This window comes from Myotis nattereri (assembly GCF_964212035.1).
Source record: "Myotis nattereri genome assembly, chromosome: 5".
NCBI classification, from domain to species: Eukaryota; Metazoa; Chordata; class Mammalia; order Chiroptera; family Vespertilionidae; genus Myotis; species Myotis nattereri.
In genome coordinates, this window is record NC_138080.1 from 53,087,371 (window position 1) to 53,231,549 (window position 144,179).

Here is a 144,179-nt window from a genome sequence, read left to right on the forward strand (position 1 = left end):
CGCCCTGAGCGCGGCGAGAGAACGCCTGTTTTTGAATCTGCATTTCCAGTTTCTCTCAATGCCCCCAAACCAAGGGGAAAAAAAAAAAGCAAAACGTGCGCCAAAGGATGCTGTAAAGAGAAGGAAGGAAGCGCGGGCTCCTCATTCCGGGCAGACGACTGTGAGAGCGCGGAGCGGGAGTCACAGACGACCCCACAGTGTCTGCGCAAACAGCTGTTTGAAAAGGACTCGGTCCTGCAGAAACTCCACGCGGGGGGCACCGGGGACACCGGGGGCACGTTTTCCTTCCCAAAGTCGGATACAGAGTCGTCCCCTAAGTCTTTGCATTGGCGAGCGGTCCACCCCGTCCTTCCGCCCCCCAACCCCGCCCCAGCCACTCACCAAAACGCCCCGGCTGGGCCGCACAAAAGGCTCCGCGGGCCCCGAGCCCCCGGCCCGTCCGGCCACACGACCGCGTCCGCCGTAATCCCCAGGGAGCCCCGCTCGGCGTCCGGCGGCGCCGGGAGTGGGAGGTCCCCGCGGACGGCACGCGAGCCCGCAGCGGCGTCCTTATCTGGATGGACCGCGGCGGCTGCAGGGCGGGGGAGCCGTGCGAGGCGCAGGCGGCCGCCTCCACGCGCCGCGGGGCTCTGCGGGTCGCGGCGACGGGCGAGGGCGCGCGCTGAGCTGCGGAGGGGCCGCCGCCTGCTGTGCGCGGACACCCGGGACTACCGTGCGGGCGCCGGGGAAGGGCCGGATCCTCTGCCTCCGGGAGCGTCGGCCTTATCTCAGGGCAGAACCAATGGGAGCAGCCACGCACCCCTTCGCCCCTCCCGGCGCCCCTACCGCGGGCGGGTCGAGGTGGGACCGGGGGTCGCCAGGCCCCGCCCCCTCACCCCGAGGTCCCGGGCTTCAGAGCCTGCCCGCCCCTCCGCTGCACAAAGCTCCCCGGGGCGGGGGAGGGGGCTAACGAGGGAAGGTGTCTGCTGGAATCCAAAGTGGAGGTCTCCTGGCCCGCGGACTCGGCTCTCCTCGCACGGCCGCGGCGACACCCCCCGCGCGCGGTCGGGGTCCCGGGCGCCGGGAGAAAGCCTCAGCGCCGCACTGCGGCTCCGCTGGAGGCAGCGGCGAGAGCCGGCGATCAGCCGTGGAGGGAGACTCCTGGTGTTCAGTCGGAGGATTAAACCCGGAGTCCGCGGCCCCGGCGGGGCACCGCGGCGGCGGGAGGAGACCCGCCAGCCCCCCAGCTTCCTCCCCGAACTTGCACAAGTGCCGGGCGCGCCTTCCCACCTGAACTTCGCGCGTCAGGAGCAAGTGTGCGGGAGCGAGAGCCGCCTCGTCCTCGGTCCTCGCCAACCCCGCGCCCCTGTCAGGAGGGGCGAGTCCAGTGTCCACGCGGGGCAGGGACCCGGCGCGGCGCCCCCAGCTGCGGGCTCTTGGGCGGGCGGGTATCCAGCGGGGGCGCAGCGTATCCGGGAGTCTGAGCAGTTAAAGCTAACTCAGCCGACCTGGTCCAACACGGCGGTGGCCCGCGACCTAGCTCGGTCTCCGGACAGGGGTCCAGACCCGCGCGCCTTCGCCTCCAGGGACCGATCCCCGTCCTCGGCGGCCAGAGGAGTGCAGCCGCCAAAGTCACCCGGGTGGGTGTGGAGGGCGCTCAAATGCCCCAGCCTTCCCAGGGAGGCTCGAAGGCAGCCAAGACTCAGCACCCCAGCCCGGGGTCCCGGCTGATCGCCCCCGACCCTTCCGAGCCGCGAGTCGCCGGTCCCGGTGGCCCCGGGGCAGGGATCGCCTCGTCCTCAGCCGGACGGCGCACACTCACCCGCGACCGGCTCGCCCTCCAAGCTCCTAGCGCCGCCGCCTCTTCTCCGGTCGGTGCAGCCCGGCAGCCCCGGGCCGCGAGGAGGCAGGACGACGCGGGGCGGGGCGCAGCCTCTGCCGCTGCCGCAGGTAACAATGCTGCGGCCGAGGCTGCTCCCAGCGCCCGCCGCGAGGCTAGCACGCCCCTTCCTGCTCGGCCCCTTCCCCCTCCCACTCTGCCCACGCCGGCGTCCGCGCTGCCGCGCTCACCTTCACCTGCGCGGGGCCCCGGGGGCCTGGAAGCCACGACCTGGCGCGCTGCTCCCCGCCCCCGAAGGCTGCCCCGGAGCCGGGTGGTCGGGCACCGCAGGAAGTAGGGCGGTGGGGGACAGAGATGTGCGGACCGTGCCGAAGAGCCAGGTGTCCGCGGGGAACCAGCAAAGGGGAGGCGCCAAGCTGGCTTCCGAACCGGCAGGAGCCCTCCACAAAGGAGCTCTGCGGCAGCTCCCCGGCACCCTGCCCTGTGCACCCGCGCGCGCGCACCCCCAAGTGTGCCCCAGGCCATCCTCTGCCCACACGTGTTTCTCCCTGGAGCACCAGGCAGCGCTTGGGTGGATGGTCCCAGCCCGCGAAGGAGCTTCCAAAGGTCAGCTCCTCTCTGGGCTCGGGCCTGCCAACCTGTAAGTTTACTTTTTTTTTTTTTCTCAGTGGTGACTCTAACAGGAACCTTTTCGTTATAGGAACTGACGGTGTCTGGGAAAGGCTCCGCACTGGAAGAAACGGGAGGACAGCTTAATCGCATATTTTTCAAAGTGACTAGTAATGCCCGGCAATGGGAAAGGAGTCCAAGAAAACCTATCCGGGCCAACCGGCTGGTGGGAAGTCAGCTGCAGGGGTGGGGTGGCGCCCTCGGTGGGGATGAAGTCATCTCTACCTTTGCCTAGGTGAGCCCAGATAACGCTTTTTCAGCAGCCTGATGGCCTCACCTCTCCACCTTGGGTCTCTGCCCCTGAACTCCAGGACAGAATATACGACCTACATGTGGATAGAAAAGAGAATCTATTAGGGTAGCCACAAAACAAAACAAAACAAAAAATCCCCAAAACAAAACCCATCCCAGCCAACAGCCCATTTCTTAGCAGTTAACCAGGCTTACACTAACTATGAAGAGAAATCGATCCAACTAAGACCACAGAAAATCTCCAGGAGTAGGAAATGTAATAAAACAGAAAGACAGGGGAGTTAATATTAATCCTAAAGGAACACTGACTATAGAGGCAAAAGTCAAAAGTTTTTTATGTCAGCCTCCTGAGATGAGGCACCCACGGCACACTTTCCACTCCTCAGGCCTCCCTCCAACCTGAGCCCCCCCCCCCGCCCCCCCCCCCCACCCCATACTGAGTGTGTGCTAAAATCAGTCACTTTTTTAAGAGGTCAAGTCCACTGACCCGTCCTCAGCCAGCGTTCCTTTGATCTCCCTGCAGCACCCTGGCCTGCAGGCCTCCTCTCTGCCTCTCTGGCCTCCTCTGCTGACCCATCTCATCCTTTGAGGACAGTAACTGGATTCTTCCAACCCTTTCTCTCCCATTATCCCATGGCATTGCTTCTGACTTCAAGCTGGCTGGGTCCAGGTTTTGTGGGGCCTGAAGCTTGTGTAACTCTTGAGGGAACTTTTTAAAGAAAAACAATTTTAAAAAATGCTTACAAACTCAACACTAGATTAGATATGTGTCCAGGGAAAGTGAGGGCATGAAAACTTGAGCCCCGAGGCAGATCCACTTCCGATTTCACCTCTATGTCAGGGACTCTTGAATCTGTTGTCCCTATAATATCTCAAATCCAAATTCAGAGTCAAAAACCAACTCATCTTTCTCTCGAAACTAGAACTCTTCCTGCCCACATCCCATACTTCAGACCTGATTTTTCAAATTAAAAAATCCAGCTTTCCTCTGGTTCCTTTTCTCTTCTAAATTCCTGATATCCAAGTATTTGCCAAAGTTGTGCTCTTTCTCAAGTAATATCTCTTATATTTATACTTTATATCCACTGCCACCACACCAGCCCCCATTAGAAGGGGAAACTGATATTTACGTGCTGTTGGCCTTTTGTCAAACATCACCTTTGGTTCTCACAACAATCCTAGAAACCCTACATTCTGTTTTCTAGCTTGGAGAAATCAAACTGGACTCCTGCATCCACTATTTCAGCTTTCTTTCTCCTGTTCTCCCTGACTCTGCTGTCAGATCCGTGTTTTCATCCCATTACCTACCTGTTCAAAACCTTCTATAGGTTCACATATGTGCCTTCAGGGAAAAGAGGCAGTCTTCAGTCAGACACTCTGGCAGCATCCTACCTTTATCTCCATTTCACCCAAGCAGCATATCTACCAACCCTGAATGTGTGATTTTTAAAAAAATCTATAATAATAAAATCATAATATGCTAATTAGACTGGACAGCCAAACGACCTTCCGGATGTCCTTCCAGATGACCTTCCGGGTGAAGCCAGGGCTGCGAGGGCCAAGCCCCTCGCATGAATTTCCTGCATTGGGCCTCTAGTAGAATAATAAGTAAGTTGTGCACCAATTATCCTATATAATAAAAGGCTAATATGCAAATCAACCAAACAGCGGAACTACCGGTCACTATGACATGCACTTACCACCAGGCAGCAGATGCTCAACGCAGGAGCTGCCCCCTGGTGGTCAGTGCACTCCCACAGGGGGAGTGCTTGCTTAGCCAGAAGCCCTGAGCTTGGCTCATGGCTGGCGAGCGCAGCAGCGGCAGTGGCGGGAGCCTCTCCTGCCTCTGCAGCAGTGCTAAGGATATCCTAAACCTTCAGTTGGACATCCCCTGAGGGCTCCCAGACTGGGAGAGGGTGCAGGCCGGGCTGAGGGACACCCCCCTCAAGTGCATGAATTTCATGCACCGGGCCTCTAGAGTGTGTGTGTGTGTGTGTGTGTGTATTAATTTCAGAGAGGAAGGGAAAGGGAGAGAGAGAAACATCAATGATGAGAGAGAATCATTGATTGGCTGCTTCCTACACCCTGTACTGGAGATTTATCTCACAACCTGAGCATGTGCCCTTGACCAGAATTGAACCAGGACCCTTCAATCCACAGTTCAATGCTCTATCCACTGAACCAAACCAGATAGGGCTATGTCATGCTTATTTTGACTCTTATTTTCTATATTGTGACCGATTAGGTGGCCAAGAAGTACTTGAGTAGAGCAGAACACAACTCTCAAATAGACTTAGTGTCTCGATGGATTGATCTAAGGCTGCAAATCTAAAGGACAACTTAGTCTTCATCTATTAATATGGGGATTGTTAACCACACCCTTAATTCTCCCAAGTTTGTGCTTGGGAGTTCAGATCAGCTGTTGCTCTGTTTCCCAGAAGTGTGCTAGCCACTCTGTCTGGAATTTGTGGCTTGGAGATGGCTGCTGCTGCTACTGCAGGGCTCTTGACCAGTGGTCAGTGTGGTCAGCTTGCACTTTTCCAAGCCAGCCAAACTTCACAGGGACTGTGTTAGTAGCTTCGTGTGGCCCAGGCAACAGGCCTCGCAGGTGCCAGCCCCAAGCCCTGTAGAAGAATTCTTCTTGCAGCTTGCTCTTCCCCTCCCAGGCTGTCTTTTACAGATTGCTCCATTTCCTTTGCCATTTCTTTCTTCTAGCTTCATCTCCTCAGCCCCGAGAAGCTCTCAGTTTCCTACGTCAAGTATTTTGAGTCTGTCATTAGGAGCCACTAAACAAAGCCTCAAACAAAAATGAATCAAATTTCAGGATCCATTCCAAAGGATAACAGGCTTATAGTGCTAACATGGGCTTATTTGCTTAAGGAGCAAGTCTAATTCATGAGCTGGCTGCATGGGCCTGCTCGGGAACCACAGTGGACACACTGAAATGAGTCCCTTTGGCATAGGATTGGGGCATCAAACTGATTTTTAAATCTCTCTCTCTCTCTCTCTCTCTCTCTCTCTCTCTCTCTCTCTCTCTCCCTTTCTCAGTTGGACTGAGATTTGCTTAATCTTTAATCTTTATTCTTCTAAAAGCGTATCTGATGAGACCAGTTGTTCAGATTTAGATTATAGGCTATGTCTTGGTTCTTAAAATTGGAAACTCCAAAAGAAACAAACTACCAACTCTATAAACAGACTTGCAAAGACTCACCAGACCTTCTGGTAACAATCATTTCTAAGAGAAATTGCCAGACCTTGTTTCCTTCAAAAAGTGGAAACTGTAGAATAAATAAAGTCAGTAGAATCATTACTGTCACAATGAATGCAAAATTTTAAAAATAGTTATATTCCAATACTATAATTTTTATTTATTTTATTTATTTTTAAGTATATTTTTATTGATTTCAGAGAGGAAGGAGAGGGAGAGAGATAAAGACATCGATGATGAGAAAATCATTGATCGCTTCCTCCTGCATGCCCCATATTGGAGATTGAGCCTGTAACCTGGGCATATGCCCTGACCGGGAATCAAATCCTGGTTCATAGGTTGACACTCAACCACTGAGCCACGCTGGCTGGGCACAATGAATGCAAATTTGCATCAAATATCTCATGGGCAAAATGCAGATATTATATTACTATAATTTTCCAAACAACTTGGACCTGATAAAATGATGTCTTATTTTTGCAGGCTAAGAAATTTAAGTAGTAAGTTGCCTTGCCTTTAAATAATGTAAAAAAAAATTATTATTCTCTGATCATTTAGAGGGAGAAATCTTTGGATGCTAAGTAGTGATTTCTGAAAGTTTTAAATAGAAAATGCTTTTCACACGTGTTTCTGATATCCATGGTGGTGTCAATGGCATTGCCCTTGCCAGATGTACATACAGGTACTTTGTCAATAATAGCTCCTGATTTGTTTTGAGGGTAGGAGGGATTACAGACAACCCTTACTCAACATATAGGAATGAGTTAAGTACATGTCTTATGGCCCCTGTCCCTGCCTGTCTATGTTTCCATAGAGCAAATTGCCCATTTTCTCTCTTTTAAAGTGTGTGTGTGTGTGTGTGTGTGTGTGTGCGCGCGCGCACGTCCAAGAGATCTGAAGGTAGGGATAAGAAAAGGAGACCAAGGAAAGAGAAATACCGTTGACCCTTGAAAAATGCAGGGGTTAGGAGCACTGATCCCACACAGCCTACTGTTGACTAGAAGTCTTACCAATAACATGTCTTATTGGAAACATGTTACCAATAATTCATTTTATTATTTGCTATCATATCCAAAGAATTTACCATCTCACTGAAAATAGCTTAGTGCAAAGGGATCCCCACACAGCCTACTGTTGACTGGAAGCCTTACCAATAAAATGTTATTATGAAAATCATAAGAAAGAGAAAATACATTTGCAGTATTTACTGGGGGGGGGGGGGCGGGGGGAGAATCTGCATGTTAAGTGAACCCACACAGTTCAAATCCATGTCCCATATATCACTGACTCTTCACCGAGAAAACCTTCCCAGCTAGACCTTTTTAAAATATATATATATTTTATTGATTTTTTTTACAGAGAGGAAGGGAGAGGGATAGAGAGCTAGAAACATTGATGAGAGAGAAACATGAATCAGCTGCCTCCTGCACACCTCCTGCTGGGGATGTGCCCGCAACCAAGGTACATGCCCTTGACCAGAATCGAACCTGGGACCTTTCAGTCTGCAAGCTGACGCTCTATCCACTGAGCCAAACCGGTTAGGGCCCAGCTAGGCCTTTTTGAAGTTTACAATTGATATAGCGCTTGGGAAACTGATTGGTGTTCATTATCAATGTAGGGTCTGACTGTTACTCAAATTTTGAGGAGAAAAATAGCTTTAAAATATAACATAAAAGTGTATGAGTTTCAATAAAAGGAATTAAGTTAAAGAGTATGTCTGATGCCAACTTCTTTTGTTACTGGTTTTAACTGTTGTCCAATTGTTTACCCTTCTAAGTTAGAAAAGCAAACAGTTATTTGAAATCATAACACATGTAGTATAGGCAGTCTGCAAACAGAAACCCAGTGAATCAACAATATTGGTATGTGGTGTAGTGTGTGTGTGTGTCTGTGTGTGTGTGTGTGTGTGTGTGTGTGTGTGTGTTTCCCTGGGGGAATATTATGTACATGTCCTGTGCAGGACTTTGTAGGGCACATAAGGAGAGGTGAAAGGACATGTTGGTGACATAGCAATTTGTAAAGCCCTTTGTACTTCCCATTGGAAATTGAGTTTGTACCAGTTATGAACAATCCCTTTGCACTAAGCTATTTTTAGTAAGATGGTAAATGCTTTGGATATGATAGCAAATAATAAAATGAGCCCATAAAAATTAGCATCTTAATATTTCCCAAGCCCAATTTATAGCAAAAATTAAAATGGACCATTTGTAGTTTAAAATGGATGGAAAACTTTTCCCTAACTTCCATTTACCTAGTATTTTTGTGCCTATGATCAACTTTGTGTGTTAAATTGTGTATCAGGTCCTAAAAGAGATTAAAATGTATCCATACAAAGTGTCTTTCTATTGGAGGGGATTTCTCAGGACTAGGCTAAAGAAAAGAGCAAATGTCTACTTTAAAATTATCTTGAAATGTTGCTGGTTTGCTAGGTAAAATCCTGGCTTGCTCCCTCACACACCTACTTGTGGAAGGCACAGGGTAAGGAGCTTCGGAATTTCTGAGTCTTGCCTTGTGTCGTGGTGCTTCCTGTGAGGTGATTGGTGGGGAGTTCACTCTGGGTGTCTGTTTTACACAGGGAAGGAATGGATACAGGCAAACAGTTAACCACAGGACTTTAATGTACACTGGGATTATTATTATTATTATTATTATTATTATTATTATTAGTGTACAACAGAATTATATCTTTCTGCTAGAAATGGCTTTACAAAAAGAAAAAAAAGAAAAAAAAGAAAGAAGAAGAAAGGCAATCTCTCTTCCCAGGGAAATTAAATACCTCGCACTGTGGATTCCTGTTTACTCTAAGCAGGTTTGGGGTCACAAAGGCACATCACATTGGTAATTTAAGAGGAGCATAAATAAGGGGAAGCAGAGAAAATTCACACATTTTCCCTGCCTCCTTTCCCCCACCCCCATCATCAAAGATTTGAACCTATTTTTTAGATTTGCATTCTTTCCTTTATGAGCATGTGCTCTTTACAGTTTCTCTCAATAAGAAGACTGATTTGCAAGGGTGCCTGCTTGCCTGCTGGGCATAATCAGGTTAAACCTTGTCTAGGGGAGGGGAGTGCAGAGGAAGGAATTCTACCCCACCAGCCCCACGGCACAGGAGCCTCATAAAAAAGGGGGGCCCCTTGTGATCCTTGTGCTCATTGTACAGGGTCTACAGAAGTCACCTGATGGTTCTAAGTAAGACCTTTGTCCTGTGTGACAGGCTGGGTAGAGGCACCGTAAAGAAATCAGAGGGGCTAATTCAGAAGGCTGGAGCAGGAACAGGGTCATAGGGGGCAAAAGGGGAGTCATGGAGATTATGATTCAACCCCCCCTATTTTTGTTAACGTTCAGATTTTTAACAGAAGTCATATGTTATTCTACTTTAGCCAAGATTCTTGTGATAACCAACAAAGACTTTTTTTATTTTTTAATGGAGCGTCTTCCCTGTCAGAATAAGCTGATTTCCACCGGCTGCAGTAATCAAAACTGCAATAAGAAACTTTACAGGAATTGTTCTCAAATTCTAGAAAGCCATTTTGCAGATTCCAAGGCTCCCCAGGATGACCTGACCATGAAACACTCCTGCACCCGCTCCTTGAGTGCCTCGTTATGACCCACACAGGTGAGCAGCTAGGTGACTGGTTATTCATTTCTTTTCCTTCTCAAAAATGGGAGCAACCAGGGGAAACTAAGATCATATATTAAACTGCTAGATCTTCTGACCAGTGATTCTCCTCTGATGACCTAGAAGTTATGGACAAATTCTGCCTCTTTGTACAACTAGCTAGTGTGACTGGGTAAAAAGGAATCAAACATTCTGTTAGATTGCTGGCAAGAAAAAAACAAACAAACAAATTAAGATCCAAAGCCTACAAAGAAATAATATTGTACTATATTTAAGATTTGGTTTATGTGAGATTGTTTGACAACATGGATAGGATCATTTCCACGGACCGAGATGCCATGGCAAGATGGTAAAATGCACCCTCTGCTTCCCCCACACACACACACATGCACAAGACATTCCAATTTGGAGCCTAAGGCTGGCTGCCTCCACACTCAGCCACTAAGAGCATGTCTGAGTACTGGTCCCTCTCCTCCCCTCAACCATCCATTCCAGGATTTGCATAGCCTACATTAACCCAAAATGTTTGAGGGCAGCACTGTCTTACTCATCTTCATATCTCAGTAGTGTCTACTCCTGGGGCTCTGACCATGGTTAGTCATTGTGTCTGCCAAACTTAACTTGGTCCTCATCACCAGCGAGGGACACCAGGGGGCCTCCAGTCCTTCGGAGCTAGAGGCTTCAGCAATGATAACCATCATGACTGACATAACTGAAAGTCTTTATACATAAGGCACAGGAAGGACGACCGAAATGTTCAACACAGTTCTGCCCTCGAGAGGTTTCTGTGGTCCAGAAGGCAACCCGCCAGATGAGAGTCAAGCTCTTGGAAGCAGGCCCTAAGAGCACGTGAGAACAGCCACGCGGCGTAACATTTATGGTGAACTGAGGACACGTAGGCGTGCACAGGCCAGTTGAGTGAAGCATTTCAGAAGACATGCCAAAGCTCGACCCACAGCAATGCAGTCCCATCTAGCCTGAAAAACACCTCCAGCTTTTACACACTTTGGGAGGAAGAGTGATTGGGACTGAATCCTCTCTTCTGGAATTGGATCCAGAGGACTGAGAAGCGAAGCATGTAGACCCTCTACGTTTAGGGCTCCACCAGAGGGGTGAGGATTCCTGATCTCAAAAACTAAGCTCGCCCTTGATCAGTCATCTGGCTCTGTCACTGCTTGGGTAAACTGCTTCCCTAGATTAGGTGGACAAGATGCCAAAGAGGCTACTGTAAGGAACAAAGATACAAAAGTAATGAAAAGTCAGCACACTGGAAATTAAATGAATCATGAGTGAGGTTTTCTTAATTGGGTGGTCTCAGTTCACTGCTAGTGAATAGAAATTCCCATAAAAATGAGTGAAAAGGGCTAAACAGGCAGAGTTCTTCCTAGAATAATTCAAGGTCAGTGTGAAGGTCACTGGCAAGGAAGCCTGGAGGGGCTTGAACGGAAGCTACTTGTGTCTTGGGGAAAAGAAGACTTGTTTTCATTGCTCTGGTGATGAGCACACATAGTGACTCCAAAAGCTTGAAAACCCAAAGATGGCACAACAGTCTCTATGTCATTGCATTTTTTTTTTTTTAAAGGACAAAGAGGCAAGTTAGGACCACAGCCTGCTATGAAGCTTTAATATACGTTACTTTCCCTTCTCTTATAAATTTAGAAAAGGTCTAATTTTAAAAAAATCATTAGACTTCTAGCTGCTCATTTGCAATTTCTAAATAATTCATTTTTATGGTGGCTGGTTTAATTGGGGAAAAATGCTAACTAAACTTGAAAGAAAACATAGTGAGCCTTTTTAGAGAAACAAAGTTTAGATTACATAAAAGACAGACTACTTCTTAAAAGACTATACCATAGGAAATCTAAGTGATGAATTAAAGTTCTGTTCTTCTCTATTACGTGACCATCCACTTAAAAGAGACTGCTATAAACATAATCTGGTATATATGAAGCATATAGTAACCACAACCAAAAATTCACAAGAGATATACAAGAAATAGTCTAGGGCGGGGGGATAAAATGGACACATATGTAATACCCTTTGTAATACTTTAAGCAATAATAAAAAAAATAATAATAATAAAAAAATAAAGAGAAAGGAATCTAAACACAAAATTATAGAAAGTCACACAAAAGAAGAGAGCAAGAGAATGAGAAAGGAACTGAGAACTACAACAACAATCAGAAAACAATCAATAAAATGACAATAATTACAGACCTATCAATAGTTATTTAAATGTAAATGGATTAAATGGTCCAATCAAAAGAGGAATGGATGGAAAGACGACGATGTGGTACATACATACAATGGAATATTACTTGGTCATAAAAAGAATGAAATCTTACTATTTGTGACAACATGGATGGACCTAGAGAGAATTATGCAAAGTGAAATAAATCAGACAGAGAAAGGCAGTTACCACATGATTTCAATTATATGTGGAATCTAAAAAATGAAACCAATGAACAAAACAGAAACATACCCATAGATACGGAGAACAAACTGATGGAGGCATTTTGAGGGGCCGAGTGAAAAAGGTGAAGGGATTAAGAAGTGCAAATTAGAAGTTACAAAATAATCATAGAGTTGTAAAGTACAGCTTAGGGCAGTGATGGCGAACCTTTTGAGCTCGGCATGTCAGCATTTTGAAAAACCCTAACTTAACTCTGGTGCCATGTCACATATAGAAATTTTTTGATATTTGCAACCATAGTAAAACAAAGATGTATATTTTTGATATTTATTTTATATATTTAAATGCCATTTAACAAAGAAAAATCAACCAAAAAAATGAGTTCGCGTGTCACCTCTGACACGCGTGTCATAGGTTCGCCATCACTGGCTTAGGGAATATAGTCAATAATATTGCAATAACTCCATATGGTGTCAGGTGGGTGGGTGTAAGACCTACCGGGAGGATCACTTTATAAGTTAGATAGATGTCTAACCACTATATTGTATGCTTGAAACTAATATAATATTGAATGTCAATTGTAATAAAAAAAATTTTTTTAAGGGTCTGGCCTTCTCCAGTGGCCAACACCAATCCCAGAAGAAACTGTTGGACCCACTTAGGGACTATCTGAACCTCTTGAGTGTGTAGTGGAATCAGGTGATGAAAGTCAACATGGGTAAGCTGACCAGTCATTCAGCAAATACTCATGACCATTTAACTTAGTGTTTTGTTTTTTTTCAAGTCACTTGATAGTACCAGAGATTATATAGTAACCATTGCCATGGTAAAAACTCAATTCTCAAAACATGGCCTGGGCTTTTTTGCTGCTTTTGTTATTTATGTAAAGTAGTTAGAAAAATTCAATCCACTGGGTTTTCCTTTTTCTGACCTAAGGTAGGTGTGAGGGAACAGGAAAGAGAGAATTTGAGAACAATGTAAACGTCCATTATTTATTTGGGGGATTTTTGAAAGATTTAATCTGATTTATTAAGAAGTGTGGATTAAGGAAAATTTGACCAATTCATAAAATACCTTTCTAGATTGAGGGTAAGTTATTAAAAATTACCAATGTACAAATATACTTTAAGCAGCCTAAGTTATTATAAAGAAGCAATAAGCAGCCACATTTGAAGAAATGCAGAGTACAGAAGAGTAGTATATGCTTATTTATGAGAAGAGGGGGGAATGGAGACAGAAGAAACCATTGGTATTGAGCTAAAATAAACTTAGTGTTTTATGTTTGAGCTTAACTCCTTGTACAGTTTCAAAAGCCATTTAAAAAGTTGAGGGGAAAAATCCAGTTTAGTGAATGCATGTTGGAAAATACATGTCTTTTTTCTAACTAGTCTCATATCCTATGCTATTTCTGCTTCTTTAGTTGCCATTTCCATAATCTTTACTGAAAAACAGAAATGGTTCAATTGACACTTTCCTGAATTTCTGTGTTTCCAAGTACAAACCAGTTTTTTTCACAGGCTAGAGCAAGCATGTCAAACTCGCGGCCCGTGGGCCGCATGCCTCATTTATTTGGCCTGTGTTAGCCTTTGAGGTTGACATGCTTGTGCTAGAGGAGCAGTTCTGGTATTGGCAGGAGTGAAGCGAGTGGTGTCATTGGCTGGACCAAAACGGTGGATTGCCATCTTGGAGCAAGACGGAAAACTTAACAGGATCCTACCTGCATTTCTGGATCAAATATCCTAGTGTTTTATTATTAGTAGTAGTAGTATAACTTTCAGAAAAGGACAAGTTAAAAGACTAGTACAATGAAACCCCACACATCCGCCTCCTATTTCAATAATTGCTAATATATTGTCACATTGAAGACATTGTTCTCCTTCCTTTTTTTTTCTCTCTGCCAGCTTTCTCCCTGCGTGTGTATGAACATGTTTATTTCTGCTGAACCATTTAGAAGTTGCAGACATCATGCCACTTCACCTGGAGTTTTTAATAAAAAGCTTCCTAATATAGACTTAGAAATCATTTAGGGGACAATAAAAACAAATTCACATCTATAAATAATTTGAGGATTTTATTTATTATTCTAAAAACTTAATACTTTCAGCAAGGCCAACCAGATTAAAGATAGTTCTCTTTCTCTACCCCTTAATACTTCCCATTCTGAAAAAAAAAAAAAAGCTTTTTACAGTGAGAGATTTTTAAAATTGATTTTTAGAGAGGGAGGAAGAGGGGTGGAGAGAGAGAGAGAGAGAGAGAGAGAGAGAGAGAGAGAGAGAGAGAGAGAGAGAGAGAGAGAGAGAGAGAAAGGCTTGCCTCCCGCACATGCCCCAACCAGGAATGGAACTAGCAACCTAGGTATGTGCCCTGAACAGGAATCAAACCTGCGACTTTTTGATATATAGGACAACACTCAAACCAACTGAACCCACACCAGAAGGGGGAAAGTTTGCTTTTTTTAAAAGTTGAACTTCAATAATCAAAGCTCCAAGATGTGGTGAAGACTAACATCATTTACATTTTTCTTCCTGATGTGCCCCCATGCCAGCAAGGTGCACATATCACCCCTAAGATATTGATACAAACACATACACCTGTACCCAAAGCAAGCAATAAGAAAGTTTGTCACAGAAAGTTACTTTTGTTTAAGATCAACAAAATGCTATCTTGTTCCTCTTTCGTCAACAATTCATGATAAACCATAGTTACAGAAAGGTCACCATCTTTGGCTGAGGATGCTTATGACAAAGCCTATCTTAGGCCCAAACAAGAAAAACTGTGATTTTATTTGTGAAAGTTCCATTTGTAAAAATGTTATGATATTCCCAGCTTTGCTAGTATATTAATGAATGACACAGAAATGGAGTTACATCTCTCAGACTGGGTCTTATTTCCCTTCCTCATATGAACAGTCTCCTCTTTCCATATCAGAGTTAATGCCAGAATAACAAGTAGTTCTCCATTTATATAACTACTAAGAGTCGACCTTTATTTCGCAAAAACAAAGCTGAAGTTCATAGTTTGCTGTACATTAGGAGGACCACTTGGCAATTTATTATAAAGGCCTATTGATGCCGGGAAACCTGTTGAGCAGGAAACCTTCAAGTGGGAGCATAGAACAGGATTTAACGAAAGTCCTCAAAAGAGGAAAACTGTTTGTATTGTCGTTCTATCTTAATAGGTCTTGCTATATTGTAAAAATAGTAAAGGACCTGTGGCCCTTGGAAATGCTTTGAACTAATGCCAAAAATTACTGGTCTATTTTTTTTTTTTTAATTCTCACCCAAGGGCATTTTTTCCTTTTTTTTTTTTTTTTTTTTAGAGAGAGTGGAAGAGAGGAGAGAGAGAGCGAGTGAACACGAGCGCTCAATTGGTTGCCTCCTGCATCCACATGGCCCCCATTGCACAGGGGATCAAACCTGCAACCAAGAACCAAGGTATGTGCCCTTAACTGGGAATCGAACCCTCAGTTTTGTCACTGAGCAAAACTGGCCAGGGCTATTACTGGTCTTTTGATCAGAAAATAAGAACTGGGTAGTCTTTGCCAATATCATAATCTGTAATATTACAGAGGGAATCAGATTTTAAATGCCTAAATTTTGCTGATAAAATTTACTGATGAAGGCTCTCAGATGGTCTCAACTCTCCTAGGCAACCCAAAAGTTTCAAAAAAAGCGCTACTGACAGAAGATATATAGGAATATTATTACAAAATAAATCATTCTTAATACTTCACAAAAATTAGCACAGATTATATACAAATGTTGCAATTAACTACCAATTTAAATAATTTGCTTTTGCCTTGGCTTGTGTGGCTCACTCAGTTGGTTAAAGAGTTGTCCTGTAAACCATAAGGTCACAGATTTGATTCCTGGTCAGGGCACATACCAAGGTTGTAGGTTGGGTGTGTATGGGAAGCAACAACTGATCAATGTTTCTCTCTCCCTCTTCCTCTAAAAGTAATAATAATATGCCGAAACCGGTTTGGCTCGGTGGATAGAGCGTCGGCTTGTGGACTGAAAGGTCCCAGGTTCGATTCCGGTCAAGGGCATGTACCTGGGTTGCGGGCACATCTCCAGTGGGAGATGTGCAGGAAGCAGCTGATCGATGTTCCTCTCTCATCGATGTTTCTAACTCTCTATCCCTCTCCCTTCCTCTCTGTAAAAAATCAATAAAATATATTTAAAAAAAATAAAATAAAAGTAATAATAATAATAATAATCTACACTAATAAAAGAGAAACATGGTAATTGGCATACGACCGCTACCCTTTTCATTGGCTAATCAGCGAGATATGCAAATTAACTGTCAGCCAAGATGGCGGCTGGCAGCTTGAAACTAACATGAGGCTTGCTTGTTTCAGTGACGGAGGAAACCGACGTTCCCCGCCTGCGGCTGCAGGCCTCTGAGCAGGCAGTTTAAGAAACTCTGTAGCAAATACCGCCAGACTTCAGCCAGCAGGATGGCAACATTGTAAGCAAAGGCCAGAAACCTACTTTCAGCAGGGGAGGCCTAAGAGCTGGAGCCAAGCCTCAAGGTAAAGCTGGCCCAGAATAAAAAAAGAAAAGAAAAAAAGGAGCAGTTGGGAACTTCAGTCACTCCCAGCCTGAAAACAGCCCTCAGCCCCTCACCCAGACTGGCCAGGCACCCCAGTGGGGACCCCCACCCTGATCCAGGACACCCTTCAGGGCAAACCAGCCGGCCCACCCATGCACCAGGCCGCTACCCTACGTAGTAAAAGGGTAATATGTCTCCCGGCACCGAGATCAGCATGACAGGGGGCAGCGCCCAAACCCCCTGATCGCCCTGCGGCTCTGTGTGTGACAGGGGGCAGGGCCCCAACCCCCTGAGCAGCCCTGCTCTGTGCCTGATAGGGGGGAGCTCCCCAACCCCCACCCCCCACCCCCACGGGCCCTGCTCTGTGTGTGACGGGGTAGAGCCATAACCTCCCCATTGGCCCTGCCCTGAGTGTGAGAGTGGCGGCGCCCCAACCCCCTGATCGGCCCTGCTCTGTGGGTGATAGAGGGCGGTGCCCCAACCCCCTGATGGGCCCTGCTCTGTGTGTGACAGGGGGTGGCGCTGCAACCTCCCCATCGACCCTGCCTTGAGTGTGACAGAGGATGGTGCCCCAACCCCCCAATTGGCCCTACCCTGAGCTTGACTGAGGGTGGCATCACAACCTCCCGATCCACCCTGCTCTGTGCATGATGGGGCGGCGCCTAAATTCCCCAATCGGCCCTGCTCTGAGCCCGACCAGGGGCTGCACCTAGGGATTGGGCCTGCCCTCTGCCACCCGGGAGCAGGCCTAAGCCAGCAGGTTGTTAGCTCCCGAGGGGTCCCAGACTGCGAGAGGGCGCAGGCCGGGCTGAGGAATCCCTCCTCCCCCCCGAGTGCACAAATTTTTGTGCAGCGGGCCTCTAGTAATAATAATAATTTACTCTTGTTTTTCACACCATTAGTTATCTCCAGTGAAGACTAAAGGAGCCTGGGCACATTTTAAGGTAGATACATTATTCTTCAAGTCAACAGTCCCATGATTAAAAGACATTTATCTTTAGCTTTTCAATATACTTAATTTTACTTTATGTAACACTTTTGGGGTTCACATCATTTTTCTTTTTTACTAGCAACCAAAATTTAGTAGTACATTGAAAGTATCATGCACCATGATCAAATGGAATTTTTTCTGAGGATTTAAGGATAGCTCAGGATACACAAATCAATAAGTAAGATAAATCACAATAATGGAAATAAAAGATGAAGGAAAAAAACATTTGACAAAATTCAATATTCTTTCATGATAAAACTCTCAACAAATTGTGGAAAGAATATACCTCAACATAATAAATGTCATATGTGAAAGCCCAAAGCCCATGCTCAATGGAGAAAATTTGAAAGCTGTTCTTCTAAGGTTGGGATCAAGACCAGGGTAACCACTCTCACACTCCTATTCAACATCACCCCTGAAGTCCTAGTGAGAGCAACCAGGCAAGAAGAAAAAAAAAAAAAGGCATGAAAATTAGAAAGGAACAAGTTAAATGATCTCTTTGCAGATACAATAATCTTATATGTAAAAAATCACAAAGACAGTTGAATCGACCCCGGTGAGGTTGGCAAGGCCCTGGTGAGGTTGAAACGGCCCCGGTGAGGTAGGGACGGCCCCAGTGAGGTTGGGACTGCTCCAGTGAGGTTGGGACAGATAATGGGGACCAGTATAGACTGATGAACAGGGGTAGATGCAGAGGCAGAGCAACATTGAACAGACTGTCAAACTACAGTGGGAAGCCTGGGGAGGGTTTGGCGGGGGCGGGGGGGGGGGATTAAGAGATCAACCGAAGGACTTAAACCAATGGACACAAGACACGGTGGTGGGGGTGGGGGGGCGAAGGGGCTGGGGGAATGTCAAGGGGGGGAAAAAAAGGAGACATATGTAATACTCTTTGTAATACTTTAAGAAATAAAAATTATTTTAAAAAAATCACAAAGACTCCACCAAACACTAGTAGAATGAATAAAAAAATTCAATAAAGTTGTAGGATACAAAATCAAGAAACAAAGTCAGTTGTGTATTTGCATGCTTAAAACTATCAGATAGATATAATAAAATCAGTTCCATTCATGATATGAAAACAATAAAATACTTGAAAATAAATTTAAGAAACATAATGATCTATACAATAAAAAAATAAGACATTGATGAAATTAAAGAATAAATAACTGGAAATATATTCCAAGGAACTATGAAGATTAATTTTGTTTTTTTAAAAAATTATTGAAGTTATTAGGGAACATTGGTTAATGAAATTACATAGGTTGCAGGTGTACAATTCTATAATACATCATCTGTATATTGTATATTGAGTCCACCTCCTTCAGTCACCATTTATCCCCCTTTATTCTTTACTAGAGGCCCAATGCACAAAATCGAAGCCGGCTTCGTCCGGAAGGACATCTGGTCTAATTAGCATATTATGCTTTTATTATATAGGATTCTCTTCTACCTCCCCCTACCCTCCTCTTTTCCCTCTGCTAATCACCATGCTGTAGTCTGTGTCTATGAGTGGGTTTTTTTTTACTTAATCTCTTCATCTTTTTCACCCTTCATATGATTTCTTTTTCAGAATACTCTAAATTAAAGGTCAGTGGATTGAAAGGATGAACACTTTGCTACATGAATACTTTGAAATGTAGCTAATATTATTCCATTTGGGGGTGAATGAATTTATTATTTTTTCAATTTAGAAGACACTGAATATACATTGTATTTAACTTTAGAAGTAACACCTTTTTCTTTTTTGTTTATCCTCTTCTGGGGATATTTCCCTTTGATTTTTATAGAGTGGGAGGGATGGGGAGAGACAAAGAAAAACATTGATGTGAGAGAGACAAATCTATTGCTTGCCTCCTGCATGTGCCCCAACCAGGGCAGGGGAATTGAGTATGCAACCGAGGCACTTGCCAGGCCTTCATGTCTTCATCTGCAAAAAAGAATGTTAATCAGATAATCTCTAAGAAACCATCTATTTCAGTCTACAGCAGCCATTTTTCAACCTTTTCCATCTCATGACACACACAAACTAATTACTAAAATTCTGTGGCACACCAAAACATATATTTTTTGATTTGAAAAAAATAGGTATAATTTGGATTCATTAATATTGGACAGCTATTGTTGTGTTGCCTCTTCAAGTGCAATTTTTTCTTGAATAAAGTCTACTTTAATAAGAGAAAAGTCAGCTATTTCTCTGTCCCATACCCCACAATTTCCCAAATCCAGACTGTTCAGTCTTATCTTCCTGGCTGCTTTTCCCTTTCTACTTAAAACATTTATAAAGTGCTGTTCTGCTGATTACAAGCATTATGCCCTTTTATGCATATTGGCTTTAAAAATATGCTAACCAGGAACATGTATATGCTCTTGGAGGTGTAAACTGGCAAAACCTTTCTTGAAAGCCAACTGGCAATATATAACAGTCTTAAAAGTTTGTATATATTTTGAGGGCTCATTTTTACTTCTAAGCATCCAACCAAGGGAATAACCAAGTAAGAGTACAAAGATGAATGTATGCATATTCAAATTAACTTTATAATTGTTAACTAAAACATCTAACTTCAGGAGAGGTAGGTAGTTTCATGCAATACTAACTTGGCAAGTGATTTATTTTGGCAAGTGATTTATTTTATCTTTAATTTTTTGAAATTAATTTATATTTTTTTCTACAATGAATACGAATTACTTAACAAAGTGGCTATGTTAATTTACTTATTTCTTTTGCACATGTACCCATGTCTCTGAATCACTAATATCTTTAGTTTATTCTGAAAAATCATCAACCCATAAACCTACTTAATTCCTTAGCTACTATAATTGTTATTAAAATGTGGTAAAGGTGGGTATGTTCTCCCTAAAGAGATTTCAATTGAGGGGGAAAAAAAAACTTACTGCGATAAAACAATTACAGAAACACCTAATAATATGTCCTATGTCCTCAGAGTTTCCAAAAGTTGCTTCTTATTTTAAATGATGAAGAGCCAGAGAAACAAGGTACTGCAGCAAACACTTTTAATAAGAATACAAAATTCACACCAGAGGCACATTCTGGGGAATGTAAATGAACTATCACAAGTAGTAATTCTGCTGGAAGAATAAAATAAGGCTCTCAGGAGTACAAATATACAGGAGGGAATGATTTAAAATAGGTTTATGATTTACAATCACATTACATTGTATTAAGCACTGAAAACAGGCATATTATTTAAAAAGCCAGCTAAAAGGCATTTGAACATATATAACAAATCTTACAGTCCACAAGTTCATATATAACAGTAATTTTAAGTACTTCATTTCAACACAAAAGAACAGGTGAAGGAATACCTCTCAAAATATTAATTTATGTCTATGACAAAAATCAAGAAAACTTATACTGAAAAAGGATTGCATTACTGATTGAGCCACACAGTGGACAGGCCAACCACATGAACACCAAACCAACAGTGCCGAGCAACTAAACTCGTGCTGCCCTTTCCAGTCCCCCTTGTTCTTACCACCACTCTGCCCCGTACTGCCTTTCCATCACTCAGGAAAAAACTCCCGTCTCCCCATTCCATAAAAGGAATGAAGAAAAACCAAATAGTGTATTCAAAAGTTGATTTCACCTTAAACCCTAAATGTGGTTTAATGCGTACAAAGAAACCCAACATTTATACACAGTGCTCCTTTCAAGGAAGGAACAGACAGGTCAAACATTATCTGAAAGGGGTTTCCTTATGGATTCTGTACATTGGTTGAATGAGAATTACTGTATCTGAGAAGGCACATATCTGTGACTTAAGGCTTAACCGGTATTGTTACATATGGAAGTCAATGAAAGCTGTCTAGGAATTCACTTCTGTCAAAATAGATTTTACCTAAAAACTAGCTTTCTGAGCACATATTTCTACCTTAGAAACCATCAAGAATTTCTATTCCCAAGTCCACCTGTCAAAAATTTTTTTTTTCTTAAACAGGTTTCATCATGAATCAAAAGACTGCTAACATAACCACCCTCTGACTTTGGATGATGCATATTCATAAGCTCAAAAGCCTCATAGAAATTAGTGTGATTCCTGCATCTTAAAAAAAAAAAAGTCTAAACAAAAGTACAATGGTACAGATTCATTTTTTAAAAGATATTTGCCAAAACTCCACAAGCTAATCAGTCATTCATTAGAGCGGCTGCCAGCCTATCGTGGATGCCGTAGGAACATCAAATAATTTTACTCTGCAAAATAGTCTCTTCTTTCTTTAAGACAATACATGAAAATGAATCTCTTAAAGATGTTTAATATATTCATATATAAAATATCTGATGTTGATACAAATCATGTAAACCTCCCTTTGGAAAAGTTACAACTGGCCCTCATTCCCAGGACCAAAATTCTTGAATTTTGATCCGGTCAGTGCAAAGCTATATTAGATGTTTTCAAACTACAGAAATAGCCATCAACCCTTACAATACAAAAGGACTTCTCAAAAAGAAAAATTACTGTGTTCAGATTATAGAAATTAGGTTTTCATTAAAACCGCCCACCTTCCCATCAAATTTAACAGTTCAATTGTTAAGGTATGAAAAAGGGAAAAATTAAAGCTGTTTGTGTGAGAATCTCTACAATGGTTGTCACCGTCTCTCTTCTCCCAACTGTGCTTCATTCTTATTAGGTTTGTTTAGAAATAGAACCATGTGACTTTCCTTTTTTTGTTTGTTTTTTGTTTCCAGGAGTGATTTTACTGTTCTTCAAGCCAAGATGGGGCATCCACTCCAGGCGTTTTCAACTTGATGTGGAACTGTTTAAGGGTCTGTTCAAGCTGCTTCTGGTTCCCAGCAAAGTAGGCGGCGATGGCATTGTGGAAAAGGACCAGCTGGTTGTGCAATACTTTCACCTGTGAACAGGGCAGAGTACAAGACCACGCATTAACACCAATGACAACGAACTGTCTCACATATCTCTCTCCTCAGGAAAAGCTGTTTTAATAATGCAAAGTAGTTCACATATACCTACTGTACACTGTCTTGCAGGGTCTGAGCCTTTGATGACTTTTAATTTCCCTACAGGGGACAGATCAGTTTAAGAAGCTAAATATGTACAGGCATACCTTGTTTTATTATGGGCAGCTTTACTGAACTTTACAGATGTTGCGTATTTTACAAACTGAAAGCAAGACCCTCCACCAGCAAAAAGATTACGGCCTGCTTTATTGCAGTGGTGTGTAACTGAACCTGCATTATCTCCAAGGCATGCCTGTACTCTGTTAGCCATTTTCAAACATTGTTGAGGGCGTTAATTAAAAAATATCATTAAATACCCTTTCAAACTAAGGATATTCAAAATCAAATACTGAACAGGAAAAATTATATACAAATTACTAATGACATACACTCTATACCAAGTATAGACATCAAAGGATGGTGAACCTCAATGTAGAGACACTTATTAAGGAAACAGGACAATCACAGGAAAAGCAGGTTTCTGGATGGCAATTTAGGAGATCAGTGAAGTATCCTATTACAGTGGACTATTACAATGGCCCCAGAGAATCACTCCTCTCAAAATCCACACCCCTGGGGACTGTTCTACAAGGTATTAAAAAGAAAAACCACAGGCCCAAGATGGCTGTCACTTATGCTAGATGCAAAACATAACCTACCTGCAGTTTCAGCCTCTCCCAGGATGGCATTTTAAACCAATCAGCCAGGAATTTCCTGATCCACACCAGTGAGGTGTTCTGCCTGATAAGACCCCTGCCTTTCCCTAAAGGTAAGTGTCCTTGCCAGAAATAATCTACTCTTTATTAGTTCTAAACTCTGTCTACAAAATCCTTCCATTTTGTACAATCCACTTGAATGGCCTCCTAGTTGCTAGATGGGATGCTGCTCAGTTCATGAACTACATAGTAAAGCCCATTAGATCTCCAAATTTAGTGTTTTTTTTTTTTAACAAATAAAAGTAAGCTTGGCCATGTAACGTTAGAAAATGAGGCCTGAGAAGCAAGTGCTTGCCCTGCTGGGGGTGAAAGCCCATAGGAGAGGAGTGTGTGTGCCAATCTTAGTTGTACCACTTTCTAGTGTCTTTGTGACACAGGCACAGGTTACTTCTAACTTCATTGGCCAAGGTCTTTATCCGTTTATCAGGGATGCCATTACCAGCTGAATCTGCTGTGCTGTTGTAAGGGTTAAATGAAATGGGATACTACCCAGCACACTGTCTGACACAGAATAGTACTCATTCAATTTCAGTGAAATCCAAGGTTACCTATTTGACAGTCAAATCTTTAATCAACACTGACTTTTCTTAGTGAAACAAAATTTCACTTATTTAGAACCCACTGATTTGGAATTTGTAATAAGATTGTAATACTGTGGTTTATAATAAGGAAAATATAATTGATCTTCATCCTCACTCTGGGAAAATAGCTCCAAAACCTTTGTAATTCCCTAAAGGATAAGAGGATGGGAACATCTTTTGTTATAATACTTGGTCTCCTGGTGTACATCTGAAACAGTTCCAGAGCTAAAAGGAGTATTTTTTGTTGTTGTTCATAATGAGCCCTTTCAACCATACTCCACTTTATGATAATGAGATTGGTGGCAACCAAACCTCATCCTGTGGTTCTCTGGGGACTTTCCAAAAATCTCATTATCATAAAGTGGGGTATGGTGAGAGGGGTTACAGGCTGAACTAATTACCAATGGACAATGCCTTAATCAATCAGACCTATGTAATGAAACCCCACAAAGCCCCCTAAAGTACAGGGTTTGGAGGGCTTCTGGGCTGATGAACGCGCCCATGTGCCATGAGGGCAGCATGCTCTCCACGCGCTGCAGACAGCAGCTCTATGCTCAGGACCTTCCCAAACCCCGCCTTATGTACTAGTATCTCTTCATCTGTAGCCTTAAATATTTGTAATAAACAGGGAATCTAGTAGGAAAACTGTCTTCCTGAGTTCTGTGAGCCACTCTAGCAAGTGATTGAATCCAAGGAGGGGTTGTGAGAACCCTTGATTTATAGCCAGTCCATCAGAAAAACAAGTGAAAACCTGGACTTCCAATTGGTGTCTGAAGGTGGTGATGGTGGTGGGGTCCACAGTGTCAGAACTGAATTGAATTGTAGGACACCCAGCCGGCGTCGAGAATCAGTCAGTGTGGGAAAAAGCCCACTTGGTGTCCCAAGTGTGTGAGAAATGTTGTATGAAAGAAGAAATATGAGTTCTTTCCTTTTCAAAGATAGAAATTGATCAGTTTACCTCAACACAATAAAAAAAAGGCCAGATGTGGAGGAGGGAAAGGTGGATATGAAGAGCTCAGTTTCAGATGCCTTCCAGGGAACACCCAGGGAAATGCTGACTAGGTAGCTGTATTTTTGAAACTGAATGAGTTCAGGATAGCAGTCCAGAATGGAAATGTGAATTGGAAGTCAATATAGTACTTCAATATACAGATGATATGCAAACCCATGTGACTAGATAAGCTCATCAAGAGAGTGTATAGACAAAAAGAGATCCGAGGACTGAGTCATGAAAAGTGAACCTTGACCTTTACACCTCACGACATCTCCAGAATTTAAATTGAAATGGATTAAAGGCCTAAATGTCAAAGCTAAAACCCAGCCCTAGCTGTTCTGGCTCAGTGGATAGGGCATTGGCTCATGGACTGAAGGGTCCTGGGTTCAATTTCAGTCAAGGGTACTGTACCTTGATTGCAGGCTCAATCCCCAGCCCAGGCCAGGCGTGTGCAGGAGGCAACTAATCAATGTGTCTCTCTCACCTTGATGTTTCTCTCTCTGTGTGTGTGTCTCCCCTTCCTCCGCACTGCCACTTCCTTCTACTCTCTCTAAGAATCAATGGAAAAGTATCCTCAGGTGAGGATTAACAACAACAAAAAAGCTAAAAACCTATAAAACTTCTAGAAAAACACATAGGAGAAAATCTTAATGATATTGGGTTTGGCAAAGATTTTAACCCTTTGCGGTCCAATGTTATTTTTGGAATTCAAACAGTCTGGTCCAAATTAATTGACGAGATTGAATGTTGAACTTTTTAATGTTCTTATTGCTCGATGTTGGACCTGCTCCTAGTGCCTGGTCTGTCAAGTCAGCCTCGAGGTTGGACCGAAAAGGGTTAAAATAGTACACACAAAGCATCCTATCTAATAAAAGGGTAATATGCAAATTAGCCACCACTCCATCACAAATATGGCGGCACCCAGTCTTCTCAGCCCCCCTGGAGTCCCCCAGTCCTGGGGGGGCGGCCACTGAGAGTGGGCAGTGTGAGCGGCCTGGCAGAATGTTTGCTTCGTCGCCATAGCGACGAGGCAAGCATTCCACCCTAGCCACATAGGGCCTCTGGGCAGCGGGCACGGAGCGGCTGGGGGGGAGGCGAACACTTGCATCGTCACCCTGGTGATGAGGCAAGCATTCCACGCCTGGCCACGGAGGGCCTCTGGGAGGTTGGGCACAAAACGCTTGTGTCGTTGCAGGCTGGGCTGAGGGGACCCCCCGCCCCGATGCATGAATTTCATGCACCAGGCCTCTAGTAAATTATAAAAGAAAGACATTAATTGGACTTCATCAAAATTAAAATATTTTTCTCTTCAAAAGACATTTATAAAAATAAAAAGGCAAGCCACATATTGAAAGACAATATTTGCAAAATATGCATAAGACAAAGAATCTGATACTACAATATATAAGGAATTCTTATAATTGAATAAGACAATAAACAATAAAATGGGGAAAAGATCTCTCTGTGTGTGTGTGTGGGTGGGTGGGGGGGAGAACAATGGTGCTTGGAAAACTGGTTATTCACTCACTACCTGGAGAGAAAACTGGATTCCTAATTCACATGATATAAATAAAATATAAATAAACCAGCTCCAGGTGGATATGGAATTGTGAAAAACAAAAAAAATCTAAAACTTTTAGAAAAATCTTACAACCTTGGGTTTGAAAAGATTTCTTAAATAGGATGCAAAAGGCACTAACAAATAAAAGATTGATAACTTAAACTAGTTTAAGGTCTTCTGTTTGTTAACAACTATTGTAGAGAGTAAAATCACAAGTCATAAATGGTATAAGATATATATATATAACACATAAACAAAAAAGGATTAGTACAAAAATACATGAAGAACTCCTACAAATCAATTAAAAAACAAACAAAAAAACAACCCCAAACAACCCAACAGAAATATGGGCAAAGGCATGAATTGGTATTTTATACTGGAAGAAATATATGTGGTCAATAAATAATGAGGAAAATAAAAATGAAGAACACACAAAAGAATACCATTTTATTCACTTTGGAGAGACTGTGGCTCAAAGGGAACTGTGTACATTACTGGTGGAATGTAAACTGGTACATCCACATTAGAAAACAATTTGGCTTTATTTTAGAAAGCTGAACACTCACAATGCCTTATGAGGAAAGGTCAGGAATATTCATAGCAGGCACAGAACAATACAAATGTCCTTTAACAGTAGAATGAAAAAAATATAAGGTAAGAGGGGGTAAGGGAATAGGTTAGGGAAGGAATCCTATATAATAAAGAGGTAATATGCAAATTAACCCTCATGTCCTCACAAGATGGCTGCCTACGACCAAGCTGGCAGGGGGGTTAGTGAGGGATGACCAAACAACTGAACAAGCAGGCTGCGTGGGGTGACCAGGCCGGCAGGGGGGCAGTAAGAGGCGACCAGGCCGGTGGGGGGGAAGTTAGGGGCTACCGGGCCGGCGGGGGTGGGGGTGCAGTTGGGGGTGACCAGGCTGGCAGGGGGGGCCGTGAGGGGCAACGAGGCTGGCAGGGGGGAATTTGGGGGCGACCAGGCCGGCAGGGGGGACAGTAAAGGGCAGTTGGGGGCGACCTGGCCAGCAACGGGGGGCAGTGAGCGGCAACCAGGCAGGTGAGCGATTAGGAGCCAGTGGTCCAGGATTGTGAGAGGGATGTCTGATAGGGCCTAAACCAGCAGTCGGACATCCCCCAAGCGGTCCTGGATTTCAGAGGGTGCAGGCTGGGCTGAGGGAATGCCTCCCCCACCCCCCCGCCCCCCGCACAAATTTCGTGCACCAGGGCTTTAGTAGGAAGATAATAACATTATTGGTAATGTTCTAGTTCTTGGGTTGAAAGGTGGGGTCACAGATATTTATTATGTTTTATAACTTAAATATGCATTACATTTATTATTTTGTATGTCTAGCAAGTGTTATTTTTTAAAAAGACAAAGACCCTGACTGGGTGGATCAGCTGGTTCGAGTGTCATTCTGAGCGTCAAAAGGCTGCAGGTTCAATTCCCAGTCAGGGCACATATCTAGGTTGCTGGTTGGATCCCTGGTGGGATGAGTAAAGGAGGCAAATATTCTATGTTTCTCTCTCACATTGATGTGTTTTTTTTTCTCTCTCTCTTTCCCTTCTTGTGTCTCTAAAAATCAATCCTCAGGTGAGGATTAAAAAAACAAAGATAAAGGGAAAAAAAACACAGGAAAATAATGAAGCTTTATGACTCATTTCAGATATAGGATCAAAAATAGACTATAAATGAGTTAACAGATCTAAAAGTGAAACTAAATTTAAAGGTTTCATATACCCTTTCCAGATTCTAATTCTTTCTGTTGCCATAAATCAATTCCGTTTACCATCAAGACATTCACCTTTTCTTGTAGTGTCTGAAGTAATGAACCTCAGGGAATATAAAAAAAACTCATATCAGTCCCTAAAATACAATGTTACAATGCTCATGAACTGATATGTGATGCATCTTGAATTTTTGCAAACCACACTTAAAATTTCCTTCTCTATAATGACATTTTCTAGATCAGGAACAAAGCAAATTTATTACAAATAAACCATTTATTAACTTGTACTTTCCTCTGTCCATTAGTTAAATAAACCTTTTCTTTGTCTGCAGAGACTCTTGTTAGCTGAAGAAGAAAGTTAAGATAGCTAAGAGAGAATAAAAGATCTGGGAAAATGGGACTCCATTCCCATTTTCCCCCAAGTTTACTATGTGAACTCTCTTCTCACTTGCATAATGAAGAAACTGAATTAAAAATTTTATGGTTCCTTTCTACCAACATTTTCTGAGAAAAGTAATTGCTTTTTAAATAGAGGTATTCCTCTATCTGGAAATTCAAAAGAAAAACATTACATTATTTCTATTTATTTTCAAGGACAGAAACTAACTCCTCTTTTAGAGATATATTAAATTCAACAGAGAGTTTATCAGTTTATGAACCAGCCCATTAATTAACTTTCTTCCCTATTTAGAGGTATTTTTTAAAGGCTTTCACATTAGTAGCCTACCTGCATCACAAAGTAATTTTTGACCTTGCTCTACTATCATCTGGGCCTTTCCTGTTTTCCGATTTTGGATGATCCTTGGCTCCTGGAATTATAGAGCAATTCAGGAGCCTCTGTCCATTTAATGTGGAATTTAAATGTTCAGAAACAGAGTCTACCCAATTACTTTATTGCTCTTTGGGTCACAAAATAATGTTGCCTTTAATTTTAATCCCCATGTTCTAGAATTAGAGGAGACAATAAAAGTAGAGTACAGGATTGGTTCATTACTGGATTCCCAGAGAGCTAACAGTCTAGAAAGTTAACCAAAGAGAAAGTGGGAAGGGCATCAGTCAATCTTTAGCTAACCCTACAAATGTCAACACAAGTCAGGTTCCCCCCCGCTCCCTAGAGTAGCTGACAAACCCAACATGGAGAAACACCTCTTTGTGTAGCCAAGGAAGCATTTATTAACAAAGGCTCAAATGGGGTGCATTAGCTGTGTTTAAAATGCCCCCCTACCCCCAATGAAACTTAATTCATGGGAAACCAAGGAAAGAGGGTGCTTTTTGGACTGACTTCTAGTTTTCACAACAAAATGATATAATACCTGTTTTTCCAAAAACATTCCCCCAGTAATTGTGAGAAGGTTGATGTGTAGAGCCATTAGAAGTATACATACACTTCAGAGCAGCTCCCTTGAATAAGAGAGCCTTTGGGGCTTTGCAGCTTTTCAGTGATAATTGTGAAAAGAAAGCATACAATTTCATTGTCACTTTACTCTCAGAAGCTATTTTATACCAAAACAGATTACTTATCTCATTTTCCTATTAGCAATGATTATGTGTTATCCTAGTACAAGTTTTAGTTTTAGCAGTATGTCTTCAAAATCAGATACAAATTTAAATAAGAATGGTATTGACTGTTTTATCCAATCAACCACTACTAAATAAAAAATAAAGGGAATTTAAAATAAACTAATAAACCAAATTTCAATGTGAACATACTTTCTAAATGAAATCAATTAAAAATATTTTCTGGCTATCTTTGATGAATTAATTTACATTATGACACATATTCACATAATGTCTTCAATGCAATTCAGATTGATATGCTATAATTGACCCTCAGAATGTGTTGGTTATTAAACAAATATAAATCATTACCAATTAAAGGGAAGAATTAAATAATATTAGAGAAGCAGTTACCATACAATTTTAAAGATAACAATTTTACATACATGGTAATAACTGTGCTGTTGTCACTATATATAAGGTATTTTAGCAAGACTTAAAAGTATTATTTTAAGTTATTCGCTTATTTATCAGGTTTGCTTTACTAGGCTGTTTGGTCTTATAAAGGTCAATCTAAGAAAGATTCTGTTTCTCAAACAGAACTGGCTTAAAGTGAGGTGGGGGAAAGGTCAAACCTGCTTTTGGGAGAAGGGCCAAAAAGCCAAAACCTTTGAGAAAATATTTTAGGGTCATTACACTTTTAAAATTTACTTCTATATTTATACTATAAGATTATGAGAAGTGATCAGCATAGAGAATCAAAGAAACAGCCAAGTATTTTGATAGACTATTGTTTGATATGGTGGGGGACACTAACTTTTGTGAGGCACTTTGTATGTGACAGATAGTATGTTACCCTTACATCTATTTTGTCCGGTCTTTTATTCTCTCCATGTGATGGTTAAAAAAAGCAGACTCAGAAGGTTAAGGAACTTGCCTAAGGTTAGAGAGCTAGGAAGCAGATGTGCTGGCATCTGGGAAACGCAGGAATGTCTATCCCAAGACTGGCCCGTGTTCTTTCACCTCTTCTTACATGCCTCTATTCCTAAGGCAATACACATTTTGGAAAGCTTTTCAACAAAGTTGGAAACAAACAAAGATAGGCCAGAACACTTAAAAGAAGAGTAGAAATGTAGAAAAGACATATTTTAACCTCCCTAATTTTGTCTCTGGCCCTGAAGTTGCATTTAAACATTCTCAGGACAAGGATCTCACACAAGGGTTGGAGCAGATGAAAGAAATAAAAGTGAATTCTAACATTATGAAGATTAACTAGAGACCTGGTGCACAAAAATTTGTGCATGGGAGGGGGGCGGTCCGTTAGCCCGTCCTGCCCCCTCTCAGTCCAGGAGCCCTCAGGGGATGTCCTGATGGCCCATAGGGAGCGGGCCTAAGCTGCAGTCTGGCCTCCCTCTGCAGGAGGTGACCAGGCAGATCAGGGGAAGGCGCCGCCCCATCACACTGCTGTTGCTGCCGCTGCCAGCCGCTGCGGCTGCCTGCCCTCGGCACTCGCAGCTGCCGCGGCTTTGTCTGGAAGGACGTCCGGCTGTCTGGTCTAAATAGCATATTATGCTTTTATTATTATAGATGCCATATTAAACTTCCATATGATCTTTCATAATTATAGAGCAGGAAAAATCTATAATGAACTATTTGTTGATGTATGTTAGAAAAGATTTAAAGTGCTTATAAGGATAAATAAAATACAACAGAAAAGCAGAAATTTCAAATAGGAGCAAAAGAAGATAGTAATAACAATTCCAGGCAGAAACAGGATGATGACAAATTTGATAAATTTTCAAAACCTAACATAGAAATACACTAAATCACTGTGAACTCAATTACAAAGAACTTTCATAGAGATCTGCCAAACAATGAGCAACCAGATCAGACATAAGCAAAACCACTATAGCAACATCTGGTGAATGACCTAAAATATAGCACACAATACTTTAATTGTTAAAGGGCAAAACAAACTTCAACACTGACTACTAAGGCAGAGACAAGCTGCAGTTTAAAATAGAAACTGGGTAAGAGAAATTTAAGAGCAGGACTGATAGATGATGCCAAGTAGATTACACTGAAAACTTTCTCCTGCCCACACAGCATGTATCAATAGAAGATAAATACTATTTACAAAGTTACTGACTGAAAAACCTGAAGAGAAGTATTACTTTGTAGGCATCAAAACCATAAAAATGAACTTTTATTTACAAATCAAATTTATAATACATACATTCTTATCAGAGATGCTGAAGTAAATAAGAAAAAGAGGCAAATTACAATAAAAAATTATGTTATATTTATAATTGTTATAATTCTTCAAATTAATTATTGGCTCTCCAAATAATTTTATTAAATAGGGGTTTATATTACATGTACAACAATATTGGGGTAATAGCTGTGAGGAAAGATGGAACAAAGTCATTCTTTAGTAAGATGTCTCCAACCACTAATATAAAAGTATTAACTCCTCTCTTTACTCCCAACTATCTAAAAATATGTAATTATTTGCTTTCTCTGCCATCACTGATCTCTTTTTCAGTAAGAGACCAGAAGAGGAGCAAGCAGGAAAGTATATCTGTCTCGGTTTTTTATTAGGTTTGTGATTTTATTACTTTGCAATAGATTTGGAAATGCCTGTCCTGTCAAAGCAACTACCAGGTGAGAAAGAGACACTATCAAAAATAAGGGCGTGGGCACTGGGAAGGGAGTGAGGGCAGAAAGACAAATATGAACTACAAGTGGAGGTGGGAGAACATATTTTACTTTTCAGACTCACTAGGACAGGTTTCAACAAATCACTGACAAGCAGGTTAAAAAAAAGCATCCTACAAGGGAAAGAAGGGCAGTCCTCTTTTGAAAAGGTAACTGATGAAACATAATCTGTAAACTCCAGTAACACCGGGTAACACAATTGTGGTAGTGTCTTGTAAATCTTTATCCAATGGTATAGTAAAATCCTTAATGCACAGGTTCCTTCTGCCTTAGCAAAACTTTCTATTGCCTTTCTGTTCTGTGGTCTACAGTGTTAGCTCCCTCCCCTTCCTCCCTTCTTTCTAGGACAGTGATGGCGAACCTATGACACGCGTGTCAGAGGTGACACGCGAACTCATTTTTTTGGTTGATTTTTCTTTGTTAAATGGCATTTAAATATATAAAATAAATATCAAAAATACAAGTCTTTGTTTTACTATGGTTGCAAATATAAAAAAATTTCTATATGTGACATGGCACCAGAGTTAAGTTAGGGTTTTTCAAAATGCTGAGACGCTGAGCTCAAAAGGTTCGCCATCACTGTTCTAGGAGATCCAAGTATAGGTGACCAATATGGCTTCTGTTATCGCCCATCTTCTTCCTCTGCTATTTTAAGAACCTTCCGTGGAGCAGCATCATAGCTTCATTTCACTTAACTAAAAGTAGGGCTGTGGAGTCAAACCGATCTAGATTTGGTCTGGCTGTGAGACTTTGGGCAAGTTACTTAACCTCTCTGAACCTCAGCGTTGTCATCTATACATTAGTATATGAGCATCTAGATCACAGATCGGCTAGACATATATAGATGACATATATAATACTTTTAGAGAGCTTCCTCCATATACACATTATTCAAAGATTAGTGTCTATCAATTCATTTACTGTAAGGGAATGCTCTACAGATGCATCCATGGAGCTTACATCCAATGGGAAAAAACAGACTAGCAGGCATTCACAGCACAGAATGATATTGCTTTAAATTGAGAAGGCCCTGGCACTATAGTAAAACATCGGTGCCAGAGGAAATATTAAGTAATATAAATCACTTAAGTTAGCATCTGAGCAACTAGTTCAAAATTAACTTAGGTACAGAAGAGTACTCAAGAAACTGGGTATTTCCTTTCATCAATTAGGTGACCCTGTTCTCAATGGTCTATGGACAATGGGCAACAAGGACTTACAGTTAAACCAAAGGTCTACTCACACTCATCTTCACATTCAAAAATAGTTTTCCTTCGTAGTTACGGTTTTCTGTATTATTCCTTGGAAAACTAACTTTTTAAGATTAAGAATCCCATCTCTTGTATAATATACAACATTCTGACCCTATACACCTAACAACTATTTATAAACTTAAATAGAAAAGCTTTATTAAAATTTATGACAAAGCCATTTTTTTTCTTAAGAAAACCCTTAATAGTAATACTATGCCCTGCTTTAAGATGAGAACAGAAAATTTAACAAAGTTTACAAATCATTTAAACATATAATCAGAGTTTCTTCAAGAATTTTTTTTTCTGGTCTTTACCCACCAATGCTCATTCTTGTATGGTAATGCTTAAATCATACTGCCACCTAACCTACTAACAGGGACTTCCAGCCCACACCAATGTTTTTCTTCATCAAATTCTGTATTTCTTCTTTTTTATGCTTAACTCAGCATTTTGTGTATAACAAATTTTACTAAATGTTCTCCATTCGACTGTTAAGTTGCTTGTCAGCAGGGAATTTGTCACAATACCTTTATACATTATTTTTTAAGATTAGGCATTATAATAGTCCAAAACAAGCACTTTAAAAAACATATTGAGCCCTAGCTGGTTTGGCTCCACATCGGCCTGCAGACTGAAGGGTCCTGGGTTTGATTCCAGTCAAGGGCACATGCCTGGGTTGCGGATCAATCCCCATTAGGGGGCATGCAGGAGGGAGCAGATCAATGGTTCTCTCTCATCACTGATGTTTCTATCTCTCTGTCCCTTCCTCTCTGAAATCAATAAAAACATATTAAAAAAAACATATTGAGTTTTGGAAAAGTATCTTTTGAAAACTTAAAGACAGAAATAACAGAAAATCAAAATATTATAAGGTTTAAGAGTAATAAAGGAGAAACCTAGTTATCAAATGCTTTTTTTAAAAAAGAAAATGGTTTCTTTCTTTTCTTTTTTAAAATATATTTTTATTGATTTCAGAGAGGAAGGGAGAGGGAGAGAGAGATAGAAACATCAAGAGAGAATCATTAATCAGCTGCCTTGAGCCCCCAATCTGGGCATGTGCCCTGACCAGGAATCGAACCATGATCTCCTGTGACCTCCTGATTCATAGGTCGATGCTCAAACCCTGAGCCACACTAGTCAGGCTCAAATAATTTTTTTTAATCTAACAAAGCAAAGTGTAGATGAGTCATGGAAGGAATATATATGTATAGTTAACACAAAAAATGCTGAGTCATTACTTAGAGGACTTTAAGGAAAAGGTTAAAAAGAACAATGCAAAGTCAAATTCTTAAACACTGATAATGTCAAGATTTTATTCAGAAATACTAATTAAAGGTTTTACTTTAAGTAAATTGAAGAGACTCTAATTACTAAGAACTAAAAAAAAAAAAAAAAAAAAAAAAAAGGATGTGCAGTAATGCCACTGTCACCAAAACCAATACTGATTATTAGTGGTATGTTCAAAGTATTATAATGGTTACTTAAAAATTCAACTGTATTACAAAACCTGACAACCTTGACTTGGGTGATACCCAAGGTTGGCAAATAAATGGAATGTGGATCTGAGCAGTACACATGTATCAACCATGTTTAGAGCAGACACATCACAGCAGTAATGGTTAAGAATTAAATTTTCTTTTTTCGTGCTAATCCTCACCAGATATTTTTTTCATTGATTTTTCTTTTCTCTTTTTTTTTTTTTTTTTTTAGAGAGTGGAAGGGAGGGACAGAGGGAGGGAGGAACACTGATGTGAGAAACACACATAGATTGGTTGCCTTCCACATGTATCCCCACTACTGGGACTGGGGACCAAACCTGCAACCCAGGTACATGCCCTTGACTGGGAATCGCACCTGCCAGGGCAAAAATTAAAATTTTTTGAATGAATCCTATTCACTCAAAGTGAAAGGACCAAAATAATGCCCTCCCCTCTGATGGATACAACAAAAATGAAACCCAAATCTACCCTTCAAATGAGTTAATCACTTCTGACCAAGTCAGAAAACACAAGTACCTTATAATTGCCAAAAAAGGAAAAAAAGGAACCAAGTCAATTCTGTAAAATTAGTCATTCATAATTAGAAAGCTATCTCTCATGGAAGGCTTTTACATCTTGCCTACAAAATACCTCTCCTTCACAAAACTACAGGCTGGAATCAGCACAACAGAAACAGACTACATGGATTAGTTAGGCAGCATGGTCTCTCTCCTGCATACACTGGTTGATGATTGTAAATTAACAAAATGATTTTGTATAACTATGGCTTGGATGATGCCAATTTCAAAACCAACCCATAACTCACAATTCTTTTTGGTTGCATGGTTTATATAAAGATAGCTAATTTCTGCCTGTTTTCTAAAGAGAGAAAGGAGACAATGCAAACCACTGGCAAATTTTTCATTCTCTACGTGGTTTTAGAAAAATTTTAAAAAGGGATCTGCAAGCCAAACCACTAAGAGCAGCAAACATGATATCATACGTGAAAATATTTTCTGACATAAATGAAAGGTACTATATCACACCATTTTGAATCTGTCACTTAAGAATGGAGGAACTCATGTCCTAGCAAGTTAACTGTTTTTCTGTTCTCTCCAACACATAATTAATCATTTGATTTTAAAGCTAAGAGGAAAATTATAGGTTATGTAAATAAATATTAGACTATGTTTGAAAACAGAAATAGTCTCGTTTGAAAAAAGATAAGGCATATTATTGAAAAAACAAAACATTCCAGCTGGTTTTATTTTTCTTTCTTTTTAGAGTTAAATCTTTTTTAAAAATATATTTTATTGATATTTTACAGAGAGGAAGGGAGAGGGATAGAGAGTTAGAAGCATCAATGAGAGAGAAACATCGATCAGCTGCCTCCTGCACACCTCCTACTGGGGATGTGCCTGCAACTAAGGTACATGCCCTTGGCCGGAATAAAACCTGGGACCTTTTAATCTGCAGGCTGACACTTTATCCACTGAGCCAAACCGGTTAGGGCTAGAGTTAAATCTTATTATCTGAATCTGTAGGATCAAAATTTAAAGGATATATGTCTCATTTTCACTCCTGTCTCCAACTACTCTGTTCCCCTTATAGGTAACCAATTTTACTTAGTTAATTCTTCCAGTTTTTTGTTATGCTAGTACAAGAATAATAATTACATATTCTTATTTTCTCCCTTTCTTACACAAAAGGTATTGTACAGTATACACTGCTTTGCACCTTGCTCTTCTCAGTTAATAGTATGTTCTGAGGTGCTTTCTATCAATAGCACTTCTATTCTTTTTTTAAACAGCTGCCAGGTCTAAATGAACCAGTTCATTCAACTAGTCCTTTCCTGCTGAACTGCTGGGTTATCATCTTTTGATAGTATAGGTGATGCTGCAATGAATAACCTTGTACATATGTCATTTCTTTCTTGTGTAGGCCCTACCTACCAGTGGCTGCTTCATCCACAGCTACTGTCCCCAGTCTTTAGGCAGGGGCTCACTGACCATCAGCTGGTTTTTGTATACTAGTTCAAGCATGTCAAGCTCGCGGCTAGCGGGCTGCAAGTTTGACATGCTTGCTTTAGTTCTTCTTCTTAAAATCCCCTTCCCCCACGCATCTTTATTTAACTCCTTTCCATCCCTTTGGATCTAAGCCCCAATGTTTTCCTCCAGCTAGCCTTCCACAATCCCCCACACCAATCCAACTCCCCTTTGCATATTCACATGACCCTTCTATTCGATTGTATTTATGTATTTGGCTAATGCCTATTTCTCTTGACTATAAGCTCTATGATGGCAAGACCATTATATTTCTGCTACCTAACTCAGTGACTGGCACATAAAAAGCAATCGGTGACTATCTGCTGAATAAAGAAATAAAATGTCAAAGATGCCAATTATATACATCAATTTGTTCTCAGTATTTTACATGTATTTGTTTTAGCTTTAAAGTAATTATTTCTTGAAACCTTCAGTTCACTCCATTTCTACTACCATCACCCTGTTCCTAGCTCCTATCTTTTCCTCTAAACTACTATATTCCCCCTTATGTTCTACTAAAATCTATGCTCCATATTTCAGTCCTATCATTTACCAAGAATTCTTTCATTAGCTTCCCACTAATATTAAAATTAACTTTTCCTTAACGTGGTCTATAAGACCTGCATGCTTTGGCCCTTGCTTACTTCCCAGTTTTCTCTGTGCTCTAGTCATATTCATTCTGTGAACATATCACCTCTGTGTATCATCCCCCACCCACCCCAGAGGGCTGTAACACAAGCTGTTCTTTCCGCTGAGACACTCTGCTTCTCACTATACCTGGTTAATGTTCAACATTCTTCCTCAAGGAAGCTTGCCCTGACCACTCTTAACTGACTATGTACCTCTACTTGAAAGCACTAGTCACAGCCAAAATTATGTATATATTTGATCAATGTATTTTTTACTATCCTACAAGCTTTTTAAGGGTAGAATTTGTTTATACTTTGCTCATTGGGTATCACCAATATCCAGAACACTTCCTGGTGAGGTGAGACTACAGTTTTGCCACCCCCAAATATGCCATCTGGGATGTTGTTTTTAGGCTGGTTATTAAGAAACAAAAGACTAGAAAGAAACTTTGGCCCTCCCCTCCCCCTTACCTGCCTAAATAAATGCAGATAGAAAACCCTGCTTAAAGGAAGGGAGCATCACCTTAACATCACAATATAAACAGTGGCAGCCTGTTGGTTAGTTTTCCCTCTGTGTCCCACTATTTCTGGGTAGTCCAGGTAAAAATTTGTTTTCCACATGTTTTTGCTCCTTCTCATCTACTTGTAAAATGCCCATTTTCCCCTTGAAATATCCCAGACCCTTGCTCCCCTTCTCCTTTGGCCAAATGGCCTGCCTATAAATCTCAACTGCCCAATGTCCTTGAGTCCTATATTCTTATGACATCCCCCACACAGATCTGTAATAAATTTCAGACATTTCCTCCTGTTAATCTGTTTCATGTTAATTTGATTATTAGGCCAGCCAGAAGAACTTAGAAGGTGGGAGGAAATTATATTTACCTGGACTTTGGCACACAGTATATATTTGAAAAAAAGGTTTGTTAAATGAATGGAAAAAAAGGACAATAACAACATGAAATTATATCAAAGTAGAGGCCCAGTGCATGAAATTCATGCAGGGCCAGGTCCCTAGCAGCTGCCACATATACCCCTACCGGGAATTGAACCCGCAATCTGGGTATGTGCCCTGACTGGGATCGAACACGACACTCCTTGGTATACGGGATGACACTCTAACTGAGCCACAACAGCCAGGTCTCAAAGAGAAGTTTTAGTAAGTAAAGAATTTGCCCTCTAAGTTTTTCCAAACATTTACAGCATGTTTTTACAAAAATGTACTAGGCTTTGAATATTTCCTATTACAGCTACTGAGTCATAAACAGTTGTATAGTTGTCTCATATTACAGGAATATGTTTACTTTGTTCCAGGTGTTTTTAATTTTCTGTGTATTCTCCTGCCTCGCCACTTTAGTTCATTAGAGTTTTCTCTGAAAGTTAAATTCATAATAAGGTACATATAAAATAAGTCTGTTATATATTTTTTAAAAATCCTAATATACAGGAATATTACTGTATTCTGATTATATATAAAACGTGATATGAGGAAAAAGTTTTTCATCAACCTAAGAATCAGGATGATTTTTGAGAAAAATTTTTTATTTTATTTTATTTTAAATTAAGTTAACTGTATAAATCAGATATATGTCCAGGATGGATTCCAAGTCTGGTTCATCATTTTTGCCCCTCGTCATCCTTTAAGTCACTGAAATATAATAAATGAAAACAACAACAACACTGCATGTAATGATTATAGCTAAGTAACTGACATTACTTTAAAGAGTATATTTTATCCTTCTTAAAATAAGAATATAATAAAATTAATGGGATACTTACTTTTTATTTATATCCTAAAATAGATTTGTTAAATCTGTGACAGGGTTTTCTTTTTATCCTAATAAATTAACAACCCTGAAAAGAGATTTACTGCCCCAGAGTTAAATTATGATCATCTTAAGGAAAACATTCATCTTAAATTACTTTTTTCATGTTCTACGTGATTCCAAGCCATATAAAAAGTTGTTTTAAAAAAATAAACATGGCTTGCTCACAATAATCTGCATGCTTTTCTCTAACTTTTTGTTTCCCTTTCCACGCAAACAGTACACACTGCAGACAATAGCAGCATTTCTGAAAGAGTGAGCTTTGCCCTCACTAAAGCAGTGTGGTAATGAGGATTCACCCTTCTATCCCATTTACTTCCATCTCTCTCACTGGCCTTCAGTGAACCTCTAATTCTGGGAAGAAATGCAAACACGCATTTGCTCAATGACTACTACACATTTAACACCATTGCTAGGCATCAAGAGCACTGTAAAAGAAGGCATGGTACCTATTCTCACAAAGGCTACAGAGAAACAGAAATGCCCATTTTTTTCTCTTTAACTTATGTTTTGTTTTGAACCTTGAAAGGAGCAATCAAAGGTAAAGAAACTGTGTCAATCCACAAGACAGCTCGAGTTACATTACTTAAAGGTCTAGAAAAAGAGAAATATTGATAAAAGGAGAAACACTAGAAGAGCCTAATTAATTTTGTCTTTAACTCAGTGGCGTTTAGTAAATAAGGAAGAGACTATCAAGAGATTAATAAGGGTTGTTTAGGTTAAAGAAAGAGAGTACAGATTGTAAATAGTAGAAGAATTCAATGTTTTCCATTAAGGATAAAACTATTTCTAAAAACAGAAATCTATGACAAATATAGGTATGTGCCCATATTACTCAGTATTAATGCATGCACATACACAGGAATGTTTGTATTTTACATACCTACTCCCTTTGTTTTGCCAGGGAAGGAAGGTTAGACTAACTGTATATAAACACCTTAATTTTCTAAAATATAGCTATGAATTTGCCTCTTAAACCTTCTGAAAAAATGTTAAAAAGTTTTAAGAACAAAACAAGCCAAAACATTCTCACAATGTTGGGCCACTAAAATCTATTACAATAGTTATAGGAATGGTTCTTAGTCCTTTTCTCAATGACTATTTGCTTTCTACTTTATGCATATTCTGGGTGTTTGGTTACTTGGCATCTCATTTCAGAAGAGAAGTGTTGCTATGGGAAGACACTCCAATAGCCATGATATGAGAATCAAAAGAGAGCCCCTACAGCCTCCTCCACAAAGCTGCAAAAACAGCTTTTTAAAAAAGCAGTAACCTTTAGGACATCAAATTGCAAAATAGCACATTCACCGATGTTTCAGATAACTTTCGTTTAAAAAAAATTCAACATATAATATTTTAAAAATATAAAGTTTGTTTAAACTCATGTGCTAAGTAGATTACCTGATAAATGATTTTAAAAGAGATATTAAGGTACAAATTCGGCTTTAGTGTAACAAAAGAACAAAACCCAGATTTGAGGTATTCAAACTGCCAAGAAAGCGGGCAGGGATGATAGTTCTTCAGCCTAAAGGCTTGTTTTCTCCTCCCTTTGCTAGAACTATAATAATAAAAGGGTAAAAGTTGCTCAAACAATAACAAAAATAAAAGTTTTCTCATGGACCTGTCTTCATCAAAATTATAGTTTTGAAGAATTAAATAAAAAAGATAAAAATATCAGAGCTTATTTATAGGTTTTATTTTAGACAGTCAATTACTGAGTTCACATTGAAACTTAGCTTGATAACAACTCTGGAAAGCCAAAAACAAAGACCGTCTCTAGGCTACCCAAGAACATAAAATCCTTGAGAATAAAGCCAATTTTATTTTCTTGTTTTATATTAAGAAAGGTCAAAAGAGATGTGACAATGACATTATTTTCAAAGAAATGACTTCCAAACCTTTATCTCTGAAGCTCTGGCCCTGCTTATCCCAACTCTAAACCCACATCATTAACTTCCTACCATTGTTTCCACTTGACTATCTTGTCATCATCTCAAACTAAACACAGGGTTAAATAGAACAATTTCCCAACCCTCCTCCTCCACAACCTTCAAGCTAAACCAGCTTCCTATGTTGATTTCCCAATCCCTGTCATGCAGTCTTTTTTAAATTAAAAAAACCCCACAAAACATTTATTGATTTTTAGAGAAAGAAACATCAATTTTTGTTCCATTTTTTTTAATTGATTTCAGAGAAGGGAGAGGGAGAGAGAGATAGAAACATCAACGATGAGAGAGAATCATTTATCAGCGCACACCCCCGACTGGGGATCGAGCCCACAAACCAAGCATGTGCCCTTGACTAGAATCAAACCTGGGACCTTTCAGTCCGCAGGCCGACACTCTATCCACTAAGCCAAACCAGCTGGGGCTGCTGCACTTCTTAATGTGTTCACTGGTTGCTTCTTGTATGTGCCCTGACTGGGGATCAAACCCGAAACCTTGGTGTATCGGAACAACACTAACCTACTGAGCTTCTTGGCCAGAGCCTGGCATGCAGTCTTGATGTCACTGTATTCTTGCCTTTCTGCAGCTATTGCAGTGAAGGTTGTTATGAGGATTAAGTGATAGAATATATGTAAAATGCACAGCAACTGATAAAAAGTGCCTTCCCTGATTCATGTCTAAATCTGGGACCTACTGTCAAGTTTCAAAAATAGTTACAGTAAGAGAAGTAGCAGTAAATGGCCACTGTCTATCCACGTGCAATCTGCTCATTTTTACTTACCCTGGCAAAATTTATATAAGTATAGCTCGTTTAAAGGTGCTGATTCTTTCAAAATAACTTTCCCTCCTTTTCTTTTTTAGAGAAAAGAATGGAGAGGGAGAGAGAGAGAGAAACATCTATGTGAGAGTGAAACATAAATTAATTGCCTCCTGCACCCACCCTGACTGGGGATCAAACCTGCAACCTGGATATGTGCCCTGACTGGAAATAGAACTTGAAACCATTTGGTGTATGGGGCAACGTTCCAACCAACTGAGCCACACCGGCCAGGGACTTTTCCTCCTTTTAATAAAGGCAACACAACCTTTAATAGAAATTGTCTAAAGTACTAAAAAATGTATAGAAAATAAAAATTACCCATAATTTCACTATCCAGAGAATAGCATACAACACCATTAGATCCCAATGGAATGCAATTATCATTTTATAAATTTTCTAAAATCATTTTCTCTATTTGCAAAAATCCTGAACCCCCAAATACTTTCCCTTCAAATTAGCTTTGAGTAGACCCCATAACATTCTAGCATACTTCATTTAGCATTACATTGCCTAGTGTTGATCCATTATAGGACAGTTTGTCGAAATATTTTCATATTTAAAATATACATCTATATCTAAGTACTGATATAGTCCTATCCATAAAAATAGTATACAGCATAACTGACACATATGGATAGATATATGAAAGACTAATATGATGCCATCTACGTGCTCACAATCAGCACTGTGTTCTTGTTTGAATGATGCCAGGCAAAATGTCTGATAACTCTGCTGAAGTTTTCTTTACTTTCATTATAATGTTTTCACATGAATTATTTTTCACCCATTGAAGCTAAAAAGGGGGAGTGGTGGTGCTGGACTTGGTAGGTCTCAAGGAAATGTATCATTCTGCAGCTTTTATGGTAACCAGAAGAGTTTCTAAGGAAATACTAAGGCCAAGAAAAAGATACGAACAGACAATTCAAACTGAAGAATAATTTTAAGAGAGTACCTGGAAGAAAGCAGAGTTAAAGGCCTATCATGGCTTCAGAAGATGTGCACAGGAAGGGACCACAAATGTGCAATGGTAAGACCCCCTCTCCATGGAACTGAGCTACTACACCTATTGACTCTCTTACTTCCAGAACTACAGCTCGCTCACAAAATTGAGTATGCATGTAATGGAAGACATGTTAAAATGGGAACCTATTCTTTACTTAAACCAAAACTAAGGAGCATAATATTATATGAATCCGTCTTCAAGCCTACAGTAAGTAGGTACATCTCAGCTTTCACTATCCTAGTCCTCGGATGTGTTCATGTTACATGAAAATAACGTGATTTCTTGGCTAATTTCATCTAGATTATGCCAAATGCAGCTCTATGCTGGACTTTCTAGTCATTCCTCATTTGCCAGTTACTGCACAGAATACTCTTCCTTTCCTGAAATCTGCACCTACCATTAATAAAAAGGTTTTAAAACATCCCGAGCAGAATCTGTCATTATATAACTGTTTTTGGCCAATTGTTAGACATGAAAGACTAGGACAGTAGAGCTGATGATGACTTCTACAACAGAAAGATAAATACATTTTGGATACTTCTAAAAACTCAAACACTGATTACAGGTGAAATTCCATTTTGCAACTGTAATGAAAGAGAGTTAACAAAAACAAAAAACTTTTTATTTATTGCTCTTTAGGCTGACTTTTAAAAGTTCACAGAAAGATCTCAAAAAGTAAAGAATAAGTTCACCTTATTTTCTTCTAGAAATTTCAACTTGATAGAAACATCATTGCGCATTTTATCGTATTTTTCCTTATGTGCTTGGAACAGATGCTGTGACTGCTCGATCTTTGGCAGAGTGTTTGCATCACGTGGTCCAAGATTCAGTTCTTCCAAATCAGTGCGATATGCATCATATTCAATCCTGGAAAAAAGAGAATAAGTGAAGCACATTACAAAACAGAGTGAAATAGGTTCAAGAAGTGAGCTAGAAGTACATTACAGTCTCATATTATGCCTTAATAGATAATAATTTTCACATATACTTTATACCTTATGCTTTTAAAATGATGTATTTCTTTAATACAAAAAACTATTAATATAAGCATGGCGGGAAACAAAATTCTACTCATCTCAGAGTAGAATTAAGCTGCCCCTTAATCTCGTTAACTATCCCTCCCAAAGTACAGTATTAACTGACAAGTAAAATTTCCAAAATGTGAAAACCAGTTTGAAAAAGACAGACGTCAAAATCTAATGCTAACAAGAACAAGAGTAGTAATCTGGTTAATACTGATAAGGCAAAGCAGGTGAGGATGGACTTTAGAATGAGATACTTAAAATGAACCAATAAAAGGAAGTTAAACTGAGGGTCAGCAGTCCTTAAAGTACAGTTTATGTCAGCAATGCACAACAGAACTATAGCGCGAGCTGCATATGTAACTTAAAGTTTTCTAGTAGTCACACTAAAGTAACAAAAATTAATTTCACATGTTTTCTAATAATACATTTTATCAAAAAATCCAAAACATTATCACTGCAACATGTAATCAATGTAAAAAACTGTTAATAAACTATTTTACTTTTGGGGGATACTGAGTCTTTGAAATCCATCATGTATTTTACACTCCCATCACCACTCAATTCAGGCTGGCCACATTTCAAGGGCTCAGCAGACACACACGGCTAGTGGCTACCATATAAGACAGCACAACTCCAGATGGATTTCTATAACATTAGTATTCAGAATGTGACACAGTATCTATCATAGAGCATTTACCACCTTGTGTTCCCTGAGATGTACCCCCTACTAGTCTCCCACAACTAACTTAAATAGTTACCTCACCCACTATCACTCCATGATCCCATAAGCACCTCATAATACCTCAAACACAGCACCTGTGAAAGTATAATACTATCTTGTTTATTAAACAGTGACTTATCCAGCAGTCATAATTACTCAGTACTCAGCCAAGAAGAAAGTGACCTCTAATTTAGTCAAAGTCAGCACCACAAAACTTATGCCCTAAAAATAATGCTCTTTATTCAAATCTCTCAAGTACAAGTCACAGTTCCTTTTCTGAGAATTATGAACATTTTAAATGTCAAAATATATTGTATATAAGACTTGAGAAAGAATGTACTGAATCTAATTTATTCTTCACTTGTACTGAATTGAACAAACTTGATCTTTCAGGGCCAAATAATCATTCATTCATTCACTGAAACATTGATTCATTCAAGAAATATTAAGTGAGCACATTCTATGTTCCAGGCACTGTGCTAGAAAGTAGAGCTATAAAGATCATCAGATAGTTTATCTTTGAGAAGCTTACAGTCAGTGGTTCTCAACCTTCTGGACCTTTAAATACAGTTCTTCATGTTGTGACCCAACCATAAAATTATTTTCGTTGCTACTTCATAACTGTAATGTTGCTACTGTTATGAATCATAATGTAAATATCTGATATGCAGGATGGTCTTAGGCGACCCCTGTGAAAGGGTCGTTTGACCGCCAAAGGGGTCGCGACCCACAGGTTGAGAATCGCTGGTCTAGAGGGAGAGAAGTTCTTAAAACAACTACAACAAAATGAGATGATGGAAACTGCCAGAAGAGAGGATAAAAGAGAGTGGAAATCAAGAGGAAGAAATACATAATTAGATATTTGAAAGGCATCTCAGAGTAGAATTAAAACACTAAAATAAAATTTTAGAGGATGGTAAAAGCTTAAAAGGTAGATTGGGGCAGGGAAATTGGTAGAACTTTCCAGGAAGAGAATACTATGGACAACGGTGTATTTTTATCTGTTGTAAGGTACCATGAAACATTTGGAAAGTAATTCAGTATGTTAGAACCTGAAGTTGGACCACATAATGGAAGGAGTCAAAGTCAAACGGGTAGACAAACCTGAGATTAAGCAGGGCTTAAAGGCCATGCTAAAGGGATCAGGTTTAATCCATAGGACAAGGGATGGGAAGCCACAGAAAGAACATGTGCAATTTGTTCAGGACAGAAAGATGATTACAGTAGTAGTGTAAGGAATGGAAGATGAGCTGGAGTTGAAGATTAAGAAATCAGAAATAAGGAAACCAATTAGAAGATTACGGGCAAAAGAAAAATGAGTCACTGAATCAGGACAATGGCACTAGAGCTAAGGAGGAGACAGATACTACATTTTTAGGAGGCACTGACTTTGTAACAAGTTGGTTAAATTCCATGGGTTCTATATAGCCAACTGGATGACCACTCTATCCTTCCCTGGCTCTAATATCTTCAGCTACTTTATCTCTTGCTGCTTCATATATATAAAGTAGTCAGGATTCCAGGTATTAACTAATATCTTTGCTTATTATTATGGCCAAATTAGAAGAAAAATAACTAGAAGCAAACATACTAAAAAAACTACAAAAATAAAAGAGAAAAAAGTAAAACAAAAATAAATAGTAATATGTGGTGGCTTAATGTGAAGACAAATATCCTTCAATTGCCTTGAATCACAATTTTGAAACAACAGTGATTAATTTAAGCATAATCAAAGTTATAATGCTGACCTTACATCCAGAGTTTGTAGATGGTATCAAAGTAAAACTTTCCCTAAGGGCTTCTTTAACAGTGCTCATTACAACCAGAAAGAGAAGCATGCTAAGTTTTCAAAATGTAACTCTTCACCTGCCAGTCTGTATTGAGTCCACATCAACAAAGTTAGTGATAGCTGGTTACTTTTGGTTTATGTAAAACTTCTAGAGAATAGGTGTCCATATTGACCACAATTGACTCCCTTGTCGGTGCTGCTATAGAGAAGTGTTGAATGGGCTGTTATTTGATTTTTTATACTTGAAGCACCAGAGGGCTAGGAAATGCTTGTACACAATGCACAATGGGGAGCATTAAAAGGCCACCCGAACATATGCCTAAATTGCCACTTTCTGTGCTGGATCAAATAGCTGACCCTTGTCCTAAAAGTCAGTAAATTCTGATTTTGACAGAGAATAAAATTTAGCTACTGAGAAATTTTTAATCTGGGATTCCTTTTTACATGTCATCCCTCAGTAGGCAATGCTTTAGTGTTACAACCAGTCAATTCCTTAGCTACTTCATAAAAAGCACAGAGAAGTCAAACCCCAAGCTAACCTTGATGAATAAAATCATATGCTGTAATTTCAATAAAAAGAACAAATTATGGGGCGAGGTCATTATTGGTGGTGGTTTTTAAAGCACACACAGAGGATGTCTAAAGGTTTCCTGATAATCAGCTACCAAGTACATATAACTTGATTTATAATTTTGTTGAAGTTTCAAACAAACCTCTATATTGGATAAACTGAGATCTTATATCACATTGTGCTTTGTCAGATTTCTCATGATAAGATACGAAAATTACTTTTTATAATAAGATGTGAAAATTTGAGATTTAAAAGATGCAGTTCAAGCTTGAGGCCTAATGATCAAAAGTAGAAAGCTCATGGATTCTCATTTTGGTTTTAAATTAGCTCTCCAAGTGAGCAAAGCATTCAACGTCTAGAGGTTTATTTTTTTCTCTGCAAATTAAATATAAAATGTCTATGGAGTGACTTATCTAATAAATTTTTCTTTCTTTAATATGAGCTAGTATTTTTAAAAGCATGTCAGAAATAAAGGTTGAAGAGAAAGATATTACATGTCTAAAATAAAATATATTTTACATTTTGAAAATATTTTTTAGTAACTACATATATTTCAAAATAGGTGGACAATTATAAAGTAGAGAAACAGAACTAGATTCATGTAGTGTTTAACTGGGGATACTTTTGTAACAAAAGAATTTGCAACTTCAAAACCCACAAATATTAAAACAAAAGTGCTTAAAATGATTAAAGAGATAAAAAGAAGAGTATTCATTATGAACAAATTAGGATATTATGAATAAGGACAGACAGATTTGAAAAAGAATCAAATAGAATTTATAGAATTGAATCCTTTAAAACATACAGCCAAGGTCACGAGAGGACTTAAATAGAAATTGGAGAACCAATTACTGGAAATATTATTGAAGGGATTCCTACTGAAAGATATCTTATTGAGAGACTCAATGTTACTGAGGAATATCCTATTGATAGATTGTGTTTCTTCTTTTCCACCTTCTGATTTTAATACTATGTTAGCAAATAATTCAAACAATAAAGTAAAAAAAAAAAAAAAAGTCCAAAATCTAACTATGGCACTGAGCCCCTTCTTCTTCCTCCTCCCACCAGACAACCACAGGTATTTGTCTTAACCTTCATTCCCAAGCCATTAAGAATCTCATATGAGTTAATACTAAATTGAAAACATAGCATAGGATAGAAGCATCTCTTCTTGTGGAAAGATCAAAGTTAACTTTCCAAGTGATTTGGGCTTTTAACGTATGTAAAGCAGAAGAAAATACATACTTAAGAATAAGCACTTAATTGCAAAAAAAAAAAAGACTAGATGAATTTAGTTTTCATAAGCATTTCTCACATCATTAAACTAGGGCCAGAGGCCAAAAAGTAAAGTTAAACTTCTAGACGGTAACGTTTGCACTTCAATTACACTACAAAAAGTATAACAGAAAATAAAATTTCAAGTGGTAAGAAAAAAAACCACTTCAAGGGTCTTTGAATGAGGTGTGGGGGGAGGGGGGGCGGGGGGATGGAATCTGGAATCAAAAGTTGAAAACTGCTATCATGGGTCTGCTACTTTTTAGGCATTTATAAGTATTTATTAATATGTACTTTGTTTACCTAATAGGATGGTAATGAGATGGAGAAATTGTGTGTGTGAGTGTGTGTATATAAAATGTATGAAAACACTGCATTATACACAGCTATGACAATATAAGGCAAATATTTCATTTATATAAAAGGTAAAATTTGAAAGAGTTTGAAGGCTGGTTATAATCTGGATAAATGGAAGATTAGGGAGTTGGTATCCACAATATGAACAAAGTCAAAGAGGCAGAAATGAGCTTGTAAATTCAAGAGAAATGGAAACTATAAGTCTGGCTACTGCAGAAGCAGTCAACTGCTTACAGTGGGAAGCAATGGTAATAAGGGTGAAAAGGTAGGCTTAGGACAGATTATAGAGGGCATCTAATCTCTACCTGGTAGAACACAAGGCCTTGTCCCCTTCTAAGGAAGCTGGAACTGGGAGAGCCTTCATCTCCTTATCCCCTAGCAGCCAGGGTTTGGGCACATGACCAAGATTCATTCGGGCACCTTAAAGGCAATGAAGCAAATATTCAGGGGTCTTTTGGAAATTATTTATGGTAGCTGTGGCAGCATCAAGTACCAGGGGTACCCAGCATCAGGGTCCTAAGCAGATTCTTCTGAGGAATTATCTTGGCTTTCTCTTCTCTTGCCATGCTATTGGCTCCATAGGCTATCCTATAACCTCATACATTCATGTACTGCCCATACTGGCCAGAGTTGGTTTCTCTTATTTACAAAGAAAACCATTACAGAATTGCATACCATCTGTAAAAGAGATAATATAATGAAAATTTATACCAACCTGGCACTTTCATACTGTTTCACAGTCATTAATGTATCTTCAATTGTTTTATTCACCAAAGTGTTCACACTGGCAATGAAAAAATTAATGGCTCCAAGAAGAGTCTCTCCATTTTTAGCCAGCAGCTTCTGGGTGTCTGCATTATAGCCAAATTCTTCCTAAAACAAAAAGTCACCTTAACTTATCTAGTAATAAGTTAGTAAATTTATTTTAAAACTCTCAAATATCACTAATGGGAAATTATTTGATTTAGAACTCTAGCTATAGAATTTTTCTGTCAATGTTTAAAAAAATAGGAATCTAAATTATAACTAGCTATATTATTACCAGAAAAGTCTAGTAAACCAAAACTGTCATCAGCTCAGATGCATAGCAAAATAAATAATTTTAAAAGTTAAACTACTTTGTACTAGAAAGAGTATTTTCATTTCTCCTTTTTGTTTCGATTATACTGTAAGCACAGCTGTTAGCAAGAAAAATATAGCAGATTATTAATCAGAGAAACTATAACTTTCACAACCAAATTAGGTAACAATTGGCTAAAACTTTCAGACATAAAATAGATTGCGCTTTTGTGTTTTGACTAAATCTCTTTGAAGTATAAATATTAATAATACACATTTCTTTGTAAACTTAGTGACCAGTTGACGCCCAAGTTCAAGTCTATCTGGGCATACAGCTGAGGAAGGATCACTCGACACCAATGAATTCATTTCTCTGAATAAACTGAACCTTGGCTTAGCAACATTACACATGGCTCCTTCAGATATGGCAAGGACTAACTCTAAATTTTCAGCAGTAAAAGCTTTACAGTCCAAGTTTGATTAATTAACAGATTATCAGGAACACATCAGACCAAATAAAAATGTTGACCATATTGTAAGATGTATCACTCAATTTGAGAATTCTGAAGTTTGTCATAAAAATTTTTAATTTAGCTGAAAAGAATGTAATATTAAATTAACTTGAATCTTAGAAGATACAAATTTAATACTAGTGCTATAGCTATAATTAAATTTTTAGGAGATAACATATTCAACAGTTAATAAATAGCAGGAAAGTAAAATTATTTTTATTATGCTAAAAGTATTTTCCATTTAGAGATCCAGTACTCTATATGCTGGACTGAGGAAAATCTATACAATCTAGAAGGCTGCTCTTTTACTAAAAACAAACAAAAAACTAAAACTTAGTAAGATGAAACAGCAGCAGAAATAGTATATTGCAAAAATTGAAATCCTATATTTATAGATGAGAAAAACTGGCCTAAATTCAAAGCAGACAGGAGGAGTAAACTGCCACTATTCTGTTTCATGAATGTAAATCTCACCTATAATTCTGTGATGAGAATGTGTATAAAACTTAAGATTTTAATGTATAATTTGAAAACTGGCTAGAATAAAAAAGCATTTTTACAAGAGATACAGTAGTAAAAGACATAAACCAATTAGGACATTAGGAAGAAATATACATATGTACATGCATTATGAGTAAATACATAAATAATTAAATATGTTTTGGCACCGCAAATATGATAAAACATAATTCCTAAACTTCATTTAGTTGATAATTTATGTTACTATTCTGTTAGAGACATTTTACATATTTTTGTGAATTGCCTTAGTAATTACAAATAAACTAAACAAATAAAAGAGTACATACATCAAGAACAACGTTGTGGTTCTAATCTGCCACCGAAGAAGGAAAACCAGTCCAATTCCCTGATCTAAAAATGTGCTTACTTTACATATGGAGAGAACAAAGTTTGAAAATATTAAAATTTTTTTTATTCTTCAGCAGCTCCTACATCATTTACATCTACCAGATGCAAATTTACCAGGTGTAAATAAACAGCACTTCCCATTAAACTTAGGACTAAATAATTAAAACATCTGATTTGTTCTAAAACATCAAGTTTTAGTAATATAAATTATTATGTAATTGATAACGAATGCATTATTTTAAACAATAATACAGAGCAATAAAAAATATAAGTATTAATTGATAATTGACAGTAACTTGGGTTGTGTGAACTTTCCTAATTTTGATGTAGATGTTACCCTTTAAATTGAGAAAATACAATTTAATGAGGTGCCGTGGTATAATAGAACTAGGAGTCAGAAGGCATGGGATAAAATGGTAAAAGTCTAGTTTGGTAATTCAAACAACTTGGAAGTTCACATCTTGATTCTGCCATTGACTGGATTTGTATCTTTTGTGAATAATTTAAATTCTTTGTGTTTTAATTTCCTTACTAATAAAAAGAAGATCATTCCCATACACACCTGATAGGAAGTATAATGAGATAATCTGTATAAAGATTCAGACAGATGACAGATATTTGTTAAAATATCATTTCCTATTACCCTTAGGACATCAGCTTTTTTACTGGTAGATGCTGGTTGTTTCTCTAAAAAAGGAAAGAAGTGGACTAATCTTTAAATTTTCCTCAACTTCCAAATGCCATAATCCCATCAACAGCGATCACATCCATCCTAATTTATGCAGTGCCAGTAAGTGCCAAGCCCTGAGTTAAGTATTTTCCACGGATCTCAGTTAATACAGCACAAGGTGGGAGACAGTGGACACCATCTCTTCACTACTGCAACCTGCTAAGTTATCCTCATAAAGAATCAACAGAGGCATGGCTGGTATGGCTCAGAGGCTGAGATTGACCCAGGAACCAAGGGGTCACCAGTTTGATTCCCAGTCAGGGCACATGCCTGAGGCAGCTGATGGATGATGATGTTCCTCTCTCATCAATCCCCCCTTCCTCTCTCTAAAAATCTATCCCCCCCTCTCTCTAAAAATCACTAAAAAATATATATATATATTTTAAAAAGAATCAACAGGCAAAGAAGGGAGTAACTTTGCAAGCTGGCATGAGTGATCCTGATTACCAAAGGAAAACTGGATTGCTGCTATGCAATGCAGGTAAGGAAGAGTATGCCTGGAATATAGGTGATCCCTTAAGGCAGTGGTTGGCAAACTGCGGCTCACGAGCCACATGCGGGTCTTTGGCCCCTTGAGTGTGGCTCTTCCACAAAATACCACGTGCGGGCGCGCATGTACAGTGCGATTGAAACTTCGTGGCCCATGCGCAGAAGTCGATATTTTGTGGAAGAGCCACATTCAAGGGGCCAAAAAGCTGCATGTGGCTCACAGTTTGCTGAACACTGCCTTAGGGTGTCTCATAGTACTCCTATGCCTTATGACTAATATCAATGATTTGGGGGACCCTACCAAGCAAAGAACCACGACGGCTGAGGGGCTGGCTGAAAGCAAATGCAATATAGAATGGGTAGTGGAAGCAGCTATGACTATGTGGACATTTGTAGAAATAAAGACTATACTTTTAATCAGTATTTATTTCTTATTTTGTCTTAAACACATTTGTGTGTATAAATACTTTTTTTTCCCTTCCCTCTCTTATTTATCCCTTTATCATGTAACACAGTATATGTTAACTTTACATCATAGTATTTAAGTTATAGTATATCAAAGAAAAAAATGAACGTTACCCAAGGACTTTGCATCCTCTTCTGGGGAAAGAGTTAATATGTCTTAAATAGTCTGCAGGACAGTTGTATCATGATAGGTGGAAAAGACTTTCTTATTGTCTTTATTTTGAGATTAAATATGGTTTAAGAACATGTCCATATGTGCTAAATTGAAATGAAGGGTTGTGATAGTTAATTTTATGTGTCAACCTGTTTAGACTATGGTGTCCATTTGTCTGGTCAAACACCAGTCCAAATGTTGCTACGAAGATACAGATTTTGTTGATTCGAATAACATTTATAATGATAAACATTGGAGAGGTGATTTAAAGTTGACTTTAAGGAGATTATCTTCCATTATGTGGGTGGCCTCATTCAAATAGTTGAAGCCTTACGAACAAGACTGAGGTTTCCAGGAGAAGGAATTCTGCTGTTAAGACTGTATCATAGAAATCCTGCTTTAGATTCCAGCCTGCTGGCCTACCCTACAGATGTCAGATTTGTCAACCTCCGCAATTCCTTAAAATAAATCTCTTTGTGTGTGTATATATTATATACCTATCTCCTATTGGTTCTATTTCGCTGGAAAACCCTGATATAAAAATATCCATCCAGTAAATATTGATTCCAGATTTCAAATACGGTAGGTTCTAATTTACCGTTATCATTATTATTTTTTAATCCTCAACAGAGGAAATGTGTTTTTAACTGATTTTTTTTTTTTTTTTTTTTTTAGAGAGAGAAAGGAAGGGAGAGAGAGAAAGAAACATCAATGGGTTGCCTCCTGTATGCACCCTGATCATGGATTGAACCCATAACCTAGTTATGTGCCCTGACCAGGAATCAAACTGGCTACCTTTTGGTATATGGAAAGATGCTTTAACCATGCCACCTGGCCAGGGCTAGTTTACCACTTATTTTACATTTATAAACATCAATTAGAATGTTAAAGCCAATGAATTTTCTATTTCCTTCAAATCACTTAAATATACACACTTGCCTTGAGCATTTGTTCACTGACAAATCATATCAAGCACATTTCGGTGCACAAACATCATAAAAGAAGGATATATCATGTCTTTTTAGCAAAATAGGATGGTCCAGATTCTTGACCCAAAATGTTGCATGATGGGAGTCACTCCTGCTGAACAACTAACTAGATGAAAGAAAATACCTGAAATGGTTAATTTTATGTGTCAACTTGGCAAGGCCACGGCATCCAGATATTTCATCGAACATTATTTTGGATGTTTCTGTGAGGGTGCTTTTTGGATAAGATTAAGATTTAAATTAATGGACTGTAAGCAAAGTAGACTGTCCTCCATAATGTAAATGGGTCCCATCCAATCAGCTGAAGTCCTTAATAGAACAAAACTGACCTCCCAGAGCAAGAAGGAACTTTGCTAGCAGACTGCCTTTGAACTCAAACTGCAGCTCTCCCTGGGTCTCCAGCTTGCCAGCCTACCCTGCAGATTCTTTATGTACTGAGTCTTCATAATTGTGTGAACCAGTTTCTTAGAATAAATCTTTATATATCCACACATCCAGCTGGTTCTATTTCTTTGGAGAATCCTGACTCATACAATACCACATTTCCTTTTTGTCCTTAATAATACATTGTTACTCACTGACCCTTGGATTTACGATGAATTTTCTGGGATATCATCAGAAGACTCATAAACTAAGATTTCACTTATATTATCAATTTTGCCATTATTGTTAAGAGTCAATACTGCTGAGTCTTTGCAATCCTCTTCTGATTTATCTAATAATTGTGAAATATCTTCCTGTGGTATTATCTTCTCTTTGCTATTATGGGCAGGAAATGGAAAATTCTAAGTTCTCCGCTGTGTTCATGAATATTTATAAAAAAAAAAAAAAGACCACAAAAATGGTTTCTCCAGATTTCTTGTTGGCAACACAAACAAAAAGTATTTCTCTCACTATTGTATCATTCTAGGCAATGGTGTCTTTCTTTTGTTTTATTATCTTAGTCATTTCAGGAATTGAATCGTGACCTCCTGGTTCATAGGCCAATACTCACACACTGAGCCACACCAGCTGGGCTATCTCAGTCATTTTTAACATGGTTGGAAATAACTGATGAATAGTGATGAAATAATTCCTAAGATGATGAAATAGCAAAATGTTTTAAGATATAGAAAAATAAGATCATTAAGATCTCATACTGTGTCACTGATTTCTTATGAACCCATATGGTAGTTGCAAAATAAAAAGTTTTATTCTATTAAAAAAAAGAAGTAAATTTTCTCACTGGGAGACCTTGAAGAAAGAATAAAAGTCATGAAATACCAGTTCTTACAAAGAGTTAGAAATGCTCAAACAGAAAACTCAAAAATTAAAACTGAGTCCAATGGACTTGAATACTGAGGATTATTAACCCTTAATTCTGCAAAAAAAAGGATTCACATATACAAAGAAATGTAATAAAAGTATTTATTAGCTAAGACTGACCATTAGTTGAGTTAATTCATATATAAGCCAGGCCAGCAAATGTATCTCCAAGTTGCTTAGAACTGTATCTGGCATATAGTAAGTCCCCAATCTGTTAACTATTATAATTAACTAGTGGCCTGGTGCATGGATTCGTGCACATTGAAAGGAAATTAATTAGAAATATTTTAATATTGCTAATTGCCCTTTCTCTATAATAGAAGTGTCAGAGATGAAAGAAAATGAGTAAACTGTATATGAAAATAATATATGAATAAACAACATAAAAGACATGATATAAAAACAACGAAAACATGATATAAAAACATTGATAAAAACAATGACTAATAAATTGATTAAACTTATTCTAATATCTCCCTGTATACCAGATTAAGAGTAAAAACACTTTCAGAGTGCTTGACTAATCTCCCTTGTGATGAAGTATTTACAACTTTAACTTTAATGTCACACGCTCTTCGAACTCGAGAGAAAGCAACATATAACTGACCATGTCTAAAAACAGGTTCAGGTAGGAATATTCCTACTCTGTCTAGAGTTTGTAATTTATTAATAGTCATTCCAAAAGCTGGCATCACGGGAAACTGTCTTCGAATTAATTTAAATGGGAGGCCAGTGTCAGACGGGGATAGCTGTGCCAATAGCTGGTCTTCAGACATATTCTGTTGATGCCGCCGCTTTCTTTCAGCATCAGAATGTCAATGAAAACAACCAAATTCACGATCGACAATGATAGATGGAAACGCATGCGTGTGATTGGCATCAGTGAGAGCTTTATATGTATTGTACACATGTGAGTCAATGTTTATTTTTAGATAGCCAGTGTGCATCATATGTACCGGCTGGTTGGATGGACAGACGTCAGTCACTTAGGCTTTTAGATAGATAGATAGATAGATAGATAGATAGATAGATAGATAGATAGATAGATAGATAGGTTTATTGAGTGTAGCATTACTGTTAACATATCTGCAACACTTTCCCAGGTTCTATACCCTGGCTACCTCTTTCTATACTGTGGGGCTTTTTCTCTGGGTCATAGACCCTCTAAAGATTCCACTTTAGATAGCATCATGGAGAAACATAGACAGACCAGGATATAAATTCCAGTTCTACCTTTTGATTCATAATCTTATAAAAATCACCTAACCTCTCCTGGCTTCAGTTTCCTCATCTATAAATTGGGGATAACATTTCTTGCAGTGTTGTTCATTGAATTACATGACATAATGATTATAATGCATTCAGTCTATTATAATTGTGGACACTCAAAACTGCAGCTGTTATGCTTATCCTACTTTCTAAATATTAATTAGTTCTTTTTGTCTGACTCAGAATTAAAAATCAATATTTTTCACTATTATGATATATGTTGCCATCTCTAGCCAGCTTTCTTTGTCCAAGTTTCTAGATATTATGAAATGACTTAATACTCTATATTATCTAACTCTTGAAGTTAAAAGTCTGTATGCAAGGGATTTCTGTACCCTTAGGTGAGAGAAGAAAAAAGACAAAAAAGAGTCACTTAAGATATCGTAAGAAATTGTTGGAAATGTTTTGCTGAATAGAAATGTATGCAGAAAAATAATTTCATTCTAAGATTCACAATTTATACTAATGATTCAGTAAAAGTATATCACAAATCCAGTCAAGCAAGTTACTACTTGTTCAAGACAAAAGGAGACTAGGTAAGAGTGAATTTTCAATAGACGCGCAGATTTATGTTTTATCCACACCCAGCTATACATAACTATGACTCTTTCTAGGTTCAGGCAGGCTGAGTATTCCATTTCCTTCCCTCCAATCAAGTTCCCTTCCCCTGAAGCCTCCAGCTGACATCTCTAGAGTACAACTGGTTCACTATGTTGACATAAGTCAGTTGGGCCTTCTTAAAAATTATATTAGACTAGAGGCCTGGTGTATGAAATTCATGTGGGGGGCGGGGAGGAGGGGTGCCCTCAGCCCAGCCCACGCCCTCTCACAATCCAGGACCCCTCGGGGGATGTAGGGCCTAAACTGGCAGTTGGACATCCCTCTCACAATCTGGGACGCTGCATGCACCAGTGACCACACTTTTCATACAGGTGAAGGGCATCTTGCTGTTCTATGGGCAGCTACATTTTTTTGCCCTGATTATAAAAAGTAGTACATAGCATGATCCTTCTGAGGCAGTAGTACCATTTTCCCCATCTTATGGATGGAAAGACTGAAGCAGAGAGAAGTGAGGTAATTGGCTTTGTCACACAGTTATAAGTGTCAGAACCAGGGCTGACCGCAAAATGTACAAGCCAGAGTCCATGCATGTCATCGCTGCATCATCCTGTTTTTTCAGTGTTAGAGTAACCTTGCCATGTTTTAATTTTTAAATCTAAGAGACTGTTCCCAATATATAGGGTAGGATTCCTAGGCCTGGCTGGCGATCAGGGTCATCTGTGGGGCAACTGGCAGGCAGAGCAATCGGGGCGGGGGGGAGAAGAGGGCCCTGCTGGCACCCACCTTGGCTGGCGGCCTGGCACCACCCACTGGCCAGCTGCGTCCCTCACCACCGCCTACGGTTGCCTCCCTCTTCGAGGCAACTGGTGGGCAGGGCGATTGGGGGGCCCCCACTGGCACCCACCTTGGCTGGCAGCCTGGTGCTGCCCACTCACCGGCCCCGCCCCCCGCCACCAATTGCTTCCCTCTGCGGTGCCACCAGCAGGCAGAACAATCGGGGGGGGGGGGGGGCGCTGGCACCCACCTTGGCTTGGCTGGTGGCCTGGCACCGCCCGCTGGCTGATCACAACCCCCAATTGCCACTGCTGCTGGTTGCCTCCCAACTGGGGGCAGCTCCTGCGTTGAGCGTCTGCCCCCTTGTGGTCAGTGTGCATCATAGTAACCAGTCGTTCCGCCGGTCAATCGATTTGCATATTAGGGTTTTATTATATAGGAGGATATCTTTTAAAAAACCTAAAGATTCGAATTTGATTAAGACTTCCGCAAATCAGAAATGTAACAAACTACCTCTTAGAATACTCCTATCGCCACTCGCCTCCCCCGATCCCATAGTTATTTAAAATAATCTTACATGGAGTTCTAGTGACTTCAAACTCAGGTCAGCAAATGCATCTCCAAGTTGCCTTTGTGTATGTACCATCTGAAAAAGCTGGGTTGACAATGTCTGAGCAAGTCTTAGAATATTTTCATACTTTTTCTTGTTATCTCTTAATATATCAATCTGAGCTTCAAGTTCAAGGTCCACAGTTCTTGACCCACGGCCTAGCTTTTCAGAGATAATTTGTCGAGTGCACTAAAAGTGAAAAGATGCATTTTGTTTAGAAAGAATAAAAGGAACAAAAGAAAAAAAATAATACAGCAATCCAAAGTAAAATGCTAGATCATATGGCATATATCACTTTTGGCTTCACAAAAGGCAGACTAACAAACTGAAAACTGTCAGTGCCCTTTTACAAGTTCATTAGGACTCAGAAAGTAAATTTAAGCCAGTCAATGAAGGAAAAATCCCACATGATCTCACTCATTTATGGATAATAAAGACCATTATACACTGATGAACAAAAATAGATAGAGAGGCAGAGCAGCATTGATCAGACTGTCAAACTACAGTGGGAAGCCTGGGGAGGGTTGGGGAGGCGGGGTAAGAGATCAACTGAAGGACTTGTATGCATGCATATAAGTATAACCAATGGACACAAGACACTGGGGGGTAGGGGAGGCCAGAGGAATGTCAAGGGGGAAAAAAAAAAAGGAGACATATGCAATACTCTTTGTAATACTTTAAGCAATAAAACAAAATTAAAAAAAAAAAAAGAAAGTAAATTTACCAGACATGTCTAATAACTACTACTAATCAGAGGAAGTTTTTTTTTAAAATATATTTTTACTGATTTTTTGCAGAGAGAAAGGGAGAGGGATAGAGAGTTAGAAACATCGATGAGAGACAAACATTGATCAGCTGCCTCCTGCACACCTCCTACTGGGGATGTGCCCGCAACCAAGGTACATGCCCTTGACCGGAATCGAACCCAGACCCTTCAGTCCACAGGCCGATGCTCTATCCACTGAGCCAAACTGGTTAGGGCAATCAGAGGAAGTTTTAAGATCTAGCTAATTCATATATTACCAGATAAGCTCTCTCACAAAATCGTATTTTAAGCTTACTGCACTTGGTAGCTTATTTAAAACAACTGATTAGCATTGATTTAAGAACAATATTGGACTATTAATAACTAAGGAATAATACCAAATTACACTCTCCTATTGGTTTCATATGACTTTCCTCCTTTTATCTTCCCCTTAAATCACTGTGTATGTGTGTAAGTAGGAGGAATGAAGGGAAGAAAGGAAAAAGAGAAAAGAAAAGGGGTTGGGACTGGGGGGGATAGGAGGAAAAGAGAGGGGGGTGAGGGAGGAGAAGAAAGGAGATTAGAGATTTCTGAATTCTTTTACTTTTGCTCAAATAGAGTTAAATTATATTATTCCATTCTGCCTAGAAAATAATGATAAAAAATTTATACTTTTTAAAAATACCTAATTTCAGAGCATACTAAAATAAATTTTCTTGTATTTTTTGTTAGAAATAAAAAAATTATGAGCAACTTCACTACTCAATAATACATTTTATGAATAACCTAAAGGGCATTAATATATTCCCCATCATTTTAAAGTGAAGAAAAAAGTTCTAAAAAGTAGTAAATAAGTACACTATTAACAATTTTTTAAATTGCAAATATGCTCTTTTATCATATCTTTCAAAGTTTTGGTTAGAATTACTATTTGTTGTAAAATTAAAATAATGAGGGAAATACAACAAATTTCTTCTTCCTTCCTTTAATCCCACTAGATATTAGAGAACTACTATTGATAGGTAGTCTAGACCAGTGGTCGGCAAACTACGGCTCGCGAGCCACATGCGGCTCTTTGGCCTCTTGAGTGTGGCTCTTCCACAAAATACCACGTGTGGGAGGGAGCGCACGTATAGTGTGATTGAAACTTCATGGCCCATGCGCAGAAGTCGGTATTTTGTGGAAGAGCCACACTCAAGGGGCCAAAGAGCCGCATGTGGCTCGCGAGCCGCACTTTACCCACCACTGGTCTAGACTCTCCTGTGTGCTGCAGCACACACTGCAAGAATGTTTAAAACATGCAATGCTTGACTGTTTATTTAGTCAGGGGCACTGACCTCTTTTCCCTTAGATTTTCAAATTTAAAAAAATGACAACAGCCAATATAACAATAGCCGTCTGGTGGGAATTAATCAAAATTATATCTTTTTTTTTTGTCAGATCAGCAAAAAATAAATTTTTTGGTGTGCCACAGAATTTTAGCAATTAGTTTTTGTGTGTCATGAGATGAAAAAGATTGAAAATCGCTACTATAAAATATCAAAAAGAGGGAGGTTCTCTTTTAGCAGTTCTACAGCTAAATATTTTCCAAGGTAATATATTTCTATCTATCAATTAATAAGCATTTTAGTAGTGTTTCTTTTACCTTTTTCCTATTGACTTTTTAAACTACATTTATATAAAGATCAGTAATAAAACAAAATACTTCATTTTCCAATTATAATTTCATTTTTAGATAGCATTATGCTCTCTTATGTGTTCATACAATTGCAAAATAATTTGAATAACACAAATATAAATCCCTAGAGCCAGTTAGGGTGGAAACATTAAAAAATTACAAACCTTGTAGGTGTTTAGACTCCATTTTCTAACAAGTTCTAACTTTTCCATTGCAGGATTTTTAATTTCATCTGCTAAAATAACTGGTCCACTTTTTGTCTGTGTTCTCTGGCCACCTGCATGATCATAAACACAAAAGATAAAAACACAAACCAGGTAATGACAAGAAGGGAAAACAAAACACTGATGCTGTTCAAATTAAACTACTTATGCATTTAAAAAAATGAGAAGGTTCCCACAAACTGAAGGTCTACAACTTCCTGGGATCATTGAAGATAATTTCCTAACACTTAAAAAATATTTCTATTAAACACAAATGCCATGTGGTTAGCTTGTCATCTTCTTTAAAAAAAAAAAAAAAAAAGCTGCAATCAACCTTCTTTTCTAAACAAGTGTGTTTTACTGAAGAAAAATACAATTTCCACAATTAATCTTATAACCTAATGACCCTAAAAAAACTTTGTCAGTAAAAATCTGAAAGGCCACATACCCTCACACTGTGATCTCCTTTCACTGTACTATGTAAACCGAACAACAATAGAATGTTACTATAATCCTGGAGGATTTAAAAAATACAGTTCAAACTTCAATCATTAAAAATATCTTACCATCAGTATGAAAGGCTGGGTTAAAACAAGACCTACATTGTACCTCTTTTTCTTAAGAGACACCCCCTCCTCCACCAAAAAAAGCCATAATTACTAAAGGCAGTCTGATGCCCTGACATAAAAAACAACTCAACAATTATCTAATTCTTAGCTGAAAAATATTTTTCAAAAAAGAAAATATTTAATAAACATTTACGATACTAATGACTTGGGATAAAAACTTTATAATAATTTTAGAAGAACAATGAAATAAGATAAAAGGCTATAAGATATGGTTTAAAAAATTAGTCAGCAAAAATTTTTCTCACTCCTATAGCCAGACCAGCTTTTACCACATAGCTTTACCATAATCTAAAATAAAAAATGATTTATATAAAATAAGACATTTAAGAATTTACCAAATTCTCATAGAAACAAAATACAAAATGTTAACATGACATATAAAAAGAAATATGGTGTTCAATTTTTTTCCTATTTTCATAGTCCAGAAATATTAAAGTGCAGAACAAATTTAGTGCAAAGAAATGGGTTTTTCCCAAGTATTTTTTATTGGGCAAAACTAGTAAATTACATAGTATTTTGTTATAGTCTGCAAACTATCTGTAAGCTGCGGCTGAAAATAGGAAGACATATGACCCATTCCAAACAATGAACAACCCAACTGTTGAAGACACCTTTCTTGTTTAACTAGAAAACAGAGAGCAGAGCTGCAAAGTTGAAAGTTTAGGATCAAGTAAGTGAACCTACATTTCCCAGAACAAAGAAAGGATGATTTAAAAGGAATCAAAATTTACAATGTTTTTAAATCTTAAAGTGAATTAAATTTCAGGTATGAGATACAGTTTAATAACTTTTAAAAGCCAGAAAGATATGTATGGCTAGAATGATCATTTCCCTTATTGCTAAGAAAGAAAGAGAAAGAAAAAGCAGCAGCCACTAAAAAAAGTCAGAATAACACACACCTAAGAGTATTAAGCAAGTGATTATGAAACTGAGTGAATTAGTTTAGCTTCAGCAGTAGCAAGAAGTGCTTTATCCAATGAGTGCAGTGAATACCTGCGGGAACAATTAAATCACTTCCTTGTTGAGCCAGTTGACTAGCTGCAACCCTGCTAGGAGACATAACAGATGGCAATGGTGGTGCTGAGGGACCTGAAAAGGATAGACATTTAACTGTGAAAATCCTTTTCCTCCTCCACATATAGCACATTTTTAATATAGATTTACTAACATTGCCTTTAAAATATTCAAAAACTAGTATCAAAAACTGGAATTAATAGCCTGGCTGGTGTAGCTCGGTGGTTGAGCATTGACCCATGAACCAGGAGATCATGGTTTGATTCCCAGTCAGGGCACATGCCCAAGTTACAGGCTTGATCCCCAGTAGGGGCATGCAGGAAGCAGCCAGTCGATGTTTCACTATCCTTCTCCCTTCCTCTGTCTAAAGTAAATAAAAAACACACCTGGAATTAATATATTTGCTTTCTTGCAGGAATGAACTAAGTAATAAATGGATGTGAGCAGGTTGAGTTCCTGAATAAATTTTTCATTGAACTCTTAAGACCAAACAAGACACATAACTATCAGAAGAAACTTGGTAAGAGCATGTCTAAACAGAACTTTACCTGGACTCTGCTTTTTAAAAATAAATTACTAGAATGGAATTAAAGTCCCATAACTGAATGATTTAAAACTTAAGTAAATATTTTATTTATTTATTAAATCCTCACCCAAGGACATGCTGGGGTGAGGGGGGAGATACAGACAGACAGACATCGATGTGAGAGAGAAACATCAGTTGGTTGCCTTCCATATGTGACCCAACCAAGGATCGAACCTGCAACACGGATATGTACCCTGACCTGGAATCGAATCAGGAACCTTTTCAGTGCATGGGACAACACCTGACCAACTGAGCCACAATGCCCAGGGCAAGAAAACACATTTTTACACCTAAATATTTACATGGTTTTATTTTCTTTCACTCATGAGAAAATGAAAAAACACTTTTAAAAGGTTGTTAGGGGCAAGAGCATTACAAAGAATGCAACTTTGTCCTTTATATTAAAAATACACATATATATGTGATGTGTGCAAAAGAATTACCACAGCAAGTCTAATTGCTTATTCTTAAAAAGACTAGCTCATAAGACTGGCCTTTGGATGGTGTCTGGGAACTTAAATTTGGTTAAGATTCCAACCATTCCCAGAATGGTAAAACAGGCTCACTGTGCCTAAACTATTTACATAATGTATCTATGTTAGACACCTGCTTTCCTTCTGGGAGCCTGGAATATTGGTACATGCTAGGCAGAGGATCCTATGGAGCAATCTCCAGTAAAAATCCCAGGCACTGAGTCTCTAATGAGCTTCCCTGTTCAGTAACACGTGTGTCACAACTCTGCTGGGGGAATTAAACATGGCCCATGTGACTGCAATGGGAGAAGGCCCTCTCAAGCTTATGCCTACTTTCCTCAGACTTCACCTCAGGCATCCTTTACCTTTGCTAACTGTGCTTGGTATTCTTTTGCTGAAATAATCATAACTCAAGGAGTCCCTTGAGTCCTCTTAGCAAATTACTAAATCTTACAGTGGTCTTGGAGATGTCCTATACAACATGTATAGTTGGAAAAAATAAAAGTTTTATTTTCCTAATTGCTTTGATATAGAAAATATGTATTTATACAAATCAATATTGACTAATAGCTATATATTTTGTGCTTATAAGCAAAAATCATTTAAATCTGCATTTTGATATAATTTTTGAGTTTTTATTTCAGTAATTTAAAACCAATTCCTAAGAGAGCACAAAGGGGGATAAAACAGTGGTTCTCAACCTGTGGGTCACGACCCCTCTGGGAGTCGAACGACCCTTTCACAGGGGTCGCCTAAGACCATCGGAAAACATATACAATTACATATTGTTTTTGTGATTAATCACTATGCTTTAATTATGTTCAATTTGTAACAATGAAAATACATGCTGCATATCAGATATTTACATTATGATTCATAACAGTAGCAAAATTGCAGTTATGAAGTAGCAACGAAAATAATTTTATGGTTGGGGGTCACCACAACATGAGGAACTGTATTAAAGGGTCGCGGCATTAGGAAGGTTGAGAACCACTGGGATAAATGGTGATGGAAAAATAAAATAAACAAAACAATTCCTATATAATAATCAGTGAAATCATGCACACCGATCTATTTCTATGAAGACTACTACTAAAACAATTCCTAAATCATTAAATTGAAGAGAAAAAGGAATATGCTTATAATTGGTGTTTTATCATTGAATTAAAGGGCTCAATTCTTATGCTTTTTAATAAAGGTAGCATTTGAAGACCTCCCATCCTCCACCCCAGCCATCTTTAAAAATACATGGGCTCTTACCTTGATATGCTCCTGCTTCAATAACCCCCTCTTTGGTACTGTCAAAGCCATGAGATGTAATTTGGGTTTCTGAGAGACCAAGTCCAGCTGGTAATGAATGCTTCAAATCCTTAGCAATGTTGGAATAAAAAAGAAAATCTTTGTGAAAATCTCATACCACATTAACAGTTTAGGATAATTGTGTTCTTTTAATCACATATTAAACTATTTTTCTCTCTACTATGTAGTATTCCCTTATGCTGTCACAGCATTCTTTAACGATGTATAACAGCAGCAAACTCAGCAAGATTTGCTATTAAGAGATACAAATTACTTTCATTATTCTAGATCTAAGTAGTAGGAAGGTATTAAAATTCAATTTTGAATTTTCTAATTTATTGATATATCAGGAAAATCATTTTAGAGAACAGAATTAAGATGACTAAAAAGGCCTATCTAATATTAAAAATTGACTGATGTGTAATATAATCATAATGAGTCTGGCTAATGCTCAGTATAAACAAATCATCCACTTGCAATATTAATTTTCAAGGTTAGCTCAGTAAACAGGGCTTCTCTGACTTCAAACAGTGTGAAAAAAAGAAAATTTCTTGCTCATTAAATTTACATTAAGCAAATTAGCTATAATTGGAACTTAACCTAACAAATATTCAAAATCAGCCTTATAGCAAAAAAGAAGAAAAGAAGAAGAAGGAGAGAGAGAGAGAGAGAGAGAGAGCGCCAAGAGGCATAGATTTCTAATTAAAAGTCCTCTCTTTCCTTTGGCTAGAATATGAGGAATTATCTAATTTTCATAATCAGATTCTATTAATAGATCTTATTGGTTTTCCACAATAATGACAAGTTAGTGATGCACTAAAAAGGTAAATGTCTTTAAAATTATTTCCTAATATTCTACCCCACTACATACAATGTACAGTTATACTTTGAAAAGTCAGAACATTTTGAGTTTTCCAATTTGCAAATTCAAAACTTAACACATATAGTCTCTCATAACTAACAAGTGTTGAGAGGGTTTTTCTTGAGAAGCTTATTAATTTTGCCTGGGCAATTACTTGTTTGGTATGGTGGACCTAAATAACTGAGATCAATTCTCGTCTTAGGTGATTTATCAAACAGCATCTGACACAGGTGATGTTCTCTCCTTGTTAAACTTGCATTCCCCAAATTCAGGGCACTCTTGATCTTCCTCTGATATGTCCTATTGTCTCCTTCACTTATTACTCCTCATCTCCCCAACCTCCAAATCCTAGAGTGCCTGAGGGTTCAGTCTGAGGACTTTTTCTCCTATACTAATTTCTCTGGTGATCATATTGATTTTTCTGGCTTTGAACATCATCTATACATTGACAACTACAAATTTATGTGTCTTACTGGGCCTCTCTCTTTAACTCCAATATTCTAACCACATTTCCACTTGGATTTCAAATAGGCATCTCAAACTTATATGTCCCAAACTGACTGATTATACACTACCCGCTCCCCCCTCCCCCGCCCCGGAAAAAAGAGAACAAAACAAAATAACACCACCTATAGTTTTCACTCCTTTTAGTTTATGGCATCTCTTTTACCAAAAGCTTAGCCAAAAATCTTAGGACTTATCTTTGACTCTCCTTTTTATCTCATATCCACATCCAGACAATCATCAGATGCTATTAGATCTACTCTCAAAATATATCCAGGATTAAACAAACTCTCTCCACTTCCACTGATTCCACTCTAATATAAGCTAGTATAATATTTCACCTGGATTATTCCAAGAGCCTCCCAACTGGTCTGCCTGCTTCTGTCCATGACACATGGCTCTAACTTCTCAAATCAACCAAAGGTATCCCCTATTAAAACGCTCTAACAGCCCCCAATCTCACTTGACTTAAAACCCAGATCATTAAATGTTCTCAAGGGGTTACATGATTTGAGGTCATCTCCTACTAGCCTCTCAGGCTTGCAGCCACACTGTTCTTCAAAAACAATAAACCTACCTCTATTTCAAGACCTTTGTACTGCTGTATTTTTCTTCCGGAATGCTCCTCTACCAGATATCCATAGGACTTGCTTCTTTAGCCAGAGATGCTTCTCTCCAACAATGTATAAAATAGCAACTCACATAAATTTCACACTGTAACCCCCTATTCTGTTTTATTTTTCTCATAGCAGTTATCACTAAGAAATATATTATGTGCATATTTATTTTTTCTCCCCTCACTATACTGTAAACTTCATGAGAGCAGGGAGGTTGCCCATTTTGTTTGTGCTATATATTTAGCACCTTAAATAGTGCCCAGGATTTAGTAGATGTTCAATAAATATTTGTTGAATAAATAAATGAATTTGTTGAGTGAACTAAAGGATTTATGACTCAACATCATTAGATTAAGAAGCTGCCACAGCAATAGATTTATTTTCAAATTTAATTTAATGAGTATTTGCTTACTCTTACTATATGTTAGACTTTCTGGGAAAAGAAAAAAAAAAGATATAGTTCTTGCCTGACTGGAGAGACAAGATATACAAACATTAACGTAAAAGTTGAACTTAGTACCAAACTAAAGACAGTAAGTATCAGAGGACTTCAGAACAGGGACTAAGTCCATGAGAACTAACTAGAAAAGAAGGAAGTACTGCCTGAGCTCTGAAACACAAGGATTTATTTACAACTGGAACCAACATTTGATGAGTACCGCCTTCAGGACAGCCACTGCTTTGGACACTACAAACACAGCCGTATAGGAAACTAAAGTCTCTGCCCATATTACTCACATGGGGGGGCGGGGGGAGGGAGGAGACTGATAGTAAACAAATACTTGTATAATAATATATTAGGTAATAAAAAGTTCTGGAAATACGCAGGACTCAATAAGGGGTTTTTTTGTGTGTGTGTGTGTTGTTGTTGTTGTTTTTAAAGGCAGGATGACAGAGACCCAGAGTAATAGGCAGAGGGTACTACTTTAAGCGGGGCACTCTGGGAAGGTCTGAGGACGTAAAATGGGGGCAGAATGCTGGATAAAGAAGTGAGAGAGTGAGCCATGTGGCTATGTGGAGAAAGGACTATGACTTAAAAGGTAACAATGATGTTCTATTTCTTAATTGAATGTTAGAAAAGTAGGTATTCACTGTACTCTGAATTCACTTCATCGAAATATAATTCTCATGCCATAAAATTTATTTAGAGTTGTATAGCCATCACCACTAGTTTTAGAACATTTTCATCACTCCAAAAAGAAACTCTGCACCCAGTAGAAGCTAGTTTCATTCCTACCTTTCCCCAGCCCCTGAGAACCACTAATCTCCTTTCTGTTTCTATGGGTTTGCTTATTCTGGACAGTCATATAAATGAAATCACATAGTATCTGTCTTCTAGCATACTGAGTTCAAGGTTCATTCATATCGTAGCATACAGGGTGGGGCAAAAGTAGGTCTACAGTTGTGAATATGTGAAAGACAGTGTTTATTCTTGTTTGATTATTTATTAATTATTGTATTATTTTCCATATGAACAATTGTAAACCCACCTTTGACCCATCCTGTACATCAGCAGTTCATCTTTTTTAAAAAAAATATTTATTTCATTGATATTTTTTCAGAGAGGAAGGGAGAGGGGGAGAGAGAGAGAAACATCAATGATGAGAGATAATCATCGATCAGCTGCCTCCTGCACGTCCCCCACTGAGGATCGAGCCCGCCACCCGGGCATGTGCCCAACTGGGAACTGAACTGTGACCTCCTTGTATATAGGTCTGTACTCAACCACTGAGCCACACCGACTATGCAGCAGGTAATTTCTTTTTATGGTTGAATAATATTCCATTGTATGGGTATAGCACATTTTGTTTAACTATTCATCAACTGATGGATCATCATTTGGACTGTTTCCACTTTTTGACTATTACAAATAATGTTGCTCTACATGTTTAGTGTACATGTTTTTGACTAAGTTATATGGCAATTCTATGTTTAACCTTTTGAGGAACTGCCTATCTTCCAAAATGGCTGTACCATTTTACATTCCCCAAAGCAATGTATGAGCATTCTAATTTCCCCACATCCTTATTATTATCTATCTTTTTCATTATAGCCATCCTACGAAGTAGCATCTCAGTGTAGTGTTGATTTGCATTTCCCTAATGACTAATGACGTTTAGCATCTTTTCATGTGCTTATTGGTCATTTGTATATCTTCTTCAGGGAGATTTCTATTCAAATCTTTGGCCCTAGTTTTAGTTGGGTTATTTATCATTTTACTTTGTAAGACACAAATCCTTTATCATATATATGATTTATAAACATTATTTCTGTGGGTTGCCTTTCGCTTTCTTCTTCATGATGTTCTTAGGATCCCAACAGTTTCACAAATTAATAAAGTCAAATGTATCTATTTTGTTGTTGTTGCTTGTGCTTTTGGTATCACATCTAAGAAACTAAAGTGCCTAATACAAGGTCGTTAAGATTCACATCTATGTTTTTCTTCTAAGAGTTTGATAGTTTTAGCACTTACCATTTAAATCTTTGATCCATTTTGAGTTAAGAACTAAAACAACATACAAATGGCACAGAGGTCCAAAAAGTTGTATTTACTGTATTCTTGGAACTTACCTGAGAGAACAATACTTATTTGAATTCTCTGCCCTATTACAAAAATGTGTAAATTTCCAAAAAAGAGATATAATAATAACAGTAGTTGGAAAGAGGGGAATTAGTAATTGGTTGAACAGTAAATACAATGGCTATCCCTGATCACCTGCGTTTTCAAGAAGTTACAGGGACACCTTCCATTTTTTCATACATGGCCTCCAGAAGAAACAACTTCTAGTTGTCTGAGGATATTACATCTCACCCAACAGTCTCCCAGGGGCCCTTTATTCAACAAACAAAAGTGCTTCCAGAAAAAAAAACACCCATGTTCTTTATATAAAACAGATGTAAAATCTGAAAAGCACTTAGGCCTCCCTGTGCCTAAACTGTTAAACAGAAGGATTCTAACCAAAAGAGGAACAAATGGGTCCATTCACATTCTGAATGGAGTTACCATTTTGACAGTAGTCTGGCAGCTAAGTGAAACACAAAATAATATGTATTATGTGAGAGGAATAGATGACTTGTGACATTACAGTATTTTATAAGCTTGTTGATTTTTTTTTTATAAAATATATATTCTTTAAGTAATATAATTTAACCTCATACTTCACAAGAACTTAAAATGTGTCTTTATATTAGCCTTCCCATTTTCTAAAAAAAAGTATCTCAGTTATAAGGCTGTGCCTAACTTAGTAACATTTTAAGTATCTGCTACTGTATTCACTCCTATAGTTTCCGGAGTACATTTGAGAGACAATGAGCCCATTCATAACCCACAACATAAAATCCCTTATTTGCATTTTTATGTCACTGACATTCAACTCAAAGTTTAAGACTTTGCAAAGCTGTGCTTAATTATTGTACAATAAAGTGGAATAAACCTGAAGTTAACTTTCTATTCAAGCTATGAGGATAGTGCTACAGTATTTAATAGTTTTTAAAAATAAATTTTCAAATAATTAAGCTAAAATAAAATAACATGCTTTGGACAATAAAGTTTCATGTATACTTTAAATCCTTTTCAAAAGATAAAAAATGACACTTGTAATAACATCTTCCATAAAACTGTAAGGGATGCTCATTTCAAACCAAAATAATTTGCCTCCGTTTTGCATATTTTAACTGAGGTAAGACAAGAATGAGATTAAAAATGTTTAAGTTTAGAACTTATAATTTAGCAGGTAATCTGCTTTTGAACTAAATTTAGTACAAGACCAACACATAAAGAACACAAAATGTTCAGCAAATTTGCCTTAAAATATACATCCTTAAGAAGGTACACAACACTACAAGAGGTAAGCAGAATTACAGATTTATTAATTACTTGGGGTGAGGAGAAATCTTGAATAAAGGAGTGACTCTCAAAACATATACTCTAACTACCAACAATCTGTAAGAATTCTCCAATAAGTTCTATAAATTACAGAACTCTCTTCTCCCTTAGTTTCTTTGCACTATATTCTCCCAGTTTTCCTCCTATCTACATCTTTAAAAATGGCTTGGTGCTCTTTAATGGTTCTAGTTCAGGGGTGGGCAAACTTTTTGACTCGAGGGCCACAGTGGGTTCTTAAACTGGACTGGAGGGCCAGAACAAAAGCATGGATGGAGTGTTTGTGTGAACTAATATAAATTCAAAGTAAACATCATTACATAAAAGGGTACGGTCTTTTTTTTCAATAGTTTTATTCATTTCAAACTGGCCGGATCCGGCCCGCGGGCCGTAGTTTGCCCACGGCTGTTCTAGTTTCTCTACAAGAGAAAAGTCCTAAGTCTTGCTTCCCTTCCTCCCTTGGTGTCCAAACTATCTATTTAATTGTCTCCCTTGTTTCTAGACGTGTCACTCCTGAAATTCACTCTTTAAAACTGTAGGCCAAGACAACTTCTACAAAGCAAATCAGACTGAGACACTTCTATTTTTATGTCATTTAGGGCTGCTCTCCATTTACCTTTTAGATAAAAGTCCATACTCCTCAACATAGTTTTAAGGTTTTTCAGGATCTGGTCCCTACTTGCCTCTCTGCCTGCCTCATTTCTTACACATCTGCCCCCATATTCTCCACTTGAACAATAGTGAATTTTTAATGTTATGGTCTTACACCTTTTTCAGGGCTTTAGAGTTGCCTCTAAAGGGGGAACATCTTCACTCTCTTCATCTAGCTAGCTCATCCTTCAGATTCAGCTTGGATAGCAATTCCTCAGGTGATCTTTCCATATTCCTCCTACCAGTTCCCAGACCATGATATACCTGGCCTAGCATATCACTTCACATGGTAAAATTAATTTGTCTACATCCTCTTTCCCTGTTGGTTGTACACTCACTAAGGCCAACCAAGGTTGCGTATCAACCTTGTTTCCCTTTATTATTTCTAACATCTAGCAGATATAAAACTAATACTTCATTTACTAAGTAATTTTCTCAATTTAAACATCCCATCTCATTCTTCAAAATGGGTAAAACCTTCCAAAGCATTTACATAATATAACTGTTAAAGAAAAAAATTAAAAAACTATGTTAAATGTTCTGTGAATTTTGATAATTTAAAATTTCCCTCTGCTGTTTTAATGGTTAGCTGCCTATAAGGAATATCTGCCAGAAGCAAAGCTATTATTCAAACAGACCTCCACATCCCCAATTCTACTGTAAACGAACTGCAACACCCTTAACCTCCTCATAGTGTTCTGAACCCTTTGCATGTTATTGGGCACACTTTCAGGGAATGATTCTATATGTTCAGTTTGTAATTCCTTCCAAACTGATTATAAGGTGTCTCTACTGAATTTTCATAGCTCATCAAAAACATAGTCTACTAATGGCAAGGTATATAGTTTGTTGCTTTATTTTTTAAATACAAATTATAAAATATGTAAAACAAAAAAAGTCAAGTGCATGAGCCTGCCTACCTATGTTGATGCAGAATGACTGGTTGTAGTAATAACAACCTGTAAAAGTGTATGATTTTCACCCCCTCCGTATACTTATAGAAAACCTAAAGTTGGTAGTTTGATTCAGGTTTGGTAATTTGTGAACAAAGAGCCAACAAAAATTGAGGGCAGATAAAAGATATGCTAGACTAATCCAGTACAACCCAACCTACACTTTAGTCTCATATTTCATTAACCTCTTCATCCCTAATGTCTCTCACCTTTCAGGCCCTATCTACTCAGTCAACTGGAACTCCCATGGCCACTCTTTGGACCATGTCATCAGTCAGGAAGCAACACCACTGGAGTCTTAAGTCTAATGCTGCTGAATTCATTCAAAGACTATCAATGGGAAAATTTGTATGTATCTACATTCAAAATATTCCTGCTAGAGATAAAAAACTTACTCATGACAGCATTTGTATATAAATAAAGGCACAAACTATGGATTATAATGAAGATAGATAAGACTTCAGCCTTTCATTAAAAAGTATATTTATTCATAATTTTTAACAGCAATCCCAATCCAGAATTAATTTAATAGATGTGTATATAATAACACATTTTAAAACTTATTTTTGGTAAAAGTAGTAAGAATATATTTTATACTGGAAAAGTAAATATTTAAAATCAATCTAGGTTTGCATGGTTTAAACAACGAAAACATTTGCAAACCATCTGCCATACCTCTTAAGGGCCCAAGATACACATTTGGTAAAAACTATATATTATGAAGACATACTCATTACCTGCTATTCAAACTCTAGGGTAGGATGACTGAAGTAGAAAACATGTTAAAATTTAAGTCCTTATACTGGAATTAATTCCTTTATCGAGCAACTACTGTTAACCAGAACAGTGTTGTGTGCTACACACTATCTCTGCCCTAAAGGTGATTCCAATCTCTTGGGAAAAGTAGTGAGACTTGGGGATCTCAAAGGTACTCCCACTTAACTAATATCCTGTGATTTAACTCAAAACTTGCAGACCAGGAGTTTTTAAGACCCAGGGAACCTAAGGATCCAAAGATAGGATTTAGGGGGGTGCTAAACTCCCTAAAATTGAATATAAAACTTGGTATCCTATGTATATGAAAATTTTTTCTAGAGGAAAAAGTCCATAGGTGAAAAAACCTAAATTGTGGATTTTAGTTTTGGGCCAACCACAAGAAGTTTCCTTTTAGCTATACCTATTAAGGTAATTTCTCTAAATCTGCCAAATATAACTTAATTTACAAGAAATTTTACCATATGAAGCTAATATTTGCTTTTTCTCTTTATTTCATGCAACAAATTGCACATTTCTACTCTAATATTGTGGCCAGTAGTATAACAATAAATTATAATACGCAGTTACAAGTCAAAGAGTAATTTGTACTCTTAGAGATGAACTTTTCTAATCTCCAAAAAATACAAATTACCTTTTATTAAAAAGCAAAAATATTTTTGCTCCAAATAAACTGCAATAATATTAAGATCATTATCCTATGCCTCTCATCTTAATAAAAGAGTAATAAACCTCAAAACATTAACAGATGTTAAAGTGCTGCCAGAGAATCCCTATTACAGGTTCATACATTAAAATCTCTATGTGAATATGAAGACTCTAACCAGAGCCTCTCTTAGATCAGAATAAAAAGGGAAATCAAATGAAAAATGAAAGATGAGACAAAAAAAAAAAAAAAAAAATTTGTAATTTCACTGCCTGTGCCACAGTGACACCAACAGGCCAGCTAAGTTATGACAACTTAATGACAGTCTTCATTTTATACAAGACTGTATTTTTTAAAGTGCATTATGCAGTATCCATTAAATAAAAGCCATTATATAATTTTAGACAGCAAATATGTATGAAAGGAAGATGTATATAAGTAAAATACCGCAGAAAAGTGGTCATGATCCAGTTTTACATGAAATCTTTCTTGGCCCATAAAATATGGTCTACTGGTAATAAATACACTTTAACATTTTCATAAACTTTTATTAAAATAGAAATGTGGATGAGATTAAATGCAATTTCCCTTTTATTGATCAGAAAATACTAAAGGGAAAGTGTGCCAAAATGTAGGAAATACAGGGTGGGCACAAGTTGGTTTACAGTTTTGAGTATGCAAAACAGAGCTTATTCAATATATATATATTGATTGATTTCAGAAAGGAAGGGAGAGGGAGAGACACAAACATCTGTCTCTGATCAGAGAGAATCACTGATCAGCTGCCTCCTGCACAACCCCTACCGGGAATCGCATCATGACCTCCTGGTTTACTCAACCACTGAGCATAGTGGCCGGGCTAGAGTTAATTTATAATATTAATACTTAATATTATTATCGTATTATTTTCCATACAAACAACTGTAAAGTTACTTTCCCCCCAACCCTGTATATGCCTAATAGATCCTGAGTGTAATTTATTCAACATAGTCAAAAGCTGCTTTTAAAATACTATATTTTACTCATGGTAAAAGGGATCACACGGCCAATTTTTATACTATTTAAAGCATACTAAATATGTAAGAAACTCTCATCATGCATGTATTTTTCATAAGAGCAGGTAAAAATGGAAACAAGTTTTATGATGTTGGATTTCTTTTAGGGAGGTGAAGTGCTGGTTGAAGTGCATTGTTGCTTCTAAGGAGCCTTTCCCAGTTTTAAAATTACATCCAAGTAGGGAAGACCTTCAGGACATCTCCTTTTTTCTCTTACCTCTCAGTAGAAAGTGAAATAGCACTGCAGGGGAATCTCCAAAAAAAGAACTTGACATGAACAAATGAGTAAACTTATAAAGCAGTAAGTTAACCAGCTTTGACTTCATAAGCAAAGAACTCATACAGAGGCAAGTTTTTCCCCACTCCTGGGACATTGGCAATGTTCGGAGACATTCTGCTTGTCACAACAGGAGGGTGCTACTGGTATTTGTAGGAAAAGAACAGGGATCCTACATGCACAGGCCACAACAAGGAAATTAATCTGGTCCAAAATGCTGATAGTGCTGAGATTGAGAAATTCTGATCTAAAATATCACCTGTTAAAGTATTTTATTCTTAAACATATGAAATAAAGAGAGCTCCATTTAAACTGTAAAATGATAATATAATTATCATTTTCAAGAATATGAAAACTATATTTTACAAGTTATTTAAAGTTGTACACATGTACCAAATAACATAAAAAGGGGTATTTAATGAAAATAGCTCCAGAAATAGTAGCCATCACTATCATTTCTAGGACTATATTCAACATATTACTTACTTTATCCCATTTAATGTTAATATCCCTACGAAAGTAAGATTCTCATTTACAGATATTAGAAAGCAAAAATGAGGAGATTAAATAAATACCTGCCCAAGGTTTCAACACTAGAAATTGCATAACTGACATTTAATCCCAGATCATCTGCAAACCCATGGTGTTGCCATTAAAATGCATTACATTTCAATTTCAAATGAAAGGCAGACTAAAATTTAAAGCAGCCCTAATTTCATTTTTCACTGAGTCAAGCATGTTTTTTGAAAGTTAACTTTAGAAAAGTGAACAGCAAAGTCAAAAGCAGTCTACTTAGGAATTATGTACTAAGGACACATAAAAAAGAGATCAGACAGTGCCAATGTTTAAAAGGATAACCTAATGTTAATATTTTTTCTTATAGCAAACAAAATTAAGTACTTTTATAAAGTTACTACAGGCCCGGTGCACGAAATTTGTGCCCCAAAGGGCAGAGAAAGGGGGCTGGTCCTCAGACGGGCCTGCATCCTCTCCCAATCTAGGACGCTTCCACCGCCAGTCACCTCCCAGTCGGGGGCAGCTCCTGCATTGAGTGTCTGCCCCCCGGTGGTCAGTGTGTGTCATAGCAACCGGTCATTCCACAGTTCAGTCGATTTGCATATTAGGGTTTTATTATATAGGACAGGGGTGGGCAATTCCTGGCACGCATGCCAAACATGGCACGCCAGTAACTTTTGCTGGCATGCAAAACCCTCTCTTATAATCTTCCATTTACAATTTTTTTTTTTTTAAGAGAAGTAAGCTTTATTTCCTTGTTTCTCAAATAGACTTGGCTGAGCTGGTTGCTTTTTGGTAATTAATCAAAGAGACCAAATTCCATATCCTCATCTGACTCCTCCGACTCTTCCTTTGCTTCAACCTTGGCTGGGGCTGCAGCAGCAGCAGGAGCAGTAGTGGCCACAGGGGCAGCAGCCACAAAAGCAGATGGATCAGCCAAGAAGGCCTTGACCTTTTCAGCAAGTGGGAAGGTGCAATCAGTCTCCACAGACAAAGCCAGATCTCGCTTATACCCATTGATAATAAAATGGGGTACTGATGCAACTGTTGGGTAACCAATGTGAAGGCGTATGCTGGCAACACTGCGGACACCCTCCAGGAAGCGGGAATGCAGTTTCCTCTGTGATGTCAAGCACTTCCGGGTTGTAGATGCTGCCATTGTCAAACACCTGCTGGATGGTCAGCCCATAGGAGAAGGGGGAGATGTTCAGCTTGTTCAGCAGTGTGGCTTCGCTGGCTCCCACTTTGTCTCCAGTCTTAATCAGCTGTTCATCCCTCAGTGCCCCTGGAGATTTTAGTGGTGATGCCTAGAGCCTGGAAGAAGGAGCTCTTCTCTGGCCCCAGACCAGTGTTCTGGGCTGGCACAGTGACTTCACACGGGGCAATGGCACCAGCACGGGCAGCAGCTGGCACCTTATTGGCCAGCAGCATGTCCCGGATCTCAGTGAGGTCCTCCTTGGTGAACACAAAGCCCACATTCCCCCAGATCTGAGGCAGCAGTTTCTCCAGAGCTGGGCTGTTTTCCAGATGTCCTCGGATGGCCTTGCGCCTCATGGTGTTCTTGCCCATCAGCACCCCAGCCTCCCGCGGAGGGACATGCGGACCTGCTGCATCTGCCTGGAGCCCACACTGTCTGCTCCACAATGAAGCATTTTGGATAATCATCCGGAAGTTGGATGATCTTAAGGAAGTAGTTGGACTTCCAGTCGCCCTGTCTTCCCTGGGTATCACGGCAGTGCGTCAAGGATTGCCACGCAGGGTTTAAAGACGATGTCACTCCCACAAGGACGCCTGGCGAGAGCTACAATATTTTTTCTTAATATCGACTTTTTTATTTTTCAGATAAATTCAGTGTAGGTGCATCTTAGATAAATAAATAATTTTACATAACAGGTTATCTTAAAGATGATAGACATGGATTGACGAAAGAGGGGAAGAGCAATTTCTATGCCTCTGCCTTAACTCTCCCTGCCTTCCTAGATCCGACCAGTGTTTTGGTTTCATCCACATATGCTTGTGAATCTTTGTTCTCAGTGATGAATTTTGTTAAGTCTCGTAATTGGAGTAGCCTGACGGATGAAAGTAGCAGCTCATGCATATCTCTGAAGGTCACGAAACATAAACCTGATGTAAAATATCTGTCATCAGTGATGCAGCAGCAAAAGTCCCACTGATAATATCAAACGGAGCCATAAAGTTTTCTGTTGAACTATCAGTGTACATGTATACATTAAAAAATAAATATATTTTTCATCATCATATACTGTGTTTTTGTCGCGCCAATGAATTTTATTATTTCTTCAAGGTTCTTCACATACGTACACCTTAAGAGATATCAAGTAGGCATAACGTTCTCAAAAAATTAGGGTTGGCACGCAGAAGAATTTTGAGTCAGAGATTTTGCTGGTTTTGGCACGCACTCACAAAAAGGTTGCCCACCCCTGATATAGGATATGCCAAAAGTGTCAGACACACTCTTATGCTGTTATCAATAGAATTATTGATAACATCAAAGCCTAAATGCTTACTGGCCTGAGGCTTAATCTTGACAAATCACTATTATGACATACCTAGTCCTCCCTACATGATAAATTAGATTCCTGGTATTTTGGTCAATCTAAGAAAATATTCCTATGTTAAACACTATTACTTTTGTCTCAACATTTAAGGGCTTATCATGATTCTTTATATTAAGAAAAAGAAAAGTGTTTTTACCTTATTAAAGCCATGTTCATGTGAGTCATCAACTTCTCCATTACTAGTCACCGCAATTTCTGCTGCTGAATTTCTGGGAGACTCTTGAGCCATGGTAGACTCCTACAAAAAGGAGGCAAAAAAAAAAAAAAAAAAGTCATAAATAACACCAAATTATAAAAGGCAAAATTCAAAAGACTATATTCATGTTTAAGGGACTTAAAAGCCAGCATTAAAAAAATTAATTTATAATTTACCTAATACTTACATAGTAAACATGATATTAATGTGATAAAAATGCATGTGGCTTTTAAAACTGAACTCAACTTAAATTTTTATATTAAAAACACAAGTTACTAGCCCTAGTTGGTTTGGCTCAGTGGATAGAGCATTGGCCTGCGGACTAAAGGGTCCTGTGTTCGATTCCAATCAGAGGCACATGCCCGGGCTGTGGGCTTGATCCCCAACAGGGGGCATGTAGGAGGCAGCTGATCAATGATTCTCTCTCATCACTGATGTTTCTCTTTCCCGCTCCATTCCTCTCTGAAATCAATAAAAATATATTTAAAACAACAACAACAAAAACTCCCCACAAGTTACTTGTTACAAGTGCCAGGGGGCAATATCTTTGCCTTATAAGTAGTGTTATGATAGACTATCACTTATAACTGGAAAAAATATTACAGAGAAAAACAAGCTTGATTTTTAATTAAACTAAAGCAGCTATACTCTTCCAATTGTATAAAATGGGTTTCTATGCCAGCTTTTATATAAAGTGTTCCCCTGATATAACAAAATTTTTGAAACTTCTATACTAGAAGAATAAATTTTTATACTCTGATTTTACTGCCCTAAAAGTCAAATAATGTTTAAAAATACATCCCTTAATTTTGTAACCACAGAAAATATAAATTTCTTTCAGAAACTAAATATGGTTAATCAATAACAGAACATCAATTATGGTTGGTAAAAATTTTTCTTGCTCCAATCATATGTGATTTAAGGAAACGTTTGGATACAAGCTAAAATGAAAATTTCATATCTGTGAAGAATCTTAAAAATAATATATTTTCTCTTATTTTAAAAATAAAAAAAACTTCAAAGTAAATAGGCTAACAGTTACACTTTTCACAGAGAACAGGTGCCTCTCTCTCTTCACACACATTTAACAATGGTGCCCACTAGAAGAAAGGCCTTAATAGAGAGATATATGTCAGCAACAGAATCAATATCTAACAATATGTGTTTTAATGCTCAGACCTGAATCTAGCTGCTACTCCTGATATCGCATGCACAGAATTACCAAAATTAAATCAAACAACTAAAATAAGAGTGTGAGTGTGTGTGTGTGTGTGTGTGTGTGTGTGTGTTTAATCTATAGGCCTGAACCTACTGCCAAGAACATTAATTAAGGGGATTTTTATAAGCTGTTATTCTATTAAAAGCAAGTGTTAATGCAAATAGTTTTGTGCTCTACTCTCTACTTCTAATAAATATAAAAAGGCTTATTCATATATATCTCACAGACATAATGTTGAGCAAATGAAGCCAGACTCAATGAGTACATACTATATGATTTGATTCAAAAATAAACTAATGTGTTATGATGACTGTAGGCAGAAGCATGGTTATCTCGGGGTGGGGAAACACTAAGTCTTGACTTTGAGGGTGGACTTCTAGTTTCCATTTCTGAATGTAAGGAGCTTAGAAGTTGCCACTTCATCTTAACAACAAGTAAGAAGCAGAACAGACTGAAAAGTCAACAACTCTTCTTGGATTCATAAGCGAGGGGAGAATACAGGGGCAAACTGCTGCCTCAAAATTGCAGAGACAGGCAAATAAAGGGAGTCATGGCTTACCAGAGCGAAGACTCGCCAGTGTAAAAGACCTCAGGAACTAGCTCGGGTAGGGAAACCTGATGAATTGCTGGAGGTTCAGGTATGGACGATTCTGAGCGTTACAACCTCAATAAGGTCTTCCTTATTGGAAGGACCCACAATATTGTGAGTTTTACTGCCAGGAGCTGGGCCAGGTTAGCATAGTAAATACTGGAGAAAAACCCCCTCATCCTTCCAGTGAGGGGAAGAGAAATGGAACTGTTTTTTTGAAATACACCAGAGCACTCTGTTCTTTTTTTAAAAAAAATATATTTTATTGATTTTTCACAGAGAGGAAGGGAGAGGGATAGAGAGTTAGAAACATCGATGCGAGAGAAACATCCATCAGCAGCCTCCTGCACACTCCCCACTGGGGATATGCCCACAACCAAGGTACATGCCCCTGACCGGAATAGAACCTGGGACCTTTCAGTCCACAGGACGACGCTCTATCCACTAAGCCAAACCGGTCAGGGCCAGAGTACTCTGTTCTTAACAAGGCCTACCCCAGGAGAAATCAGAACCTAACCTTCTTGGATACAATCAGTGCCTAACTGATCTGAAGAAGGAAAATACCTAAATCCAGCCCACTCTGACCATCTTGACACACCTAAGAGGGGGTAGAGAAAAATGAGAAACAATTGTGAAGTTCCCAGTCCAGAGGCACAGGTTTGCTAAAGACTAAGACCTAAGCACAGGACTAGAGAATGCGTCCCTCCTCCTACACCTTATCAATACATTGTTAAAGACCTATCAATAGCAGTTCCTTTTACTCAATGTATCATGTCTGGCTAACAAGAAAGAATTACCAGGTCCTCCAAAGGCAAAAAAATAAAACAGACACAATTTGAAGACAACAAAGCAAGCATCACAGCCAGACATGGCAAGGATGTTGAAATTATCAGACCAGAAACTTAAAATAATTATGATTAATATGGTAAGGACTGTAATGGATAAAAGAGACAGCATACATGAAGAGATGGGCAATGTAAGCAGAGTTATAAAAATTCTAAGATAGAATAAAAGTTCGAGATGTGTCTCTCTCACTGTCTCCCCCCACCTTCCCCTCTGTCTGAAAATCAATGGAAAAGGTATCCTGGAGGGATTAACAAAAAAAGAGGGAAAAAAATGAAAAGGCAAACCACAAACTGGGAGAAAATAGATGTAAAATATGAATGTATCTGACAAATGGCTGGTGTTCCAAATATCTCTCTATATAAAACCCTAATATGCAAATAGACCGAATGGCAGAACAACAGAACAACCGGTCGCTATGACATGCGCTGACCACCAGGAGGCGTGCACGGAACATGGCAGGTGTAGGCAGCAGGCAGAGTGCAGAACATGGTGAGAGTTGGCCGCAGCGGGATGGTGGAGCAAGTGAGCCGGGGGGCGCCAGACCAAGGCAGGGTGCAGGTCGGTCGCTGTCATTGGGGTAAGCCTCTGGTGGTTACTGCAAATTCTTTGCTCCCGCCCAGCACTTGCACCTGCTGCTGGCGCCAGCCCTGCTTGCACCCACTGCCAGTGCCCAGCCCCAATCGCTCCGCGCCATCAGCAGGTGTGAGCAGGGCCAGTGCTGTCAGCATGTGGGAGTGGTGGGAGCAGGGCTGCTGGCAGAGAGGGGATCAGGGACCGTGGCAGGAGTGGCCGAGGAGGCTGTAGAGGATGGGCCAAGACCTGCCCCTGTGCCCACCACAGCCTTGCGGCCCACAGTTCCTTTCAAGGTGCATGATTTTGTGCACTGGGCCCCTAGTGTAAATAATAAGAAAACATTTTTATGGCCAAAAATTTAACAAGCACTTCACACACACACACACACACACACACACACACACACACACACACACACAAATGAATGGCAAGTTAATACATGAAAAGATACTCACATCACTAATCATCAAGGAAACGCAATTTAAAACCACAATAAGGAACAACTACAGGGTGTCTCCAAAAAAAAAGTATACACACTTTGAATAACTATTAATTCCAATGGGTCAAATCTAAAAAGAAAGAAACATCAATTGAGCTATCAGCTGTTTAAGTGTGTATACATATTTTAGGGACACCCTGTACATATACCCACTACAATAGCTAAAGTTTAAAAAGGCTGACAATACTAAGTGTTGGTAAAGAGTAATTGGGAACTTGCATACACTGCTGGAGAGAATATTAAAAAGTACTTCATTTTGGAGAACTGCTTAGCAGTTTCTCATAAAAGTCAATATGACTCAGCCATTCTACACCTAAGCATTCACCAGAGAAATTAAAACAAATGTCCTGATTACACTTGTATACATGTATTCATAGCAGCTTTACTCCTAAGAGCCCAAAAATAAAAATAAAATAAAATATGTCCACCAATAGGTTAACGGATAAACAAATTGTGTAATATACATATAACGGGATATTCCTCAGCTGTAAAAAGTAATGAATAACTGATATATGCAATAACTGTTGCTTAATCTCAAAACATTATGCTGAGCTAAAAAAGCCAGACACAAAGTAATACATACTATATCATTCTATTTATATAGAACTCTAGAACATATAAAACTAATCTAGCATGACACATCAGCTATTGCCTGGGGAAAGGGATTAGGTAGGGGAGGATTAACTGTAAAGAGTACAAGAAACTTTAGGATAATGAAAACTTCCGTATCTTGACTGTGATTATGGTTTCCCAAGTTTATGCATTTGTCAAAACTCATCAGAGTGTATCATATGTAAATTTTACCTCAACAATCTGTTGATGTTTTTTAAGGGTAAAGTTCTATTCTATAATCTTTAAAGATAGAGGATCTATTTTTTCTGCAAGCCCCAAATCCACCCACAGAGACCACACTAGTCTGATGGGGGGAGGCATATGACCCTGATAAGATACCAGGAGGGACTAGCTTGCAGCTCTATAATTCAGTAGCAAACAAAGTTTGTCATTTCCCAAAATATATCTCCATGACAAAAATAAATGAGACCAATCCCCTCTCACTATGAAAATTACTGCAGTCCCAAGTGTCACTTACAGACCTCTTAGCCCTGTTTGATTCAAGTCTGAAAATCACAAGTACTTGTCTCTAAGAGAGTATCTAAAAAACAGCAGAGCATTAACAAAATCCCTCTGTTCCTCAGATCCAGTGGCTCTCATCCTAGATCTTTTAAAACAGCTAAAGAGAACTGCCTCAGTTTGCCAAGTCAGGCTTTAGCCAAGTATTACATCTACCTTATTTTTATGGCTGCCCAGTCACAGCCCTCTTCCAGTGTTGGGGAAAGTCTCTACAAGATGAGGCTAGGGAAAGGCAGAGCCTGTCTTATTACATAGAAGCCCAAAATACTGATAATCGTGCAACATTCTCCATACCGTAATAGCTTTCACATGGCTTATAAACTGCTTACAATCTGACCCCTACCTACTTCTCCAGCTGCTTCTCATACCATACCCTTCCCTAACACTCTCTATACTGGTCAATTAGGCAACCAAATGTCTATTAACTTCATCTTCACCCTCAGAACGCACAGTGACTCTTCTCTTCCTGTCAATTCAACGCCTAGGCTACAGCCTTTTCTGTAGGTGCCCAAGACCTAGGCTAAAAGAAAAAAGCTCAAGTAATTTTTTCTGGCACTACTTGTTTTTCAAATCCTGAAAATACACCTGACACATTTTGAAAGGCTTTACATTTGACAGTCAGCATTTGTTGGTGAACACTCCATGGAAAATAAAATGTAACATTAACAATTTTGACCCAAATACTAAAAATATCTATCTTAACAATGCAAGATACGGTATTTGAAAATATTAATGGTAAATCCCAATTTAGAAAATGCTCAGAAACAAGGTAGAAACTTTCTAGAAAGGATGGAAAGAAATATGTCTTAGTCTTAATTAGACATCTGGAATTGTACAGGGCTTTGTATCTTCTAAAACACACATTTAACACTGTTCTTTAATTTACTACTGAGCCAGCAAAAATAAAGTGGTATTATAATAATAAACTTAAAGTTTTTCCAATTGTTTCTTAAATCTACCATTTAAAAAAAGTTATTTGAAACTTTTTAATGAAGTTTCAAATGGCTGCATATATTCAACTGGTACTTTGTTCTGCTATCAAATAAAGGTTATATTTTCTTCTAATCTAAAGGACTAAACTCTTAATTTCAGTCAATTCTAGAAAAAAACAAAACAAAAACAGTGCAGAAAGCAAACAACGTGAAAGAAGAAAATAAGCCCCAAATACTCAACTCTAATTGTTACAGTTCAGACAATGAAAGTCGCAGTGCTTAGTGGGCTGATTATGCATGTTAACAGAGGCCATATATTGTTTGTTCCAATACCAAAAAGCACAAATGCCTTCTGTGTCAGACAAAATTATTGAGATTTTTCTTTGCCTACAAAAAGAAAAAGCAATTCTATGGAACTCATAATTCAAATAGTCTTTGAAATTGCCTTCTGTATTGGTAAAATATGGCCTTCTTTAAAAAATGGTTAATGTATTTATTACAAAGTGTTAATTCAATATGGTTCAAAAGTATTAGGTGAACAAGCCTACTACATGGACCCTGAGAACTAAGCAAGGTAACAGGAGACAAGAATTTAAGGTCCAGTTCTGCCCCTTTCTATAAGTCACTTTACCTCCCTAAGTCAATAGCCTCATTTATAAAATACCAGAGGGATCCCTCAGCCTGGCCTGCACCCTCTCACAGACCAGAAGCCATCGGGGGATGTCTGACTGACGGCTTAGGCCTGCTCCCTTAGGCCCGCTCCCTGTGGGCCTAAGCCATCAGTCAGACATCCTTAGCACTGCCACAGAGGTGGGAGAGGCTCCCACCACCATCGCTGCGCTCGCCAGCCATGAGCCCGGCTTCTGGCTGAGCGGCATACTGACCACCAGGGGGCAGCTCCTGCGTTGAGCGTCTGTCCCCAGTGGTCAGTGCATGTCATAGCAACAGGTCATTCCACCGTCGGGCCAAAACCAGCTCTCCGACATCCCCCGAGGGTTCCCAGATTGCGAGAGGGAGCAGGCTAGGCCGAGGGATTCCACCGGTACATGATCAGGGTCAGGGAGAGACACAGGAGGTTGGCCAGCTGAGGAGGGCCCGTGGGAGGGCTCCAGGGCATGTCTGGCCCGTCTCGCTCAGTCCTGATCAGCCGGACCCCAGCAGCAAGCTAACCTACCAGTCGGCTGTCTAGCCCCTGGTGGTCAGTGCACATCATAGTGAGTGGATGAGCAGCCTTAGCATATCATTAGCATATTATGCTTTGATTGGTTGAATGGACGACTGGACACTTAGCATATTAGGCTTTTATTATATAAGACTAGAGGCCCGGTGCACAAAAATTTGTGCACTCGGGGGGGGGGGGGGTGGTTCCTCAGCCCGGCCTGTGCCCTCTCGCAGTCTGGGACCCCTCGGGAGATAACGCCCTGCTGACTTAGGCCTGCTCCCGGGTGGCAGAGGGCAGGCCCAATCCCTAGGTGCAGCCCCTGGTCGGGCTCAGAGCAGGGCCGACTGGGGAGTTGGGGTGCCGCCCCCTGTCATGCACAGAGCAGGGAGGATCGGGAGGTTGTGATGCTGCCCTCAGTCATGCTCAGGGTAGGGCCGATTGGGGGGTTGGGGCACCACCCCCTGTCACACTCAAGGCAGGGTCGAGGGGGAGGTTGTGGCGCCACCCCGTCACACACAGAGTAGGGCCAATCAGGGGGTTGGGGCGCTGCCTCCTGTCATGCACAGAGCAGGGCCCATCAGGGGGGTTAGGGCTCCGTACCGTCACGCACAGAGCAGGGCCCATCAGGGGGTTGGGGAGTTCCCCCCTGTCACGCACAGAGCAGGGCCCATCAGGGGGTTGAGGAGCTCCCCCCCGTCACTCACAGAGTAGGGCCGATAGGGGAGTTGGGGCACCGCCCCCTGTCACACACAGAGCAGGGCGGATCAGGGGGTTGGGGCGCCACCCTCTATCACCCACAGAGCAGGGCCGATCAGGGGGTTGGGGCGCTGCCACTGTCACACTCAGGGCAGGGCCAATGGGGAGGTTATGGCTCTACCCCGTCACACACAGACCAGGGCCCGTGGGGTGAGGGGGGGTTAGGGCGCCGCACCCTGTCACACACAGAGCAGGGCCGATCAGGGGGTTGGGGCAGCGCACCCTGTCACACACTGAGCCGCAGGGCGATCAGGGGGTTGGGGAGCTCCCCCCTATCAGGCACAGAGGAGGGCCGATTAGGGGGTTAGGGCGCCTTCCCCTGTCACGAACAGATCAGGGCGAATAGGGAGGTTGTGGCCCCACCCCCTGTCACACACAGAGCCGCAGGGCGATCAGGGGGTTTGGGTGCTGCCCCCTGTCACTCTGATCCCGGTGCTGGGAGGCCTCATGGCTCCGCTGATCCCGGTGCTGGGAGGCATATTACCCTTTTACTATACAGGGTAGAGGCCTGGTGCATGGGTGGGGGCTGGCTGGTTTGCCCTGAAGGGTGTCCTGGATCAGGGTGGGGGTCCCCACTGGGGTGCCTGGCCAGCCTGGGTGAGAGGATGATGGCTGTTTGCAGCTGGTCACACACCCTTCAGGGTTGGGATCCCCACTGGGGTGCGTGGCCAGTCTGGGTGCGGGGCTGAGGGCTGTTTTCAGGCTGGCGGGTGACTGAAGCTCCCAACCACTCCTTTTTTTCTTTTTTTTTTTATTCTGGGCCAGCTTTAGCTCTGGCTCCAGCTCTTAGGCCTCCGCTGCTGAAAGCAGGTTTCTGGCCTTTGTTTACCTTCTGTATTTGAAACAATGTTGCGATCCTGCTGTCTGAAGCCCGGCGGACTAAAGCAGGTTTCTGGGGTTTTGTTTAGCTTCTATATTTGTAACATAGTTGCTTAGAGTTGCAGCTCAGAGGCCGGCAGCATCAGGCGGGGAACGTTGGAGTCCTCCGTCACTGAAGCAAGCAAGCCTCATGTTTGCTTCCAGCTGCCTGGCTACCAGCCACCATCTTGGCTGGCAGTTAATTTGCATATCACCCTGATTAGCCAATGGGAAGGATAGCGGCCGTACGCTAATTACCATGTTTCTCTTTTATTAGATAGGATGATTATTAACCTCACCTATATGTCATACAGCTCTTATAAAAATCAAATGTGAAATTGCTTGGAAAATTGAATATGCTATGCAAAGATGTTATATTATAGTACATTAATTTCAGCTCAGGACCAACAGGACAAATAATGGAGTAGTTCCATCAACACTAGCATTTACCAATACAGCTACTCTTCCTAACTTTATCACTATGGGTAGGTACCCTAACTATACTTTTTTAAAATGGACCAATATCAAGAAAGAGTTGAAGTATGGTCACAAATGTTACTGTTTGTAGCCTTATTAATTTTTTTATTTTTTCTATCTATCTTGGCAATTTTATGGTTTTAAAAAGAAGATGACCCTCAAACCTAGTGTATTATTATAAAGGAATGGATAAAGCAAATGTAAAATCCAAATAATTATTAAGCCTGGAAGATAAGTACATGGGAATCCTTTACTATTTAATTTTTATTTTATGTTGTAAATTTTTCTTACCAAATATTTTAATCTATTAGCATCAACACTTAATTTTTTTTTATTGTTTAAAGTATTACTTGTCTTCTTTTTTCCCCCATTATTGCCCCCCCCCCGGGCCACTCCCATCCCCAAGAGCAAGCCCCCACTGCCCCAGTGTCTGTGCCCATTGTTCATGCTAATATGCATGTATACAAGTTCTTTGGTTGATCTCTAACCACCCCCCCTCATGCCTTCTCCCCAAGGTTGGACTGTCTGCTCAGTGCCACTTTGTCTCTGGATCCATTTTTGTTCATCAGATTATATTGATCATTATATCCCACATATGAGATCATGTGGCATTTATCTTTCTCTGACTAGCTTATTTCACTTAGCATAATGCTCTCCAGTTCCATCCATGCTGTTGCAAATGGTAAAAGTTCCTTCTTTTTTATAGCAGCATAGTATTCCATTGTGTAGATGTACCACAGTTTTCTAATCCATTCATCTACAGATGGGCACTTAGGCTGTTTCCAGATCTTAGCTATGGTAAATTGTGCTGCTATGAACATAGGGGTGCATATATCCTTTCTGATTGGTGTTTCTGGTTTCTTGGGATACAGTCCTAGAAGTGGGATTACTGGGTCAAATGGGAGTTCCATTTTTAACTTTTTGAGGAAACTCCATACTGTTTTCCACAGTGGCTGCACCAGTCTGCATTCCCACCAAGCAGTGCACGAGGGTTCCTTTTTCACCACATCCTCGCCAACACTTGTCGTTTGTTGATTTTTTAATGATCGCCTTTCTGACAGGTGTGAGATTGTACCTCATTGTTGTTTTGATTTGCATCTCTCGGATGATTAGTGACTTTGAGCATGTTTTCATATGTCTCTAGGCCAGCGGTTCTCAACCTGTGGGTCGCGACCCCTTTGGTGGTCGAACAACCCTTTCACAGGGGTCGCCTAAGACCATCCTGCATATCAGATATTTACATTACGATTCATAACAGTAGCAATATTACAGTTATGAAGTAGTAACAAAAATAATTTTATGGTTGGGTCACAACATGAGGAACTGTATTTAAAGGGCCAGAAGGTTGAGAACCACTGCTCTAGGCCATCTGTATGTCCTCTTTCGAAAAGTGTCTACTTAGGCCTTTGTCCATTTTTTGTTTGGATTGTTTATCTTCCTTTTGTTAAGTTGTATGAGTTCCCTATAAATTTTGGAGATTAAATCCTTATCTGAAATAGCATTGGCAAATATGTTCTCCCATACAGTGGGCTTTCTTGTTGTTTTGTTGTTTTGTTGATGGTTTCTTTTGCTGTGCAGAGCTTTTTATTTTGATGTAATCCCATTTGTTTATTTTCTCCTTAGTTTCCATTGCCCTAGGAGCTGTATCAGTAAAGATATTGCTACAACATATGTCTAATATTTTGCTGCCTATGGAGTATTCTAAGATTTTTATGGTTTCCCGTCTTACACTTAAATCCTTTAACCATTTTGAGTTTGCTTTTGTATATGGTGTAAGATGGTGATCTAGTTTCAGTTTTTTGCATGTGTCTGACCAATTTTCCCAACACAATTTATTGAAGAGATTGTCTTGACTCCATTCTATGCTCTTGCCTCCTTTGTCAAATATTAATTGAGCATAATGGCTTGAGTTTATTTCTGGATCCTCTGTTCTGTTTCCATTGGTCTATATGTCTGTTCTTGTGCCAGTACCAGGCCGTTTTGAGAGCCGTGGCTTTGTAATATAGAGCGTCATCACCTAATTTGTCTTATATTTTCAACTACAAGCTACCTGAATACTGCATTTCAAATCTTCTCCCAACTTTGTCATCTTCTACCTGTCATTCTCATTTCCATGTTAAGCCCATCTTAGATCCTAGCTACCACTTGACCCACATTTCCTCCTACTCTGTCCTCACTGACATTTAGTTCCAGCCCTAGAACCCTTCACCACTGTTCCTCAAACACACCAATCTTATTTTTGCCCTTGCTGTTTCCTCTTTTTTGAAGGTTCTTACTCCCACCCAGATTTTCACATGATGCTCCCTGTCATTCAGGCTTCTGCTCAAATGTCATCTAAGAAGGGAAACCCAACCAACTGATGTAAATCAGCAGCCTTCAATACTCTTTAGTCCTTATCTTGCTTTATAGTAGTAAGGACTACTTTACATCTATAATAATAAAAGCGTAATATGCTAACTAGACCGGACATCCTTCTAGATGACCTTCCAGATGGAGCCGGGGCTGCGAGGGAAGCCTGGGTCCTGGGTGCCTGCCGGCGGATGGAAGGAAGCCTAAGTCTCGGGTGCCTGCCGGCAGCTGGAGGGAAGCCGGTACCAGCAGCCAGGGGAAGGAAGGCCTACTCTTGCATGAATTTCATGCATCAGGCCTCTAGTTATAATATAATTTATGTATTTATGTATATGTTTAAACTTGTCTATGTCCCTCCCCAATGTTTACAACATAAAATCCAACTCCTCCTGACACTCAAAATCCTTTCATGACCTGAACTATCTATAAATTATACTTCTTCAGATAGCCTATTAAATCAAACTTAACTACTCACACTTTCTTTTAATTCAACGGAGTAAATTTTAATATTTTTTTGTTGATTTCAGAGAGAGGAATGGGCGGGGGGGGGGGGGAGATAGAAACATCAATGATGAGAATCATGATCTGCTGCCTCCTTCATGCCCCCTACTGGGGATCAAGCCCATAACCTGGGCATTGCCCTGACCAAGAATCAAACCATCATGGGTTGATGCTCAACCACTGAGCCACACCAGCAGGGCTTACACTTTCTTATACATGTCTCAACTTCCTTTCTCTATGTCTTTGTACAAGCAGGGACCATCACTGCTCACATGCTCAAATTCTACCCACACAGTAAGACTCAGTTTAAATGCCACCTTCAGTGATATTCCTGGCTGATACCCCTCTGAACTGCTACAATTCTTCATCTGTATGATTAGTCTATATTTTATTTATTTAAAAAATTCCTATATTAATCAACACATAGCTTGAGTGCAGGATCTGTACCCAATTTACATTTTAGATCTGAATTATGTAAAAGAAGGATGCAAATATTTGTATATTTTCTTAAATACTAGAAATTGGTATATGTATTAATGTAAATATATTGCAGGGCAGACAAGAAGAATTCAGTCAATAATCTTAGGATATGCTAATAAGTTCCTGACATAATTAATTTGCTTGCCTCCCTTTTTGCTAAAAATACAACTTATGTGCTTGTTTTCCAAACTTCCTTACTTCTACCTTCAAATAATTTTGTCCTAATTAGTTTCTTATATTCACTTATCTTTTCCACTTTCTTGGGTTCAAGTCATAGCTCTTTTCCACATTAGCTATGTTAACACTTCCAGGTCTCTATTGCCTCATCTATAAAATGAAGTAGAAAACCTCAACTGCAAACAGGGTTACTGTAGCACTAAATAAGATATTTTTAAAACCCAGGCTGGCACCTAAAAGGTTCTCAGTGAATGGTGCCTATTAGGCTACAGAAGCAGCAGTTTAAACACATTTCAAGGTATAAAGTTTGAATATTGAAAATACAAAGAACAAAATCTAGCTTTATCTGCTCTAATCAAGATTGAACTGGAATACAAAGCAAGACAAGCTCGTGTTTTTCTCTCTTTTTCAATTCAAAAAGAAAAAAAACCACACACACTGATTTCATAAAAAACAAAACAGACAAACAACAAACAGAAACACAACATGTAGAAGAAGAAAGCATTTTTATGGTAACTGATGAGATAGATATTTTAACAGAAAAAGCATTTGATCAAGAGTTAGGAAATTACCCTGGGATCTGCAATTAATGAGCTAAGTGACCATGAGCAAGGCAATTCACTTTAAGTCTCTTTTTATTCAGAATTGATCATGTTTTCACTCAGTTCAAAATGCTGGAGTTTTTAATTGTTGTTGTTTTGTTTTACTTTTAAGGAAATGAAAACTATCACCCAGGTCATCATAGTCTATTCCTAAAAAATATCTAGATCACTTACACGAGTAGAGTGAGAATTAATTCATTCATCAAATTGACCACCAGTGATGTGCAAAGGTCTGCTAGAATTAATCTGAATTACTAAAAATTCTGATGTATAGAACATTTAAAATTAAGAGAATTGACAAAACATATACAAAGTTATAATATATTAAAATAAGAATTCTTATAAGCAAATATGACCCCCAAAATGTTTTCATTATGGATTTTGAAAAAAGCAGATTTAAGTTAATAGAATACTAATAGTGGGAAATTTTAAAGTCACAAAATATTCCTAAATCCTACTTCAGTTAACAGAAACTCATATAATGCTTTTAAATTGGGGCATAAATTCATATTACACTCACACGCCTGATCTTTTTAAAATATTCCCAGTGGATGCTGCACACCTGGGTATGGCTAAACACATGGGGAATGCCTAACATGGATTTTATTGTTAATTTATAAATAAATTTCAACAATCAATTACTTGGCAATAGTTTCCTTCAGATCATCATCCAAGTTTAACTCTCTATTGAGCAGGAAACTACTTACTAGTTTAGCATATATCCGAGTGACATTCACAAAAACTCACAGTGGTAAACCAAAATACAGGATGAGGCAAAAATAGGTTATAGTTGTTCATATGGAAAATAATACAATAATTAATAAATAATAATACAAGAATAAACTGTGTTTTGTGTCCTCACAACTGTAAACACCCCTCCCCCGCTGCAGAATGCTTTCTTTTATCATTACGAGTCCCATCATTGGCTGTGCAGCTAATCTTTCTGTAGTTCATCAAACTTCCTTTGATCATCACTCAATAGTACAGATGCAGAGATCTGATCATAAAAAATCAAATCCACGAGTTAACATAAATGTAGTATACATAATTCCCTAGTTTCTCAGAACTAAATATAACTACAACACTGCTTGGACATAGGTAAAAGCCAAGCTATTTTGATTTACAAAGAATCCTGAATCCTCCAAAGATAATATATAATTTGCCAACCAGAACTCAAATTTGACTTTTGGACTAAAAATAAATTATCTAGTTCTAAATCCTATATTAAAGCTTGTCACAAAGATGCACAGTGTCTTGTTTTGATTGAAGAAATACTGTGCCAGCATTGTGCCACATATAAAGATGGCAAATTGGTTCAGAAACACTGCAACTAGAGTCAGAAGACAACATGTTGTGTTCTAACCGTGCCAATTTCTAAAAGTTAGTCACTACCTCTCTAAAAATTAAAGATGTTCAACAAATAAATGGGGAAAATAATAACTGTTCTACTTATCTAAGTGAATTACACCAAACTGTCTTAAGGGCCAAAGTGGGACAATATGAAAGTGCTATTCTGTAAAATTTAATATGAGAGGTATTATTAGTATTAGTTATACAAAAAATACCTAGTGACTTGATTTAAATATAAGATTAACTTCTTAATATACTTATTATTCTGATGAACTAGAACTGTGGTTCTTAGGTGGTATATATTAGAAGATCTTTAAAACTTCCAAAAGAAAAAAAAACACACATGGCCCCATGTTTGTCACTGTAGATTCTGATTCAGTGAGTCTGAAATCCAGAACTCAGTATTTAAAAAACATACAAACCTCTACACTTGAATTCTAATGCATACCTAACTAAAGAGAGCATATGAAAGTAGATGAACTCAAATGTGAAACCTATAACTATTATTTCAGTAGAAACCTCATTTCATATTTAGAAAGTTTGACCTGAACTTTTATGTTAATTTTTATGTGAAAAGCAAATGGTAACTTACTTCCCCTTATGAGGAAATCTCTCCCTCCGCTCCCACTCCTTTCCTGTGTCTATGTGTGAAACATTTATTTACAATGGCACATGTTTAGACCAACTAAGTCAGCTTGGAGAGTCTAAAACTTTTATTGAGATAGGCTGACTTTAAATAACAGTGTAAATGCCACCCAATCACCTCAGAGTCAGGCTTGACTTCTTCGGGGGCTGGTTTAATTGTACCAAGAGTAGTAGTATCATTGCTGCTGTCAGACATGCCTAAAAGTAAAATGTGTTAAGCACACATTAAATAATTTAGTTAAACGCTGTATCACTTCCCCAATATCCTTACAAATATTTCACAACATAACTAATTTACTTCAGTCATACTAGTAATTTGTTTTGCAAAGCTATCTACAATCATATGAGCATCTATTGATTATAACAAGTGAACAAACACAACCAAAAATTTAGAAAAAGTATGCAGAATATAAGAATATATACGTCAATGATTTTGGGTTTTTTTTCTTTTAGTTTTTTCATACCTCAATGATTTAAAATACTTTGATAAAATCATTTTAGACATAAAACGGAACTTAAAAGATCTATTAATATATTCTGTATTCATAACTGTGCATACATACTGTTAATCTAATTACTAAAAGTTTTGCACAGGGGTATGGATTAATAATTTTGAAATTATGTTAGGTGATAATAGAACTAAACAAACAGGTAAATAGAATGTAGATACAGAAAACTAGATTTCTCACTGTAGGAGAAAAAATTGAGATAATTCCCAATGACATGTAGTAATGGGGAACAATTTAAAAATCAACCTAACAGATATTCAACTATTCCCATCCACACCATCATTACCAACTTTTAACCAAGTAACTAAATTAACTGTTTGGAGAAGTCTTTTTATTTTCCCACTCAGACTGTGTTACAGAGAAACTAATGAGAAGTAAAATGATAAGCCTCTCAAAACTAAATTACTCCTTGAAAGAAAACTAACTGCAAATGAACTCTAAATTATTCAGTGTACTGTGGCCTCATTCTTCATAGATGGCTAGCTAAATTGCAAAACATTAGAAGTGAAGTCAACCAAGAACCAAGAGAATTGGAGAGCTGCTTCAATTCTGTTATTCAATTCCAAAACCTTCTAAAAAAAAAATCCCACAATATTCATAGGTAATTTTTTTTCCAATGGAAAAAAGCTCAGAGTAAATAATCTAAGAATATAGCTTAATATAGATACATATAGAAATATTCATAGATATGTATATACATGCATTAGTTTATATTTCCTAGAAGTAACCCCAATAATAATAAGCACATACAGTGCCCAGATTTTGGTTTCTAATAACATTCTTCAATAAAGGGAACCAGCAATGCTCCTTGGAGAAATGGCTGATTCTAGGACTGAAGTAGGAAATATACAAGATAAGCCTGGAGCATCTTGTAGTGCCAGAAAGTAAAAAGGTGCTTAAAAACACACACCTCAAACAACAACGAAAAACTCACAATGATGGGGATATGTCAAAGGAATATTGGAACCAACTGAAAGAGCTCACAATGGCCAAAACTGGAACAGTTTAAGCAACAAAATAAGTAAAGTACTATTGGATTATAACTCAAAGTATATCTTAAATATTCAATCTATATATATAAAAGCCCAGCAACCAAATAGCGGAACGACCAGAACATCTGGTCAACCAGTTGCTATGATGTGCACTGATCACCAGGGGGCAGATGCTCAACGCAGGAGCTTCCCCCTGGTGGTCAGTGCACTCTCACAGTGGGAGCGCTGCTTGGCTGACCAGGATGAGCTGCTGACCAGGATGAGGGCACTCCCACAGAGGGCCAATCCCTGCATGCCACACCCCCCAACCAGTGCACAAATACATGCACCAGGCCTCTAGTAATTTAACAAGTGAGGGGAAAGAGGCAAATCTCCCCTGCAGAAGAATTCATAAAAGTTTATGTACTACTCCACTGTTAAGGAGATGGAACATAACTCCCCACTCCTAAATGTGCATTTCCCATAGTGACTTTCTTATAAAAAAAGAGGAGGAGGAAAAAGTAACTTTACAATGGACAAACCTGATAAACAATATCTCAAACCAGCTGATCAAGGTTAACAGCAACAGTGCTAAGGCATATTAACAGTATTTACTCTTGATATGAGAATGGCACCTGACCTCTGTTGTCTTCCTCCCAAAAACACATTGCCCAGTCTAATCATGAGAAAAGCACCAGGCAAATCCCATATGAGGGACAGTCTACATCATACCTGTCCAATAATCCTTAAAACTATCAACTATACTGTGCTATATTTTTCCTTTTAGGCTTATAATTGAATCCCTAAGACCTAGCTCAGTGCTGATGACTAAATATTGATTGAATTGCCAAGTTGATGTTACTAAAGATTTCAGTTCACGGATTTTTATAATTAATAATAGGATTTTGAATATTAATATTTATTAATGTAGGCATCTGAGAAAGAAGGCATCTCAAAACCAAGAGGACACATGACAACTAAATGTAATATGGTATCCTGGATGGGATCTTGGAATAGGAACATTAGGAGAAAACTGAGGCAATCTGAACACGTTAGTTAATAATAATGTATAAATATTGGTTCATGAATTGTGACAAGTGTACTATACCAACATAATATGTTAATAACAGGGTGAACTGGGCATGGGGTATATAGGAATCTCTATACTATCTCTGTAATAATTTTGTAAGTCTAAAACTATTCTAAAATATGATTTTATTATAAAATAATCTAAGAATACTGTGTTATATTTTATAATTATTTTCAATAATTAATAAGTTTATATTAAAATACTAATTTGCTTTCATACACTTGAAAAAACAGTATAACTGGCAGTTTAACTACAACTATATTAACTACTACATTAATAAATATTAATATTCAAAATCCTATTATTAATTATAAAAATCCATGAACTGAAATCTTTAGTAACATCAACTTGGCAATTCAATCAATATTTAGTCATCAGCACTGAGCTAGGTCTTAGGGATTCAATTATAAGCCTAAAAGGAAAATAAGATGTGGTCCCGCACAGGTGGGTATGGTTCAGTTGGTTGGGTGCTGTCCAGTGCACCAAAAGGTTGCCAGTTCAATTTCTGGTCAGGGCACATGCCCAGGTTGTGGGATCAATCCCTGGTGGGGAGGGGGCATGCAGGAGGCAGCCAATCCATGCTTTGTTCTCACACTGATGTTTCTCTCTCTCTCCCTTTCCCGTCCTCTCTAGAAATCAATTTAAAAAATCTTTAAAAAGGGGGGGAAAAGATGTGGTACCTGTCTCCATGGAATTTGGAGGCAGTGCAAGAGAAAGACAATCATATAATCACACAAATAAATGTAAATTGCAACTGTGGTAAATGTATGATGGTAATATCTAATCTGGAAGGTTGGAATATTCCCTAAGGAAGCAAACAGTCAGTTGAGGCATGAAGGTAAACAAGTGAAGGTAATGTAAAGAGAGAGTGGTCCAGACAGGGAGAAAAGCATGTGCAAGGAAAGGCTTTGTAATGTAAGAAGCAAGACAAGTACAAGGACTAAAACAAAGACAGCGTGGTTGAAGTGGAGAGTTAAGCAGAACATGGTAAAAGATGAGGCTAGAGGACTAAGCATTGTTAAGGAGTTTCATTTTTACCCTAGAAGCAATGGGAAGCCATAAAAACAGGAGTGGAGAGTGACAATCAAATGTGTGCTTCAAAATAAGTCACTGTGCTTTCAGGATGGAGAATGGATTAGAAAGGGACCAAAGCCTAAGTGGGTAGACAAGAATGGAGGCCTTCAGGCAAGGTAATAGTAACAAACTAAAGTGATAGCAGTAGAAATGGAAAGAAGTAGACAGATTCAAGAGATATAAAAAGTAAGATTAATAAAACCTGACTAGATATATCAGGGAGAGACAGAGTTGTTAAGGATCACTCCGAGTTTTCTGGATTTACAATAGGAAAGATAATGGAGTCTATTCACTAAAATAAAGAACAAAGAAATAGGACCAACATTTAGGGGGGTTTTTTGGATGTGGGAGTAAGAGGGAAATCAATTTAGTTTTAGACATACTGTATTTGAGATACCTTTAATATATCCAAGAAGTGTCAACTAGAAAGCAAGATATACAGGTCTAGAACTCAAAGGGGGTAGAAAGCACTCATGTTCTTAGAAAAGCTGACATCTCTATGGTTAAAAAGCAGAGAATTATAATCCCCAAATATCCCAGAAAAACATTGGACTCTGACCATCTGTATTTAGTTAAAACAAAAAGCTGAGAGAGAACGTGGCAATATTTTATCAGCTAAAACAAAAACTGCTAGACACAGAATTTTAAAATCTTGGTTCAATAGTATAGCAATTATGTCACTAATTGTATAGTATTTTAAAATTTTATCTGGACTGGCCAATGTTATTGGAAATGATCTATATCTGCACTGTCCAAAGTAGCCACTAGCCACATGTGGCTACTGAGCACATGAAAATGTAGCTGGTGTAAGGAACTCAGTTTTTTAAATCCTATTTTAACTAATTTAAATAGCCACATGATATTAGCATGGGTTTAGTGCTTCCTTCTGTATTTCATCTAATCCCCAACTACTACCTGTGTATTAACTAGGAGTGGATGTGGGGGCTAGAGGGATTAGAGAAATAGAAATTTTCATTCCATCTGCTTATTATATTATTTGAATTTGTATTTCAAAAATATATATTACTTGTATAGTTAATATGTCATATAGAAAAATTAGAAAATGCAGAAAGAGGACAATAAAACTAATCTGTAAACCTACCTTTAAGAAATAATCTAGAATTAACATTAGCGACATATAAAGAGGTTCTACATTTTTAACCCTTTAGTTAGTAGTACCTGTAGCACCACTGATCCAAGTTACTCTGAATTTTGAACCTTCCTCTTCTACCCTATGCCCATCCTCAAACACCTTGAAAATCCTGTTAGACAGCATCGTCTCTAGAACACTACCTCAAAACTGCTAAAAAGAAACATTTAACATTCCCCTTGCCTATCTTCCTTTCACCATCACTCTCTTGTTACCAATGTCACACACTTTAATTAGAAGCCAATCTCTACCCTGCAATGTCCTGAAATCATTTAGTCACTACAGTGAAAAGAGTACAAGCTTTGGAGTCAAGCAACTTTAATTATGAGTCTTGTGGTTCTTCTTTTACTACTCGGGTGACCTTGAACTAATTATTCCTGCTGGTTCTATACCTATCTCTTCATTTGTTAATAGAAAATAAGAATTCCTAATACACAGATAGCATTTATAAAGCCTAATGCCTAGCCAGAGTAGCACTCAATAAAAGACAACTATTATGGACTTTTATGTGCCTAGAGCTGCCCTAGTTGCTAAAGGTAGCACTCTGAGACAAAACAGATAGGGTCCTGGCCACCCTGTAGGTCACATACCACTGCCCAAGGACTCTTTCCACCAGGGATTTTAATTCCTGACCCATCCCTTATTAGGTGTGTGAACTCATATAAAACTCTCAATCTAAAATCTCAATTTCTTCATTTCTAACCTGGTAATACTTGACATAACTGGAATAAAAGTAAAATTAGAATATATGTAAAAGTGCTTTGTAAATCATTATATGCTAAATAAAAGAAGATATTAAACAAAGAGTAACATATTCTTCTTCTCTAGGGCAAAGTTCTCCTTGCAACCAGTGTGCCAAGAATGGATTACGTATGTGCTGAAATATTGACCCACACTCCCCAGCCCCACAGCCTGGCTATAGTCTGCCACACAAATACAATAATTTTCCATGTGTGCCATGATGCAGAAAAGTTTGGAAAACTTGCTCTAAAGCACTATCTCATGTTAATAGAAATGAGGTGGCCAACTTACTCCTGCCCCTGGATGATTTAGGATTCACCACTAAACTCTGCTGTTCTTATGATCCTGCTCCAAAGACAGTGTGTCACAGTTTCCCAAAAGATAAAAGAGCATCAGCTTGAACATCAAAAGGCTGCTAGTCAATTGCTATCATAGTCATACAAAAATGAAACAAAATAAAAATTCTTTGGTGAGAATATGGTAAAGATATTGCCATATTTCCAGAAAAGATTTGAGCAATTTCCAGCAACACCTGCCTGTAATCATGCTAAGACAAAGGTCTAGGAGTAATGGAGGAGAGAGGAATAACATAATTAGATAGATGAAGAAAGAAAAAAGGAATAAAGGAAAGAAAATATATATTTTTGCCTTATAGAGAATAGCTGAGGATCTGCGAGAGCTATTCAGTGGCTTCTGAGACTGCCTAAAGATAGTAGAGACCAAAGGTAAGATTAGTTTTAGATTCTTTTATTTCATAGTATTTTTTATACACCCTGGAACTAATGCTGGTGCATATCTGATTTTTAGACTATCCCTAAGTCATCATCTTCCATATTATATGGAGCTACTCTTTGCAGTCTGTACATATATTGTTAGTTTTTCATCTATAGCCATATTACCTTAAATTCTCTGTTGAATTTACTCCTTATCCTGAATTTATTCCAACTCTATCCCAATTTATCATTCTGGAATATATTTATACCTCCAGACTCTCACAATGCTGAATTTATTTATTACTTAAAAATCTTTATTTTCACATTTTTCAACTCCTCGTATGTCATAATACACAGAGAGAGACTTATATCCACCCCTATGGGAAAAGTCTACCATATAGCACTCCAAATTAATTTCTTTTTGTCCTACTTTTTGGTATGACATTCAACGAAGTATTTATCCACTGTAAATTAATAAAGGAAAATATCTTATTAGCATCTGATACAAAATCAGGTAAGACACCTCCAACTTAGGCCAAAAAAGATGTAAAGAAAATATGGTACAAGCAGTCTAGAGCAGTAGCTAAGAGCTCTCAAACTAGAGTTAGACAGCCTAGGTTCAATCCTGGCTCCACCTGTGTAATTCTGATTACTTTAGCAACAGTTAATCATTTAGTTTCATTAGTAATCATTTAGTTTCTTCATCTATAAAATGGGAATTTTAGCTACTTTTTAAGGATGCTGTAAGGATTAGATGAGATAATCATATAAAGCACTTAGCATAATGCCTGGCACAAACTAAGTAAATAAGTGTTGATTATTGTTTTGGTGATAGATAAAATCTATCTTCTGACTTCGTCATTACATTAGAAGAAAACTAACTTAGCACAATTTACTCTTCATAAATTTATGCTTTCTACTCCTCCCCCAGTGAGGATGTTAGACAGAGGAAAAATTATTTTATTTTGTGAGCAGAACTGGTTACTCTATATGGACTATGATGAGTTGGACTATGATGAGTAGTATAGGTCTCTTCAAGTTCTAACATTCCATGAAACAAGTGCAAACATTTAGAACTTCAATCCTTGATCAACAAACACTTCACAACTAAATCAGTAAGTTCAAATATGCACACCAAACTTACAATAATAATATTCACAAAAGAGAACATTAATATACCTAATATTAAATGGTGGGAAAGGGGATGTTAAGATAAGCAGCAGCATACTGAAAGTTACAGACCACACTACTGAAACATCTTATTTGCCCTTCCTAGCAAAGCCAAAGACCAAAGTAGATGCCTCAAGTGAAAAACAAGAAAATGAAAGCAAACAACTACAATCAGAATTTAATTTTTTTACACTGAACTGTAGTAGGTTGGTGATATTGAATATGTATTTAAAAACTAATAAACCCATTAATTTATAAATCCACAGATCTCCACAGCATTACTACAAATAGCTATCCCTAAAAAGAAACCTCAAAACCACAAATCAGGAACTAAAGTAAGCAGTCTTACTTCCTTCTCTAGGTGTAGGAAAGAATTTAGAAACATTGACGTTTTGAAGTAGAGAGATTTCAGTATAAAGCTAGAATCTCTGCCTTCTACTCTTCCCAAACAAGCTATCTACAATAGAAAAATAAAAGTCTCACAAAAAAAATTTTAATTAACTCAACAAGACACTGATTATGTATCTGGAAGTTATATATCACATATATATATACACTTCATATACATATATATACATATACATGTATACACACATATATACATACATGCATATATATATTTTACACACACATACATATACACACACTATCTGGAGGTTTTATACCTCCTTTGAGAATTTGATAAAAAGAACAGACTCTTCACCCTCCCCCACCCAAAATGCACTCAAAACTTTGCACATGATTTCAGAGTTGGGGTTGAATCACAGACTTCATAAAAGAGGGATCCTAGGACATAACCCAGGATTAAAAATAATTTGAAAAGAATTGGAAGTGAGGCAGAGATTTTTAATCCAGAAAATAAAATTAGAAATACTTTCTATTTTCTCAGATAATGAGTGTCAGAAGTGGTAGTTGGAACAGGGTGTTGGTCATGTCAAACAAGGAAAACAAGCAGGACATATCGGAGGAAAGGTGTAATTAAAACAGTACGAACATATAGTGTGTTATAATCACTCCGAGACGGCGGCAATGAAATGGCCAATCCTGCAGCCTTCACACAGGACTGATGTTAAAAGTAAGCAATGCTGGTGCACATTTCCATGCCATGAAGTTAAATGGTAAACGTGAACACATCCTTGCGGGTGAAAGCACACGCTTAGGAAAAGCCTTGCAAACCTTCCACTTCTCCTTCTCGGATAAGAACCGAGATAGAGAAAGTATATAGTTTAGGAAAAAACTAAGGGAGGGGCACAGAAATCCTAAAAGGGGGGGGTTGGCTAAACGATTTGCAAGAAGTGTAAACTACATGTTTGGAGATCAAAGGGCCCCAAGAGAGAGATAAGAACAACACAAAGGAAGTAATCATAAAATAAAAGGAAAAAGCATCTACAAACTGGGCTTTAAATAAGAAATCTCTCTCCTCTTCCCAGACACGTAAACAGCAGTCACTTGGCACAGAGGAACGGAGAGGACGACAGCACAACTTCCTTCCCAACTCCAGCATTTCTGGGACCTTCCCACAGAAGCAAGGCTCCTCCCCCGGCACCACAGGCCCAAGGACCTCTCGGGGGGACTCCCGCTCGCCCCCTTCCCCTCGCGGCGGGAAAGAGGAAGCGGGGGGTGCAGGGAGGTGAGAGAGGTTACGGCTGGACACCAAACCTGAAGACTTCGTCGAGAAAGACCGGGCTCCTGCAGCCCCCTCTCCCACCCGATGGATGCAATGCCAAGAGGGTGCCACCCTGGCAGGGCCAGCCCTCCTCCTACACCCGGCTGCTTTGGGGGACACACTCAGGGCCAGAAGGGGCAGAAACCAAAGGCCGAATCCGTGGGCAGATATGGCAAAGACTAGGGAGAGAAGTGCCCTGGGAAAGTCCGGAGCCCCAAAGGCAACGTATCGGCCACAGCCAACCATTCAGGATGGCCTTCCGCCGCCTCCTCCCAGGTGGCCCGGCCCCGCCCTCACCTGTCGGCCGGGAACCACCTGGCGGCTCTCACGTCGAGGATTCTTCCTGCCGCTGCTCTCTGGAATCTTCTCAATCTTGGGGAGAAGTGAGCGGAAACGCCACTGGGGCCTTTTCCTTCTTCCCTCCCCCCACGCACCTCGGCTCCTCGGGGGCGGGGAGCTAATGCAGCTGTCACAGCCTCTCACTGACCAACCGCCGAGGACACAGACCTCCCAACGCAGCCTACGACACCCACAGGGAGAGCAGCGGAGCCGGAAGTGAGGAAACCGGAAGTAGCGCTGTCCTCGGCTCAGACGGCCTCTCTCTCCCTCAATCTCGCCCGACCCAGCCACGTCTCTATGGTGCCACGGCACCTCCCCCGAGGCCACCGCCGTCCCCCCCCAACCCCCCCCCCCCCCAGTCTCCGGGAGCCTGGCCCCGCCCCTCTCGCTGCGGCCTTAGCAACCACATCCGGGGCTCCGCCCGTGCGGTTGCCCGGGTAGTTTTCTGGCTTCGGTGGGATCACAGAGGGGCGTGTACGCGGGTTCCGAGGCACCTGCCAGAGCTGGGAGCTTGCGCGGGCCTGAGCTTGACGGGTCGGAGGTCTCCAGGAGCCCTCAGCATCCCTCCTTTCTCATTCACACACCCCGGCCTCGCGCGTTAGGCGTCCCCCCAACAGACGGTGAGCCGGCGGCGGGAGGGTGGAGGCGGACGTAGCTCACCGCCCCGTAAATCACCGGAGAGCCCAAGCTCCTTTCTCCGCTGCGGGAGCACCGAGGTTGCTCCAGTCCCGCGGGGGTGGCAGGTGGAGGGGATGCGGGGTCCGCGAGCAGATGCGCTGCGGGCGCCTCGCCGCCGCTGCCTGGCGCCTGGAGCGCCCCTCCCGGCCACGTCCTCACGCCCCCCCTCGCGGGGAGACCCGACCACCACGGCCGCGGGTATCCCCGAGGTCTCGTCACTGCTCTGTCTTTGCGATCACTGTCTGCTCTGCTCGCTCGCCGACAGTGGATCCCCGTACTTTTCTCTCCTGCTCCTATTTCTTTATCCATAGAACCGATTTTTCCCCCTTTCTTTGCCCTGTTACTGCTTAAGTGGATCACAGACCCCGCTGGACAGTCCCTTTTTCTCAGAGCCCTTGGTGGTTTCCTAAATTGAGGCCCCCAACCTGTACTCCGGACACTCCCCCTCGCCCCGCACCGAGTGGAGGAAGAGTATGAATGGAGGGAGAGTACGGCTCCGCAGTGGTGCGAGACACAGCCGACGCTCCTGTACGTGCTGTGCACACAGTTGACGCCTCCGCACGTGCCTCCCTTCAAGGTTCTGGACTGCTTTTCCTCGGACCGCGTGGCTGCTCATTTCCACCGCCATTTCCTTTAGAAATGCGAAGGGATACAAACAGTGCACTCCATATATACACATATATAAAATAATGTAGTGCCCCAAGGCAGACTCTGCCTCTATAAATTTCTAGGGAGTTTCAGGGAACAGTATATCCCTGTGTACAGATGTCTTCTCCATATCCGTGAATAGTACATACTCATGACACCACAAATGTTTCAAAAATAAAATAACAATATTTATTTTCTAAGATCTCCAGGACATCTCCTCTAGCAGAAATAGCACTGAAATCCCAAAACAAATGGAATAGCAATGGCCTTTATCTTAAATGGTTCTGTTTTTTTTTTTTAAAAGAGCAAATATAAATGCCAATTCACCCAAACTGTCACAAGTTCTGGAGCTTACTATGGCCTTTCAGTTCGGAGCCATTTGTTAGTCTCCATTATAAGAAAAGGATCCCAATTAGACTAATTACTGCTCTTATTGTATAGGAACCGAATGGACTGTAGTGGCTAAGGACAAGGGTTCTTGGAGTTCCCAAAGGTGACCAGGAGGAGCTGCCGGCTGTGCTGGTGGTGCTGGAGTGATGTGTACTTAGAACTGTTTAGGCTGACTGGTGTCTTAAGGACTCCTGCGAGCTGTCTTGAGTTTGGGGACACATAGCTTCATTGCAGTCAGTCTCACTATTAGTCTGTTAACACTCAGGTTTGTGGACACTTGCTTTAGTTATGCGTCCTTCGATGGATGCTGTCCTCGGAAGGTGCTGCTGGCCTTGATAGAGATTCTGATGGACTTGGAACTAATGCTACCTTGTGCTTGGTGAGGGTGCTGTGGATCATGTTAGGTACTTCTCAGTCTAGCGTGATCCTGGCACTGTGCATGATTAGTCCTCATATGCAGTGTGCAGAGCTATATACAGGGTTAATCTTCCCCATGATTTCTGCTGCCTCGAGGGAAATCAGAGTGCAGGTTGGCTGGAAGAAAACACTGGAAGCTACTTCAGCTGGTGGTGGAAAACAGTGAAAGTCTATGCAATTTCTTTGGGAAAAGGAAGCAGTAACAGGTATTCTTCAGATTTGGGGGAAATTTTTCATACTAACTGAAAGACATAATTTTAAACCTAACTCTGCTTAGATGGAGACATTTTTTCTTCCCTCTTTCTTCTCTCCCTCCTTCCTTCCTTCTTTCCTTTCTTTATTACCTCCCTTCCTCCCAACCTTTGTTCTCCCCCCCCCCCATCTATCTTTCTCGGTCTCCCTCCATCCCTTCCGCCCTCCTCCCTCCTCTCCCCCACCCTCCCCCCTTCCTCCTCCTCCTCCTCCTCCCTCTCACCCTGCCCCCTAGAGCTTAGGGAATTCTACTTAACCATTTTTAGGGAGAATGGATCATAACTACTTTTCTCTCAATTGGCAATTATGTTTGGAGAGGTAAGAAAGGAATCGCTGCCTGCCGTATATGTTTATGACAAGGGGATTTTCTACGTATTTATCTTTGCAGTGTTATTGTCTATTATTCAGCTTTCAAAAAATCAGGTACCATGTATTCATTTGGCTTATGAGGAACTCTGGCAGCCTATCTCATTTATTGGCCAGAAGGAAAGGAGGCAACAGGTTAAAGGATATTGTTATTGTTCCTTTCTGAATGAAGTAAAAGTGAACATGACCTTTTCTCTTTGCTTTAGATGTTGAATATTGTATACTGCTTATCAATATTATTTCCTCAATGAAAGAGGAAGGTGATACCTTTAGGTATTTTTTTAAAATATATTTTATTGATTTTTTACAGAGAGGAAGGGAGAGGGATAGAGAGTTAGAAACATCAATGAGAGAGAAACATCGATCAGCTGCCTCCTGCACACCTCCTACTGGGAATGTGCCCACAACCATGGTACATGCCCTTGACCAGAATCGAACCCGGGACCTTTCAGTCCTCAGGCCAACGCTCTATCCACTGAGCCAAACCAGTTTGGCGATACCTTTAGATCTTTTTGAGGGGAATTCCAGTAATGTCGTAATATTTTCATCGCTCTTTATTAGCAGTTCCCTTTTCATGCAGAAATAATTAGTTACTGATTGCACAGTATAATTCTCTGGAAACAAGTTCTTTATTAGAGGATACTGATTAATGGAACACTTAAAGAAGCCCACAAGTGGTAGAATAAGTAGAACATAAGAGTAGACATTGTTTGAACTACAAAGAGAAAAAAACCTGAACTTAATCATAATTCCATTACCTAGAGTCAACATTCAACATTTTGGTTAATGTCTTTTTTTCTATGCATATATATTTTTTCTTCATTAACAAATCATTATTGAGAACCTTCTGTTTACTAAGCACTACAGGAATAGCCATGACCCTCTGGCCTCCTGCAATTTTGAGTATATGTTGTATTTCTTGGTGTAGTATTGCATTTTGCTTTTTTTCACTTATTATAGTATGGAATTTTCCTCTCATCATTAAATATTCTCCTTTAGTGACTCAGTAGTATTTAGCATAGATTTTCCTTAATTTATTTATATCTAATCCTTTTGGTTGCACATTTAGGTTATTTTAAGTCTTGTCTATAATTATAAAACAACTAGAGGCCCGTTGCAGGAAGATTCCTGCAAGAATAAGGCTTCTTGCAGCTGCCCTGCTCCCTCCCATCTCCGCTGCCTCAGCTCTGCTCCGTCTCTGCTGCCTGGGCTCCCTCCCTTCTCTGCTGCTTCAGTCCCTTCTGCAGCACTTGGCTTCCTTCTACGCTGCCTTCAGCCTTTGCTCCATGCCTGTGTATGCAAATTAACCACCATATTTGTTGGGTTAATTTGCATACTCACTCTGATTGGCTGGTGGGCGTTGCGGAGGGACAGTCATTTTGCATGTTTCTCTTTTATTATTGTAGATGTGAGGGATATTATAGTGTGGTAGAATTCTAAGATGATTTCCAATGATCCTCACTTTGTATAATTCTCTTCCCTGTGAACGTGATAGAATATCATTCACATGATTGTTATATACAAAAAAAGACTTTGCAGATGTAATTAAGGTTACTAATCAGTTGACTTTGAGTTCATCAAAAGGGAGATGACCTGAACTGATTACTTAGGCCTTCTAAGAGTAGAGATTTTTCTCCTGTTGGTGGCAGCAGAGGAAGTCAGAGGGATTGGAAGCATGAGAGAGAATTGACTTAGGAAGGCCATAGGCAAGCACCTGACATAGGCCACCAGGAACTGAGAGCAGTCTCTGCTGACAGCCAACAAAAAACCAAGGACCACAGTCCTACATCCACAAGTAGTTAAATTCTGCAAATAACCTGAATGAGGTTGGAAGCCAGTTTTTCCCCAGAGTCTCCAGATAAGAGTCCCACATGACTAGCAACTTGTTTTCTGCCTTGTGAGACCCTTGTGAGATAATAAATAGCTGTTGTTTAAGCCACTAAAAGTGTAGCAGCAATAGAAAATGAATACATTTCTAAGCTAGATTATTTTTACATCTATAATTATTTGGAGGGGATAAATTGCAGATATAGACTTGCTGAATAAAAGTTATGGACATTTTTAAGATTTTTGTATCATATAAGTAATTTGCCCTCCATAAGCTTTAACCAATTTATGTGCCTCCTAATAACCTATGTTTTTGCATTCTGGCAAACACTAGATATGGCCATTCTGACAGGCAAAAACCAAAACCAAAAAGGTATCCCCTATTTTGAAAGAAGTTTTACATTTCTATTATGACCAGTAGAATTGACCATTGTTTTCTTTATTTGGGGTTCAGTTGGCAAGTCTTTTTTAGTGAATGCCTATTTTTATTCTTAAGTTAGCTTTATTATTGACATAGATAAAATAGTTCCTAATATGTTGTACAGTATTTTTCTGCTGTAATATTTTTAAGGGTAGAATGATTAATGAGCTTAATTGAGAGAATGAGTACTTCTGAGAAATTTTAGCTGCTGCCACATACCCAAATGTAATATTGTGGGAGAATAGAAAATGTCAGTTTCTTGATTAAACAGTAGATGCTCTATTCTTTTCTAGGGAAAAAAATCTAGCTTGTCTGATTAGAAATGTGGTTATTTCAAGAATAAAGATATATTGTATCTTACCAGGGAAAATTATAGCTTCTACTACTGTTTTATAAGGAAATATGTGCTATTATCTATCAGAAAAAAAACCTAATCTCTTCCTAAATAAACATATCATTTTTCTTTTTTAAAAATATTTTTATTGTTGTTTTTTTAGCGAGAGAGGAAGGAAGAGGGATAGAGAGATAGAAACATCAATGATGATAAAGAATCATTGATTGGTTACTTCCTGATGGCCCCCCACAAGGGATAGAGCCCACAACTGACGGGGAATCAAACTGGTGACCTCTTGGTTCCTGGGTAAACGCTGAACTGCTGAGCCACACCGGCTGGGCAACATATCACTTTTCAATTTGATCAAGATAACAAGTAATCTCTGGTTATGTATATTATATTGCTTTATTTGGGATGTGGTAAGGGAGGAAATTCAAATTACTTTTTCTTTAATCCTTGTGATTTGAGATAATAGAGTTTCTTTCTGACAAATGAAATAAGGTAGAAGGAAAAAGGGAGGGATAAAAGAAAAGAAGAAAAAAGGAAGAAATGAGAAAAATTGGTAGATTGAAGAATAGTTTTGCTTAGTTTTGTCTTTACATAAAAATTGGTTCTTACTACCTCAATTTCTAAAGGTTGGCATCTTCCTAATAAGAACAAGATATTCATAAATTTTTACTTTGAAACTATAGATGTATAGGAAATTATACAAAAACATACAGGAGAGCCAATATATGAGAAAAAATTTTTTTTAGTTGAATGGTAAAATCTTATTTACTTACAAAAGTTATCCTTCCCTCGGTTGCTATTTGTGTTCACAGAATTCATAATGGCCTGTTCTTCTGTGGAGGTCTGATATTGCTTTTGTTGTTGTTAGGTTTGGATAGGCATTGGAAATGCTGACTTTGGCTTTGTGCTGGGGGTATAGAATGTGTAACTATTATCAGAAGAGGCCACACCAGTATGGTTCAAGGACACTGTATGATAGTGAAAAGAATGGTAGACTTGACATTAGAAAGCCTGGATTCCTACTGCACTCAACCACATTATAACTATACTACTAGAGGCTCAGTGCGCACAAAATCGTGCATGGTTAGGGTCCCTAGGCCTAGTCTGGCCTCCATCGCATGGCCTCTGTGGCCCTGCGACACTATGTGAAGCTCCCCACCCCAGGATGCTCTGCGATGCTCGCAGCCCTCGACTGCTCCATGAAGCTTGCTGCTGCCCTGCAAAGCTCACCACTGGATGCTCTGCGAAACTGCCCCCCCCCGCCCCACCACTGCTCCCCGAGGCTCCCCCAACCCCGCAACTGCTCCATGAAACTCTTCTGCCCCGTGACTGCTTCTCAAAACTCGCTGCCACCTGTGTGACTGCTCTGCTAAGCTCACAGCCACCCCGTGAAGTAGCCCACCACTGCTGCTCAACAGTCCCCAGTCCTGCCTCGCTGCCAGCCCCCCCATGGTGAACAGTTTGGGGGGCGGGAGAGGGGGGGTGACCAAGAGGTGCTCCATCCACTTCATGGTGACCATTCACCTGTGCAGTCATGATGGCACCTAGCTCTTTATATATATTAGGACTAGGAGCCCAGTGCACAAATTCATGCACCTTGAAAGGAACTGTGGGCTGCAAGGCTGCGGTGGGCATGGGTGGGTCTCAGCCCATCCTTTGCGCCCCCACCTGGCCCCTCCCATCACAGCCCTCAGCCCCCTGTCTGCCAGCAGCCCTGCGGGATGATCAAGGCCTGCAGCTGCCGCTCGCACCTGCTGACGGTGCCCTGAGATTGGGACCTGCGCTGGGCACCTGCAGTGGGTGTGAGTGCCGGGCGGGACTGTGGTGCACGGGAGCAAAGAATTTTCAGTAACCACCAGAGGCTTGCCCCGATGACAGTGACTGGCACCCCGCCTTGGTCTGGTGCCCCTGCTCACCTGCTCCACCATCCTGCTATGGCCGACACCCGCCATGTTCCATGCTCTGCCGCCTGGTGCCAACTCCTGCCATGTTCCTCGCGCGCCCCTTGGTGGTGGGCGCAGTCATAGCGACTGGTTGTTCGGTTGTTCCGCCATTCAGTCTATTTGCATATTAGCCTTTTATTATATAGGATGAGCTTTGAAATCCAGTTTGACCTTACTCCTGAGTTGTTTGGAATATAGGAAGTAAAGCAGTTTAGAAATTAAAGCCTAGGCTACCATAATTATTATTAAGATCTTTCTTGCAAATAACAACAATGGTAAACTCCTATGATACAACAATGGTTGTAACTCCTATGATAAAAATTATTTCTTGATTTGGACAACAAAGGCAGAGGAATTTTGACAAAAAGTTTTTTCAAAAAATTTTGAGCAAAAAAAAAAAATGCACGTGCCACTTGAAACTGAGGAGTACAGGGAGAAAAACTAGAGGAATGGAGCATCCACACTATTTCATACAGCGTGACACCTGCATATCAAATTAGCTTGTTATCTTAGTCTGCAATAGTTCTAAAGACTATAGATTCAGTACTCTTTGGTTTAAGAAACTTTGCTTTCAGTATCTACAGGGTGGGCAAAAGTATGTTTCTAGTTATTTGCAGGGGAAAAAAACAAATAATACAATAATTAATTCATAAATAATAATACAAAAATAAACTATAAACCTACTTTTGCCAATCCCCGTATTGTAAAACCTTGAATTTTATAGATTGACACAACAAAAGTGACATTAGAGCAGTGGTTCTCAACCTTCCTAATGCCGTGACCCTTTAATACGGTTCCTCATGTTGTGGTGACCCCCAACCATCAAATTATTTTCGTTGCTACTTCATAACTGTAATTTTGCTACTGTTATGAATCATAATGTAAACATCTGAGATGCAGGATGTATTTTCATTGTTACAAATTGAACATAATTAAAGCAGAGTGATTAGTCACAAAAACAATATGTAATTAGATGTGCTTTCTGATGGTCTTAGGCAACTCCTGTGAAAGGGTCGTTGGACCCCCAAAAGGGTTGCGACCCACAGGTTGAGAACCGCTGCATTAGAGAGACGATAGGATGATGAGATCATCACCACACACTTACTGAATATCTCCTAAGGCACTAAATAATTCTGCTCAGTGTTTTACACTCTTGCATTGAATCCCATTGAAAGTGCAGTAATCCTCTGAGGCAGATGCTATAGTTAACCCCTATTTTACAAGCAAGAAAACGGAGGTCAAAGTAAGGAAACGACCCAGGATCACATAAGTACTAAATGGCAGAGGCATTTGTCAATTCCAATGTGCCTGGCACCAACGCTCCTCTCTTTACACTCTGACAAGCCCTTTATTCTACAGAGAAGGGAAGCAGAGAGCCTACGACATATGGTCGCTCTCCTTCGTAATCTAGGTCTTTTTCTGCCTTATAGCCTCTTAATAACTTGTTTATTTTTATGCATTTTGTCAAGTATTTCTGGCCTCGGTGCATCTGACTAATGCATCAAATGGATACAAAAATTAGTAGATACTTTTAATTGATACATTTAGATAGAATAAGTTTTAGATTTTAAAACTATGTAATGAATTCACTTGAATGGATTTTTTAGTGAAGCATTTTCTACCAGATTCCCATAAAGGAGACACTGTCTCTCATGTGCTATTAAAAGTTGGACCTTGTGACTACTGTCTGACTATGTTTTTCTTTTAGAGAAGTCAGAGGGGGCAGTCTGACTTCATGTAAAAAATAGCCACCAAAGATATATCCAGCATCATTTTTAGTTCTTTAATTTTGGTCAGCCCACATTTTCAAAACAGATTAAATTTGTCTGGTTTCTTTCAGAAGTATATATTACAAAGCATTCAAAGGCAAGTGAAAATTCAAATGCACAGAGCAGAGCCAGAGAGCCTTCTACAGAGGCTCTGCAGAAGGTAAGCATTTCTCCTGCTTTGGCTATTGTATTTCCAGAAACATATTCTCATTCTTTTTTATTATTAAAAGCATAACTCATTAGTGTAAATATTTTTCATATTCATTTGACATATTGCTAAAAATGCTGTTCTGTTTGTTTTTGTATTTTCAAGAGACAGAAGGCATACCGTCAAGCCCTAAGGATTCTACCGTTTCCTTCTCTACCCTGAAGAGACTTGGAAATTAATGGGTAACATTTTGCATGAAAATTTCTAAATGCTACTTGTTCTTATCTCTGAGGCCTTCTGTGGAGAATTAATAGGAGGTTGAATGAGCAAATGGATAAAGTGAACCGTCTTAAAGGATTGAAGTTCCAAAAATATATCAGCAGGACTGGACAGGTTTGAGATAATGAGATTTCTATTTTAGCTTGACTTCTGAAACTCTGAATAAACTATAAACTGAGCTACACAAGGTCCTGGGAAGGAAGTTTTTCTTCTAAACTATTCTAGTTACATACAACATTTTTCTTATTTAGATCCCTTGAAAAAATATATATTTAGTCATCAATAGGAATAAGACTATTATACACGTACCAACTTGTAATGTATGACGTGGGAGAGAAAGTAGCAAATTGTGTCATACAGGAAAAGACATTTAATTAAAGAAACAGACACCAGAAAGAGGAGAAATCTCTATATAAGTGCTGGTTGAGATGGCAGAAGCTTCTGCAGATGCCTCAACTCTCCCCGTAACAGTGAAAAAGAAGAAAAGTTTATCCATTGAAGAAAAGATCGACATCATAAATGCAGTAGAAAGTGGCAAGAAAAAAGCAGAGATTGCAGCTGAATATGGAATAAAGAAAAATTCATTGTCCTCTATTATGAAGAATAAAGACAAAGTTCTAGAAGCCTTTGAATCTCTGAGATTTGATCCAAAGAGAAAAAGACTGAGAACTGCTTTCTACACAGATCTGGAAGAGGCATTAATGAGGTGGTATCGAATTGCTCAGTGTCTAAATGTACCAGTTAATGGTCCAATGTTGCGTCTAAAAGCAAATGATTTTGCCCAGAAACTGGGACATAATGATTTTAAGTGTAGTAATGGTTGGCTGGATCGCTTTAAATCCAGGTATGGTTTAGTATTCAGAGCTCAACCTGTAGAAGCTACAGGTGTATCAGTAGACCCTTCAGCGGTGTGGCACCAAAACGTACTTCCTTATTATTTAAATGATTATCATCCTAAAAATGTTTTTAATATAAAAGAGACTGGACTGCTTTATCGAATGTTACCTACAAATACATTTGCATTTAAAGGAGAAACGTGCTCAATTGGAAAGTTATGCAAAGACAGAATAACGCTGGTGGTCGGGACAAACATGGATGGCTCCGAAAAACTTCCTTTGCTTATCATTGGGAAAAACAGAAATCCACATTGTTTCAAAGGAATAAAATCATTGCCTGTGTGTTATGAAGCTAACAGAATGGCATGGATGACCTCAGATATATTTGAACAGTGGATGCAGAAGCTTGATGAGAAATTTCAAGCCCAGCAACGAAGAGTTGTGATTTTTGTTGATTCTCTTCCTGCACACCCAGAGGTAAAGAACCTGAAGTCCATTGAGTTAGCATTTTTCCCATCATGTTTGTCTCCCAAATTTATAGCTATGAAACAAGGTGTTATTAAAAGCCTTAAAATCAAATATCGACATTGTCTTATCAAGAAATTTTTAAGTTCTGTTGAAGGCAGCAAAGAATTTACATTTTCCCTACTAGATGCAGTTGACACATTGCATCTCTGTTGGAGGGCTGTAACCCCAGAGACTATTGCTAAGAGCTATGAAGAGGCAGGATTCAAATCTCAACAGGGAGAAAGCGACAAGACAAATACAGAGTCCAACACTGGTCTTGATTTGGTTGCCCACGCCCAAGCAGCGGGAGTGGAGTTTCCTGAAGGTTTATCTATAGAAGCGTATGCTGCCCTGGACGATGACTTGGAGACATGTGAAGCAGCGCCAAGTGGTGATACGGTCTGGACCAAAGAAAGTAAATCAGATGAAACTGGATTTTATACTTCTGATGAAGAGGATGATGGTGGGTCTCTGGGAACTGAACTTCCCTTACCCTCAAAAAATGAGGCAATAACTGCTTTAGCTACTCTTAAAAATTTTCTTAGAAGTCAAGATATGAATGATGGGCTTCATAATTCTTTAGCAGACCTTGAAATTTTTATTAACTCTTTATCACTGAAGTAATTAATTATTTTACAACAACTGAAGACTAATACCTTTTCCTGATATATTTTTCTATATGAGGTATGTAAAGGGAAAATACCACAAACACAAAAAATGAAAAATTAGTGCGTTTGGTTTACTTGCAAATGTCTGGTCTGATTAGTAAAATTCCCTACGTAGATTAAGTAAATGAAAAAGCTAAATTTCAATTTAGCAAGCTTTTGAAAAGTAGAAATGTATTTCAGAGGCCTGTACTTGAAAAATATGGTAAATGTGTTAAAAATAAAAAACTATCCAGCTATCTGATTTATACAGATTGAATTGGTGATTACTATTTTCTTTCTTTTTTAATGTGTAGGTCATGTTCCAGAATATTTTAGCTTATCTACCTCATTTAAGGAACAAAATCTTTATTATTGCTTAGATATTTATTTTATAAGTACATATATATGCCGTGTATGTTTTAAATAGACTCTTAAGGATCAAGTATTAATTTTAAATTTTTAAATTTTTCTCATAACGAACTAATATTTTTAAAAATAAATGATAAAAAAAACTACTGAAAATAAAACTGGACCCAATCATACACCAAAATGATTAAAAATTTGTCTTAACTATTTTCAAGTTATTTCTATATAAGTTCAAACAAAAGACTGTGACATCAGACTTTTCTTATCATCTAAAAACAGAAGATGATATGGATTCTTTCTAAATATTTATATGTATATGTGTGTGAAAATAGTAAAATACATTATTGAAACATTTGTTAAACTCTTATGATATTTATATTGTAATAAGACTACTCTTAAAAAGGAGACATATGTACTACTCTTTGTAATACTTTAAGCAATAAAATAAAATTTAAAAATAAATAAATAAAAAATAAATATGAAGATTACATATATTGCTACTAGAAAAAAAAATATCTTATGTGGTTCTTAGTTTTCTAATTTTAACAGCTGAAGCTTATAATCTATAATATTTATTTCCTTGATCTTACTGAATCTTATTTTTAGTAAAAGCTGAGTGTCCTTTAGCATATTCTAATGTATTTAATCTCCCTTCCATGGTAATATTTTGGATTAAATTTCTGTTTGAGGAAGCTTTGTCCACAGAATGTTTTAAAATATTGTATCCAATTATTTACTCTTTATCCACAAAATAGTCTGTAAACAGTAAAAATATAACAATGGGTCAGACTTTTATTTTTTACTTATTTATTTATTTTTTAAATCTTTGTTGAAGTGATACATAGATCCTCCTTTTCCCCCATTAACCTCTTCCAGCCCGCTCCAGTCCTCCCCACCCCCAGGCCCTTACCACTCCTTTGTCTATGTCCATAGGTTATGCATATATACATACAAGTTCATTGGGTCAGACTTTTATATTGTTAAATTTTAAATTGTATGCTTATTTAACTCATTATATCTAATTTAGGGTCCCCTTTTAAAACTATTTTGGAAAATGTAAAACATTATCCAGTTTCTTTTTATTATGAATTATTAGTGTGCCAACAAGACACATTTCAAATGAAATATTCATAGAAAGTATTTTTATTTTCCATTGTTGATTTACTCTGCTTTTGAGATTTTGTAATAGCAACACTTAAAATGTGTTAAAATTAAGAGTTTGTTTTAGAATGAAATATGGATTATTAAAATCATTTTTATTGATGATTTGATTTAAAATTTTAGTGTGGTAGAATTTTGGGCCGAAAGTAGCTCTTCAGAGCCCCAGCTATAAATATAATATCTGGCATATATTGAGCTCTCAACAATTTTTTTCTTTCTTGTTGCATTTCATAACATTTTTAGATCAAATATTTTCATTTTAGTCATTTAAGATACTCTATGACATAAGGATTATTATCTTCATGTTTACAGATGAGGAATTTAAAACCTGGAAATACTAAATTCTTTGTTTAGAATATCAGAGCCCAAGCTAAATGCAGCAGTTCCCTGTCACCTCGTCCTGTGTTATTCTAACTAGATAACTTTATGCTGCTTTTCTGTACTCTATAAAAGAAAATTCTGTTATTTTCCCCTTGAATTTAGGGGCCTGAGGGTGAAATATTTCAGAGAACATGCTGAAACTATGCTGATGGCTCTATCACAAGATCTCTCCTGAGAACACTATTACTAATGAAATACTGGAAACCATCTGATTTGGCAATTCTGCACCATTCTAACACACAGGTTCCAGTGGAGTTCTATTGAAAGTATGTAAAGCAACTTTAGTATTTCTGAAGTGCAGAAAGCATCTACTCCTTTTTTCCTTTATATGATATGACTCCTTTTTTTGTTTTTGTTTTTACTTCTAGGGCATAATAAACGTAAAGATGATAAAAAAAGACAAGGCTGCTATATAAAGGATAAGAAAAACTTAACTTCAGATTTAAATTCAAAGACAAACTTTAAGTTGTTAATGTTGTACACTCTTCTGTTAAATTTACAAAATATGTAGATGCAAATAATTTTCAGAACAATGAAAGTTAAATATTCATTTGTCCTAGGACATAGAGGATTGCGCTGCAGACCTTGCTCCTGATTTATCTTCTCTGTACAATCATTGCAAGTTGGACCTAAATGCCACTTGTCTTTTCACCTGTTTTTCAATTAAATGTGGCATTATTTCCATTGTTTCTTGCCTTATAATTTCCTACTGTTTCAATATGGTTTTTGCTTCTTTCTACTTCATCAAGCAACAAACCTTGAATTTGGGACATTATTTCACCACCAATGGCTACTGAACTGCTAGTGAAAGGTTTGGTTCAGGATAAAGTAGGACAATGAGTAAATCAAAGCCTGTGGGTTTCATGTTGCCTGCCTCGCTTCTCATTTGGACCTAAGGTTAAATGTCAAACATCGCTTTTACTGAATACAAAGCAGAATAACTGGGAGGGGGAGGGAACTAGGGGAGGGCAGAGTTAAAGGAGAGCTTCCCAAGCAAACACCTCAGATGTCAAGAGAAGCCCTTTTCAATTACTGGCCCAATAGGGACTCGGTAGAGACTGGCAGAGAGAGATTTGCCCCTTAAGAGAGGCAGCACCACGTATCTGCTGCCTCGAAGATTCAGAGTCTAGTGATGGGCTGGATCTTTGGGAGCACCATGAGCTCCCTGAGCGAAGGACAGTGCAGCCTAAGGCAGCCAAGAAGCTACACCAGATGCTGGGAGATCCTACCACCACAGGAGATAAAAGACTAGGTTGGGGACCATAGTGTGCACACAATAAGTTCTCAGAAAATAATCTCACTCAATGGACTAAATTACTTTTAGCCCTAGTTTTATGGTTGCAAAAGACATTTCATTTCTCTGAACTGTTTGCTTCATCCATAAAATGAAACTGACACACCATTTGAATTCCTTTTGAGGAAAGAAAATTTTGCATATGAAGACATTTAGCAAACTCTAAAATGTTCCACAACTATAGGGAATGGCTAGAAAGGTGCTTTCGTTCCTACTTCCAGATATGCCCAAGTATTAACGTTGTGGTCACTAAACATCAATGACCAATTTTCTTATTGGAATTCTTCTGTGCAATAAAATAGGGAGGCTAACATTTCTAGAAATATGCAATTTATCTGTAGAACTAAACATTTATTTTCATGTTGAATGAGGGAATAAGACGACTTAGAAATCTTCATTTTTCCTGACTTGATCATTGTGCAAAGCAATTCAATAAAATAAGTATTCATCACAAAGGTGCCCTTTCTGTCACCACATTAGTTCCTTCAATTGTATTATTTCCTTGGGCTGTGAAGCCAAGGGTAACCCAGAGCTCAGGGGAGACTAAGTAATATAAACATGGTAGTAGTCTGCATGGGCTGCCATAACAAAATACCAAAACACCATAAACTGGGTGGCTTAAACAACAGAAATTTATTTTCTCAGTTCTGGAGGCTGGATGTCTGAGATTAAGGTGCCAGCATGGTCAGTTTATGGTTAGGGTTCGCCCCTTGCTTTATAGATAGTCACGTGACTCCTTTGTGCCAAAAAACAGAGAGAGAGAGAGAGAAGAGACACCAAACTCTTTGGTATCTCTTCTTGCAAGAGCACCAATCCCATCATAGAGCCCTCACCCTCATGGCCGCACCTAACCCTAATTTGCTCCCAAAGGCCCTATCTCCAAATCAAATACCATCACACTGTGAGTGAGGGTGGATTTAGGGATTCAACATAAATTTTTAAGAGGAACAGTCCATAACAATTACCTAGTACCAATAAAATGTTTTCTAACCATTGGTTAAATAGATGAATTATTCAATAAAGGTATTCACATATTAAGTTTCCAAATTGCTAAAAACTGCGTATTTTAGAATGTTAATCAGCTATAGCTATTAGGATGGACTTTAAAGTTTATGAAACTTAAGAAGCAATGTGGAACTATATCATGTCCTTGAATAAATAGGAAGAGTTAATATAGAAATATCTTTTCTCCAACTTAATCCCAATCAAAATCCCAATCCAGGTTTACTGAAAACTTTGCAAAATAATTCTGATTTTCACCTAGAAGAATAAATACTATGTATCAATATCTAAGAAAATTTTGAGAAAAACAAGTATTTGATTTAACAGAAGTTTAGACAATATAGTGTAAAAAAGAGAATTAAAAGGTTATCAAAGGAATAATATATGATATCTAGAAAAATACAATAAATTTAGCATATGATAAAATGGTTTTTAATCAGTGGTTAAATAGATGAATTATTCAATAACTGGTATTGGGCTAAGTGGCTAAATATAGGATTTTTTAAGTCATACATCAAAATGAATCTTAAAAGCATTAGACTTTTGAAATGAAAGAAAGAAGGAAGGAAGGAAGGAAGGAAGGAAGGAAGGAAGGAAGGAAAAAAGGAAGGAAGGAAGGAAGAAAGGGAAAAGAGGAGAGAACAGAAAGAAACTTGCAAATACTAGGAAAAATATAGTTAAATCTAAATATTTTCATATTTTAATAGGTAAAATATTTTAAAAAGTGACACTCAAGAAAATTCATTGAGAATAAAAATACCAAAAGTATGAAAACATTTTCAAAATCACTAGAAATCAAAGAAATGCAAACAAAAACAATATTTTTTTGTGGGGGGGGGGGGCAGGGAGGCTATCACAATAGACAAGATTATAAAGAACTAGAGGCCCAGTGCATGACATTTGTGCACTGGTAGGGTCTCTAGCAGCTACCCACTGCCGGCAAGGGCTCCCCTCCCTTCCCCCAGCCAGGCCCCCCCCCCCCTCGAACTCCCGGACAACTCCCAGTCGAGGGGGACAATTTGCTTACTACGCTTTTATTATATAGGATGACAATAGACAAGTGCATAGAGAAGTAGGTGCACTGTTGTTGGGAATATAAATTGGTACATTCTTATAATTATACTGACATGTATTAAATACTAATTACCAAACATTGTTCTAATTGATTTACATGCTACCTCACTTAATTCTCAGAATAACTCTGTTATCATTCCCATTTTGCTGCTGAGAAAATTTAAGTATAGTTATCCTATCTAATAAAAGAGAAACATGGTAATTAGTGTACGTCCACTACCCTTCCTATTGGCTAATCAGCGAGATATGCAAATTAACTGCCAGCCATGATGGCGGCTGGCAGCCAGGCAGCTTGAAACTAACATGAGGCGTGCTTGCTTCAGTGATGGAGGAAAACAACGTTCGCTGCCTGCCTGCTGGCCTCTGAGCTTGCAGTTTGAAACATTGTTAACAAATATAGAAGCTAAACAAAACCCCAGAAACCTGCTTTCAGCCTGCCAGGATCTCAGAGCTGGAGTTGATACAGAGTTTCGATTATAGAACCCAAACAAACTAGATACCTGCTCTCAACAGCAGAGGCCTCAGAGCTGTAGCCAGAGCTAAAGCTGGCCCAGAATAAAAGAAAAAAAGGAGCAGTTGGGAGCTTCAGTCACCCACCAGCCTGAAAACAGCCCTCAGCCCCTCACCCAGACTGCCCAGGCACCCCAGTGGGGACCTAACACCCTGAAGGGTGTGTGACCAGCTGCAAACAGCCATCATCCCCTCACCCAGGCTGGCCAGGCACCCCAGTGGGGACCCCCACCCTGATCCAGGACACCCTTCAGGGTAAATCAGCTGGCCCCCACCCGTGCACCATGCCTCTGTCCTATATAGTAAAAGGGTAATATGCCTCCCAGCACCGGGATCAACAGAGCTGAGAGGATTCCCGGCACTGGGATCAGTGTGGGGGCGGGGAAGGGGGGCAGCGCCCAAACCCCCTGATCACCCTGCGGCTCTGTGTGTGACAGGGTGCAGCACCCAAACCCCCCTCCCACGGGCCCTGCTCTGTGTGTGATGGGCTAGAGCCATAACCTCCCCATCGGCCCTGCCCTTAGTGTGAGATTGGCAGTGCCCCAACCCCCTGATCGGCCCTGCTCTGTGGGTGATAGAGGGCGGCACCCCAACCCCCTCCACGGGCCCAGCTCTGTGTGTGATGGGGGTAGAGCCATAACCTCCCCATCAGCCCTGCCCTGAGTGTGACAGTGGCGGCCCCACAACCTCCTGATTGGCCCTGCTCTGTGGGTGATAGAGGGCGGTGCCCGAACCCCCTAATATGCCCTGCTCTGTGCCTGAGAGGGGGATCTCCCCAACCCCCTGATGGGTTCTGCTCTGTGCCTGAGAGGGGGTGGCGCCGCAACCTCCCCAATTGACCCTGCCTTGAGTGTGACAGGGGGCGGTGCCCCAACCCCCCAATCGGCCCTACCCTGAGTGTGACTGAGGGTGGCTTAGCAACCTCCCAATCCACCCTGCTCTGTGCATGACAGTGGGCGGCGCCCCAACTCCCCAATCAGCCCTGATCTGAGCCCAACCAGGGGCTGCACCTAGGGATTGGGCCTGCCCTCTGCCACCCTGGAGCCTGTTATCTCCCGAGGGGTCCAAGACTGCGAGAGGGCACAGGCCGGGCTGAAGGACCCCTCCTCACCCCCAAGTGCACAAATTTTTGTTCACTGGGCCTCTAGTAGCTAATAAATTAACAGAACTAGGATTCAAATCCAAAACATCTTACTTAAATAATGTAGTACATGATACAAATTTATCCTAACAAAACAAACATATCAAGGACATTTGTTGCAGTGAATACACATCTATTGTCCCTTATCCAGAACCCTCAGAACACGTTTCAGAATTTAGAATGTCTCAGACTTGAAAAAGATAATATATGTGTGCTAGTATATTCTATATAGCACCCCCAGGGCCAATTAGGACAGCATTCCTCAAACAAAATTAATAATTTTTCAGGAAACATTCACATGAAGTCACATATGTAAAGGTTATAAATAGTTTAATAGTTTTATAGGTTTATTGCCAAATAAGTTCATGTCAGGTCAGCTTTTGCCACCAAGTGGATTACAAAAAGATGTTCAGAGCTTTTCATGTTTCAGAATGCAGATAAAATTGCAGTCCAATAAGAGCTAAAAATAAAAGACCGACAACTATTTGAATGTTTTAGACGATTGACTAAATATACATTTAAATTAAATGAAACATCAAGGTCCAAACTTTTTTGTTTGTTAATTCTCACCTGAGGATATTTTTGCATTGACTTTTAGTGAGAGTGGAAGGGAGAGGGAGAGGTAAAGAGAAACATCAATGTGAGAAAGACTTATCGATTGATTGCCTCCCGCATGTGCCCTGACTAGGGCAGGGGATAGAGCCTGCAACCCAGGTACATGAATTGAACCAGGATCCCATCAAGTCCGCAGGCCAGTGCTCTATCCACTGAGCCAAACTGGCAAGGGCAGGTCCAAACTTTTTTAAAAAACTTCTTTTAAAAAAAGTGGATGCAAATTTGCGTGTCTGAACTGAAGTGGCTATTTTCTAAATTTAAGTTTAGGTATAGCTAATTACAGAACTAGGATTGCAAATCTCTGGAACTAAAATCTCTTCCTGTGATTCTCTCTGTTGAACAACTTACTGTTATCACAAAAGCTACAAAATTTCTTGCCAAGTAAAACATGGACTATAGCATAGTACTGAATTGGTGAAAACTAGACTTGCTGGTTTAACGTACTATAAATTACAGGTTCACCTTCATGCATTAGTTCAATTTAAGTCAAAGAAGTCAACTTCCTTAATCAGAGAACCCTCAGCTAGTGTGTCAGAGAGAAAAATTGAAAGGAAAGGGCCCCCAACTCACTCCACTTTTATTTTTTCTTAGTTATCATCCCAACAAGATCATGTTTTGTTTGTTTGTTTGTTTGCTTTTTGTTGTTGTTTTAAGGTAGTATCTATTAAAGCAGGCTGTTAAATATTTGCTCAAATGAAGAACTAAATGAAAAGTGTTGGTCTTGTTTCTTGTATGAGGAATAAAGACCAGACTCTTGTTTTGCCCTAACTTCCTCTTTGTATGCCACTAAACTGTCCTTGTTGTGAATGCAAAGTCACTGCTTATGTTATTGGCTAGTACCACGCCTTATTTTTTATATTGCAAAACAGATAACTCAGCATAGAGACATGAGCCATTTTCATGTCTCTACCTGCCCCATTGAGAAACAACTTCCCAAAAAAGATCAGGATTGCATCTCTTAACTCTTACAGTGGTTTGCAGAGAGATATTTGCCCTGGTCCTACACTCTAAAATGAATATCTAAGACAATTTCATACTATTCATGTAATTATTAGTAATCAAAACGTAAGGAAACAAAATAAAGCAAATAAAAATAAAGAAGACTCAGGCCTATGCACTGCAGCTACATTAATTTCTTATAATTATTGTAAAATCAGCCAATGATAAACTTGGAAAAAGAAGACTCACATATAATATTACAAGAGAATAACCATTAATTTGACATACTCTAACTTTACATTTTAAATTAGAAAGTATATGCAATATAAATGTTTACCAATTTACATAGTGTTGATATTATCATGTTTGTTTCAGATTACCATATATATCCTTTATTTTCTTAATTTATTTCTAAATATTTTATAGTTTAGTTGCTACTACAAATGGAATAGTTTCCTTTTTTTTTTTCCTGATTACTACTAGTATGGAGAAAAGTGAATGATTTTTTTACTGTTTTGTATCTAGTCACATCACCAAAGTTTCTTATTAATTGAAATATGTTTTCTAACCAGATCATTTCATTATCATTTACAGATTTCTATCTTAATTCTTTGTTTCTTTAATTTATACAAATTATTTTTCTTTTGTCCCTACCTGAAGGCCATGAAATTTATTCCTCTGTATTTTCTTCTATTACATTGTTTGTTTTCCTATTTCGATGTATTCTGTGTGTGATGTGAGGCATTATTTTCCCTATTGGGTGAAGTAACCACTATATATTGACTAGTTTACTGTTTCATAATGTCTTTTCTATTTGTAACAAATTCCTGCACCTAGAGGTAATGCTGGGGAAAAGTTTAATTCCTACAATGTCTGAATAATTACCAGAAAGAAATTGTTTTAAACCAAAAGACATATTTATGTGGAAATATTGTTTGTTGTTTTTCTGTACTAAATGGAAATGGGACTTGTGGTCAAGTTTAATTTTTTAAAAAGTATATTTCCCTAGCGGGTGTCGCTCAGTGGTTGAGCATTGACCATGAACCAGGAGGTCATAGTTTGATTCCCAGTTAGGGTACATGCCGGGGTTTTGGGCTCCATCCCCAGTACGGGACATGCAGGAGGCAGTCTATAGATGATTCTCTCTCATCATTTATGTTTCTATCTCTCCCTCTCCCTTCCTCTTTCTGAAATCAATAAAAACATACATATTTTTAAAAGTATATTTCTGCATTCCTGAACTGTATTGTTTGCAATTTAAATCTACTACAAGGGTAATAACCTTTCACAACATCAACTTATACTTAGCCTTGGAATTTCAAATTTTAAGTTTTTTTCTTCCAAATTTTATCACTGTCTGCCAGGTTCAATTACTCAGTTAGAGAAATAATATAAAATCCTAGCAGGTCCACATTTATCTTACCTAAATTATTTATCCAGGGTTTTCCAAATAGAATTGATTCAAGCCTAGTGACTCTAAAGATTGTATTAAAAAACAAAAAAGACTGTTTATTCCACAAAAGCCTATCACACTCATTATTTATTTATTTTTTTTAAATATGTCAGTAGTGGAACGATCCACCCTTTTTACTTGCAAAGTGTGAACAGAAAGCTACTATATTTCTCTAGGACAGGGTTCCTCAAACTACGGCCCGCGGGCCACATGCAAATACAAATATTGTATTTGTTCCCGTTTTGTTTTTTTACTTCAAAATAAGATATGTGCAGTGTGCATAGGAATTTGTTTATAGTTTTTTTTTAAACTATAGTCCGGCCCTCCAATGGTCTGAGGGACAGTGAACTGGCCCCCTGTTTAAAAAGTTTGAGGACCCCTGCTCTAGGACATTTACAAAGAGTTTTCTTCACCTTAAGAAGAAACTGAATAAAGTAAACACTCATTATTTTAGGCACTGAGGATTTAATGGTGAGAGTGAAAAAAGTCACCATGGAATTGGCAGTCTAGTAGAGGAGGCAGACATTACTCAATAATGACACAAACAATACTCTGAAAGAGTATTACCTGCTTCTATAAAGTCATATAATAAGGGAACTTGACCTAGTTTCAAGGTCAGGAAAGGTTTCACTGAAGAAGTTTCAGGAGCTGAGACCTGAGATTTGAATGGTAAATAGGAGTTACCTAGGCAAAGGAGATAAAAAGAGACTATACGGGGCAAAGGCTCTGAGAGGAAAAGAACATGAATGGGTTAAGAAACAGAAAGAAAGCATCTAGAGCAGTGGTTCTCAACCTTCCTAACGCCGTGACCCTTTAATACAGTTCCTCATGTTGTGGTGACCCCCAACCATAAAATTATTTTCGTTGCTACTTCATAACTGTAATTTTGCTACTGTTATGAATCGTAATGTAAATATCTGATGTACAGGATGTATTTTCATTGTTACAAATTGAACATAATTAAAGCATAGTGATTAATCACAAAAACAATATGTAATTATATATGTGTTTTCCGATGGTCTTAGGCGACCCCTGTGAAAGGGTCGTTCGACCCCCAAAGGGGTCGTGACCCACAGGTTGAGAACCGCTGATCTAGAGTAAGGACAAGTGTGAAGAGGTCTGTGGAGGCCAGGCCTTGTAAGCATGGCCTATAGAGAGGGCTAGGTAAGCATTAACTATCTTAGAAGAAAAACAATGTAGGAAGAAAATGAGAAGTCTTCCCACCTTTGTTTTCTAAAGCTGGGCCCACAGCAGAGTAATGAGACTCAGGACACAGACATGTTAGTTAGAAAGTTGAATTTGAGTAAAGGGGAGTCTCCTGCCCATATTCCCTCCAGGCGTGAGGAGAAAAGAGACCAAGGCCCTGAGAGCAGAGATCAATGGGGCCACACATTAGTGGTTCTCAACCTTCTGGCCCTTTAAATACAGTTCCTCATGTTGTGACCCAACCATAAAATTATTTTCGTTGCTACTTCATAACTGTAATGTTGCTACTGTTATGAATCGTAATGTAAATATCTGATATGTAGGATGGTCTTAGGTGACCCCTGTGAAAGGGTGGTTCGACCGCCAAAGGGGTCGCGACCCACAGGTTGAGAACAGCTGCCCTAATGAGTAAGATTACAGCCAGTGTCACTGAGAGGGACATTATTTGAAGGTCCAAGAACTGTGGGAGCTGAGTTGGCTCTGCACGTGGCCCAGTGCCCCCTGGAATGAGCACTGGAATGGACAGTGTCCAGTGCCTGGGCCTGGGGCTGCATCAACCATGCTCTCCCCAGGGAATTCTTACTTTGCCAGCAGCCAGTACTTTGCTTGGTGACAACCTTGCAGAAAATATTGCAGTCTTAGCCCCACAGCCTTGGCAGATCTTATCCACTTCCTTATTATGTAAGCAGCCTACCTTCGAACTGCCCAAGAGAAGGGTGGATGGGCTCTTGTGATGGTGGAATGGGGAAGGGAAATCTTCCCATTCCTGAACTTGGGATAGGCCCTAAATTGAGCTCATTTAGGGTCCCAGGAACTCGCCCCACTCTCCTCCCAACACACACTCCCATAGTGGTGAAACCATTTCCTTCATGCTAATAACATAAATTATAACATAGAAAGAAATAGTGTTTATATGGAACAAGTAGATAAGGCCATACTATAAGACATACAACTTTACAGAAGCGATAAGGTAGGTTTCAAGTCTCATATTAGCATTCTTGATTTCTTTCTGCCACTTCTCTGTAAACAGGTCTGACTACAATATGCAATAAGGAAGCACAGCTTGAATAATTAACAGCGTCCTAACTCGCTGTTCTCAGGTGTGGTTTTACAGGGGGCAGCCAGTGTTCTGAAGTGACCTTGTGGGGAATTAACATCCTACTTGAAATAAAACATCTCCAACGCTCCTGGAAAAGAAGTAACTAACCCACTTGAAAGCTAAGTATTTCTTAGGATTTGGGCCTCAAAAGGAAGATTTAAAAACACAAGGAAGGGGAAAAACATGACAAAACGCAAAATAAAAGTTTAAGAACAAATGATTCCCTAATAAATTATTTCCCCCTCTTTTTTTTTTCTTATCTAGTATAGTAACAAGATGTGTTGTTCCATGTAACAAACTGGGGCTTGGATATCAAAGAAGAAAAGAGACATGTAAAGCACAACAGATAAGATTCTTTCTTTCTCTTTTTTTTTAATTTTGGATACTTTCTTTGGTATTTTAATTATACTCTGCAGCTATCTCTAGTGTAAAAGATAGAACATATGTTGTTAGGACATATATTCTTTTAGGACATATAAAACACAACAGATAAGATTCTCTAATTTTTTTATTTTTATTTTGGATATTTTCTTTGGTATTTTAATCATACTCTGCAGCTGTCTTTAGTGTAAGAGATAAAACATATGTTTTTAGGACTATTTGCTTTCCTCTCCAAATGCTGCTGCTGTCCCTGGAGTGACCACTGTTCTCACTCCGGCTTTATGATGAGCACAATCTTTAAAATTACTTTCACTAAGAACCTGTTTCTCTCCTCACACTGCTTCCCCTCCGCCCTACTTAATTAACAAGCCAGAGTTCTTAGAGTCTAACGGTAACCCCTGGCTAGAAGGGGGTTCTTTTGATTCTGATTTTCTGTAAGAACTTTTCCCACAAGCTCAGGCGAGTTCTCTTTGCTTTCAGTGAGTGTCAGAGACACACTGTGCTGAGCAATTTGGAGACAGCCTTTGAGTCTGGAAAAGGCACAGCTCCTAATTAACTGGCCAGTGAATGGTTTCACTGTGAGGGAATCAGTTAAGTACTTCCAGAGGGTTTTGTGGGACCTAAGAGAGATGATACTGCGCTTTTAATCAGGCGAACTAAAAAGCTAATACTTTTTAATGACTTAGCAGCCCCTCTCCTCTGAGGACTCCAGATGGCCAGAGCTCTCAAGAGCAATTCTGGAAACCCTTGTCAAGTTCCATAGGCACCTGGGATCTGTATAAAAGTTCAGCCTTTGAATGAATTCTGCCTGTGTGTGTGTGTTTTTTTCTTTACCCTTTTAAATTTTGAGACTATTAAAAACAGAAGGATTTTTTGTTCGTTTACTACAAGTGAAAAATGCATTGAAACGTGAGATGAGCCTGGAATAAAGATAATGGAAGTGTCTCTATCTCTCCTGTTAAACGCAAAGTAGTGGGTAGGAAGACCACCTCTGTTTTTAAATCTCTCCAATTAACAGCCCCCTTTGAGAATCCAAATAAAGCTTTGCATTTTCTCCATAAACAGAACATGTATATAAAATTTGTTTAAAATTTCATTAGATTCACTCTTAGGAAACCCTGTTCATCTTTCTACCATTTATAAAGTCTTAATTAGTAAAAGCTACACAACATGTTAAAAAAAGAAACAAACAAACGCAGTCTCTGAGGCAAATGAGCTAACATCCCACATCTGACTCTTCTTTTTTAACCACCTCAATGTTACCACTAAACACTTTCAAGTTTTAAAATAGAATTATTATTTTTTAAAACTTGTGTTTGAATTGAGCAATGCAGTCTTCTTTGGCACATTATTTTTAACGTTCTTCTTTGAATGTTATTTTTAATAGCTTGCTTGTGTATTTTTATAAGGAATTAACTTCCCTTGCCAAGTCCAATTAATAAATAGAACTGTCTGAGGCCTTGTTCTCTCCAAAATCTGAACACAGAGTCTGGAATCAGTGCCAGGCTGATTCTCTGTACCCAGGACGCGCTGTGACACTCTCTGATATTACCCTGTAGTGAAGCCTCCGAAACACAATGTTTAAACTTGAGCATTACAGACCCCAAGCTCACCTCCCAGGAATGGCGTGTTTTCTGTTTTTGGAGAAAAGAAAACAATTCAATCATAGAGTCATTATTAGTCAAGTTATTTCAGAACTAGGAAGCTCTGGCCGGTAAGCTAAGTTGGTTAGAGCTTCGTCCCAATACACCAAGGTTGCGGGTTCGATCCCTGGTCAGGGCACATACAAGAAACAACTAATGAATGCATAAATAAGTGGAACAACAAATCAGTGTTTCTCTCGCTCATCCATAAAGAAAAATATAAAATTTAAAAAAAAAGAACTAGAAAGACTGTCACATAAGGGTCATCTTCACTGCTAGGGCGTTGTGTCGTGTAGTGAGGGGGTTACAGAGGAGTTAGAGACCTGGTCTCCACCTTGGGGTTTGTCATCTAGTTGGGAAGACAGAATAAACACTCTGGGTAACAGAAGCCACCATATGCTGTTTCAAATCAGTGTGGCAGAAGAATTCCAAGAGCACAGAGCAGAGCTTGGTGTGAACTGCTGTGTCAGGGAGGATCATGCAGAGGGTGCCAGGCCTGGGCAGGTGAAGTGCAGGGCATGTATCCAGGTTGGCATAATTTGTAAAGTTCTTTTTATGTGATAGTCTCTGTGTCGTATATAAGGAGGGAAGAGTGTACATGTACAGTATTTCCAAATGTAGATTGTAGTAGAAGACTTTCCACTGACTCACCTAGGGCTTATGCATGTTGTAGAGAAAGCCACAAAACTCCACCCTTGATTGTGTACAGCTCCGAGAAAATGCCATTTCATGTAATCTTCACAAAGAAACTTTTAAAAAATGATGAAAAGAATAATTCCTGCCATTGATATGAAAGGAGAAGTTAGATATATGCTGAAAGGACCAAGTAGGGAATACCAGAGTCCAATAGAGCACGGAGGCCAGGACAATTATTTTGGGAGCTAGATGGCTGTAGCAAGCCTGTGAAGGAGTGGCTGGAAAGTAATCTGGCCCATGTTGCTTCTTGTTCCCTGCCCGAGCAGCAGCAAGTGACTTCAAAGAAGCACCACACCGCTGGCAGGAAAGGATTTGAAGCAAGAGCAAATCACCTCTCCGCTAACCTACTAGTTGGTTTACTTACTCGTAACTCAGTTCCGCAGGAACTTAAACATTAACCAATTTAAATACAAAATTTGTTCCAATTCTCACTCCAACCCTCTCCCCCCGACCACCCCAAATCCAAGCCATTAAAACTTAAAGGTACAATTCAACCAGGTTTGTGCTATTAAGGAAGTCTTATAAAAATCACTACGTTAATGATACATTATTCTAAGGAGCTAGGGCTAGCTCCATTGTTGGATGGGATCGACTAGTTTTCTCATTGTCTCACAAGCTTCTACCAATGTGCCTGGCACTGTGCTGGGAATTGTACTTTCATTGTTTCCTATAATACCCAAGTAGCAATAACCCTGTGAGGCAGATACTACCCTGATTTTACAAATGGGGAAACTAGTAAACAGTCAAGCTGGAATCCAAGCCCTTTGGAGGATGACTCTCACTCCATTCCCAGCTACATGTCTCCTGGCTGCCTCTCACATTCCACTCTGCCCATCAGAATTTAGTGAAGGCCCAGCTTAAGTCCTGCATCCTCTGTAAGCCCTCCTACTGCCTACATTGATCTCGTCTCAGAATTAGTAGGACATTTATTTACTGAACGTAGAAGAACAGCACATTAGTAAAACATGGAGTGGTGGCGACGTCTCAACTTAAACAGAGTTAAAGCATACTGAGTGCTTACTATCTATAACGAGTTGTTCTAAGAATTATATGTGGATTAACTGAGTTCACTCTCACACAAAGCTGTGAGGTCAGAATTATCATTTCCACTTTACAGATGTGCAAACTGAGGCAGAGAGAAGTTAAATAGCTGTCCGAAGGGCACAGGAGTCAATATGTGTGACCACATAGAATAGTGCCTGGTCCACAGAGTATTTTAGTGTTGCTTATTATTACCATTTCACTCTACTGCAAGCATGTCAAACCTGCATGTCTCGTTCATTTGGCCCATGTTAGCCTTTGAGTTTGACATGCTTGCTCGACTGCTTCTCCAAAAACATTCTTTGTCTCTGTCCAGTTGATTGTCTTCCCAGCAAGAAAGTAATGTATCTTCATAGTTTTCTAATCTAGCTCCTTAATCAGGCCAGAAGTTCTGTGAGGAACTAAGCCACACCCATCTTTTTCAGCATCGTATTCTCAGCATTTAACAGATATGCTGGCACGTAGCAGGATCTTACTAGATAGGTAACTGTATAAAAAAGTGATTCTGTATCTGGACTGAAGAGATAGGAGAACTTTGAGCTCTAATATATTTATAGAGGACTTCCAGAAAATTGCTATGCTAGGAATATGGATCGCTTCCTATTATCATAAAGAAAATAGTGGTCATGAGCTCCTAAGGTGACCCTGAGACAGCCCAGCCTCCAGGGTCACACTGCAAGTGCTCAAAATATTTGTTGATCTGATTTCTGATTTCCCTGCCTACATTCAAGACCTGCACATAACAGCTTATCCCTAGTGACATGTATCTATACTCAAGGCTTACGTCCAGTTCTGGGAGTCCAGTGCATATGGAACAGGTACTTCTTTTTAAGAACTCAGCCTCTGAAGTGTGGACTAGCTTGGAGGAGACCGGAAGGGAAGCCAAGCAGTGTTGTATTATTGAACTTGTTTGGGGCGTGCAGGTATCCTTGTCAGTGTCAGAAGGGTCAGCAGGTATCCTGTTCACGGAAAAATTTTCATGCATTTCAAGGAGATGAAATGGTATTGAGAATGAAATGAAATGTCATCCACAGTGAAATGAAATATCTGGGAAGAGGAATAGGAGGTCGACAAGGATGATCGAGTTGACAGTCATGGGCAGACAGCCGTTTAGCATAAGTTAATATACCAGCCAGCTCAATAAAAAAAGGAAGCTTATATCTGGCTTGCACTGTGATATATTAGACTCTGACATGATGGCAGGAGGGGAGGGGATTTTTAAAAAGGCCATTTCCAAGGGCATAATATGTTTTATGTATGAATTGCAGAAACACCTAAAAGACCAAGGAGAAACTGCTGAGTGTTTTTCATATTTTTTAGACTCTTGTCATCCTTGTGTCTATGCCAGCTCCTCTGGAACGCAGGACTCAAACAGTTTTGCATCCAATTAAACTATGTATCTCCATGGAGGCGGGTAAGAGATTTTTAGTGAGAACCAGCCAGAGATATGCATATAACTGTACTCACATATACAAGTACATGGTTAGCTTTCCATGACTGTCAATTAGAAGAAAGCACGTCAGCCGTGTTTCATACATATGTTTAGAATATGACTTTTTACTGGATATTGGTAAATAAGTCCTCTGGCCATAATTCAAAAAAACATTTAAAATGCAATGAATATGAGCTTGGTTTCTAAAAGCTTGAAATATTCAAAAAGATTAGAAGGCAACTTGATTTAATGCTTTCCTAATTATAAGCAGCTGACAAAAGCAATTCCTACTCAGGCATCTTAAACGTTGCTTTCCCCCCTGAGTACACAGGGAGGGAAGCGCAGAAGCAATTACACAGCCACACATCAAGGCGTGAATGAAGATAAAACACAATTGGGCCGTAAACCACTCCCTTTGGAGTACCTTGGACAGAACAGGTTCTCAATACTTCCTTGAATGAGAGTGGTTAGCATTTCTATCTGAAGGAAAACCAAGGTCATTGTAATAACTTACCTAGTGACCCAGTCCTCATCACCATCAGTTTTTGTCACGTGATGGGCAACCACAGTAAAGGCCCCAGGAAAAGAAAATGTCCTGGGCAGAACGACTATGTCTAGGTGGGTACGGTTCCACCTGTATAGTCACTTTACCTGCCTGGTCTCAAAGTGCCTGCTGAGCAGTCAGGTGGGGAGGAGAGGTGAGCGCTATACCTGGAACATCTTGCCTACTAACAGCTGCCTCAAGGGACAATAGGAGGTGTAATCTGATTTGCAAAGTGTCTATGCTCTTGAAATTTTGGATTGAAATATAAAATGGAATCATTATTATAAATGCACTTTAGGAGTTTATTGTGTAAAAGACATCTCTGATGGACCTCCTCTCAAGTGCAAACTCTCTTACTTTAAATCAAAACAAGAGAGATAGTTTTTTAAAAATATATATTTTTATTGATTTCAGACAGGAAGGGAGAGATAAAAACATCAATGATGAGAGGGAATCGTTGATTGCAGCCTGCAACCCAGGCATGGGCCCTTGACCAATCGAACCTGGGATCCTTCAGTCCGCAAGCCGATGTTCTATCCACTGAGCCAAACCAGCCAGGGCAAGACAGATTGTTTTTTAACCAATATATCATTTAAGTTTGACTTTTAAATGGCAAACTTATGGTGAAATACCTTTTTTTTTTTTTGTGGTGAAATACCTTTATATTCTGAAATCTATTTCTGTGTTCCAAAGCAATAAATTAATAAATTGTTGAAATATAAAATATAGTCATTTTTTAAAAGTACAGAACCAGCCTTAACCGGTTTGGCTCAGTGGATAGAGTGCTGGCCTGTGGACTTAAGGGTCCCAGGTTCGATTCCGGTCTTGGTTGCGGGCACATCCCCAATAGGGGGTGTGCAGGAGGCAGCCGATCGATGTTTCTCTTTTTTTTTTTTAAATATATTTTATTGATTTTTTACAGAGAGGAAGAGAGAGGGATAGAGAGTTAGAAACATCGATGAAAGAGAAACATCGATCAGCTGCCTCCTGCACATCTCCTACTGGGGAAGTGCCCACAACCCAGGTACATGCCCTTGACCGGAATCGAACCTGGGACCTTTCAGTCCGCAAGCCGATGCTCTATCCACGGAGCCAAACCGGTTTTGGCCGATGTTTCTCTTTTATCGATGTTTCTAACTCTCCATCCCTCTCCCTTCCTCTCTGTAAAAAATCAATAAAATATATTTTTTTAAAAAGTACAGAACCAACGTAAAGTTGGCCCCTTTATATTTTGTGAGGTAGAAATCTATTTTTACAATTATTTCATAAAAGAAAAAATAATTTGACATCCAAAAAGGGCATGGCATAAAGAACAGCTGGTAGTCTAACAACAAACACAGGCAAAATATATTTTTACAAATATATACATAATTCTGGAGTTTAGAAAAATCACAACATAAAATTTTACTTTACAATATTACATTGTATATAATTGTTAGTTTGATATATGTATTTATCAGCTTGTGGTTATATATTCAATGGGATACCACAAAGTGAAGCATGAATGTTCAATTTACTCTCATATTTTACATTTATCATTCACTATTAAACTTTGCTTCTTTGCAGATGTAATAGATTTGTTAACAAAAATGGAAGTAACACTCAATGGCATTTCCCTTAATTTGGAATATTCTGTGTAAACCAAAGCAAGTTCATTGACAGCTCTGATTCTATTCTTATTCCTTATTGGGCTCTGGAGAATCGGTGCAGCCCAGGTGCCTATAAGAAGCTCCTACTCAACGACTCCTCTTCACTGAAACTGGGCAGCTGGAGGCCCTGGGGTCTAAACTATAGGGTTTATGGGGAAAGATGCCCTGGTCTGTGAAAACTTCCCCTCCAACCAGGCCTGTTCCATTGGCCACTATCTGGGAACCCCTGTCCTTTATAGGTAAAGGTCAAGGTTGCTTTTGATTGTCAACAAACATTAGCTTTAGTAAGAATAAGAAGTTAATAACAAAGAGTAAACAAATTTATTGTCTTAAAAATGTATCATCTCCCCATTTTGTCTATTTTCTGTAATGTCACACATTGCAGTGGGTTGAATAATGCGCTCCCCTCTCCCCCAAATTCATGGCCACCCAGAATCTCAGAATGTGGACTTATTTGGAAAGAGGGTCTTTGCAGATGCAGTTAGATGCAACTAGTTAGGGATCTAGAGATGCCATCATCCTGGGTTTTGAGAGGACCCTAACTGCAATGACTAGTGTTTTTATAACAAGAGGACAGGACACCAAGAAAGACACACACCCAGGGAAGAAGGCCATGGGAAGACCAAGGCAGAGACTGAGTTAAGCTGCATGAGCCATGGAACGCCAGCAGCCACCGGAAGCTGGAAGAAACATGGAAGGATAGTCCCTTAGAACCTTCACAGGGAGCGTGGTCGACGGACACCTTGATCTTGGACTTCTGGCTTCGAGCACTGTGAGAGAATAATTTTTGTTGTTCAAAGTCACCAAATGACGGCAGCCTTAGGAAAGTAATACAAACATCTTTTGCTTTTTATGGCTCAGTTCTCTGGCTTCTGTATCCTTTGCAAGAATGAGCTTAGTAAACTCAACAGGAGATTCTTTACAGAATCCCTTTTGACTAAATAACACTTCTTCACAAACTCCTTGCTAGTCTTCAGGCTCCGTCTTTCACCATCTTGGCTTCTCACCTGTGCCCTTTATCTTGCTTGGGCTTCGGTTTGCTTCCTTGTGCCCTGAGAGGCACGAGGAGGAGTGTGTCTGTGCAGATGGATGCGTGCCTGCCTGCTGCCCCTTTTGTCCATGTGATGGCCAAGGAGTCTCAGAACCAACTCAGCGATTTATACTTGGAAGAGTCAGTTATGCTCAGGCCTTTTCTAAGACAGTCATGCGTTTACTATTCATCTTCTTACATCAGCACGCAGGCATTTGCCATCGATATTTATAACGACTGGCCCATTTCAGAGACTCTTTTTTTTTTTTTTAAGAATCACTGTCTCCTTATTTGTCAACCCCTCCCTGGCCCCTGCATGTCTGCTCTGGAGCTATAGGAATCCCCTACTAAATTCAACGCTGAAAGCAGACTCATACTGCACTTTTTCAAACAGCTCACATCATAACTTAGTCAAGAAAGCACACAAGTATTTATTAAACACCAGGGAAAGGCCTGACACTGTAATGGAGGGTTTCATGAGTATGTATCGGCATGTATCCACCAAGTAGAAAAGGGGGAAGTCCTTTAGTCTTCATTTCCAGCCCGCTGACTCACCCGAAATGCTGGTCTTCTCTCCTCTAAGTCCCCTGGGTACCACAGACAGGGCCGTTTCCTTGCTTTGACATGTAGAGTTTCTCCAGTTAATGTAAAAACAAAAGAGAAAATACACTCTCTGCTATTTCTGAGCCCTATTTTTGTCTTTTGGGTGATAATGTAGAGAAGCGAAACCAACAATACAGCACACATCTTTCAGCCTCCTGTCCTGGGCTGCCCTCTCTCCTGTGGCTCCCTGACCCCCCTCCTCCACTCCCTGCACCCCACTCCTACTTCCCCAATGCCAGTTCCCAAAGGGAGTCTGCCAGGGCTGAGCAAAACCATAGTTGGACCCAGGGCCCCTGGAGCTACTGGGCTATAGAGAGAGCTGGAGGGCTTGCAGAGGAGGGGCCCAGGGAACAGGAGTGATGAGGGTTCTTGGAGAGCTTGAGCCAGAAGCCATTGCCAATCTGCACATAAAAATTCATTTTAATGACTGGTCTGGCCATACTGGTGGACGCTAACCAATAGGAGCCGTGCCTCACTGTGCGACCAACCCTGAATGACTTACCCTCTCTGAGACCCAAATTCCTCGTGCATGGAAGGACTCATGTTTGTCCTGCTTGCCTTACAGCATTATGATGGGTCAGAGTCTGCAATGAAAACTCACTGCTTAATAGCAGAATTCCAATGGCTTTTATGTAAACGTTGCCTTTACATTTATCAGGACTACTGGATAACCTTGAGCAAATTCTTTAAAGTATCTGTGCTCCTTTCCTCCCTGGTAAAGAGAAGGAAGAAAGCTCCCACGCCGTTGGGTTATTGAGGAGATTACGTGAGTTGATAGGTGTAGGTGGCCGAGCAGTGCCTGGTGCCATACTAATAATTAAGGGCACTGAGCTGGCAGCTTCCTACGTCCTACAAGTTGAAGGAGAGATTCAGGGCTCCAGTTATGAAGATGAAAGCCCTGAGGATGACCGGAAAGGGCGGTTGTACTTTAGTTTTGTTTGCTAGATATTTATATTACCAGATGTTAGTAGCTTACCAAAACATACAAAAAAGGCCAACAGGATTATTTTTATTTTTTTATTTTTTTTATGTTTTGTTAATCCTCACCTAAGGATATTTTTCCATTGATTTTGAGAGAGAGTGGAAGGGAGAGGGAGAGACAGAGAGAGAGAAACATCAATGTGAGAGAGACCCATCCATTGGTTGCCTTCAGCACATGCCCTAACCAGGGAGGGGATGGAGCCTACAACCCAGGCACATGCCCTTGACTGGAATCAACCCAGGACCCTTCAGTCTGCGGGCTGATGCTCTATCCACTGAGCCAAACCAGCTAGGGCCAAGAAGATTCTTTTTCAACCCTTTCATACCTTCTAAAAAATTCTCTCTGATTATCTGAGTCATCCAATATTATGCACTTTTTTTTTTCTTGACAACCTTGTTATTTGTTCACTATTCCCTTATGGGAACTTAGGCAACTTGCTTCACTTCCTGGAGCCTTACTTTCTCTTCTGTCAAACAGGAACAAACACGTGAGAATCGGGCAAAAGAAGATGTACGGACGTCCTTTAAAAATGAGAAGTTTTGTGTAAATATTATGGAGGAAGAATTTTGGGGGTTTACTAATTACATAAGCACAAACTTCTCTTTAGGGCTGGAAGTGTTCCCATAAGATGCATTAAAGCTTCAAGATAAGATGAGCCCTATGGAGATATTCAAAAGGATGGAGGACTATGTATCTTGAAGGTGGGGGACTGGAAGGCTGGAGGGTGGCATAACAACAGTGCTCACATACAGAAAACATCAGAGAGGATTATGTCCAACTGTTTCCATCTTCACTGATGACAGAATGAAAAGGAAATGGGCACCGACAGGAGGGATTTAGATTAGACATGAAGAATTTTTCTGCAAGTGAGGATTTTTAGAAATTGAAAAGCATGACTCAGTCTGCATGGGGTTGCTTCCCTGAAGGTCCATAGATTGGATATGCAATAAGGACATGAGAACTAGTCCATGGGGTCAGATCAGGGGTTTGCTAGGACTGGGGGACTCTGGGCAAAAAACATCCCTGACTTTCTCCAACTACCATGTCCACATCCACACTTTCTTGAACAAATGCATAGTTTTAGCCTTTGCCAACTCACTGATTTATGTGCATCTTATATCTAATTTGGATTCCCATTTATTAAAGGGTTGTTGCATCTAAAGGTTAGGAGCACAGACTTGGGAAACAAAAAGCCTGGGTTCCAGCCCTGCTTTTGCCCCCTTTCTGCTGTGCCTGTCACCTTGGCTAATTAATTGCTACACCTTCATTTCCTTACCTGTAAATGGACATCATAACGGTTCTTACATTAAGGATGGTTGCAAGCATACCTGACATGAAAAAAAAATAATGCCCAAAAGTGGTAGCCAGCCTAAGGTGGGCTAAAACAGCCTCTTCATGGTTTCAAGGAGGTGCCTCTTAGATCTCACCCTTCGAGTTTGATTTGTTCCGTTAGTTCGGTGCGTTATACATGCCAGCTTCCTAGTCTGCAGTGTATTCTTCATTTAGAAATAAACCTATCCTCCCAGGAAAATACATCTCCTTCCCTGTTTACTCTAGTTGTCATTCTCTGAGTTTTCTTACTCAAGCTCCATTACATCTGCCTTGAAGGCAAATGACCTGGAAGTGTTGGAGTGCGGTCCTGCCTAAGGCAGAGAGAGGAGCTGAATCATGTATTAAGGTACCTTCTGGCAACATGAATGTACGCAGCGACTCAAGTAGAGGGAATTTTCGTTTTCAGACCACCCCATCGGTTAGCAGAGATCTCTTTGTAACACTAGAGGTCACTGTTCGAGCAATTTTTCCAAAGCAGGAGCCTCACAGCAGCACGAACATTCAGAAAGAATCCTCCAGGACACTGGCGAGTGAAAAGATATCATACGGGTAGTCTGCGGGCGACAGCTGGGATTTTATCAAGCTCCTAAATTGAAATCCATTTCTAATCTCTTCTTGTTTCTCACCCCTAGAAAAACAATTCCGTTCTCCCTGTGGTCGCAAGAACTCTACCAGGGGGAAGGCTGGGGGACTGAAAAGTCTGCTCTGGCTTGGACTTCTGACTTCCAAATCGGCCTCTCCAGCCCTGACACATCAGCCACGCCCACGTCTGTGTTTCTGACCATCTTTAACCCATTTCTGGGTGTCCATGCCCTGCCTGCACCCGTCGATTCAAAACCTGCTAAACAAGAATTTACTTCCCAGTCTGTTCCTCCCCGCCACTTTCACACCCAACTAGACTTCCTCACCCGTGATTAAGACCAGATTCAATCTGCAATTGAAGGCCTTGCTCATCAAGTTCTGTGGGTTTTATGTCCTCCTTGCTTTCGGAATGTATCTTCTTCTGTAAAATCAGAATAACAACAGTGTTCACTTCACAGTGTGGCCCTTAAGTACGGCCACCATTAAGCGGTGTGAAACAGAGGGCCCCGCCTGCTGTGAGGCCACCCCTGGGCCGGATTCCAGGGCTCTCCCAGCAGATTCCTCATTATCTGCCTTGTGACCCCCTGGACAAAGCCCATCGTGTCCTTTGTCTCTGCTGATGTCCATCCTACCAGACCCAGGACTCCCAGGCCTCTCTCGCCCCTGAGAGTCTAAACCCCACACCACACTGCCCAGCCCCCTTTCTGATCTCACCTGGAACTCCTTCCCATCTCCTGAAACCCTCTCGCCTGCCCTCTGGAACTTGGGTTAATCACCAGCAAACCCTTCTTTCCCTCCGCCTCTGAGTGTTCTCTTTGCCTCCCTCACTGAAACTCCACTCCACCCGCGGCGGACACTGCTTCCCCTGCAGCCCTTGGTGGCGACGGCTGGATCCTTTTCCACGGAACCTGGCTGCGGGCTGGGACTCCTCGTATTCTTCCTTGCTGCCTTGACCGTGCTCCCTCAGCTTTGATGATTTTACCATTAAACTATAAGACTTAGTCTCCAGTCATTTTTATTACGTTTTGATTATTCTAATACCCATCTCACCGTCACTCTCTCCACTATTACTCCTTCTTGAGTCTTAGTAATTTCAAGCTACACGCTGCTGATCTTTCCAACACCCAGGCCTCTCCTCCAAGGATCTTCACCTCTACCTGATCTCAGCCACGTATTCCCATGGTCATACCCTAGGCCAGCGGTGTCCAAAAGGGCTTCCTGTGATGATGGAAATGGAATGTATCTGTCTATAGGGTAGCCCCAGTCACATGCGGTTGCTAAGAACTCGAGGTGTGACCAGTGTGACTGAGGAACTGAATTTTCCACTTCACTTGATGTTTAACTAGCGTAAATGTAAAGTCTCTATCTGTGCTTGGGTGCTCTTGGCGCTCTCCTCTTTCTATAAGGAACTTAGCTCCTAGTGGTTGACTCCCCACTAGTGCTATAGAGCCCACCCCCTCCCACTGCTACAAAACCCTCCCTCCTTTCTTCATCAGTTAGTCTCTACAATTTCTACAAGGTGGTTTCCACCCACCTACAAGCATGCTGTTGTTTCGCCTGTCTTAAGAAAAACCTCTCTTGACTCCAGCTCCCCACCTGGCACTGCTGTATTCCCCTCCTTCTGTCCAGAGCAAAACTCCCTGAAAGAATTTTCTATGCTCACAGACACCAATTTTTCTTCACTATTATTTCTTGAATCTCCACTCAGAAACTGCTCTTAACAGTGACTCCATGTTGATAAATCCAGTAATTACTTTCCAATCCCCAACTAACTAGATCCATCAGCAGCATTTTACAGTTGCTTGACTCTCTCCCTGACTCTCTCTCTCTCTCTCTCTCTCTCTCTCTCTCTCTCTCTTTCACTTGGCTTTGCAGACAGCACACATGCCTGGGTTCACTCCCAGCTTTCTGGCTGCTCTGTCTTCATTCCTATAGCAACTTCTTTTTCCTCGACTTCTCAATCTCTGAATGTCAGAACACCCAGGGCTTCATCCTCAGACCCCCCTGTCCTTTTTTTTCTCCTCTTTCTTCACTCCCTAGTTTATCTCACCTAGTTTCATAGCTTTGAGCAGCACCTGTATACTGATCATTTCTACATTTGTAGCTCCAACGCAGACCACTCCCCTGAAGTCCAGGCCAATATATCCAACTGCCAACTTGACATCTCTAGTTTAACAGGTCCTGATATCCATCTCCCTGCAAAAATTACTTGCTCCTCCTATGGTCTTCCCCATATCAGTTAAGGGCAATTCCTCTTTTTCTAGCTGTTCAGCCAAAAACCCTTAGATATGTCCTTGGGTTCTCTCTCTCTCTCACCCCTTACACACACACACACACACACACACACACACACACACACACAGTGCCTTTTATGAAAGCTAACATTCATTTAGCATTTAATATGAGGTAGAGCACTATGCTAAGGCTTTAATGCATTATCTTATTTAATTCTCATAAAAACCTAATGAAAAAAATGTAGCATCTGGATTTTACACATGAAACAAGCAAACACAAAAAGGTTAAATGCTTTGCCCAGTCAGACCACTTATCAAGTGCTAGAGGTAGGGAGTCTGATTCCAGAGCCCGCATACTCATCATGGCAACAGATTACATTACCCTCCTGGATTGAACTCTGTCTTCAAATCCCGTGCTCTCTGAAAGCTCAGTTCTCACGTCCTTCATGAAACCTCCTGTCGCCTCCAAGACACACTGAAGGGTTCCCTTCTCAACTCCCTTAGCACTCACTGCTGATGCCAAGTGCTTCAGCACTTGTCAACGCACTGTGCTATTATTTCAATGTAGTATTCTATGCTACAATACATCGTGCTATTGTTTAGTAGTTTCATACAGATTCCTTTTTTCCTCCTCAATTAATTTTTGCTCCCCCAGAGCAATCTAATGCTTCTTTTGTATGCCACTGTAGCAACAGAATTAGGCTAGATGGGATACTGTATAGATCTGTCCAGGACATGGAGGGCTTAACAAAGACTAGGGATTCGTGTTTTTGAGGCTCATTCAATTACACACTAGCTGAATTTTCAGTTCTTAGAGCACAAATAATAGCACAGAGGCTTTAGGGTCAGACTGACCCAGGTTCATTCTAGTTCTGTCGTTTTATGACCCAAACAAATGACCTGTTCATGGAGCCTATTTATTCACGTGTGCAAATGGAGAAAATACCTAAAACATATGGTTGCAGTGAGCATTAAAGGCATAGATAAGTAAAACCTAACGTGCTCGGTAAGATTTTATCTTCTCTTTCCTTGTCCCCCACTCCCCTCTCCCAAAGTGGCTCTCAAGAGACATCTGAGAGTCATTTCCTTTTTAACAAAATCAAACAAAGCAGGGTTTCTCAACCTTGACATTATCGACACTTTGAGACAGATCCATTTGTGCTGTGCAAGGTCGTCCTGTGCACGGTCCCATTTTAGCAGCCTCCCTGGCTCTGACGTCTATTCACTACACGCCAGTAGCACCCCCTTGACCCCCAGTCCTGACAACCAAACATGTCTCTGGACATTACCAAAAGTCCCCTGGAGGACAACATGGCCCTGATTAAGGACCATTGAGATAAGGAATATGAAGGCATTCTGTAGGACATGCAACCTGTACACATACTGTTTAGCAGGTTATATAAAAATCCTTTACAACCTAAATGACCTACTTGCAGCTCAGGTAATTAGACAAAACCTTGGGGATCAGGGAGGGGAAGCAGAATTGATAAAGAGGCCTTTGCTGCTCCTTTAGGAAAGAAATTCCTTTTGACCTTTTATCTAAACTGCCTCTGCTTCTCTGAGGGGCCCACTGGGCCAGGCAGTGGGAGGCAGAGTAAACTCAGTTCTCATATCCAGTACTGTCAGAGCAGACCAGCTGTCTTAAAGACCAGAAATACTTTCCTCTTCCCCTATGAAGTCAAGATATAAAAAGAAATGGAAGGAGATCTTTACTATTTTTTTTAATTTAATATATTTACTTATTTATTTATTTTTATTCTGTATTGATTAAAGTATTACATATGTCTCCTTTCCCCCCCATTGATCTCTGCCCAGCCACTCCCACTCCCAGCACATGCCCTCACCCCCCTAGTGTGCCTTTTCTATTTCTTTTTTCATACATGCAAAATGATGTAAAACTTCTTGCTTTTAGCCTGCTAAAGTATCTTGGTAAACGTTGAAATAAAAAGCCTGGCTTGATTAGTTATAATCAATAATTAAAATAATTCATAGAGCACCTGACCAGAATCCAAGCTCAGCATTTTGAAGAAAAGGACAGCTTATAGTATGATTGTTCTTTCATGGGGTTTAAAGGACATTTTTTAATATTTCTGAAGCCAGCTTAAAACTTTTATTAGGAAAAGACATTAATTTATAACGACGGTTTAAATATTCTTACATATAGCTGCATTCAACCATTTTACAAAACAACTATTTTTCTCTTGCTTTCTTTTTCCATGTCAGAGAATTATAGAATTTCTAAACTGCAAACCACTTTTAAGGTTTTAAAGGAGTTTTTCATCGTTTTGTGTCATGGACCCCTTTGACATTCTTGTGAAGCCTACTGACCCCTTTCAGAATAATATCTTTAAATACATAAAATAAAGTCCACAAGATTCCATAAGTTGAGTTATGTTTAAATTCAGTTATCAATATATATTTTTATTACTTTTAAAGATTATGGTAAAATACACATAACAAAATTTGCCATCCTAACCATTTTTATTTTATTTATTTATTTTTTAAATATATTTTTTATTGATTTTTTGCAGAGAGGAAGGGAGAGGGACAGAGAGTCAGAAACATCAATGAGAGAGAAACACCGATTAGCTGCCTCCTACACACCCTCTACTGGGGATGTGCCCACAACCAAGGTACATGCCCTTGACTGGAATCGAACCCGGGACCCTTCAGTCCCCAGGCCGATGCTCTATCCACTGAGCCAAACCGATCAGGGCCCTAACCATTTTTAAATGTACTGTTCAGTGTCACAACATTCACACTGTTGTGCAACCATCACCAGCATCTGTCTCC

At 39.4% G+C, this 144,179-nt stretch overlaps 2 protein-coding genes and 1 pseudogene across 4 annotated transcripts; 1 reads left to right on the forward strand and 2 right to left on the reverse strand.

Annotated features, from left to right (window-relative positions):
- Positions 1–20,526: 20,526 nt before the first annotated feature.
- On the reverse strand, positions 20,527–103,838 carry ARFIP1 (ARF interacting protein 1). Of its 2 annotated transcripts, XM_081092257.1 has the most exons (9): positions 103,484–103,722; positions 78,897–78,998; positions 65,405–65,513; positions 63,065–63,160; positions 61,404–61,516; positions 58,784–59,005; positions 49,748–49,905; positions 43,987–44,161; positions 20,527–22,397 (listed from the first exon to the last, which is right to left on the reverse strand). In XM_081092257.1, exons 2-9 carry the CDS (start codon positions 78,987–78,989, stop codon positions 22,242–22,244), a joined length of 1,122 nt encoding a protein of 373 aa, XP_080948383.1. In that variant the 5' UTR covers positions 78,990–78,998; positions 103,484–103,722; the 3' UTR covers positions 20,527–22,241. The 2 variants fall into 2 exon arrangements, with proteins under 2 accessions (XP_080948383.1, XP_080948384.1); XM_081092258.1 differs by lacking the exon at positions 63,065–63,160 and having other exon boundaries at positions 103,484–103,838.
- Positions 76,929–77,809, reverse strand: LOC308519903 (putative ribosomal protein uL10-like; annotated as a pseudogene). Its single transcript has one exon. The product of its transcript is annotated as a putative ribosomal protein uL10-like (transcript).
- A 9,596-nt stretch (positions 103,839–113,434) lies between the features above and the next one.
- TIGD4 (tigger transposable element derived 4) lies at positions 113,435–114,973 on the forward strand (the record flags this gene model as incomplete). The annotated part of the gene is made up of 1 exon (XM_081092767.1): positions 113,435–114,973. One exon carries the CDS (start codon positions 113,435–113,437, stop codon positions 114,971–114,973), a length of 1,539 nt encoding a protein of 512 aa, XP_080948893.1.
- Between the last annotated feature and the right edge of the window lie 29,206 nt (positions 114,974–144,179).

Coding starts and splice junctions, on each gene's coding strand:
- ARFIP1 (XM_081092257.1), bottom strand. CDS start 78,989: ATGGCTCAAGAGTCTCCCAGAAATTCAGCAGCAGAAATTGCGGTGACT. Junction 63,161..65,404: donor TGAAGCAGGAGCATATCAAG/GTAAGAGCCCAT, acceptor TATCCTTTTCAG/GTCCCTCAGCACCACCATTG. Junction 44,162..49,747: donor AAACAGTATGAAAGTGCCAG/GTTGGTATAAAT, acceptor TCTTTTTTCCAG/GATTGAATATGATGCATATC.